General features: G+C 36.2%; 1 pseudogene; it reads left to right on the top strand.

The window, feature by feature from the left end:
• Positions 1–8,836: 8,836 nt before the first annotated feature.
• Positions 8,837–76,516, top strand: LOC140531905 (bifunctional apoptosis regulator pseudogene; annotated as a pseudogene).
• Positions 76,517–144,179: the final 67,663 nt, after the last annotated feature.

Genomic DNA, 144,179 nt, shown 5'->3' on the forward strand with positions numbered 1-144,179 from the left:
ATTCGTTTCAGGCAGGTGATCATTTGACATTACTCACTGGAGTAGAAAAAGGTTTCTTTGCTTCAGTATCCCCCTCTGAAGATGAACTCCAGTCTTCTCTATTTCCATAGTATCTCTCTATGGTTGGATTCTATCTCCTTTGACTGTGCATTTTTAAAAATAATTTACTTTTTCCAGTCACCCCTAGTTGTGGGGTGGAGAAGATGGTGCCTCCAGCCTTTGATTCCATTCAGTTCTCCCCTCTGACTGTGATCTCAAATCAAAACCTCCAGTCTCCTGTAAGAAAGTCAGGGACTTTCTGCCCCACTATTTCTGCACTCATAGGACATGTGCTGGTTCCTTCTCACCCCAGATGCAATGTACAGCACAGCTAGGTCTGGCGTTCCTTGTTGGCAGAGGTTGCCTAGATCTTCCTCAGGTAGCATAGCACTAATGAGATATTCACAGCACTGACAGCAACTATGAATATGCCAGCACAGTTCTGAATCACAAAATACAACAGATTCTCCACATGGAAGACAGAACTAAAACATTTATTCAAACATCAGAAAACCAAATGCGTCATAGCAACAAAAAAATTCATCATAGTAACCAAGCAGTCTATATACATTATGAAGCCTTCCCACAAACAGGCTCCTCTAAGCAAAATGCCTTTCTCTCACTCACATCCAGCTGCATGCTCTTTCTCTGTCCTTCCTACCTCTAACTAGTCTGGTCAACTTCCTCTCAGCTCTGCTCCACCTCCACCTCTTCCTATAACACCCTTCTCCACCATTTCTTGTTCCACCCTTTCAGTAAGCTCGTCCCACCACAGACAATGTGACTTAAGTAGGTAACATAGGCCTATTAATGTGTGGGAAAGATTTTTTCATTCCATTACAAATACATTAACAATACACTAGGTCAGAAACCCGATTCCTGTCACTGTCCTGGGTGGGGGGCGGGGCTAGGACTGAAGCAGCCTCTCAAACTAACTAACTAACCACAGGGCTTGCCACTTGTTTAAGCAGCTTTCTGCTAGTTGTTAAAGGGAACCTAGCATGGGGGTGTTTATTCTTCACAGGGAGGAAATCTAGTCCTGGGATTTTTCTTCAGGTCTTCTATCACTGTCCCAAGACAACTCTCATTCTGTCCCTACTATTATTTGTTTCACCATTCTGTATTTGCCCAGAGATGTTATTTTATATCCTTGGTGAGGGAAAATCTTGAGAACTTGAAATTTTCTGACCTCCTCTGTCATTTTCCTAGCATCCTCTCCAAAAATAATTCCTTAAAAAGCAGAATTGAGCAAATGGAAGCTAATGGCTTTATAAGACATGAAGATAGAGTAAAAATAATCAAAAGAGTAAGGGAAAATAGATGAAATCATCATGTATCTCATTGGAAAAACAACTGACCTAGAAAATAGACCCAGAAGAGATAATTTAAAAATTATTGGACCACCTGAAAGCCATGTTCAAAAAAGAGTCTAGAAATAATCTTTCAACAACTCATCTAGGAAAACTACCTTGATATTCTAGAACCAGAGGGCAAAATAGAAATTGAAAAAAATCTACCATGTAACTCCTGAGATTCCCAAATGAAAGCTGCTAGGAATATTACAGCCAAATTCCAGAGTTCCTAGGTCAAGGAGAAAATGTTGCAAGCAGCCTAAAAGAAGCAATTCAAATATTGTGGAGCCACAATCAAGATAACACAAAATTTATCAGTTTCTACATGAAAGGATAAGAAGGTTTGGATTATGTTATTTCAGACGTCAAAAAAGCTATGACTATAATAAAGAATCACCTGTTTATCAAAAATGAGTATAATTTTCTGGGGAAAAATGGATATTCATGGAAATAGAGGACCTATTGAAAACACCGGATTTGAATTTGACTTTAAAATACAGGATTCAAAAGAAACATGAAAAAGATAAACAGGACAGAAAAATTATCAGTGATTCAATAAGGTTAAACTACTTATATTCCAACATTATTAGGAAAGTTACAAGAAATATATATATGTATGTATATATATATACATATATATATGTATATACATATATATATATATACATATATATATATATATATATATATATATATATATATATATATATATATATATATATATATATATATATATATATATATATATACAGGAAACCTAGGTTTGAATTAAATATGAGGGGGTAATTATTTATAAAAATCAAATTAAGGAGTGAGAAAGGACAAAAAGCACTGGAAGAATGTGAAGTGGGATAAATTATTTTACATGAAAGAGGTCCAAAAGAGATTTTACAGTGGAGGAGATGATGTGGGAAGTTTCAGGGGAGCATCTGAACCTTACTCTCATCAGAATTGGCTCAAGGAAGGAAGAACATGCACACTCAGTTGGACATAGAGATATATCTTAACATACAGGAAAGTAGTAGGGGAAGGAGATAAGAGAAGATGGGTTGCTAATAAAAGGGAGGTTTGATTAGGGAGGTAAAAGTCAGAAGCAACATATTTTTTAAAATGAACAGGATGAAAGGACAGAGAGTAGGATAAACAAGTTAAAAATAGGATGGAAGGAGATACAGAGTTCATAATCATTATTGTGAAAAAAAAATATATCAAATTTCTCTAGGATCTCATTTCTCAAGGGCATAGAAAAGTGAGCAGAATTTATAGAAATAAGATTCACTACACAATTGATAAATAGTCAAAGTATATGAACAGACACTTTTCAGAGAGAGTAGTTAATCTATAGTCACATGAAAAAATGTCCTTAATCACAATTGATTAGAAAAATGCAAATAGAACAACACTGAGCTATCACCACATACCTATTAGATGGACTAAAATGACAGAAAAGGAAAATTCAAATGTTGGAGGGGATATAGGAAAATTAAAACAGTAATGCACTATTGGTGAAGTTGTATATCTGATTCTTCATGACCCCATTTGAGGTTTCCTTGGCAAAGACATTGGAGTGGTTTGCCATTTTCTTCCTGAGATCATTTTACAGAGAATGAAAGTGAGTCAAATGTGACATGACCAGCATCACAAAGCCAATTAGTTTCTGAGGTCAGATTTGAACTCAGGAAGATATATCATTCTGACTGTACACCCCACACTATCTACTATGCCACATTTCTGACCCCAATGACCACTTATAATTCTAATACTAAAGGCATTGATAAATAGCAATTAACTGATGACAAATGAGGTTTGGTTGATATAGACTAATGAATGGTATGAATGAAATGAAAAAGCCTTTATTAAGCACTTACTAAGCATTGAGCAATATTTGAAAACATGGGATACAAGTAGAAAAAGGGAAATAGGTCCTACTCTTAAGTTCTAATTGAGGGAAACATAACAGATGACTTAGTTGTAACACAAATGGAAAGGTGGAGTAATACTTAAGATGCAGTGATATTTTGGACTTCAAGGGCCAGGAGTCCTGAGGGGAAAACAGTAGGTAAGATAATAGTACCAGATGTTAATGTGAATTCTGCAAAAAACCCCAAACATTTTCAGATATTCAGATGTATCTTGTGATGTTGATATATATTCTATCTAAATTTAACCTGGTAGTCTAAACTCTGTAAGTGTTTTTGGATTCTGTCATCCTCTCAGTTTTGCAACATTATTGAAAAGATATGAAAAAAAAAACAGCTGAAGCATTGCATAATAATAAATTAATGAACAAACATTTAGTAAGTGCCTACTATGTGCCAAGCATTTTGCTAAGCCCCAAGAATACAAATTTAAAGAAAGAAACAATCTTTATCTTCAAGAATATATTCTGATGGGAGGGTGTGATTAAGCATATCAATATGCTATACTAATACATCCTTAATATTATCATAATAAAAACATTTATCAATCTGAAAAATATAAGAAATTTGGAGGAGAATATTTGGAGAGAGCAAGAGATATGTGTGAGTTCATTCAGACATAAGACAAAATCAGAAGAGACTTAGGGAAATAACAGACATTTAGCATAGAAATTTGACATGAGAATTGGTCCAACTATTTTGAAGAACAATTTGGAACTATGCCCAAAGGGCTATAAAAATGTGCATATCTTTTGACCCAGCAATACCACTTTTAGTTCTGCATTCCAAGGAGTTTATCAAAGTGAAAGGAAAAGGCCCTTATTGTACAAAATATTTTTATCAGCTCTTTTTGACATAGCAAAGATTAGAGAATAAAGGGGATGTCCATCAACTGGGGAATAAGTGAACAAGTTGGGGTATATAATTGTGGTGGAATACTATTGCATGATAACAAATGAGAAGCAGGGAGATTTTTTAAAAATGTGAAGACTTACATGAAGTAAAGAAAAGAGAAGTGAGTAGAACAGGAAAAATAATAATATATATATAGTAATATATAATAATATTATATACTATATATATATATAGTATATGATATATGTAGTAATAGCAACTGTGAAAGATATAGCTACCCAGATCAAAACAATGATTCAAAATAATTCCAAAGGATCCATGGTGAAAAATGCTATACACCTTTAATGATAGAAGTGATGAACTTTGAATGCAGGTGAAAACATACTTTGTTCACTTTTTACCTTGCTTTTTCCTGCTTTTTTATTTATTTTGGCTACATGGCTAATATGGAAATATGGTTTCCATGAATTCATATTTGTTATTGAAATCACAGTGTTTACTTTTTCAATGGGTTGGGGGGGGGGGGCGGCATGGAGGCACAGCTAAGTGGCATAGTGGAGACAATGATGAGCCTGGAGTCAGAAAGACTCATCTTTCTGAGTTCAAATATGGCCTCAGACACTTACAAGCTGTGTGACTCTAAGCAAGTCCCTTAAGCCTGTTTGTCTCAGTTTCTTCACACATAAAATGAGCTGGAAAAAGAAATAACAAAGAACTCTATTATCTCTGCCAAGAAAACCAAAATAGCGTCACAAAAAATGGGAAATGGGTGAAAAGGTGAAATGAAATGAAATGAAAACTTTGAGGGAAATTATTTGGAACTCAAAATTAAAAAACAAAGAAGAATGCTGAGAATAAATAATTTGACTGATATTGTAGTGATTGGAGAACATTTATACAAACATATACTAGACCAATCTGCTAGAGGGGGGGTTATAGAAAAGAGAGAGAGAAACAGAGACAGAGACAGAGAGAGAAAGAAGAGAGATACAGAAAGAGAGATGTTAGAGGAGGGAATAAGAAAAGAAGGAAGGGAGGGAGGGAGAGAGGGAAAATGTAAAATGAAGTGCTTAGTCTAGATGACTTCTGAGGTCTCTTCCAGATCTAAATCTGTGCTCCACCAACTGTAGATTCTGCAGAAATTTGATCCCTTTCTCTACTTCTCAAAGTTACCAAGAAAAAGTTTTCAAAACCTGAATATTTTACAAGCAGATGAAATTGAATGCAATAATTTGCAAAAGTTTGCTTCATACATAATCATATTTATTGAGAAGCTGCTTGGCACTGGATATTTATTCAGATAAGATAGTATATAAATCCCAGTTTTTTAACAACATACAATCTACTAGACTTCCAGATAAGTTGGCTCAATAGAACATTATATTGTCATTTACTGATTTTCATTTTTTAAATGATTAAACATAGAAATTGAACGTCTTTAAATGAGTCTCTAAACAATCTTAATACTTAGAGTTAAGTAAAATTATATGAAAAAGGGCAATTTGACCTTTCCAGTTCAGAAAATTAAATAGAAGAAACGTAGCAGGTATCTAGTCTGTTGATCTTTGTCCTTCATTCTCAAAGACAATGTAGACAATGGGAAGGGGCTGCCATGATATGCAAGTGAACTGATTTAAGTGAGGGAGGGCTCTACAAAGTCACCAACTTTACTTTCTCTTCCAGAGTCATCTGGGTCAAGTAGCAAGATCAGGATGACTTCAGATGACCCTGTATGTAGCAGGAGACCTTGGGATTTTTAAACTAAGGCCTTTAACAGGTCTTAGTTTGTTTGAATCAATGCCCATTCGAAGATGAGTCAGAGAATGGCTTCTTTTACCTGGTGCAAAAAATAAATAAATAAATCAGTGTGGGAGGGGAAGACCTGATCAAAACAGAAACAACTGCTATTTAAGTTAGCTCTGAGCTAATCAGGGTCCAAACAATGACCAAGTGGGGGGTGGCCTGGGACCTATTGGTCAATCAATAAGAGACAGAGTGATTTTGGTTAAAGGCAGGCCTGTACAACATATGTCCTGCAGGCTGAAGCCAGAACAAACATTTTGAGTAGCCTATTACTGTTCACTCCCTCCTGTTTGTCATGTGACCTGCACGTGAGTCTGCTTGTATCTAGTTACCTTTACTTGGAAAGTGAGCAGCTGAAAACCTATCTGCTACACAAAGAAGTTTAGCCTATTTTCATTTTGGCCCCTCCCTATGGCAAATTTGTAGAGGTCTGGTTTAAGGGCTAGATTTTTATTTTCTTAAGGACCTACTCTTTATAATGCATTAAACTGGGTACTTCATAAAATATATAATGTGATGAGAAAACACTTACCTTATATATTTGACAGTTATTTATCCATTAATTATTTTATTTAGTTAATAAACATTCCCCTGATGGAGAGGGAGAGGGAGAGGATGAGCTGGGTTACCCATTCAGTCAGCTCAGACTACTCACAGGTTGTGTTTGTCTTTTGTTCTCAGAGAGGACCATGACATCAGGGAGATGATGACATGACTTGCAGTTGAGTTTGATTTGGGTGAGGGAAGGCTGTGCAAAGTCTTCAGTTTCACTTTCTTCTCCAGAGTCATCTGGGTCCTTGTATTGTTAATGTGTTTTTGCTTAATTTGAAGATGTTTCCTACCCATTAATAAGCCCATTTGACCTGCTTAAATCACATAGAAATCTAAATCACATGTGGTGAGAGGAAGTTGCTGAACGGATGGAAGTGGAAGAGTGGCTCAGAGTTGGAAGGAAGCTGGTCACAGCACTTAGGGTGGCGGAGAGAGAGGATACATGGAGGCACAGCTAGTTTTGTCAGTTTGTTTGTGAGAAGACCCCAACAGGAGGAGGGGGGAAGTCTTAGGAATGACATTGTCCCCTCTTGGTTACTATGATGGATTGGCTTTTGTGGTGTTGTGATATAACTTTCTGGTGTATGAATAAATGTTTTTCATCTGCCTTCTATATGGAGATTGTGTTATACTTAACAATTCAAAACTATGCTAGAATATTCATAGTTGCCATCAGTGCTGTGAATATTGCCCTGGCAATACATTTGGTGTCATTAACAGGATTGCAAGGGATAAAATCTCTATTTGGAGGCAGAAATACTTTAGAGAGAGGAACAGACACCCCAGGATGGGAGGATTTACCTTATTCCCCCCTACCTAGGGAATGGACTAAAGGCAATGGCCCCTGTGAAAACTGGCAACCAAGGTTACAGGAAGGAGAACCCAAAGATTTAGAAATATGTTTGCAAGTTATACCAACAAAACCAGGGGAAAGCACTAGCAGGGGTGTGCAGGAGAGGCTGGATTTTATTAACTTGTTACTGAATTATGTGTAAAAACAGAGACAAGCTGCTAAAGGAAAAAATTCAGATGGCCAAAGAGTTAGCTAGTTTGCATGGGAATTCTCAGCATTCAGGCTCTCCTTTAAAAGAACAAGCTGGAGCATTACAGGTGGAAGAAGAGCTGTTCATTTAGCTCAGAAGAAGTAAAAGGTTGGCAAAAGAACTGTATATGCAGTATTTGTATAGAACCAGTCATGTTGCCATGGCAATTACTGCCAGAAGAGTTCGTGGGAGAAAAATGTAACAAAGTCAAAGAGGGAAAATGAAACAATGTTAGAGAGGGGGAGGATTCTCAGGCAGAAGCATGCATAATACTTAGAGAAAAACAGGAGAAGCAGGGGGGCAATATAGTGTTTAGGGAAATAATTGAGAATTTTACTCAGCAGGAGGTCAAAGATATTTTGAGTCAGCTTACCCAAAGGATCTAGGAAAAATTTTGAAATTCTTATATAAAATTACTAGGAAAAAATATGAATTTGATTGGGAACTTGAACAGAATAAAACTTCTGAAGAAACAAATGCTATGTAATTGACCCTAGGTTTATGGCCTATGCAAAGTGGACCAGTGAAATTACAAGTGACTGTACAGGATGAATATGCAAACTGGTATTTATGACAAAAACAACAAAGCCAAATGTACCCTTAAGATTTTGGTCCAGGAAAATCTCTTCATCTAAAGTTCAATATACCCCTGTTGAAAAGCACTTGTTAGCTGTATATTGGGCTTTGGTAGAGACTGAATAACAGACTCTGGGCAATGAGGTAATATTTGTGTCATGAGTACCCCAGCTTGTCAGAGAATTGGACATAAGCAAGGGAAAAGCATAATTAAATGGAAATGGTATATTTAAACTAGATCTAAAACTGGCAAAAGTGCAGTTTCTGCTTTACATAAATATATAGTAAACATAGGTACTGAGGGAAACGATACACCCTCTGAACCAAAGCAACAGTTGGTACAGTCCTTGGTAAAATGGAATGAGGGGTATGATGAATTAACCGAACAATCAGGACATGCATGGTTTACTGATGGGACAGCACAATATTTGGGCCATAAAAAACATTGGAGAGGGGTAGCTTATAACCTATGTACTAGGCAGATTTTGGAAAGTACTGGGATAGGTGGAAGTAATCAATATTGTGAGCTTAGAGTACATCAGGCTATCAAAACACAAGGAGGACAGTGTCATATATTCACTGATTCACGGGCGTTAGCTAATGGGTTAGCTATATGGATGCCCATGTGGAAAAATCAAAATTGAGCAATTCATGACAAACAAGTCTGGGGCATAAATTATGGAAAGATATATGGGTCATGTCTTTGGTTACTAATTTTTCAACTTTTCATGTAGATGCTCATGTGGCCCTCACCACGCCAGAATGTGAGTACAAGGCACGTGTTGATCAATTAGCAAAGATTGTTACTCAACATGTTGTGCCTACTATGACACCAATTGATGATCTAGCAAAATGGGTCAATCAAATGGCTGGCTATTTAGGGGTCCAAGCCACACATCAGTGGGCACAAGACTGAGGTATTAGTACCTCTCATTCATTGTTAAAACAACTAGCAGAGGAATGTTATATATGTTAATTGGAAAAGAAACAAATTGTTCCTTGGGTAGTAATTGGAGAGATTATAAGAGCAAAGTACCAGCTCAAATTTGGCAAATAGATTGTATTGGATCCCTACCCCAAGATAAAGAATGCAAATTTAAATGTACTTGTGTTGACACCTATTCAGGGGTACTAGACTTGTCCACATAAGAATGTGACCCAGAAAACACAAGTAAAACTCTAGATGTCATAATTCAGTATTATGGAACCCCAATGTAGATAAAAAGTGACAATGGGTCACATTTCAAAGTTAATGAAATGAAGGCACATTGTTTATTAAACAATATGAGATGGATATATCATATTCCGTATTATCCACAAGCATCTGGGTTAATTGAAAGAATGCATGGTTATTGAAAGAACAGTTAAGGAAGTTAAATTCTAATAATTCTTATCAACCCTGGAAAGATAGTCTGGCCACAGGAGTTCTCTTCTCCTGAACTACAGCACAGCTAGGCTGATTGATTGGTGAACCCCTGTCTGTGCTACTGTCTTGTTGATTCCCCTGACTGAGATAAGGCATGCCTGGGGTCGTGGTCTTGATGCTTACAGGTTCCCCTGGGGCTCAGGATCTCCTCCTAGTTCACTGTGATGGAGCTCTCTGGGACAGTTCCAATTCTTCACTGCTCCCTTTCAGCCAAAGCAAGAGGGACACCAGCTTTATGATTTTCCCGGCCTCTCAAGTTAAGAGACTTTTTACCCCTTTGGCTGATCCCACAATTCCAAGAATTTCCCTGGAGAAATATTCTCTGGGTTTTTCAAGGTCAACAAGGAAAGGGGAATAGCACTTACAGATAACTTAGTCATCTTGGCTCAAGGAAATTCAAGTAGATGATTTACAGATATTTGATCTGTGGGCTGATAGTCTCAGGAGTGGTTGCCATTGTTACTAAGAGTCCTGTGCTTCTTTCTCACTCACTTCTACTGGACTCCCATCCTGGGCTGATATGTTTGAGAATCAGCACTACTCTTTTGCTTCACACAGCCTTCTGCTTCTTGCTCAGTTTTGCTATGGCAAAGTACAGACTGTGTGCTCTACGCTCTTCCAGCCCCATGCAACAGACCTTTCCCGTCGTTCTTCCAGGCTGTCCTTGACTGGAAAACTGCCGCACTCTGTCTCCTAGTGGATTCTGCCACTCTACAACTTGTTTTGATTCCCTTTTTTAGAGGTTTCTGAAGAAGTTTGCCTTAAAGCTTAGGTAAATATGTGTTCTCACTCCACCATCTTGGCTGTCTTGACCCTCGTCCTTTTAAGCTAATGTCTTTTCAGGTTCTCACTTTGAGCGAGTTTACATCCATTCAGTGAACAGATTTCTTTAAGAAGTTAGTTAAGGGATGGCCCTTTAATTAAAAAAAAACTCAAATTAGGAGGGGAAGATCCTCAGGGTTGTTGGCCAAAAGAGAAACAGTTACTATTTATATTCACTCTGAGTGAGGAGGGTCCCAAAAAGTAGCCATTAAATAGTGCTTGTCCCAGGACCTATTGTCTAATCTATGAGCTCCAGAGTGAATAGGGTTCAAGGTTTGGTCTTTGAGAAAGAAATCTGGCCAGTAAATCCCAAATGAACTAGGCAACTTTTGGCCACCATAATTTACCTTTCTTGGGAGAGGGAGAGGAGGAGCTGAGTTATGCATTCAGGCAGCTCAGGCTACTCTCAGGTTGTGTTTGTCCTTCATTCTCAAGAAGACAATATATATTTAAGAGTAATTCATTCATTAATTATGGTATTAAGTTAATAGGTATTCCTACGACCCCTATTAACATTGTTCTAGGTTATTACTAGAGATGCAAATATGCAAACCTCTGCTGTTATCAAGTTTACAATTTATCAGGAGAGACAAGGCATTTTCATTTAAAAAGAATCCACCAGGTGTCAATTTGTAACAAGGGCTATGTTACAATCGTGTTATTTAGGACTAGAAGGAAATAGGAGGTAAGATGTAAAAAATAACTATATAGGATCTGAATTTGGAAGGGAAAAACAGAGGTCAACTACTCTGACCTCTCATTTTATAGATACAATAATTAAGAAAAAGAATTAAGGATTGGATAAAAGCCACAGAGGTGGAAGCAATGGAACTAGGTTTTGAATCCAAATCCTAGGACTCAGATACCCTTGAAAATAACTCCTCACTATACCTTCCTCTGTGTGAGGTACAAACACAATGCTTTAGATATTCTCAAGAGAATAAAGTCATTTGTGGTTGAGATCATAAGTGAAGACTTCTTGAAATATTTTCCCATTGACTTAGTATTAGAAAGATGACTAGAACTTTGAAGGATATAGATTGTGGCAGAAGGAGAGTAGAATATTCTGATTGAAGGACTGGCTTGAGCACAGTCACTTTTAGGACCTGAAGAGGAATTACAAGGATATTATCATTTAGGAGAAAAAGGTAAATAGAGGAGGAGAAAAAAAAATATGTGTGTGTGTGTACAACTGGGTGTCTCTGTCAACACACACATACACACATGTATATACTTTTATACACATAAACACACATACACAGATAAGGTTTTATTACATAAAACTACGTAATTCTTCTTATAGTAAATGTCAAAGATCATCTTTTCACTTGACTTTCTGGAAGATAATTAAATGCAAGATCAGCTAAACTCTGGAGGCAATTAACATCTGATTTAAATTTAGTCTGCTCTGGAGCTTGGGTGATTAGACTACCACTTAGCAGGAATATATCCTTGGGATATCTAGGGGGCATGTGCACCTGTTATCACTGCAGCTGGTTTGCAAATGTCACCAGTGCTTCGTATAAATAAATCAAAGGAGTGAATAAACAGAATTTCAGGAACACATTTTGGGGGTGTTTGAGACATTTGCACATTTCCTTTATAAATTAATGTAACATTTTTATAAAGATATGGTAACATTCCAAGAAAACATATGTTCTGTAAATATTACAGTCATTCTTATATGCAATATCCTTCCACAAATAAAAGTGTTTAGTCTCACTGCAAGAAATATAAACTCAATCTTATAGAAAGAAAAGAAAGTGAACAGACTGGGGGGAAAATGAACAGTCAAATGCATGTTTAAAGATGTTATCTGAAGAAATGTTTCTAATAAATAAATAATAAATTGATTCCTTTGGGAAATGAAGAAAGGCACATATGGAAATCCATCAAAATATTTCTCTTTGATAAAGGTTGTATCTCTGTTAAATTATGATTTCCATAAACTACATTTAATATTGATAATGCAAATTGAATATAACACCTCCATTTCCCCAAAAAACACCCCAAATATTATTTAAGTATCTGCTTTTTATGAAATATAGTAGGATTGGATATATGATATCATGGTCCATTCCTCTAGTTTCATTACAAAATTATTAAAAAAAAGTAAAGAAAATAGGAGGAGACTGAGGAAGGAGGCTACAGCAGTGGTTGCTGTGGCAGAACCAGGCCAGTGACAGGATATTGGTGTTAGCATTAGCAGATTGGCACAGCCCCCACAGGTGCAAGTCTGCCAGCTAAATTAAAAAAAAAAAACAAAACTGCTGGTACCTGGAAAAGTTCAGCACATTCTCTGCACTGGAAACTTTTGCACCAAAGAAAGCTATGACTATCTAAAGACTCTAGCTGGAGATGTTCACATTGTTAGAGGAAAGTTGGATGAGAATCTGAATTATCCAGTGTAGAAGGTGGTGACTGTTGGGCAGTTCAAAATTGGTTTCATCCATGGACATCAAGTAATTCCATGGGGTGATATGGCCAGCTTAACATTGTTACAAAGCCAGTTTGATGTGGACATTCTCATTTCAGGACACATGCACAAATTTGAGACCTTTCAACCTGAAAAGAAATTCTAAGCAGAGCCAAGATGGTAGAGTAGAAGGATCAAACTGTTCTAGCTCTACCCCCATAGCCCATAATATACCTGTAAAAATGACTCCAAACAAATTCTAGAGCAGCAGAAGCCATAAAACAATTGAGTGAAAGAGATTTCTGGTCCAAGGCAGCCTGGAACGCCAATAGGAAAGGTCTATAACATCAGGCTCAGAACAGAGCACAGCCCATGGAGCACAGTCCAACCTTGGCCACACAGTAGGAAGGGAGTAGGCCTCAAGACTCAGAATCATGGGAAGCAGCTGGGCTTCCCAGATTATTCAACCTACAAATGCCAAAGACAGCTTCAAAGGTCACTGAGAAAGCTCTTTCACCTGCTGCCCCAGGGCAGCAGCAGAAACTGCAGCAGCAGCATTCATTTTTTCAGCACTGGGCCTAAAGATCCTGGGGAAATTAAATGGATCATCTGGGTCTCAGTTCTAAGTGCAGTCCTGGGATGAGAAGGAGAACTGGACTCTGGAGACAGAATCCTACTCACGGATCCTGGGGAGAAAAGCTTGTGGTTCCTCCCAGATCAGAGTGCAGGACAGGAGAGGAATAAACTCCTCTCCCTTGATTGTGCTACTTTGGATGATTTGAGAACTTACAGGTCCATAGAGTATAGCCTCCACTTGAGAAAGGATTCAAAAGTTAACTAACTGGCTGGGAAAATGCCCAAAAAAAGGGGAAAAAAATAAGACTATGGAAGGCTACTTTCTCGGTGAAAAGTTATTTTATTCCATCCTTTCAGATGAGGAAGAAGAAAGTATACCATCAAAGGAAGACATAAAATCAAGATTTCTACATATAAAACGTCCAAAAAAATTATGCAGTTGTTTCAGATCAAGGAAGAGCTCGAAAAGGATTTTGAAAATCAAGTAGGAGAGATAGAGGACAAATTGGGAAGATAAATGAGAGTGATGCAAGAAAATCATGAAAGTCAAGTCATAAGCTTGCTAAAAGAGACCCACAAGAGTACTGAAGAAAATTACCCCTTAAAAAGTAGACTAACTCAAATGGCAAAAGAGGTTCAAAAAAGCCAGTGAGGAAAAGAATGCTTTAAAAAGCAGAACTGGTCAGATGGAAAAGGAGGTACAAAAGCTCACTGAAGAAAATAGTTCTTTAAAAATTATAAGGGAAAAGATGGAAGCTAATGACTTTATGAGAAACCAAGAAATTACAAAACAAAACCAAAAGAATGAAAAAAATAGAAGATAATGTGAAATATCTCATTGGAAAAACAACTGACTTAGAAAATAGATCCAGGAGAGACAATTTAAAAATTATGGGACTACCTGAAAGCCATGATGAAAAAAAAAGCCTGGACATCATCTTTCATGAAATTATGAAGAAAAACTTCCCTGATATTCTAGAACCAGAACATAAAATATATATGGAAAGAATCCCCCAATCACCTCCTGAAAGAGATCCAAAAAAAAAAAAAAAAAAAAAACAAAAACTCCTAGGAATATTGTAGCCAAATTCCAGAGTTCCCAAGTCAAGGAGAAAATATTACAAGCAATCAGAAAGAAATAATTCAAGTATTGTGGAAATACAATCAGGATAACACAAGATCTAGCAGCTTCTACATTAAGGGATCAAAGGGTGTGGAATATGATATTCCAGAAGTCAAAGGAACTAGGATTAAAACCAAGAATCACCTAGTAGGTGATTCAATATATTCTGAGTATAATAACTGAGTATAATACTTTGGGGTAAAAAATGGTCATTCAGTGAAATAGAGGACTTTCAAACATTCTTGATGAAAAGATCAGGGCTGAGTAGAAAATTTGACTTTCAAACACAAGAAGCAAGAGAAGCATGACAAGGTAAACAGGAAAGAGAAATAATAAGGGCCTCACTGAAGTTGAACTGTTTACATTCTTACATGGAAAGACAATATTTGTAACTCTTGTAACTTTTAGTATCTGGGTAGTTGGAGGGATTTTATACATATGGACAGAGGGCACAGGGTGAGTTGAATAGGAAGGGATGATACCTAAAAAAATAAAATTAAGAGGTGAGAGAGGAATATATTGTGAGGACAAAGGGAGAAATGGAATGGGGCAAATTATCTCTTATAAAAGAGGTAAGAAAAAATTTTCAATGGAAGGAAAAATGGGGGAGGTGAGAGGGAAAAAGTGAAGCTTACTCTCACCCCATTTGGCTTAAAGAGGGAAAAACATGCACACTTACTTTGATATGAACATCTATCTTACTCTACTGGCAAGTAGGGGAAAAGGGGATAAGTGGAGTGGGGGTATGATAGAAGGGAGGGCAGTTGGGAGGAGGGAATAATTAGAAGTAAACACTTTTGGTGATGGACAAAGTCAAAAGAAAGAAAAGAATAAATGGGGGCAGGAGAGGATGGAGGGAAATATAGTTAGTTTTAGACAACATGACTGTTATGAAAAGTCTTGCATAACTACACAAGTATAGCCTTTATTGAATTGCTTGCCTTTTCAGTGGGGATGGATGGGGAGGGAGGGTGGGAGGGAGAAAAGTTGGAACCCAAAGTTTTAGGAACGAATGTTGAGATTTGTTTTTAATTACAACTGGGAAATAAGAAATATAGGTAATGGGGTATAGATATCTATTTTGCCCTACAAGAAAAGAGAGAAAGTGGGGATAAGGGAAGGGAAGGGTGTGATAGAAGAAGGGAAAATTGGGGGAAGAGGAAATCAGAATGCAAGGTATCTTAGGATGGGGGGAAGCGAGAGATGGGGAGAAAATTTGGAACTCAAAATGTTGTGCAAATGAATGTTGAAAACTAAAAATAAACAAATTATAAAAAGATAATGTTAAGAAAATAAAGGATGTGGTATCACACCTTAATAATAAACAAAGCCCTGTTCTTTAAAAAAAATACATTCTACTTAATCCTGGATCTGCCTGTGGAGAATATATTGCTCTGGAAACAAATATTATTCCTTCATTTGTATTGATATATCCAGGCTTCTACAGTTGTCACTTATGTGTATCAGTTAATTTGAGATAATGTGAATATCAATTGGTATCAATTGGGGAATGGCTGAACAAGTTGTGGTAAGTGAATGTAATTGAATGCTATTGTTCTGTAATAAATGATGAGCATGAGAATTTCACAAAAACCTGGAAAGACTTACATGATCTGATGCTGAGTAAAAGGAGCAGAACCAGGACAACATTGCAACAGCAATGTTATGCAATGATCAGCTATGATAGACTTAGTTTTTCTCATTAATACGATCATCCAAAATACTCTAAAAGACCCCTGATGAAAATGCTATCCACATCCAAATAAGAACTATGGATTCTGAATGCAGATCAAAACATACTATTTTTCACTTTTGGTTGTTTTATTTTTTGTGACTTTTCCCTTTAATTCCAAGCCCCCTTTCATAATATAACTGATATGGAAATATGTTTAACATGATTGCACATGTATAACCCATATGAGTTTGCTTGATGTCTTGGAGATAGCTTCCAGAAATTCTTGTATGATTTGTTTCCAATTCATATTTTTCTTTCAGACTATTCTTGCAGCTATTTCGAGACATCTTGAGTCTTGATCTTCCGTCTCATAATAGTTGATTTTTAAAGTCAATTTCTTTTGTTGTTGTTATTTACTCATTATTCCACACTAGTTCTTGATTTATAACTTTATGTTAATGCTGGTCACTGTTCCCAGTCTTGGCAGTAGAATAGCACAATCTCAGACTTTAGTTTGTTTTGTTTTGTTTTTTTTCCCCACAATTGTTTTCAAAGATAGTTCTTGGCATTTGAAAATTTTTGGTGCTTACCAGGTGGGAGATCAGGGGAAAGGTATGGTCATTACTCTCATGGTCTTTACTCTTATCCTTACCCAAGGAGGGTCCCTGATTCCTGGGATTTCAATTGATTCTGCTTATAAAGGTTCCTGATCCATTAGGACCAAATGTGATTCTGCCCATTTGGGTTTCCACTCCCTCCTTAACAAAAGTGTTCCTCCTTGTCATTGAACCATGACCCAGAGGTGGGTATAGAAAATGAAGTTGTGAAAGTGCATCTGATCCTGTGGCCAGTGCTGACACGAGGTCCCCTTACTTTTTCTGGTTTGAGAGATACCAAAATTGTGGCTGGGGCTGCTCTGCTCAACATCATCTAGTCCCACCATTGCTCTTTCATTCTTGTGGAATCTAGGCCAGGCTAAACTCCCATGTTACAGGTCTTTCTTTCTATACTCCTAAGTTGTCTTGGGCAGGGAGAATGTCTTACTCTAACCTTTTTTTGCCTTTTCCACTCCAGAATTTTATTTCATGTGATATTTTAAATGTGTTTGGAGGAGAATGTTGGGAAGGTTTAGCTGACTAATTTCTCTATTCCACCATCTTGACTCCACTCCCAGAATTCCCCCTCACTGCCCTTTACCTGGGAAAATGTTTTGTTCTGTTTTTCCCTCCCATGGCAGAATTTGCCATAAACAAACTTTTTTAATTTCCAATCATCCTTAAAGAATGCTGTCCATAAATGTGAAGAGCAGTTCCTTTTTAGCCAGAAAACTAGAAGGTCCCTCAAAGTGTTTATCTCTGAGCTATACAGACCAATTCAGCCAGTTGTTTGCCCCCTCAGAGATTGTGTTGATAAATCAGAAGACAGATCAGAGCAACACAGTTTAGGACAATGCTTTTAGCAAAGTAAACAGACCTAGCCAGCTCACTAGGATTCAAAGTGCCTTTTCCATCAGCCCTGCTTTTTCCTTTCAAATCAAAGCTAATCATAGAGAACAACAGTCACTTATGGGAAGTTTCACCTTTGTCCAACTTTGAGAGATATTGAATAGCAATGGTTGTCACTTAATTTCTTGACTAATGAAATTTATGTTCTTTTCCACCAATCACTTACCTGAAAGCTTCTGAAAACTACATTTAGCTGCCTCTCACTCCAGCAACACAGTTTATGCATCCCTCTGATATCTTTAATTTTCACCATAGATTCTTCTTACCATCAGACCATTATACCAGCAGTCTTTCTTGGATTCCTATAGTATATAAGGAACTTCAGATACTTAAATGAGATCTTTTTTTAATACTGATTCACCTTTTACTTACAGGGTAGCAACTTCCAAAACTTTTCCCATGAAATCAGTAACCATTTAAAAATCATGCTTTTCTCTCTAGAATTATATCTTTTCTCATAGGATTTTGATTTTACTCTTCTTAGTCATAAACTCTATATGCAAACAAGATGAGGGATCATAATATCCTACATCTTTACAGCATTTTCCCACATATTCCTGTCTATGAAATATGTTTTTATACTCATTTTTTAACTTTCAATGACTAAAACTTTTTTTTCCTATGACCATTATGCTATCAAACAGTTCACACACAAGCATACGTTTTATCTTATTTACAGAGGGCTTTATTTTTTCAAGTTTATGATATTGTTCATTTTCTGCCCCAAATTGCTTCCAGCTGAAATCAATTTTGTCGCTGATTTTATTTATACTTTTTCATTGATTTACTTTATATTGTTTATGTTGCTTAATGTTAGTACTTTCAGTTTTCCTTTACATAAAACTGATTTCTTACTCTTTTTTTTGAATCAAACTCATCATTCACAAAAGTAGTAATATCTTAAAATAATTAAAATTTGATAAATTAAATCTTTTAAATTAAAATCTATTTTCCCTCTTTTAAGCACTAAACTCTTCCGTATGAACAAAACAATAAATTATAGGGAAGATATAATATTCCAGCACATAGGAAGCATCCTTTCATAGGAACATAGCATTAATAAACATTCTGCCTTATGTCTAGGGACACTGATAAATTATGATAGATTAAGTCTTAATTAAGATATTTTTAATAAATAAGACAATATTTTTTCAAACACAATTTAATAGAATATTTTGAGTCACCAGGAAATGAGAATCCTTGAACGAGGCAATTAATCACTTGCTAGCATTATACAGTGTAAGAGCTCTTCAAAAAAAAAAAAAAATGTTTCAGTGCATTCATTAAATTGATTCTTCTCTCTTCCAGTAGAATATTTAAAAATCTTGAGAAAAGAGATTCTTTTGTCTTTGTAGCATCATTTCTTAGCAACTAGCATTGTTCCATGTTCATAGTAGGCCTTCTGTAAATGCTATTGAATGGAATATAAAACTTCAGTTGACTTTTAATATGATGGATATTGATATGGTCTCCATCAGTGCAGATCATAACCTATAGAGGCCTTCTCAGGTTGAGTGATTTTACTCTATGCCTTCCAAAACAACCCTTACCCAACACACTAGATACCATCCTCTGATTTAAAAAAATACATATTTTGTGTCTAGAAAATGTAGCAGTCTATCCCTCATTCTGGCTATATGACTAGCCTACCTCATAACCTCGATAATATCTTTTATGCCAAATCCTCATGTGCAAATCATTACTAAGAGTGTACTGAATCCTGCTTCCTTTAATCTCAAATGCCCTATTGTGGAATTTGTATTTCTTGTTCTTATGGCATCACTGAGTTCTAGGATTCAAAGCCACTTAAGATCACTGGGAAAATTCTGGTAAACATATTCCATGAAAATAAGAAATTTTCAACCACTGAAAGCATCATTCAATTTGCCATGCAATCTTGCTTGTTCCCTCTTTGTATATAATTTTGTTCCCAATTTGTTTTCTCAGTTTATGTAAAGACATCTCCAAGATGTCTATCTCTCCAAGATAGATGTAGTGAGTTATTAACTCATGGGAGATCTTTTCATCCCCACCACTTACAACATAATGCTAATACATCCTAATCTATCATTCTAAATCCCACATGAGTCCCACATTAAGTGTGTAGCATTCTCCCCCAAAACTCCCTGATGTGAGCTCTTTTCTAATTAGACTGGTTATCCCACTGTCCTTTAGATATATTGGTCAAATATTTAACCACAAAAAATTGCTTTCGATATAGAATTTCTGTTTTCTCTTTCCATCTTGTTACCTAAACTTTATCAGTCTTTCAGGGGATAATTTAAGTTCCACCATATAGATCATTGATTGGAAGATGGAAAAAGCCTGAAAAGTCTCTTCAGTCTTAACATTTTACAGGTGAGGAAAGTGAGACCCAGAGAGATTAAGTCTTTTACTGCAGGCCACAGATAGTGCCAAAAGCATCTTTAAAATTCTGATCTGCTACTCCAAAAAGAGTGCTCTTTACATTTTATAAAACTGTCCCTTTTCTAAACCTCTTACCTCTTAGCAGTCTCTTAAAAACTCCCACGCATTGGTTCCTAACTGCTCAATTCAGTTCTAATCAACATACATATTTCTTGCCTTATGAATTAGAGTTTAAACTTTTGGAATTACGCGATGTACCCTCTCAGGCTTTCTCTTGTTGTAGTATGGAAGTCTGATAGATTGTATAGCTTGTGCAACCTGAATACTTAGCAAAATATTTTGCAGAAAATGCATATTCAATAAATATTTTTGAATCAATGAATGTGTGAAAATTTGAATTACATCTTCATTGAAGAATTTTTAAGGAAGGCAGATGATGTGCTAATATGCTGAACTTTAGACCTACATGAACTTTAAAAACAAAGGGCTTCACTTCTCTAGCATAGATTGGTCTAGTAAGGATCTGCCAAGGATCTGTGCTTCAAGAACACAGCTAGAGTGGCTTTACTCACCTGATTAACTTAAATACAATGCATGCTGCAAAGAGGGAAATATGCATTGTAGTTCTAAGCAGAGGTAAGCACAAGATGCATGATTGGTTTTAGAAGGCTATAACAGGTGTCCACTAGCAGCTATGATGAAAGAGGCAGTTTCAATATGTTATCAAAGATGTATACAACTTAATCAGGAAGTAAGATGGCCCTCTGACAAGAATGACAGATAAGAGATGGGCAGCCTTAATGATACCTCAAGGTGTAAAATAATTAGACAATGCCTGCAGTTTAATAGTATATCCTCTTGCGATAAATATTGAAAAGATTACACTGGATGAAATATATTGTAATAGATTTAAAGATTGAAGATATCTTAGCACATATTGTGTCCTTTCATAGAAAAGAAAATTGGGACTAGGGCGTTTAAGTGAATTCTAGGTTATATAGTTAGTAAAATGTTTGAGAAGTTTAAAATAAAGTATTCCTGACTCCCAGACTAGCATTCTATTCATTATGCTGCCTACACCAAGGTATTAAAAGTATTGTAATCTACCTGGGTGGAAAAACAAATCAGGGCAATATAATACAGTATATTTGAAAGTAACAAGCAAATAACAAAAATCAACTATATGACCTAAAATCTAGCATTTTCTTGCTACTTTTTATTTCCTCAAATAAATAATAAAGCATGATAACTCAAGCCAGGGTTACTTATTTGATTTTTTGTTTTATTTCACCATTTATTGTTTCATAGAAACAATCCTAGTCTTTGTGGTAATGAAGGCATAGTTTATTTCCTGGGATGGAAAAAAAAATCTCAAGTGTTTGCCTGCTAAGTCTGTAGACTGTACAATAAACTATTTTTCTTCTTAATGTGATTATTTCTGTGGACACTCACAACCCTCAAGTTATTTCTTCCTTCACCATGCATTTTATTTTTTTTCTTCCCTTTGCACAACAGAGCAGAAAGTTTTTGCCAGCACTAAAGAATATGAATGTGAAGGGAAGTAGGGAGAAAGAAGCCATGAGCTAAATAACTGTGATGGAGTCATCAACCAAACTAGTATTTCTCAGTAAAGACTTATCAACTGATTGTATTTTGTCTATGCCTACAGCTGTGCTAGGTCCTGTGAAGGATGCAAAGAAAACAAGCAAAACTATATGATTACTGGTATTACTTATTTTAATATATACACTCTCATCCAGTGGTCTCTTGAGTTGCTGTTTGAGCTTCTGTGATCATCACAGTATCTAATCCTGTGACCTTATCCCTTTCACTCCTGTTGATACTTCTATGAATATTTGGTAAAGTGTCTCTTTCTTCCTCTTCACCTTCTCTCACCAATACTAGCATCCAGACTATTTTAATCCAACTCTTTTTCAGTGTTCCTTCAACATAGTCCCTAATCAATTAAAGATAATCAAGTGCTAAGAGAATCAACAAAATACAACAGAAAAAGTATTGAACTTGGAAGAAAAGAAATTGATTTTGAAATCCATCTTTGCTTTGGTTGTTTTCCCATATAGAACTCAACATTTCAAGAACACAGAATAGTGACTTTAGAATAACCTTTGGATGTTCTGGTCCCACGTTTCCTCATTGGAAAATTGAAAGCATTGACAAAATTATACTTAAGGATCAGTTTTAGCATTCTGATTCAGAAATAAGTAAATGCCAGTCATTTAATGACCTTTCAAATTATTCTGTACATTTAAGAGATACAAATTCTCTTAAAATGTTTACTTGACCAGTAAGGTAATTGCTAGATTATTATCTGTGACCTTAACCATATGTAAAATAGTTTCAAGAGGAATAAATAGACAACAGTCAGGCTATCACAATGTCCTTCTTCTTGCAATTTAGTCTTGCAATGACTAAATAAAAGTAGGGTCTTTTGGTCCCAGGAAATGAATGGCTGGGGATGCCTTACTGGCCTCTTATTAATAATACAAGGCTCCCTAACTGACTAAACTAGTTAAAACAACTGGAACTTAGCATCTCATTTATCTTCTTTAGGTTCTTTCACACTTCAAAATATTCATGATTTCATCAATGTGTGTATTCTGTCCTTTGACAAACATTTAACTCCTATGAGGGTGTGTGTATGTGTATGTGTGTGTGTGTGTATCTACTTAACTTGCTGGCCAATTTCATCATGAGTCCTTTAAACAGAGTGAAGTTGACCTTCTGATGACATATCCATGATTGATCTCTGGATCTATATTAAAACACTTTTCTGCGTGGTAGGAGACCCATGCTGATATGGTCTTGAAGAGCCCAAGGATACTTCTATATTATAAAATATATATAGAATATATAGGTCTTAAAGAAGTTCTTTATTGAAAGGAATGTATGCTAAATCTGATTAATTAATTTTAGTTATAGGTCATGTTTATCAACTCAGTAGCTTTTGAGATAAATTAGTTTTAATTGTACTAGATTAATGATTTTAATATTTCTTGGTGAAGAATTGGATTTTCTATGGATGGAAACAAAATTACATATTAAAATAAACAGTTTGCACATAAAAAATAAAAAAAGGAAAAACATTTCTCAGAAATTCTTATAGGGTCTTTTTAAAAATTTCATATTAAAATATACTCTACTCATAATTTTAATAATCATAACTGTTTTTTCTATCAGTTATGACAATTAAGAACTGATTTATTCAATTTATAAACACATAGGGCTATCCAAATTGCCAAAAACCATGGAAATCTTCAAATAAACTCGCACATATCTCATAACACATTATTTTTGGGTGGGAAGAAATCTCAAAAGACCCTGTTCTCTAAGGTATTATAATTTCCCACACTGATAGAAAAAAAGTAGAGCTAGAGTCAACAGAGAAAGCTAATAATTCTATCATTAGAGAAAATTAAGAGACAAAAGTAAGGGAAAAATTAAATCCTCTGAAGGTCTGGGTTAGGACCTCTCCAGTTTTGGAATTAGAGTATATATAAAAAGCATTTTCACTCAAAATTATTTTAGTGCACAATAGTGCTCAGGATGTGGTGACAGGAAGAATTTAAACCTAGGAAGTCACCCATGTGAGGGGCCATATAAATTCATCATACCCAGAATAGAAAAGTCATGACATCAAAATGAAATGGCAATAATTGGGTGCATTATTAAAAATGCTATTTCATTTACATATCAGTGACTCTGTTTGCAATCTAAATTTTAGTGTCTAAGCCTTTTGGGCAAAGATTTCATTTATATAGGATGAATGCAGAGTGTAATAATGATGAGAGTATTTAATGTTTATTTTGATTGTTCATTGACTCAGTTTGATAAAGCTAGACAAGGCCTTAAATATCATTCAGTCCAATCATTTCATTTTTCCAATGAGGAAACACAGAACCAGATTATTCAATGACTTTCCTAAAGCTACCTATTATGAGTCAAAATTCAGTAAAAGCAAACAACAAGAGCAACCACAAAAAGCCACAGAAATCTCAAACTTAATTTTTGCGACCAGGGGAGATTTCTTACTGTATTCTGACTGTATTCATTGATGCCCAGAGGCTGCCAGAACCACTCACATGTCAGTATAGCCAGGACCAGAAGATACTCTGTGTAAACTTTCTATGCTTCAGAGAAGGCTGAAAACCTTAGTCCCTCAAGTCCACCCATACAAATAATGCTATTTATATTGATCTAAGAGTGTGGTGTGTGTGGACTAATCCAGTTTGATTCTTCTGACATTTGGTTCCACCCACTAGGATACACTGCACTCTTCCTTTCACTACTGAACTTTGCTGGACAACATTCAAATTAGATAATATATGTATAATGCTTTGCAAACCTTAAAGGACAAAATAAAGTTAGCTTTTTCATTATTGTTCTTATTGATTTTTATTGTGTTGTTGATGATTTCATACAGAGACAAGTCATAATACAATATTATGAGAGACATGACTTAAATGTATACATATCTTTACTCACAAATATAAAAACAACAGTAACATAAACCAAATACAGTAAAATTACAGCCACTCCAGCTAGGCAACTGTCATTTCTCTCTTACCCAGGCATCTCTAAACCAAGCTACAGGGATCTACCAAACCAGGAGTTGTAAGAACATAGTGTGGTTGCTTAGACTTAAACCTAACCATTAGCTATTCCTACTGGAAGGCAGAAAGTCTTCATTGGCACTGTTCTTCTCAAAGCATCATTACAATGAAATTATTAAGGAAAATGAAAGGTATTTTGACTTAACTTTAGAATGTTTCAAAGACAGTGGTACATAATAATCACAGGAAATATTTTAGAGGTAGTCTTGAAGGGCTTTGAATACAAAGAAAAAGTCTTTATATTTTATCATAAAGATACAAATGAACCACTGGAGTAACTGAGCAGGGAAGTGACAGTGATCAGTCAGTCAGGAAAAGGGTTCTTTTAGATAGTTTTCCTCACTTTTTATTTCACTGATATCAGGAAACTCTGACTGGACCATAGAAGAGCTCCATAACCTTTCAACACATATTCTTTAACAATGTAGTTGTTATAAAATGAGGTTCAAGGTCAGTCAGATATAAAGACTGAGCTCTCCATGAGAGCATGGATAATTATGATTTTGCCTATCTTTGCCTCGCCTTTCTTTGTCTCTCTTATAGAACAAAGGACAACAACCAATTATCTAAGATATGTGCTTAGAGTAGTGCCTGGCACATAGTAGATGCTTATTGATTGAATAAAGGACTTTTTTTTTTTTTTTTTACATTCAGCATTTCTCTATCTCATCCTTGAATAACATGCATCTTGCCACCTGGCTCCCCATACAGGTTACTTCCTCCTTAGGCTCTTGACTATTCCCAAGTCCTCTCCATATCTGAAACTTACTAGACCTGCATCTCCTCCTGCTTGCCCCCTGCACCTCTTGCTGCATTTTTCATGAAAGAGTGGTTTCAAAATAAAGTCAAAAGAAGGGAAAGTAGTAGAGGTATATATTAATTATTACATTGTTGGAATTTTAAAGATTTTTATTAATACATTTTTATTATTTTCAAGTACTGTGTTAAATACTAAGGCATAAATTGGTACTGCTAAATAAAATGAGATAAGATAGTGAAAAAATGAATTACAATATACCTGTATTGCATGGGAATAGATCATAAGCATTAACTTCTCAGGTTTCACTACTTATTTCAAATTTTATACTTAATGCAAGTCATGCACAATGTCCCAAATGATCACACTCTCAGCTCAATTGATATTTAATGATTAATTTGAATTAATTGAATTATTTTGATATAATGAATTAATAAATAAATGAATTAATATTTATAATATCATTATATAATATAATAAATAAACAAATAAAAATATTTTAAAATATATTTATATTTATATAATTTATATATATTTATATATTATACACGTATATATAATTTATATATATTTATATATTATATATTTATATATATATATAATTTATATATTTATATATTATATAATTATATATATAATATATAATTTATATAATATATTTATATTTGTATAATAATAAATTTAAATAAAAAATAAATAAATAAATAAATAAAATGAATTAAGTTGAATTAATTTGAATTAATTAAATTGAATGATTAATAAAATGAATAATTAATTCAGCTTAATTTGTTGTAAATACACTTTGTGTATTATTATTACAGTTCCTCCCTTGGCTTGATGCTAATTATAGCCTTTTCTACTTGGAATGAGTCTTTGGCAGCTGAAGAAAGAGGGGAAGTATTCTTATATAGTAAGTGCTCTGTCTCTTGGTTCCTTATACAATTTATCTATTCTATATTGTCCACTGCATGATAGGGTGCTCCTTCAGTCAAGGACACCAGAGGTTCTTTTTTTTTAATTTCCTTTTCCTCTTCAAAATGAAGATTCACTAGAATGTTAAACATCTAACTTTAAAATTTATATCCACAAGTCACTTTTTTTCAACAATCTACTCATATCCATGTGTAGAATTTGACTTTAATTCAGAGAAGTGAAAAGATGGGAAAAAAAGAAAGAACTTCTCAGATTGTAAAAGGTATGTGCTTATTTTTTTTTTTTCAGTAATTGAAGAATAGCAGCAAAGAAACTCCACAAATGTTACCATTTCTCTGCCAAGGAAACTTAATAGTGTGATCAGTCCACTGGGATAGGGCAGGTGCATATAAGTATAGAATCATTAGGCAACCTACAAGAGTATGACAGGATATGTATTTCTAACACCTAGGGTTGGTTGGGGAACATAAATAGTCTAGTTTAGACATAGTCCTTCCTCCTAGAGAACTTGCAATAGTAAAGGAAATTGACATATTTTCTCTTTTCTCTATGAACACCATAGACTTTTCCAGAAAAAAACCAAAAACATTAATCTGATTTTCCTGCCAGTTACTAAACTGCCTTAGCTGGTGAGATATTTACATTCTATTGTGCAAAGATTCAGCAATGTGCCATCATTTCCAGCAGGGAAATAAGCTACAGGATAACAATAAATAGTTATCATTTAGTCAATTTAATGATTTGGGGCATTTTCTTTAAAAAATCCTGTAATTACAGTGACTTCTTGTGAAGCAAAATTGAATATGCTGATTCATTATGGTTCATATTTAGATGATTTTTGCTAAAATTCAGTTCTAGCTAATTGTATGCCAAAAATAACAGTAGCAAAATGCATTTATATCAGAGTTTAGGAAGTTCAGATACACAATTCTGGTATTGTTGTTATTTTTTGAGAAACTCCTCCCATATACATTAGATAAATGTTGCCTCAATTTGTGTTTTTGTTCATCAAGGATTTCTAGTTTTTGGTTTGTCTCTTTATGTAGTTATTATGGGCTAGGTCAGAGACTGTATGTTTCTTGTCCCTAGGACCAGGCTAGCTAATTTGATAAGGATCTATCACTACAGGATTGGCCAGCAGGTGACTATTTTTGGTTACTGCTATTTATTAAACAATTTGGATGGACCAATAATGATTTGCATCAGTGGTGAAATGGTAGACCTCCAGGAATGTAAATTGTGCATTCTTGAAATATTAAAAAATTACAATTAAATCGATATTCCTTTTAAAGTACAACATGGACTATAGAGCCCTACTTTTCCTACAATAGCATAAATAGCAAAAGAAATAGGATTGGTTAAGAAGCAGATGATCCCAAGATAAGAAATAGATTCAGCAATATATAAGGAAAGATTTCAATATTCTAAATCTTTCATTAAGCACAAAGAGAATCTATGACACTAATACTTTCAAATGAAATTCCATTATATAATATTTCTGTTTCTTAAATGTTTGTTTTTCTTCCTTCCTTCCTTCCTTCCTTCCTTTTTTCATGTCTATCTGTTCAGTATGGGTTGAGATAATTTCTCAAAAGATTCATGTATATTACTTCAGATACCATCACTATGTTCTTTAAAATGCTATACTTTTTTTATTAAAAAAGTAATCCTATTTTTCTATTGAATTATATAATCATTTCAGGATGGTTTGATCTTAATTTCTGGGTCATATTCATTTTTTTCCAGAATTTCTTAACTACAAGCCCCCTCCCCCAGTTCTTATTCCTACTTCAGTTACTTCAGGGGACTCTTTACCAAAGCTACATATTTGGGAATTTTTTTCAGTAAAAATAGCATAAGTAAATAAAATTTTAAAAATATAAAATCTTTTTCATAAAACAAAAAATTAAATCCTCTACTTTTTACACTTTAGAAGATTTTATTATTTCTTCATTTTTCTTAAAGAAAGCCACATCTATATTGCCAAGCCTTAATGTTACCCCTGCCTATATAGTTGTGATGAAATTCAAGTAAGGTAAAATATAGGACTAGCTTAGATCATTGGCACCCCTTTATTTAGACTCTGTGGAGCACATCCATTCAAAAAGGTAGGTCAGGTACACACAGATTCAATCCATTACCAATCAGACCAACCAAATTCATCTCACATCTCTTCTGTCTTAGTATAAAAATGAGGAAATTTTTACATACTTGGATTTATTGTGTCCTTTTTTCCCCATTCCCTTCTCTATGTTTCCCAAAGAAAGAAGTCATCTTATTTCAAAGACATTACTTCACTTACCTTCTCAACATTTCTGTGGAAGTGGCAAGATATTTTTACATTTGTTTTCTCAGGCCTATTCCCACAGAAAATTACAAGGTCTCAGCAACTGAGGGCATTTGTTTTTCTCAAAGTGAGAAAAAAAGTTCATGAATACATTTTCAAACATGAAAAACAAATGTTAAAAAAAAAAAAACAAACTACCAAATGTACACCCAGAACTGTCTTAAGAAAATCATATTAGTGGTTTTTATGTTGTCTCCCCAATTAGTAAGATGGGCTCCTAGAGAGCAAAGATTATATTTTTGCCTTTTTTTGTTCCCCAAGCATTCATTAAAGTTGTTGGCTTATAATAAGCATTTAACAAATTCTTACTCATAGTGACTTCCAGTTTTGATTTGTTTTTCCCCCTTTAAGTGATAGGAGAAGAGAAGCAGAGAACCCATTTGGAAGCTAGGTGAAACTTAAAACAACACCACCTTATTATAAGGTCTATCTTATTGCTGATGATTTGGGAGAGGACAAAAATGTTGGTAGGGTAAAAAAAATGTGATGGCAATAAAATTAAGATGTTTTACTAAAAGTGCCTCTGATTGAATAATGTGATTAAAGAAGATCTTCCCCACCCATTGATGGGCTTGATTAAGGGAGTTTTGTAGGAGGGTTCCAAGTACCTAGGCTTTGGGTCTGAGGGTTATGCCCTCTGTCTCTAAAAAGTGTATAAATACTCTGAGGTTGAGGTTTACTTTGGGGCTTACTGACTGGAAATGTTTCTTTGTCCAGAGAGAGAAGTTGGTGCTTCCCTCTCTGATAACTCTGTACGTATGTAATTGTCAGACAGTTTTGGAAGATTTGTCTATTGACTTTTGATTTCTCTGAAGTTCAGGGTGCTGATTTTTTCCCCTGAACTAATTGAATGATACATGCATTTGATTAAAATGATTGTTAACCCCTCAAAAGTTGTCTTTCCTTTTATGAATGCAGGTCTAAGAACCTGTGATAGCAGATCCCCCTGTGTATGTTGTGATGCTTATTGTTACAGAAGGGAAGAAAGCTGATATTGGCCATGTAAATGAGAAGAGGAGGATTAAAGGAAAGAATTGTTTGGGGATAGAATGATAGTGACTACGTGCAGTTCTTAGAGCATGATGTTGATGAGGCTAGTCTTATGGATTTGCTACTCATATGTTCCAGTAGTCATGGTTTCCATACTCCAGCTAAGAAGCCAGACTTCCAAAGACTTGCATGACACACATAAAAGTAAGAAACTTTGCTCTATACTTATGAAATAAAAATGTTAGTCCTTAATAAGGAAGAAACATACATATTCCATTAAATGAATCAAATATTAAAAATAAAATAAAAATTAGAAAAAATACAGCATATCTGAAAATGTGTTATTTTTTATTCCTTGCTAATTTGAAACATGACATTTTAAATCTATTGGCATATGATTATCGTGAAATATGCCTTTAATTATACTACTTTGATTAAAGGGCATAGTGTAAAATTCTCACTAACTTCAGGTACTTGGACTTGAAAATTGCTGTTTACATCTGTCTCACATAATTGTCTCATGTGATGTAAGGATTTTTTATTCATGAAGACATGATAACATTAGAACACTGTTTAGGAGAACATCTCTTATCTGTATAGCTATTTAAAGTTCACAGAATGCTTCCTCTCAACCATATGAAGTAAATAAGAAAAGTATTTTTTTCTCATTTTATAGATGAGTAGAAAGAGGTGTTCAGAGATGAAGTAATTTGTTTTGTTTTGTTTTTTTTTGCACATCTAATTAGTGTGATAGTCAGTATCCTAACTTAGTTCTTAACTATTGCTCAAATGACGTCTGTGAGATATTGGGTTGGCATTAAATGATAGGTGTGCTAACATTCGAAATGAAGTATGGTCTGGGCATTTACCACCATGGCCCTCCCTATGCACCTGAAGCTTCTGCTTGTGACATATGCCTGATGTCCTTTCTTTTAGCCATTCTGTACTCGTAGGCAAGCCACAAGTTTTATTAAATACTTATTCTATATAAAGCATTAAGGATATGAATAAAAGCCATAAAGGAGGCAATTCATTCTCCTAAGGGGCTTATATTGCAATGGGGAAGACAACATATAAAAGGGAGGTGTAAAAGAGGATGGGGCTAGTAGAGAAGAGGGCATAGAGGCATGGGTAGAGAAGCAGAACCAGAGCCAGGAGACAGATGAAGCAGATTTGACCTGGTCCTATTCCCCAAAGAGAAATCCATGGAAGAAAATTCCCAGAGAAAGGGGCAGACATGGCAGAGGATTTTTCTAGGGTCATAAGACAGTTAAGTCAGGCAGTCATGAAAGTGAGTATGGCAATGAAGTTATTAATTTCTGGCATTTTATCCTTTACATATATGTTTTGCATCCTGCTAACCAGATCCTCTTCTACATCCACTGAGGTATGACAGGTGACATCCTGATTTGCATGGCCATATTTGGTTATTTTCATCAGGCTCCTCATTCCCACCCAAACTCTTGTTTTGAGCTCACTATCTCCCCTTTGGACTGCAGTAAGTAGCTGGAGGGGAAAATGACAGCTTCTCTATTTCCTTTCCAAGATGGAATAAGATACTGTCATAAACCTAATTAGTGTTGAGTAGAGATGTCAATAAGTAAATTTGTTTTCTTGGCCTGTGATTTAATTGTTATAAGGAAATCCTAAGGAGGACCCACCATCTATTAATGCAGATGAACAAGTGTTAGCCAATTTAGAGCTAAGAAAGTTGCCAGGTGAACCCAGTTACTGTGTATCTTAGCTAAGGTTACCCAGTCAATCTGTTAAGCGAGATTAAAGGCAAGCCTTCCTAACTATGGCCAGCTTTCTAGCCAGTATGAAACACTGCTTCTCTCATATTCAATAAAGTCAGGTAAATTAAAGAGGACATCAGAATCCTTTTTAAAAAATGTGTATGTGTTGTATGTATAGGAAATAGCCTCTATACACAGTGCAGAACTTAATCTGACTTTGGTATTCAATAAATAATATTCATAATTATACCTTTCCACAAAAGCATAGGCCTCCCTTGTCTTTTTCTAGTGTCAAGACTAAGTGTAAATTCCATTGAAGACCATTGTCCCATAGTCTAGAAGAAGCATTACCACTTTAGCTCACCTCTCAAACTGACCACAAAACTAATTAGTGGATAGGTTCAACAACAGTTGTTGAGAACAGAAAAGGAAATAAAATTATCTTTATAGAGGTTTTTTTCTTTGTCCCTCATTTCTCAGAAGCTTATAACACTCAACAGCTCATCTACCATGTCTATCTATTTAGCAGAAGAGGTGTTCTAAGAATTTTTAAATTGTTTTGACTATTTATTGGTGTGATTATACATGCATACATACACATATGCATATGCTTGTGTAGATTTGTGTATATATGCATACATTTGTGGGAAAATGCATATCTACCTATATAAGCATGTTCGTGTGTATCTGAAGTGTCTTGCATCTATTGATTCCTTTGTATGTATCAGATGCGTAGATGGTTTGTACATACTTGTTTACATGTTATTTTTTCCCGAGCTTCACAAGGGCAGGCACTCTTTTGCCTATTTCTGTACCCATGTCACTTGATAATATGTAGAACATAGTTGGCATTTAGTAAATAATTTCTAACTAACTGCATTTGAGAGACCGTCATCAAAGGAATCTGGAGGTATTTGCAGAGAATCTAGACATTTCAACCTTCATAAGGGTACTAGGGGATGGGTGGTGTGTAACATAACTGGCCTTCAGGCAATAGGGACCAGAGTAGTCACACACGTGTGTATGTATGTATATGTAAACATGTGTATTTGTGTTATACATATATACACAGATCTGTGTGTATATAATTGAAAAGAAAAGTAATTCTGAAATCCTTAAAACATCTGATAAACGTATTGACAATCACATCTTTTGAGGTCCAGTGATGATATCTGTTACCCAATTGCACATTTCTTCAGTATGTATTTCAATTCTTAACTATGATAATATGTTCCTAGGTACTTTCTTCACCTCTCTTATGTTAATGAGGAAAAGAGGTGAGAAAGACAGAAAGGATTATTTATAGTAATGTAAAAAAGGGACAGTGAAATATTTTTAAATTTCCAAAAAAGAGAATGAAGTTCATAAGTATGTTGATGATCAGGAGAGTTCTGAAAGTAAAGTATAGCATGAGTACTTATCTTTCAAAGGAAGTAAGACTAAACTGAATCATGATGTTATAAATACTGTGAATTTTTTGGTGTCTGTTGTGCATATGTGTGTGTTTGTGTGTGTTTGTGTATGTGTGTGTGTTCATTTTTGGATATTTTAGAACAAAGCAAGAAGAAGTAACCATAACAAAAAAGACTCTTGGTTCAAGCATTAGTAGTTACATAAAAATGTCTTTGAATCTCCTCACTACCTCTGACTTCTCTGGAGGTTTTGTGTCTAATTACCATGTACTTGTTCTGCATTTTTCTATACATAGATATGTGTGTATACATATATATATATATACATATACACATACTTACATACGCATATGTGTTGTTTCCAAATGTTAAACCTAAACTCCTAGAGAAAAAAAGATTATTCCATTTTTTGTCTTAATGTCTCCAGTACCTAGCAAATATCTGACCAATAGTAAGTGCATAATAATTGCTTTTTGAGTAGTTGTTTAAGTCAAATCTGTACTCCAGCTGCGACCCTCTCTACAACATCTTTGACATATGAATGTCAAACCTTTGCTTGAGCACTGTCCATAATGGAGAACTAAGAATTTCTGGAGAAAACTCATTCCACTAATGATTCTACTTAATTTGTATTTTTTCCTTCCCTATAGCCAAAATCTACCTCCTTGCAATTTCAACCCATTGGTCCTACCTTGCTTCTAAAGTGGCAACATGGTATGGAGCAATGGTGTCAATGTCAAATAGAAATAGTGTCCTCCAATGCACTCACAGGATTCTCTGTATATCACATAGTTACTTAGAAAACCACACATTAGCATAGTCTATGTTTTCCTATGTTATATTTCATTTTATTTTCCTGTGAATATTTCCAGGCTGTATTTTAATCTGATACTGGCTACACTGAGTGGTATTAAAGGCCACAAGAGGCTATGGGTCCCTAGTCTGTGTGTTTAACAGTTTTGGTATAGAACATAAACTGATGACTTGGTTAATTGGATTTTCAGATCCCAACTCCAATAACTGCTGTAACATTTAATCTCTCTGTGCTTCAGTCAACTTCCTCAGACTTCTCTGCCAAATCATAGACAGGTTGAAATCTTAAGAATTGCATTTGTGAAAGGAATTACTTGTATTGAGGATACAAACTGATATACTCACATATGTACATACATATACACGTGTGTATATATGTATCTAAATACACGCATAAATATATAAACATATACATATATATATACATATATATGACATTTGGTTACCAGTTCTCCCTGTGACAATAAACATAACAAATCTAACCCCATATCTCCATGATGTACTTTCAAAATATTTAACACAATATCATGTCCTATTTCTTTATTCTCCCCTGTGATAATACTTTTCTTCTATTTGTTTTGTGTATGTGTTAGTGAGGAAAAGGAAAACATTTTTGCCATGACAATTCTTCTGAGATAGAATGGAGACACAGAATCTAGAGCTTAAAGAAAATTTAGACATGATAGAACTCTGATTTTATAGATGAAGAAATTGAAACATTGGTAGGTTAAATGGCTTGACTTCAGTCACCCAAGTAGTAACAGGCCCACTGGAGATTCAAACCTATGGTCAGAGTCCAATGTTCCAAATTTCAAATTAAAGTTGTCTTCTAATTCAGTATGTTTTCTATCTAATTCTTCAATCATCATACTCCTAGTATTACAGTTCTACTTATCATTTTAGAAACCCTTTTCTGGAGATCCTCAACTATACAAAGCATTACCCTTGTCATCTTTCCAGGAAGCACTACAGGAAAAGAGCATGGTGAAGATTGCTTCTTCAGATTACCTACTATGAATCTATAATTAAATTTACTATTTCTTATAAAAATACATAGGCAGTTTGATACCAGCTCTAATCAGTGACATAGACTGCTATGCATAATACCAGTCTAAACACTGAAGGAAAACTTACAAAAGACTTCACATGTAAAACCAAACTAACTGGAACTACAAATAAAATAAATTCTTTTCTCCTACCAGCTTAGGTATAGTTATCTAAACTTAGGTTGAGGTTTTTATATCAGTCCAGGAAACAGCTGTTTACATGGTCTGGTTTAAGGAGCTCTATGTAATCTATGTTCACCTAAGATACTAAATAGGTTTTAAGCTTAGATGGACCCTAAATTTTGTCTAGCTGACTGAAATGTAAATCAATCAACATGCACTTACTAAGTATTTACTCTCTTCCAGGCACTCTGTCAAGTCCTGGGGATACAAAATGGCAAAAAATTCCTCAAGCCCTAATGGAGCTAACAGTTTAATAGTGAGGTGAGGGGGTAGAGCCAAGATGGCAAAGTAGAAAGACGCACATACACATAGCTCCGAACACACAAACCACAGAACGGCTAGAGGGGACCAAGCCAGGGCGAATTCTGCACCCAGAGACCATGGAGTATTGGAGCAAGGGAGATTCCTGCTCTGGAGAGACCTGTGGACCTCTCGTGGGGGGTCCTTCGCAACACGGAGTGGGCGCCGGGACGGGAGCAGAGTGCGGCCCTGCCGCGGCCACGACACTGAGGGGAGGAGATCCGAGAGGGCTACGGCGACAGGATCTCCAGAGGCCACGCGGGTCCCCCCACCCACAGAGGGACCTGCAAACCTCCCGCAAAAGGTCCGTCGCACTGCAGACGCGGAGCCCAGCCCGGACCTGCTGCTGCGGCGGCAGCGGCCATGGCTCCGAGAGGCACAGATCTGAGAGGGCTCTGGAGGCGGGATCTTCAGGAGTGGCACGGGCCCCCCAACCAACAGGTGACTGACGGGGGTGGGTGAGAGAGTCTCTTTGGAGGGTTGAGAGGGGAGTGGGGTGCCCCCAAGGCTCGGGCCCCCCTGGGAGATAGAAGCTAAGAGGTGGCTGCGGACGGGGGCTCCCCAAACGGGCAGGAGCCTGGATCCATTGTGGAAGGTCTGTGCATAAACCCCCAGAGGGAACTATGCCTGAGAGGCCGCCCTGCCCCTGACCACCTGAACTTAATTCTCACACTGAATAGCAGCCCTGCCCCCACCAAAAATCCTAAGGTGGGAAGCAGCATTTGAATCTCAGTCCCCAAACGCTGGCTGGGAGGACCAGGAGGGGAGGTGGGTATGAGGAGAACATTCAGAGGTCAGGCCACTGGTTGGAGAAAATGCCAAGAAAAGGGAAAAGAAATAAAATTATTGAAGGGTACTTTATTGGAGAAAAGACACTTCCTCCCTTCCTTTCTGATGGGTAGGAACAATGCTTGCCATCAGGCAAAGACACAGAAATCGAGGATTCTGTGTCCCAGCCCACCCAATGGGCTCGGGCCATGGAAGAGCTCAAGAGGAATTTTGAAAATCAAGTTAGAGAGGTGGAGGAAAGACTGGGAAGGGAAATGAGAGGGATGAGGGAGAAGCATGAAAAGCAGATCAGCTCCCTGCTAAAGGAGAACCAAAAAAATCTTGAAGAAATTGGCACCTTGAGAACTAGCCTAACTCAGCTGGCAAGGGAGGTGCAAGGGGCCAATGAGGAGAAGAATGCTTTCAAAAGCAGAATTAACCAAATGGAAAAGGAGATTCAAAAGCTCACTGAAGAAAATAGATCTTTCAAAACTGGAAGGGTACGGATGGACGCTAAGGACTTTTCGAGAAAGACAGATATCTCAGAACATACCGCGCAGATTCGAAAAATGGAAGATAATGTGAAATATCTTATTGGAAAAACAACTGACCTGGAAAATAGAATCAGGAGAGACAATGTAAAAATTCTGGGACTACCTGAAAACCATGATCAAAAGAAGAGCCTAGACATCATCTTCCATGAAATTATCAAGGAAAACTGCCCTGAGATTCTAGAACCAGAAGGCAAAGTAAATATTCAAGGAATCCGCAGAACACCGCATGAAAGAGATCCAAAAAGAGAAACTCCTAGGAGCATTGTGGCCAAATTCCAGAATTCCCAGGTGAAAGAGAAAATATTGCAAGCAGCTAGAAAGAAACAATTCAAGTATTGTGGAAATACAATCAGGATAGCACAAGATCTGGCACCCTCTACATTGAAGGATAGAAGGGAATGGAATAGGATATTCCAGAAGTCAAAGGAACTAGGACTGAAGCCAAGAATAACCTACCCAGCAAAACTGAGTATAATACTTCAGGAGAAAAAATGGTCTTTCAATGAAATAGAAGACTTTCAAATTTTCCTGATGAAAAGACCAGAGCTGGAAAGAAAATTTGACTTTCTAACACAAGAATGAAGAGAACCATGAAAAGGTGAACAGCAAAGAGAAATCATAAGGGACTTACTAAAGTTGAACTGTTTACATTCCTACATGGAAAGACAATATTTGTAACTCTTGAAACATTTCAGTATCTGGGCACTGGGTGGGAGTACACACACACACACATGCACACATGCACACATACATAGAGACAGAGTGCACAGAGTGAATTGAAGAGGATGGGATCATATATTAAAAAAACTGAAATCAAGCAGTGAGAGAGAAATATTGGGAGGAGAAAGGGAGAAGTTATATGGGGCAAATTATCTCTCATAAAAGAGGCAAGCAAAAGACTTATTAGTGGTGGGATAAAGAGGGGAGGCAAGAGAAAAACATGAGGTCTCCTCTCATCACATTCCACTAAAGGAAAGAATATAATGCACACTCATTTTGATAGGAAAACCTATCTCATAATACAGGAGAGTGGGGGACAGGGGCACAAGCAGGGTGGGGGGGAGGATGGAGGGGAGGGCATGGGGAGGAGAATGCAATACGAGGTCGACACTCATGGGGAGGGAAAGGACCATAAGAAAATAGAAGTAAAGGGGGACAGGATAGGATGGAGGGAAATATAATTTTTCCTATACAACACAACTAGTCTGGAAATCATTTGCAAAACTAAACAGATATGGCCTATATTGAATTGCCTGTCTTTCAAGGGGAAGGGGTGAAGAGGGAGGGAGCTAAGGAGGTTAGAACTCAAAGTGTTAGGACCAAATGTAATGTTCTTACCACTGGGTAACAAGAAATACAGGTTAAGGGGTCAAGAAACCTATCTGGTCCTACAGGACAAAAGAGAAGACAGAGACAAGGGCAGGGAGGGAGGATAGAGGAGAGAGCAGATAGGTCACAGGGGCAATTAGAAAGCTCGGGTTGGGGGGGGAGGGGATAAAAGGGGAGAAAATTTGTAACCCAAAATTGTGTGAAAATAAATGTTAAAAATTAATAAAAAAAAATAGTGAGTTGAAAAAAAAAAACATACACATAATAAATAGGAAATAGCTAAAGAAAGAAAACCTGAGAATTAAGGAGTATTGGGAAAAGCTTCCTGTAGAAGGTGGAATTTTAGCTGGGACTTAAAGAAGGCCAGGGAAGTCAAGAGGAGGAGATGAGAAAGGAGAGCATTCCAGGCATAGGACAACCAGAGAAAATGTCCATCTCAGCTAAGAAAGGAGGAAACTTAAGCTAACAAGAGTTATGTTACTTGCCTCAAATCACACCTGGGATTCCCTTCGGTCTTCCCTGCTATTGCTGAAATAATTTTTTGTAGTTATACATTCTTTTGGAGTAGTGTTAGTTCTTAGGGGTTTGAGTTAGGGGTGGTACGTGTTTGGATAAGGGAGGAGGACTGGAGCAGAAAGGAGAAGCAAGATTTGCTGAAATGAAATCTTTTATTTCACGATTTTGTCTCAGAGTGGCCAAGGATTCAATAACAATCCCTCTGTTGTACTCAAAAATGTTTGTGATACATTCCTCAATTTTAATAGACTAATCAAGAAATTGCCCTACCCCCAGTTCCCAAGCCTTGTTACCTTCAATCTAGTTGTTAAAATTATTTAGCCTTCTCTTGTCTGCTAGAATTTCGGTGGATCAGAGACTGCTTTTACCCATATTAAATCCTTTTAGTTTTATCCTCTGCCAATACAGTTTTGGCAAGACACAGGAAGGAGCCATTTGAAGATTAAAGCTCCTGATTTCCTGAGAAGATATCATTGATTTGTCCTTTAGTCTAGAAACCTTTCTCACATTACTTACAAAAAGTTATTTAAGTGTGAGGCAGAGACTGGCGTTCATGAGGCAACACAAAGGAGATTGAATCTGTGCATCTAGGGGGGTCAGTGAACAGGTCTGGAGTTAGGGAGATCTGAGTTCAGAATGACCTCATACACTTAATAGCTATGTGATCCTGGACATGCCATTTAACCCTGCTTGCCTCAGTTTTCTCATCTGTAAGATGAGAAGGAAATGGTAAATCCCTGCATTATCTTTTCCAAGACAACCCCAGATGGAGTCATGAAGCATTGGGTGTGACTGAAATAACTAAACAATAAGAACACAACGAGATTGAATTTTCCAATAACTAGTGTTAGGACTCTGTATTACCTCACTTTCTTCATCTGCCAAATGACAATTTTGGATTAAGTAGTTCATGAAATTGCAGAATTTCTGAACTGGAAGGCACACACAATGTCATTAGGTCTAAATCCTACCTGAATGGGAATCTTCTTAACAACAGCATTCATAAGTGGTCGTGGAGGGGCAGCTACGTCATGTGGTGGATAGAGCACTGGCCATGAAGTCAGGAGGAACTGAGTTCAAATCTAACCTCAGACACTTACTAGATGTGAGACCCTAAGTAACTTACTTAACCTCTATTGCAGAAGGAGAAGGAGAAGAAGAGGAAGAAGAAGAACAACAAAATAAAAACAAGAAGGAACTGGAGGAGGAAGAGGAGGTGGAGGAAAGAAAAAAACAGTCATGGAGCTAGAAAGCCTTCAGTCAGTTAGTTAGCCAATAAATATTGATTAAGTACTTACTATATGTCAGACACTATTCTAAGCTCTTAGGGTGTAAAGGAACATAAAAAAAATGTTGCATACTCAAGAACCCACTACCAACCAAATGAGCCCAGCCAACTTTAGGACAAATCCAATGGGTAGGAAGGGCTTTTCCACATTGAACAAAATCTGTTTTACTGCAACTTTGTTATTGTTGTTTTATTTTAGACGAACTGCAGAACACAATACAGAATAGAGAAAAGAAAGAAAAAATTGCCATAAACTCAAATATTGAAAGTTAGAAACAAAGCAAGAAAGAAAAAAAAAAGCATGCTGTGTGCATAGCAGAACATAAGAGAGGATTCAAAATATGTAACAAAATATGTAACCCCACCTCCAAGAAGGATATAATAAAGTTTACAGATGTCTCTCTATAGCTATAAACATATACATACAAAGTTGTGAATCTTTAATATCTCTGCTGCTAGGTCTTATGTGATTCTAATTGTGCTACCATCACATTTATATTATTTTAACCTTGATGCTTTTAATATTTATCCTTGAGCTGGAGGTTTTGGAATTTGATTATGATATTCCTATGAGTTTTCTGCATAGGATCTCTTTGAAATGGTGATTGATGTATTTTTTTTAATTTATGCTTCCACCCTTTTTCTAATGCATCAGGACAATTGTCTTTAAATATTTCTTAAATTATTGCATAAAGATCCTTTTTAAATCATAATTTTCAGTTAGTTTGATAATTTTTATATTTTCTTTTCTTGATCTGTTCTCCAAATCTACTATTTTTCTTATGCTTCACTTTCTACTTCTATTTTTTTCATTATTTATATTTTGGTTAATTACTTCTTGATTTCTTATAATTTTACTGGTTTCACTTTGCCCAATTATAATTTTCAAGATATCCTTTTCTTCCTCAAGATACTGGATCTCCTTGTCTAATTGGTTGACTTTTCTTTCATAACCTTTATATTTTTCTTGTATTATTCTTATTTGTTTTTTTTTTTTAGTTTTTCCTCCATCTCTGTCATTTGATCTTTTAAGTCATTAAAATATCTTCTCAGAATTCTTTTTGAGCATGTGACCATTTGACATTACTCTTTGGGGGTTTCTTTACTTCAGTATCTTCCTCTGAAGATGATCTCTGTTCATCTCTATTCCCTTAATAGCTTTCCATAGTTAGATTCTTTCTCCTTTGCCTGTGCATGTTTGTGGTAATAGCTTAATTTTTGAAATGACCTGAGTATGGGAAATGGTGCCTCTTGCCCCAGATCTTCAGTTCTCCTCTCCAGCCTGGTATCAATACTAAACCTAGGGGCTTTCTGCCCCACTGTATCTGCACTCACCAGGCAAGTGAGTTTCTTCTCGCCTCCACTGCTCTCCACAACATAGTTGGGTCTGGCATTCCTTATTAGCAGAGGTTCCCTCAGTCTTCCAGGCCTCAAATGCCCAACTCCCCCCACTAACTGGGGGTAAAATTTCCTGTAGCTGGGGCTGATGCAGGCTTTCAAACCAACTAACTCCAGCATTTGCAGCTTGCTAAAATAGAACCTAGCCTAGAGGTGCTTACTCAGGGACCAAATCTCTTCCTGGGATTTTTCTTCTGATCTTCTCAAATTGTCCCAGGAAGACCCCAATTCTTATTTATCTCCCTATTCTTATTTATCTCTGCCCAGACTTTGTTTGCCCAAAGATATTATTTTAAATCTTTTGTGGGGAAATGACTTGTCAGGTTAGAATTTTATGTCCTGCTCTGCTCTCTTCCCAGAATCTTCTTACTGCAACTTTCACACATAGATCATGGATATGGCCACTGGGCCAAGAACAAGTCGAAACCCTTTTTTTCCTTCCCACATGGTAGCCCTTCAACTACCTGATGACAGCTGTCATTTCTTTCTGTCTTTTTCAGGTTGAAACATGACTAAATATTTCAATAGTTATGTACATAAGTTTCAGTCACACCTATTCCCTTGTGAACCTGCTTTAGATGACTAATTTTCCATTTCTAATCACTTGCTAATTCTTTTCTATTCTACTTCAATATCTTTGGTAACTGTATCCTCTCCATTCATATCCCAACTACCCTGGTGCAGGCCCTCATGACCTCCTGCTTGTATTATTGCAAGAATGTATTATTTGGTCTTACCTACATTAGCCTGTCCTCATTCTAATCTGTTCTCCAAAGAGCTACACATCTTTGACCAAACAGCTGTACTCAAAAAGCTTCATTAGCTCCTGATCTTGTCTATTATAGTATTATTTCAAATGATCTTTCAAGAGAGTTCTCAGACTTCTTCCTTCTTATTACTTCTGTATTCCAGTGCCATTCTTATATACGGCATTTCATCTCCTGCTCCTGAACCTTTGCACAAGTTTATTTTTTTTTTCTTTCATGGTTGGAATCCACCCCTAAATTCAACTTGGCATCCATCCTTCTCCTCATTGCTCAGCTCAAGTGCTAACTCCCACAAGATAACTTTCCTGGTTCACAGAATGGTTCATGCCCCTTCCTTTCCCCCTTCCACAATTATTTATTTTTTAGTTTGAATATAACTTTTATATATACTCTTTCCCCAGAAATAATGTTAACTTGAGGAAAATGTCTATTATTTTTGTCTTTATATTCACAGTCGTGTTGCCTCATTTAGATCTATCTATCTATCTATTTTTGAAGGAGTATTGATGTAGTTAGGCCTTGTCTTTAGAGAAGTTATTTTGACACTAAATTGAGTAGAAGACATTTTGGGGTAGGGAGAAATATGTGACAAGGAGCCTAACCAAGAATATATTACACTTGTCCAGGCATGGGATTATGTAGGTCTACATAGTATGGGGGAAACATTAGAAGAGAGAAGACATATGAGAGATGTAACAAAGGTAAAATAAAGTAAAACTTAAAAAAAAACTTTCTCAACAAAATGGATATAGTAGAGGTAGATGATGGAGGGTGAGAGAGAATGAAGATTCATGGATGACCCCTAGTTTATGAGCCTGGAGGACGGAGAGATTGGTAGTACCCTGAAAAAAGAGGAAGTTAGAAAGAGGGGAGGGTTTGGGGGGAAAAGAAAATGAGTTCTACTTTGAGTATGTTGAATTTAAGATATCTATATGTCATACAGTTTCATAAGGCTAATAGCCTGGTTATCAGCAGAGAAGTTGAGGATGGAGAAGTAAACGTGAGAATCCTTAGAATGGATAATAGAATCCATGGAAGTTGACAGGATCAATAAATGAAATAGTATAGAGGAAGAGAAACAGAAGGCCCAGGGCTGAGCCCTGTTGGGGCACCTATATTTGGTAGGTATGATATAGATCATCATATATATCAGTATGGTATAGATATCAGATTACTGGAAAGTAATCTGGTAAGGAAGAGAATCAGAAATTTTTATCCAATAGTTTATTGTTGGCCTTGAGAATGAATATTTTTCACTTTTCTCAAAAGAAAAATTAAAAGTCTTTTTCCAGAATAGTTGAATCAAATCACAGCTACAACAATAATGTACAAGTGTCTGTCAGTATTTATATGTCACATTCTATGAAAATTAACTCAATTGCTACAACAAAAAGAGATGCTATAAATAATTTTGTACAAATAGGTCTTTTCTCTTCACTTTGATATTTTTGTGATACAAACCTATTAGTAGTATTTCTGGGTCAATGGGAATGCAGTTTTATAGCCCTTTGGACATGGTTCCAAATTGCTTTCCAGAGTGGTTGGACTAATTCCCAAATCCACTAACAGTGCGTTAGTGTCCCATTTTTTTCCACATCCCCTCCACAATTTGTCATTTTATTTTTTTGTCATGTTAGCCAATCTAATAGGTGTGAGGTGGCATGTCAGAGTTGATATCACTTCCATTTCTCTTGTCAATAGTGATTTAGAACATTTTCCATATGACTGTTGATAATCTTCTTCAGAAAACAGCCTGATCAAATCCTTTGATTATTTAACAACTGGAAAAATGGCTCTTTTATAAATTTGCTTTGGTCCCCTATATATTTGAGAAATGAAACCTTAATTAGAGAAATTTGTTGGAGTTTTTCCCAATTTCCTGTTTTTCTTCCAAATTCAACTGAATTAGTTATGTTCATTAAAAAAATTCCTCATTTCATATAATGAAAAGGATTAATTTTATTTAGTATGTGCTTTTGCTATTTTATCATAGTCTCTTCTCTTTTTCATAGATCTTACAACTAAATTTCCTCATGCTTCTTTAATTTACTTATGCTATCACCCTTTATGACTAAATCATTTATCCATTTTAACTGTATCATGGTATACAGTGTGAGATACTGATCTATTCCTAATTTATGTAAAATTGCTTTCCCACCAATTTTTGTCACATGGTAGTTCTTACCCACAAAATTCAGATCTTTGGGTTTATAAAACACTATATTTCTATGGCTATTTTCTACTGTGTATTGTGTACCAAACCTATGCCACTTATCCACCAGTTCATTTGCTATCCAGTTGTTTTGAAGAGTACCACTTTGTAATATATTTTGAAATCTGGAAATGCTAAGCTTCCTTTCTTCACATTTTTTCATTGATTTCCTCATTATTTCATTGTAATCCTTGACCCTTTCTTCTTCCACAGGAATTTCATTATCATTTTTCTAGCTTTATAAAATAATTCTTTGATAATTTGATTGGTATGTAACTGAATAAGTAAGGTGACTTAGGCAGTAATGTAATTTATATTATTTTAGCTTGGTCTACCCATGAGCAATTAATACTTCTCCAATTTAGATCTGTTCTTAAATGTATGAAAAGTGTTTTCATAATCTCTGAATTTGTCTTGGCAGGTAGATTTCCAGTTATTTTAAATGGAATTTCTCTTATATCTCTTATTGCTGAGTTTTGTTGGTAGTATATAGAAATGCTGATTATGTGGATGTATTTTATATCCTGCAACTTTGCGAAAGTTGCTAATCATTTCATCTGTTTCTTTTCAGTTGATTTTCATGTCACTTCATAAAGTCTTCATTGATTATCCCCAGTTTGAAATGCATATTTCCCTAAACTCTGAAATACTTCATGTATCTATGTGCACTCTATTCTCTCCTGCATTATAATTTTTATATAGTTATTACCTTGTTACTGGTGGCAGTAAGCACAATATATAGTGGTAGACTGAACTTCCTTCTGCCTCAGTTACTTTCCAGTTCTTACCTTGAATGAATCCTTTCAATACCCCAGCCTCAGCTTGTTTATCTGTAAAATGGAGATAGTAATACCTCTTATTTGTCTAATAAGTGAAATTCAAAGAAGGTAGATTGAGGTATATCTTCTCAGATAACAGTTTATAAGCATGGCACAAATCTGATAGTAGCGTAAGTCTGATGACTACCTCAGTTGGACAAAAGACTTGAGGTGAAAATGCAGCTCCCCTTTATAGTTTTTGGAGAGTACAGAACAAAAAACAGAATTTTATAGGTGGGGAATGATTTTTGATTGGTTATGGAGTTGTGGCATAGGGAACAATGTGATTTATTGGAAATTGGGAATGAGGGGCTATCAACAACCCCCCTCCTTCCTGTGACTAAGAAATATTTATTGTTTGAATCCCCATGAAGGTTAGATATAGTAGACCAGATATTTTTTGGATAGAAAACCAGACATGCTTGAAGGATAGCTTGGTGATATAAAGATACTAGATCAGACTCCCTGTCCACCCACATTCCTCAAGGATAACAGATTTCCTTGAGGCAAAAACAGAACAGTGATTAGGAAAAGCAGATTTCTAAACTTAACTGGTTACAGGATAGCTAACTTTATGAACTAAGTCCAGAGACAAACAGCCACGACATTCAGTTACAGGGCAAAATCAATTAATTATAAATAGCTTAATTAAAAAAGATACATTATCAATTTAATTTTACCACCTAGTAGATTTTTTTGAGAATAAAATAAGTAATGTTTAGCTTTACACACTTTGCAGTTTTATATAAATATTATTTTTTTATTATTTTACCATTATTAGTTAAATATTTTAAATTTATATATGCATAATACATTTGTGCTAAGGTTGATGAGGGAATGGATAATATCTTCATTATGTTTTCCTCTTCTAACCCTAACAACACAAACATAACCATATACCTCACGTATTTCTTCACATGTCATTTAGTGCTCAGTCAATGACTGAATGAATGGCTAAGTGTCAAGTGCCCAAGCCTATAAAAAAAGACAATTAACAATTCCTTCAAATAGAAAAAAAAAACTCACTAAAACAACTAAAAGCAATTTTTTCTTCCTGAATATGATTCCCTGTATTTTACACTTTCTATTCTGATTACTTAGTTTCTTTCCTGATCTTCCTTTGCTTTCCTTTACTTCTTAAGCAATGTCTTTGGGTTATATAGATGATAACAGTCATTTTAGACAGTTTTTCATCTAAGTATTGAGTCTTTGTAGGGACCTAGAAGTCTGTCACCTCTAGGTGCTGACATGTAGGTTACGCAGATTGTACCACAGAAAACTTGAAGTGAGAAAATTTTGATACTTTTTGTTGTTAACTTTATGACATTCTTCATTCTCTTCCAGTAATTTTAATTATCCCAGCTATGACTCTCTAATATTTATAACTTTAAATATCAAAATTTTCTGGGGTTATATCGACTGATGAATTTAACAGGCTTCAAGTGAATCAGGGAGCAATCAATCACTAAAAAATTCACCATTATTTAAGTCTTCCTCTACGTACATTCTATTGGAGTAGCCAACATATGTACATATAATTATATATAAAATAAAGGCAAAATATTGAGGGGGAGTAAGAGTTAGCTGTAAGATATTTGTAAAGACAATCATGCTAAATTAGCCACGTGGGGAGTCATTGATTTGTCAGAGATTGACCATGGTGATGATAGAGAGGAAATTGACAATAACAAACTCATCATCTTAATATGCGTACTAAATAACTCCATCTATGTGTTTTCTGTTTTAATCTTGTTGTGACAGCAGCCCCTCAGTTGTCCTATTCTATATACTAGCCCAGTACAAGTTAGAGCTCAGGGTTTTGACCTTTGTATCTAAGGGAATGAGAAATAAAAATGAAGCTGCTAGCCTTTTGGCCCTTGCCCACATCCAATTTTCTAGGTGAACAGCAGTCACTTGCCTCTAGCCTCATCCTTGCTAAAATAAGAAAAAGTGATATTTCAATAACTGTATGATGTATTCAACATTTTTCACCCCTATTTATATTCTTTGCATAACATCAACAGGCAGTTGACCTTTCACTCATTCATTAAATCTCTTGTCTTCTTTTGGGGTATATGTGGTTGTGTTTTTTTTTTTCTTTTCATCTCAGAGACTACACATTCCTTTCAAGTGCCTAAAAAGTAGCACAGAGTAAGCTATGTCATATTCCAATCTACACAGAGAAGTGATGACAATACTAGCAAATCATTGACTTAACTGGAATATTTTACAATTAAAATAGAAGGTCAAATAAGCAAGGGGGGAAATGCATAAGAAAGACGAAGGTAGAAGATGGTTGCCTCTTAAGTAACCTATCATAAAATGAAAATGACAGTTTAAGAATGGACAGGAAATGACTATCACAGAACTCAGTTATTAGAGTGAATTCATTAAATAAATGAATCAGGTAAATTAAATAAATGAGGTAATATTAGTGACTTTTCCCTCCAACTTGTCACACCCCCCCTCAAAAAATAAAAGAAAGAAAAAGTATGTCTAACTACCACAAACCTATTCTAAAATATGAACAATGAAAAAAACTACATTTTATGTCTTCATAAATAATTTTGTAATTATGCAATTAAGTAATATTTGTTGACATAGATATATGTTCTTTATACCAAAGTATTAAGTAGTTAGACTGGATGTGGTTTAGATGAGGCAATTTTTGAAACTATTATTTTACCTCTAATGAAAACCATTAAGTGTGTATTCATAAATCTATAGTGTAGAATGCCCTTCTAGTTCCAGAGAAAAGTAGTTTTTAAAAAGATGCATCGTTTATTGGAAAAAATTAAAAGAGCACTTGGTGATAATTACCAATCTTTAATTGATATGCAGATTTAATGTTTCCTAAAAAGAAAACTGATGAATATTTCTAGTTATGAAGTATTCATAACCTTATAAATCTTCTTATGAGCTGTTGTGTAATGCAGATTCAGCATAAAGTGGGCTAGTCTTCACTAGCTGTTTTAGAAGGGCTACGTCAGAGGGCATTATTAATAATTTCCATATGCATAACACTTTACCAAGCATTTTTGTATCTAAAAGCTGTTTATGTATGCACAAATGACATTATGGATATAGATATACACAGCATTATCTACATCTCTGAATTCTAGCACAATCTATTGATTTACACTGTTTTTATTTTTAAATTCTGACTTAGTCCATTCAGAACTTGTTCTTTGTTTAATCTGATGTTTGTTCTGTGGTGTTTTAGTTGCACTTATTATTGCATAGTTATTGCATAATATATAATAGATTTAATATATAACATGATATTAAAACAACCAGCTAGGAGAGCTAATGTGTAGAAAGCTTTGTAAGCTGAAAAGTGATGAATATGTACACATTTACACATATATATTCACATATATGGATTTATGCATAGACATATACTTGCATCTACTTATCTATCAATCTATCAATTTCAGAAATGAGTGAATATTAACAATGAAATTTCTAGGGTTTGATGAAGATTTAGTAACGCATTTCCTATAGCCTGCACTGGAGGAAAGGGAGTTAAGCAAACAATAAATGAGACCCTTGCCCATGGGGTGAATTAGAGTCAAAAGAATAATTCCAAATCTCAGTTCATGCAGTTAAAACAAGGACATTTTATAAGTTTTAATAAATTTTAGGTTATAGGATCACAAGATTTAGAGGGAAAAGAGAGTATGCATCAACTAGTTCAGCCCCACAGTGGAGGTAAATTACTGTGAACTGGTCACAGTTAATGTCAGTTCTAATGCAATGTAGATTCTTATGGACATAACCTGAAATTCAATAGTATAATAGTCTAACTGTAGCTCTAAAACCAGTCAAGGAAAAATCTACGTAAAACACAAACTCTGTTGCAGAATGTACTCAGAAAATCAAGTTCAAATTTGAGCTTTGCCACCTCCTTGACCTTCGAAATACACTTGACCTGTCTGGGATCCAGTTTTGTCATTTGTGAAGTAGGCGTTTAGGATTAGATGACCACTAAAATGTCTTCTAGCTCAAAATTTCTATGTTCCTATATTAAGGACTGCATTTCCTGATGAATTCTGCCTCACAGAGGTTGTATTTATGCTCACAGTTTTCAATAGAAAAGAAACATAACACATTGGATATGATTCTAGGTATAGTCAGAGGACCTTGTTTAGAGTCTTTCTTGTGTGTGACCTTAGACTTAGTTTCATCACTTGTAAGAAGAGAATGCTATTTTCATCCTTCATATTTTTTGTCCTATTCTATTTTGAATTTGTTTTGCATTTACTGAAGTTCAACATGAAGTGATAATTTAAGAGTCTATAAACTTTAAAGTGTTTTACATGAATTGAATATTTATTTCAATATTTCAATTAATCATTCTGTTTTAAAATGTACTTAGTATAAACTATATTTTTACAGAAAATATGCATCTTTAATTAAAAAATAAAAATCAAAACTTAAAGTTTGACAAAATAATTTTAGCAATTTGGACTACACAGATAGGATACTTTAGTAGAAGTTATGAATAAATATATTTTATATTTCACATATCATTGTATATAATTGTTTTTTCTGTAAGGGACTTAACAGTACTTTCTTTTTGAAAAATGTGTATTTATTTTCAGTTCTCAACATTCACTTTCACAAGAATTTGAATTCAAAATTTTCTCTCCATCTCTCCCTACCCCCACCCCAGAACAACATGCATGCCATCCACCCCTTTCTTCAGTCTGTCCTCCCTTCATTATACTCCCTTCTTCCATCCTTTTCACCTCTTTTCCCTGTAGGACAAAATAGATTTCTGTACCCCATTTCCTGTATACCATATTGTCCAGATGCATGCTAAAACAATTTTTAACATTCATTATTAAAGCTTTGAGTTTCATATTCTCTCCTTTCTTCCCTCCCCACATACCTTCATTGAGAAAACAAGCAATTCAGTAAAGGTCATACATGTGTGACAATGCAAAATAGTTATGTTGTGAAGGACTAATCAAATTTCCTTCTATCCTATCCTGCCCTCCATTTATTCCATTCTCTCCCTTGACCTATCTGACCACAATAGTCTTTGCTTCTGATTATCCCTTTCCCCAATTTCCTGTTCCTTCTATTATCTTCCCTCTCCTATTCACTTCCCCCTTGCCTTTCTGCAGGGTGAAAATGTATTTCCGTATCCAATTGAGTGTGTTATTCTCTCCTTAAACCAAATCCCATGAGAGTAAGGTAAACTTACTTCCTTTCATCTCCCTCCCTCTTCCCCTCCATTGTAAAAGCTCTTCCTTCCCTCTTTTATGTGAGATGATTTGCTCCATTCTACTTCTCCCTTTTGGTTATTCCTAGTACATTTCACTCACTAATAAATTTTACTCTTTTTAGGTATTCTCCCTTCATATTCAGCTCACCCTTTACCCTCTGGCTATGTATATTTATCTACATGCACACATACACCCATGCACATATATATACCCACACATACATACATACCCATATACACCTACATATATATATACATATATATTTATATTTATATATATTTATTTACATATATATTTATGTATATAAATATAATATATTTATTAAATATATTATAAATATAAATATACATATATTTATATATATATTCCTTCCAACTACTCTAATAGTGAAAAAGGTCTCATGAGTTACAAATAACATCTTTCCATGTAAGGATGTAAACAGTTCAGCTTTAATGAGTTCCTTAAGGCTTCTCTTTCCTGTTTACCTTTCCATGTTTCTTTTGATTCTTGTATTTGAGAGTTAAATTTTCTACTGATTTCTGTTCTTTTCAACAAGAATGCTTAGAAATCTTCTATTGAAATTCCATTTTTCCCTGAAGGATTATGTTCAGTTTTGCTGGTAGGTGATTCTTAGTTTTAATCCTATATCCTTTGACCTCTGGAATATAGTATTCCAAGCCTTTTGATCCCTTAGTGTAGAAGCCACTGAATCCTGTGTTATACTGATTGTATTTCCACAATACTTGAATTGTTTCTTTCTGACTATTTGTAATATTTTCTCCTTGACCTAAGAACTCTGGAATTTGGCTGCAATCTTCCTAGGAGTTTTCTTTTGGGGATCTCTTTTGGAACATGATCAGCAAATTCTTTCCATTTGCATTTTATCTTGATCTAGAATGATCTAGAATATCAGGTCAGTTTTCCTTGTTAATTTCATGAAAGATGATATCTAGGTGCTTTTTGTGATCATTATTTTCAGGTAGACCAATAATTTTTTTAAATTATCTCTCCTGGATCTATTTTCCAGGTCAGTTATTTTTACAATAAGATATTTCACAGTCTTCTGTTTTTTCATTCTTTGAGTTTTGTTTTGTAATTTCTTGATTTCCCATAATGTCATTAGCTTCCATCTACTCCATTCTAATTTAAAAAAAAAAACAAAACCTTTTTTCTTCAGTGAGCTTTTGAACCTCCTTTTCCATTTAGCTAATTCTCCTTTTTAAAGCATTTTTCTCCTCATTAGCTTTTTGTACCTCTATTGCCATTGGAGTTAAGTCTATTTTTAAAGTTGATATTTTCTTCAGCACTTTTGGGGTCTCCTTTAGCCTCACTCTCATTTCTCTTCACCATTTTCCTCCATCTGTCTTACCTGATTTTCAAAATCCTTTTTGAGCTCTTCCATGGCTTGAGACCATTGCAAAAAAGTTTTGAAGATTTTGGATGTAGAAGCCTTTAACTTACTATCTTCCTCTGATTGTGTGCTTTGGTTCTTCCTCATCCAAAAGGATGGGAGAAAATACCTTTTCACCAAGAAAGCAGCCTTCTATAGTCTTATTTTTCCCTTTCTGGGACATTTTCCCAGCCAGTTACTTGACTTTTGAGTTCTTTGTCAAATGTAGGGTACACTACCCTAAGCTTCAGAAGTTTTGTGCAACTGTTCTATGAGATATCTCTAAGAATCTGTAAGTTCTCAGTACCTCTGTGGTGGCACAATTAAGAGAGAGGAGTTACTCCTCTCCTGGCCTATGCTCTGGTCTGTGAACAACCAAAAGCACTCTTTTCTGCCCTAGAACTGTGAGCAAGATTCCCTCTCCACAATCACCACCAGCTCTGTTCAGCCAGTGCTCCTCCTCATCCCAGGACTGTCATTTAGGACTGAGACCCAGATCAGTCACTTGCTATCCCCAGGGTGTCTAGGCCAAGGACTCCAAAGGTGGAAACTGCTGATGCAGTGGCTATCACCTCCCTGGGGCCAGAACTGGGGCCACACCATGCTCCCCTCTCACCCAGATGAAAGACCTTTCTTACTGACCTTTGAAGTTATCTTTGGAGTTTGTGGATTGAGAAATCTGGGAACTGAAGTAGCTAACCCTGATTTGGAGCCCTGAAGCCTACTCCAGTCCTGTCTGTGCCATGTGACCCATGCTCGGCTGTGCTCCACTCCAAGCCCAGTGAGATAGACTTTTCATGCCAGCTCTCCAGGCTGTCCTGGACTGGAAATCTGTTTCACTCTATCATTTTGTGGCTTCTGTTGCTCTAGAATTTGCTTAGAGTCATTTTTACTGGTATTTTATGGGCTATTGGAAGGACAGCTAGAGAAGGTACTTCCTTTTACTCAGCCATCTTGCCTTTGTCTTAACTGTATTTTCTTAAACAGATTAAGATCCCCTCTTGAATTTATATTTCCCTGAATGATTTACTAAAAAGTCCCAGGTAAACATGATTTTTAGACTCCATTTTGATAAGAACATATTCTTTGATAGTAAAAACCAAATTAACCCAACTATCTTAACTTTTAAACTTTAAAAGTTTAACGGAGAAGCCATGATACCATTATCTTTGATGAACCCCAAGATACATGCAAGTATATATGCATACATACACATACGATTGGGGAGGATATATGTAATAACAAAATAAAATAAATTCCAAACAAGAAAAACTGATTACATTGAGTATGAAATGGATTGAGGTGGCTAGGTGGTGCAATGGATAAAGTACCTGACCTGAAGTCAGAAAGATTCATCTTTACGAGTTCATATCTGGCTTGAGATACTTCCTACCTGTGTGACCCTGGGTAAGCAACTTAATCTTGTTTTCCTCAGTTTCATCTTCTGTAAAATGATCTGGAGATGCAAATTATAAACTTCAGTGTCTTTGCCAAGAAAATCCCAAATGGGTTCACAAAGCTTCACAAATAATTGAAATGACTGAACAACAACATATGCAATGAATTGAACAAATTGAAAAGAAAAAGCCTACTAAACTACTTTAAAATGACAGTAGGCCCCAAAACTATTGATTTCATATCAACAAATGGCTAGAAATGAACTTTTGATATAAACACTTAATTTTCCCAAAATAAAGATAAAATTTTTTTGTAACTTCAATTCACCTTCAATGATATCTTTTCCCAGTACTTTCTTGTGCTATGGAGGTGATCAGGGCATCTCAAAGGCTATTTCAGTAAAGCACAAATTTATGACATTTTCCCAGTTTATTGGTTCTTTCACTACTAATTCACTACTAATTCACTACTGCCTATTCCTGTCATATCCTCAAAAAATCTGTCACTCCCCTTACTACAACTGTTCAGCCTCACTAACCCTTGTAATATATCACTTCCCCCTTTCATTGCTAAACTCCTTGAGAAGTCCATCTATAATCAATGCCTCTACTTATTTCCTCTAATTTTCTTCTTAACCCTCCACATTCTCTCAATCAGTAACTCAATAAGTATTCATTGCCTCTTGTGCCAGACCCCGAGCTGCACCCTGAGGGTACATTACCTAGAGCCGACAAAGCAATCAAATGAGGATCCTTGAGGATGATGAACACATGAATATTTGTGGACAGTAGGGAAAAAAACCAGTAGAGAGGAAGTGATTGAAGATACGTAATGGAGTGGGTATAATAAAAGAGACAATTTGCTAGAGAAGATAGGATGAAATGGGTTCACTTATGCTCTTAAAAGGAATTGTCATAGAAAAGAGAAAGGTATTTCTTCATGTGACAGGGGTGAAGGAGGGAAAAGTGGCAGAAGGTACTTGGGTGATGTGAGGTGAGGGGGAGGGAAGAGGGAGCTCTTAGAGAATGGCATCCTTGTTCAGTAAAATATGGCTTTTCAGTTAAAAAAAATGACTTCCAACCTCAGCATTCAACCGAACCTGCACTCTGCAAAATAACCAATGATTTCTTAATTGCCAAATAAAATGATCTTTTCACAATCCTCATCCTTTTTGACCTCTCTGCAGCATGTGACACTGTTAATCATCCTCTTACTGATGTTCCCTTTTCTCTGGGTTTTTATAACACTGTTCTCTTCTTGGCTCTTCTCCTTCATTAGCTCTCATCTCTATGAAGATAATTCTCAGTATTAACTTTTTTTTTTCTGGTCTCTAATTTATATATCCAACTGTCTATTGATCATCTTGAATTACATGTCCTGTAGGCATCTTAAACTCAACATATCCAAAACTGAACCCCCCCTCCCAAAAAAAGCTCTCCCCTCTTCTAAATGTCCCAAATATTGTTAAAGGCACAACCATCTTCCCAGTCACCCAGGCTCACAATCTAGTTTTCATCTTTGACTCCTCATTTTCTCTGATCTTCTACCGTCCCCCAATATCCATTCAGTTGTTAAATCTTATCTATTCTATTTACATAATATCTCTCAAAAAAGTGACTTTCTCATTTCAGATGCTACCATCACTGTAGTCCTCATAACCCTCATAACCCTCAATCCTGGATTGTTGCAATAGTCAACTGCTATGTCTTCCTACCACAAACGTCTTTCTTCTTCAATCCATCTTCCACTCAGCTATGGAACTGATGTGAATGAAGTACGTCACTGGCCATTTTCCTCTTATGTTCAATGAACTCATTATTGTTTCAAGAATCAAGTATAAAATCACATATTTGTATTTTAAAGTCCTTCATAACATAATTCCATGTTACCTTTTCAGGGTCCTTAACCCTCTTCTCATTGCTGTTTCTCTCACAGGGCTCTGTTTCTTGATTCTCCATTTTCTCTGATGAATTTCCTTGGAATTATATTAGCATTGTCACATCCTCACTTTCCTGGCATCCTTAAACTTTTAGCTAAAATCATACATTCTCCAAGAAATCTTACTTACTCTCCCTCTATCTAGAAAATTCTGCTGTCTTCTTTTTGAAATTATGTGTATATACATACATATATGTAATTTATGATATATGGTACATATATGTAAACATATATGCACATGCATTACACCCATACATACATATGTGTGTGTTGTGTATGTGTGTTTTCATAGTACATAATTACTTTTGTTTTCTCCTCCATTAGGTTTTGAGCTACTTGAAAGCAGGGATTGTATTTGCCATTCTTTGAATCCCCAACGCAGTGACTGTCTCATAGTAGATGATTAATAAATTCTTATTGATTTGGTTAACCAGCAGAGCAGACTTTCAGCATCGGTCTAGAAGCAGATATAGGTTCAAGGAACGGATTGGCTAATATTGAAAGTCAGGCTTATTATAAGAAAACTACTAATGGCTAATGGATGTTTTCTTTTAGTATTTATTGGTTATTTGATTCATTAACCACATACTACTCTGGCATGAAGGAGATTGGGATTAAGATTGGTGTCAAATATGACCTGAACTGATAAAATAAAAATCCTTAAAATTAGAAACAAATTCATTTCCACAAATATTTATTATGTACCTGCTATGTGCATGATATGCAATGTTATTGTATTCATGACTGATTTTTTTTTTACAGAATACAATGGTAACTACTGCTTCATGAATTGTCAGAGTTTCTCTAAGAGGAGAGTTTTTTGAAAAATGAAAACTTTTTGTGAAGCTATATTCTGCAGCCTAACACAGAGGTATAACATCAGATTGAAGTTGAGTCTATATTAATCGTACCATCACATGAAACTGTATCAGCAACTTAGCAATTTTCCCTCTCAATCAATCCTCTGATTTTGCTATCATATATTCAGGCACTAAAACAATATACTGATTTAATAAGAAAAAATACAAGTGAATTATCCCTCCATATTTTATTTCTTGATTTTTTAACTCATTATGGGAAATTCTTGATTTTTTCTTTTTTAAAGTGCACCATTATATGATAATAATCAAATAAAAATATACAGTTTACAAAGCCCTTTTAAATATGATCTGACTTTATCCCCATAGAAGCTAAAGTTTCTTAGCCCCATTTAGCATATGAGAAAGGAGTATCACAAGTACCAAGAGACTTGGCTAAGGTCTGATCATGTATATAATAAGAACCAAAAGCTATCAATCAAAAACTTAATCCCAGTGATTATGGCCAGTACCCAAGACAATGCCAGCTGTCTCTCTTTCCTTGTTCCTCCTCTTTTTGTGGATTGTAGTGACTGTTTCAGCCTGAGAATTTACTAAATAAGCAGTTATTTAGTTAGGTTTTGTGTTTGGACCCCCTTCCTACAGTAGAAAAATCCTGTCTATTTTTCTTGATGTCTTTCAATGAAATTTATGTTTAACACAATAAATATATATTAAATCATCACTAAAAAGCAAATCATTAAGCCAAAAACATTAAGGGTTTCAATGCAAACTGGGAAAAAAGTTTCCTTCCTAAGGGCTTTCTTCCCAGAGAGTTTTAACCAATATCTGTTCTGTATCTAACCCAAACCCAAAAAGGGAAAGGCATTAACAACTTAGAGTGTCTTAAAACTAAACTGGATTCCCTAGGAACTAAACCAGACTCTAAATCTTGTACATTCTATTTATGACTGTTTTCTGAACCCTCCTGGCTTAGAGTGATAATCAGTAGTAACTGTTTCTCTTTCCCTCCTGGCTTAATTTAGTTATTTTCCCTTTCTCATTAAAGGGGGCATTCTACAGCTACTTCTTAAAGAGGCCTATTCACTGAATGAGCATTATTTCACCTGAAATTATTTGACCTGCAAAGGCCTTAGCCTAAAAAGGCCAATGTATCCCATTGCATCCTGGGCCATCTCCAGTCATCCTGATGAATATCTGGTCACTGAATTCAGATGGCTCTGAAGGAGAAGTGAGGCTGGTGACCTGCACAGCCCTCCCTCACTCAAAACAAAGTCAAGTGCAAGTCATGTCATCATTTCTCTGATGACATAGTCTTCTTCTAAAAGAAGGATGGGCGGAGACAAGATGGCGGAGTGAAAGCAATGACTCACCTAAGCTCCTGGAAAAACTCCTCTGGATATCTCTGGGGGGAGAGTCTGACCAGACTTTGGAGGTGTAAAATCCAGTAGGTGACGGACTTTGACGGATTCGGAGCCCAGGCTGGACCAGAGGGTCCACGGGAGGGATCTGTTCCGCGGGGGTAAGACCCCGGCGCACAGCGCAGCGCGGACGGCGCGGCAGGGCGGAGGGGACCAGAGGAGCCCGAGAGTGGCGGGCGAGACCAGCGGAGCAGGAGATAAGCCAGGCCGAGCAAGGTGAGAGCCGCTGAGTGCCAGACATCACCGCAGCAGCCCTTGAAATATTCAGCCTGAAGACGGACTTCAGTGGGTCACTACTTGAACTTCCAGGAACTGGGATGGCAGAGTGATCAGTAAGTGCTCTCTCCTCCCCGCTGATGACCGTGAGGGAACCATAAAATTCTTCCCCAGATTAATCCTGGATCAGCGGGAACAGCAGAAGGGGGCGGGTGGTCTCATAACACCAGAGGCTGGAAAAGTGGCAAAGGGGGATTCTTCCTACTGTGGTGGAGGTGATCTGGAAGGACAGACGACCCAGGGCAGAGAAAATTCGCACTGAGACCCAGGCAAGCCTCAGAGCCAGGAGACGAGACCCAGGAGGGGCGGGAACACGCGTTAGCTTCTAGGCGTGACCCAGCCCTCCAGGGGAAAAGGGAAGACAATAGGGAAGCTGGGATTACCATCCCCTGACCTTGCCTTTGCCTCAAGTCAGCTGAGGAGATAGTCTGAGACCAGACCACACCTCCCACACACCTAACAAGCTAACTCCAGGGTTGATCTGGGAAACAAAAAACAAAAGCCTGCTTTTAGCCCAGACACACATCAGCTCAACTTAAAGATCTGTACCTTCTGACTGAAAGAACCAAAAGCTACAACACTCAGCCAACATCATGAATCGGAAAAAGCAGACGAAAATTGAAAAAACCATAGAATCTTTCTATGGGGATAAGGACCAAAACACAAACACCAAAGAGGTTAGGGCTGAGACTGTACTTCCATCTGAAACCTCAGATGGGACTATGAATTTCTCGCAAGCACGACTAGATTACCTGGAACGTCTGAAGAAGGATATAAAAGAAAAACTGGCCAATGATTTTAAAACTATAAAAAAAGAATTCACTGATGAGAACATCACCCTGAAAAAGAAAATTGAAGAAATGGAAAAGGAAGTTCAAAAATTAACTGGAGAGAATAATTCCCTAAAAGGAAGAGCTAATCAAATGGAAAAGGAAACCCAAAACCTAACTGGGAAAATTGATCAGATGGAAAAGGACACCCAAAACCTAACTGGGAAAATTGGTCGATTGGAAAAAGAAGTACAAAAATTAAATGGAGAAAATAGCTCCCTAAAGGGAAAAATTGATCAGATGGAAAAGGAGATGGAAAAGATAACTGAAGAAAACACTACGATGAAGATTAGAATTGGGCAAGTAGAAACTAATGACTCAATGAGGCAACAAGAATCAGTCAAACAAAATCTAAAGAATGAAAAGATAGAAGAAAATGTAAAATATTTAATTGGAAAAACAACTGACCTGGAAAATAGATCCAGGAGAGAAAATCTAAGAATTATTGGCCTGCCAGAAACCCATGATGAAGAAAAGAGTCTGGACAATATCTTCCAGGAAATCATCAAGGAAAACTGTCCAGAAGTACTAGACTCAGAGGGCAAAATAGTCATCGAAAGAATCCACCGTTCCCCTCCAGAAAAGGGATCCCAAACTCAAAACCCCAAGAAATATAGTTGCCAAATTCCAGAGCTATCAAGTGAAGGAGAAAATACTACAAGCAGCCAGAAAGAAACAATTCAAATATCAAGGACACACAGTCAGGATCACACAGGACCTTGCAGCTTCTACATTAAAAGATCGAAAGAATTGGAACCCAATATTCCGTAAGGCAAAGGAGTTGGGACTTCAACCAAGGATCAACTACCCAGCAAAGTTCAGCATAACATTTCAGGCAAGGAGAAAGTCATTCAACGAAATAAGGGATTTCCAGAGCTTCCTGACCAAAACACCAGAACTCAATAGACAATTTGATCTTCAAATGCAGGTCTCCAGAGAATCATAAAAAGGTAAACAGAGGGGAAAAAACAAAAACAAAAACTTGCTACTCAATTAGGGCAAACTGTTTACCTCCCTATAAGGGAAGATGATACCTGTTAATCTTGAGAACTGTGCAGCTATTATGATAAAAGGGATATATGTAGAGGGAACGGGCATAAAGTAAATGATGTCATGTCAAAAATATGATTTAAGTATGAGAAGGGAATGTAATAGGAGGTGTGGAAAGGGGGAAGCAGAAAATGGCAAATTATATCACAGGAAGAAGTACAAAACTATAGTAGAGGGAAGGAGGGGAGGGAGATGAGCATTGTTTGAGAGGTACTCTCATCTGATTTGTTCAAAGGAGGGAACAATAATCTTAAGTAGATAAGCCTAACTAGCTCTATAGGTAGTAGGAGGGGAAGGGGGAAGAAAGGGGAGGGTGGCTAAAAGGGAGGAAAGAAGCAATAAGAGTAAAGGGGACTAAAAGGGAGGGGGGTCAAAAGAAGGAGGGGAAGGCTGCAGGAGGAGGGGGAGAAAAGTGAATACTATTGAGGAGGGGAAGGGAGACGGGAGAGCTAAAAGCACAAATGGTGGGAAAGAGGTTGGAGGGAAATACACAGATTGTAATCATAACTGTGAATGTGAATGGAATGAACTCTCCCATAAAACGGAGACGGATAGCAGAATGGATTAAAAGCCATAATCCAACAATATGCTGCTTACAAGAAACACATTTGAAACAGGGGGATACACATAGGATAAAGGTCAAAGGATGGAGCAGAATATATTGTGCCTCAGCTCATGTAAGAAAGGCAGGAGTAGCAATCCTAATCTCAGACAAAGCAAAAGCAGAAATAGATCTAATCAAAAGGGATAAGGATGGAAACTATATCCTGCTAAAAGGCACCATAGACAATGAAGCAATATCATTACTAAACATGTATGCTCCAAGTGGTATAGCATCCAGATTCTTAGAGGAGAGGTTGGGGGAGTTGAAGGAAGAAATTGATAGCAAAACTATACTAGTGGGGGACCTCAACCTGCCCCTCTCTGAACTCGATAAATCCAACCTCAAAATAAACAAGAAAGAGGTTAAGGAGGTAAATAAAACTCTGGATAAGGTAGATATGATAGATCTTTGGAGAAAATTAAATGGGAATAGAAAGGAATATACTTTTTTCTCAGCGGTACATGGAACATTTACAAAAATTGACCATGTACTAGGACATAAAAATCTCACAATCCATTGCAGAAAGGTAGAGATAATCAATGCATCCTTTTCAGATCATAATGCATTAAAAATTACATGTAATAAAAGGCCATGGAAAGAGAAACCAAAAATCAATTGGAAACTAAATAATCTAATTCTAAAGAAGGGTTGGGTTAAAGAAGAAATCATAGAAACAATCAACAATTTCATTCGAGAGAATGACAATAGTGAGACAACATACCAAAACTTATGGGATACTGCAAAAGCAGTTATTAGGGGAAGTTTTATATCTCTGAATGCTTACATAAATAAAATAGAGAAAGAGGAGATCAATGACTTAGGCTTGCAGTTGAAAAAGCTAGAAAAAGAACAAATTGAAAATCCCCAAGTAAATACCAAATTAGAAATACTGAAAACCAAAGGAGAGATTAATAAAATTGAAATTAAGAAAACTATTGAATTAATAAATAAAACCAATAGTTGGTTTTATGAAAAAACTAATAAAATTGATAAACCTTTGGTCAATCTGATTAAAAAAAAGAAAGAAGAAAACCAAATTACTAATATTAAAAATGAAAGGGGTGAACTCACCTTCAATGAGGAGGAAATTAAAACAATAATTAGAAACTACTTTGCCCAACTTTATGCCCACAAATTCGATAATCTAAATGAGATGGATGAATATTTTAAAAAATACAAATTGCCCAGATTAACAGAAGAGGAAATTGAATACTTAAACAACCCCATCTCAGAAAAAGAAATTGAACAAGCCATCAATGAACTCCCTAGGGAAAAATCTCCAGGGCCAGATGGATTCACAAGTGAATTCTATCAAACATTTAAAGAACAGTTAATTCCAATACTACATACACTATTCTTGAAAATTGGGGAAGAAGGAGTCCTCCCAAATTCTTTCTATGATACAAATATGGTTTTGATACCCAAACCAGGAAGAGACAAAACAGAGAAAGAAAATTATAGACCAATTTCCCTAATGAATATAGATGGATAAATTTTAAATAAGATTCTAGCAAAACGAATACAGCATCTTATCATGAGATTAATACATTATGATCAGGTAGGATTCATAGCAGGACTACAGGGCTGGTTCAATATTAGGAAAACTATTAGCATTATCGATCACATCAACAACAAAGCTAACAAAAACCACATGATTATCTCAATAGATGCAGAAAAAGCTTTTGACAAAATACAACATCCATTCCTACTAAAAACATTGGAGAATGTAGGAATAAAGGGAACTTTCCATAAAATAATAAACAGTATCTATCTAAAACCTTCAGCAAGCATTATATGCAATGGGGATAAGCTAGATGCATTCCCAATAAGATCAGGGGTGAAACAAGGTTGTCCATTATCACCACTATTATTTAATATGGTACTAGAAATGTTAGCAATAGCAATTAGACAAGATAAAGTTATCCAAGGAATTAAAATAGCCAAAGAAGAAACTAAGTTATCACTCTTTGCAGATGATATGATGATTTACCTAGAGAATCCCAGAGATTCAAGTAAAAAATTACTAGAATTAATAAACAACTTTGGCAAAGTTGCAGGGTACAAAATAAACCCACACAAATCTTCTGCATTCCTATATATTAGCAACAAAGTCCAACAGCAAGAGATAGAAAGAGAAATCCCATTTAAAGTTAGGGTAGACAGTATAAAATACTTAGGAGTCTACCTGCCAAAACAAACCCAGGGATTATATGAACACAATTACAAGACACTTTTTGCACAAATAAAGTCAGATTTAAGTAAATGGAAAAACATTAGTTGCTCATGGGTAGGCCGTGCTAATATAATAAAAATGACAATTCTACCCAAATTAATATACCTATTTAGTGCCATACCAATTAAACTATCAGACAATTACTTTCTAGAGCTGGACAACAAAAGGTCCAGAATATCAAAGGGACTAATGAAAAGAAATGCTTGGGAAGGTGGCCTAGTGCTACCAGACCTCAAACTGTACTATAAAGCAGCAATTATCAAAACCACTTGGTATTGGCTAAGAAACAGAGAGGTAGACAAGTGGAATAGACTTGGCACTCAAGATGCAGTAGGCAAGGAATATAGCAACCTTCTGTTTGATAAACCCAAGGACCCCAGCTTCTGGGATAAGAACTCATTGTTTGACAAAAATTGCTGGGAAAACTGGATAACAGTGTGGCGGAAATTAGGCATAGACCCATACCTGACACCGTACACAAGAATAAAGTCCAAATGGGTACATGATTTAGGTATAAAGATTGATACCATGAATAAACTGGAGAAGCAAGGAATAGTGTATTTATCAGATCTATGGAGAAGGGAAGAATTCTTTACTAAAGGAGAGATAGAATGCATTATGAAATGCAAAATGGATAACTTTGAGTACATTAAACTGAGAAGTTTTTGCACAACCAAACCCAATGCAACCAAAATCCGGAGGGATGTAGTAAATTGGGAAAGAATTTTTACAGCTAAGCTCGGGCCTCATTTCTAGAATATATAGAGAACTGATCCAAATGTATAATCATACAAATCATTCCCCAATTGATAAATGGTCAAAGGATATGAACAGGCAATTTTCAGAGGAAGAAATTAAAGCTATCTATAATCATATGAAAAAATGCTCTAAATCACTGTTGATTAGAGAGATGCAAATCAAAACAACTCTGAGATACCACATCACACCTATAAGATTGGCAAACATGACAGAACAAGAAAATGATAAATGCTGCAGAGGATGTGGGAGAGTTGGAACACTAATTCATTGTTGGTGGAGCTGCGAGCGCATCCAACCATTCTGGAGAGCAATTTGGAACTATGCCCAAAGGGCTACAAAAATGTGCATACCCTTTGACCCAGCAATATCGCTACTAGGACTATATCCCCAAGAGATCATAAAAATGGGAAAGGGTCCCACATGTACAAAAATATTTATAGCAGCACTCTATGTAGTTGCCAAAAACTGGAAGTCAAGGGGATGTCCATCAATTGGGGAATGGCTGAATAAATTATGGTATATGAATGTAATGGAGTACTATTGTGCCATAAGAAATGATGAACAAGAAGACTTCAGAGAGGCCTGGAAGGACTTATATGACCTGATGCTGAGTGAAAGGAGCAGAACCAGGAGAACTTTATGCACAGCAACAACCACAGTGTGTGAGAGTTTTTTCTGGTAGACTTAGATTTGTGTAATAACACAAGAACTTCTTACCAAAAAAAAAAAAAAAAAAATCTCAGTGGAGGATCTCAAAGCAAAATGCCTGCCACACTCAGAGAGAGAAATATGGAAGTCACTCACATATTGTAGCAGATCATGTGTGTGTATGTGTATGTGTTTGTGTATCATGTTCTGATTTGTTATACGATTTCTTTCATTTATCTTAGTCTGACTACATAGCAGGACTATAGTGAAAATATACTCAATAGGAAAGTATATGTGGAATCTATACAGAATTGTATGCAGTCGTGGGGAGGGAGGAGGGGAGTGGGGGGTAGGTGCGGGGGATAAAATCACAATTGTATGGCAGTGATTGTTAAACATTACAAAATAAAAAAAAAAAAGAAGAAGAAGGATGAACACAACAATTACAACAACATCCCAAAACAAGACCCTCAAAGACACACAGTTCCAGCAATGAGATTAAAACCTCCCTCTTCTGCTATTCCAAGAATGGAAAGGCATCCACAACTCAGAGGGTCTTAAGACTAAATTGGGTTCCCTAGCTCCTAAGACAAACTCTAAGTCTTCTAATTCTCCAAACCATCAATTCTGTTCTCCAGCTTGTTTTAGTCATTAATTTTGCTTCTTTTATCTTCTGTCAATCAGCTTTCTTCTCTGTCTCTCTGTCTTCTCTATTTCTCTAACTCTTTGTCTCTATTTCTCTGTCTCTGTGTCAATTCATCTCTGTTCTTTTTGTATCTGTTTTACGTTTCATCTCTCTCTTTTAATGTTTTAAATGATTATTTTAAGCTTTTTAAAATTTTGAATTTCAGATTCTCTCCCTACCACCAGCCCTTTCATCACACATTAAGAAGGCAAGCAATATATCAATTATACATGTGAAATAATAAAAAATATTTCCATATTTGCCATGATGGTAAAAAGCAAGAAAAATAAAGTAAAAATATTATGGTCCCATTTTCACTTTGAGTTTTTCAGTTGTCTCTCTGAAAGTCAATAGTATTTTTAATCTTGGGTCCATTGGAATTATTTTGGGTCACTCTTTTACTTAGAGTAGCTATGTATTTCACAAATGATCATTATTGCAATATTGCTGTTATTGTGTATAATGATCTCATTCCACACACTTTACTCTTCATAAGGCTTTTCTTTTTTTAATAGTTTTATTTATATATTTTTTGATTTTGACACTCAAAAAATTTTGTTTCAATTTTTCTTTCCGTTTCACCCCTTTTCCCACCCCATTGCACCTTGCATTCTGATTACTCCTTCCCTCAATGTGCTCTCTTTTCTATCACATCCCACTCTTCCCTTATCCCTATTTTCTCTCTTTCCTTGTAGGGCAAGATAAATATCTATACCCCATTACCTATATTTCTTATTTCCTAGTTATATACAATAACAGTTTCTTGCTTTATCATATAGTCATTAGCTTCTCTGAAGTTCACTTTCATTTTTAAAGAACTATTTTGTTCAGTGAGCTTTTGAACCTCATTTTCCATTTGGCTAAATCTACTTTTTAAAGTCTTCTTCTCTTCATTGGATTTTTGGAACTTTTTTTTTCCAATTGAGTTAGTCTATTTTTAAAGGTGTTATTTTCCTCAGCAATTTTTTTAGTTCTCCTTTAGCAAGCTGCTGACTCACTTTTCAAGCTCGTCTATAGCCTGAGCCCATTTCATATTTATTTTGGAGGTACTGGAGCCAGAAGTCTTGACTTCCTCTGACAGTACTCACTGTTTTTCCTCATCTGAAAGCATAGTATGAGATACCTGTTCACCAAGAAAGCAACCTTCTATGGTCTTATTTTTTTCCCTTTTTTGGGCATTTTCCCAGCCAGTCACTTCACTTCTGAATCCTTTGTCAAGAGCAGGGTCCTAGTGCTCCTTCTCCCTCCAGGACTGTGCTCAGAGCTGAGATTCAGATTAGCTTCTCAATTTCCCCAGGGGCTTTAGGTGGGGGTGAGGCCATCACTTAGGGCTGAGGTGTAGATCCCCAGCTCAGTTCCCCCAGAGACTAAGCTGAGCTGCTGGGAAAATGGACCTAGGTTGCTTCTGCTGCCACCTTAGCCATTGGTCATCTGCTGCCTTTGATGCTGCCTCTACTGCTGCCTAGGGTCAGTGCAGGGGGGACCCTGCTCCCCTCCCACCCAGCTGGGATGTCCTCCCACACTGACCTTTGAAGTTTTCTTTGTCCCTTGTGGATTGAGGGATCTGGGACCCTCCCTGGTGGGGATTCTGCCCCAGAGGTCTGTTGTGGTTCTGTTCCTCCCCATGCAGGGATAGGCTCTGCTCTGCTCAGCATCACGTGGGACAGACCTTTTCTGTCAGGCTTTCAGGTTACCTTTGGCTGGAAATCTTTCACTCTGTCGTTCTGTGGCTTTTGCTGCTTTATAATTTGTTGAGAGTCATTTTTTACAGGTATTTTGTGGGCTGTGGGGTAAGTGCTAGAGTGTATGCATTTTTCTACTGAGCCATCTTGGCTCCAACTCTCTTGTTTTTCTAATATCATTTTGATTTTCATTTCTTGTAGCACAATAACATTCCATCAATAATAATACACTTCAGAGAGAATTCTGGGAAGATTACTGAGTAGATCAGAAAACTTTTGTCTCTCCAAAATTTTTCCACAAAAATTCTTCCACATCACCTCAAAGAGAAGTTAGAGCAGCAGAAATAAATAAAAGTCAGGGTAAAGCAGTTGTTTTCCTAAGAAAATCTTAAGAAATGTCTCCCTCCAGAGGTAGAAGTTCATCCTTAGTGAAGTGCAAACACCACCAGGCTAATTCTGCAGAATCAATAAACAACAAGTCTTGGGGCCAATTGGAGTTGGGAGGCAGCCTCAGCCATAGAAACTTTCATGTGATAGACAGTGTGGGGGTCTGAAACTTGTGTCAAGAAGGTTGAAGAACCTTCCACTATCAAGGGATGGCAAGCACAGTTGTACTGATCAGAGTTGTCTTGGGCAGCTTCTGGAGGGTGGGGTGGGGAGGGAGAAAGAGTTAGCATACATCTAGTGAATGCAGTAGAAGAGGAGCAGGGACTATGCTGGCTGTTGGTACTTGCTGGAGACCAGAGTCCCTGGTTTCAGTTCCAGGGCAGAGAGGATTAGTTGCAGCTTGCAGCCACTAGAGGGTCTATAAGGAGCAAGGTTAACTTTCAGTAGAGTGTGGCTGGGAGTCCTAGCTATGATTTAGGAGTGAAAAGAAGAGCCCACGATTGATCCCAGGACAGATCTAAGAAAATGACAGTGGCCTGGAGCATCATTCCCCCTACCATGAGACTAGAAGTCCATTACACTAATAGCTGCTCAAAATAAACTAATAAATAAATAAAATTAGTAAGCAAGAGAGAAAGAACCCAACCATAGATAGCTACTATGGGGATATAGAAGATTTGGGTTCATATTCAGAGGAAGATAATGGAGCTTAAAAAAGCCATTCCCTTTATAAGGGAGAAACATCAAATGTTCCCAAGCACAAAAAGAGTTCTTAGAAGAAATTGAAAAGGACTTTAAAAATCAGAATAACTGAGGAAAAAATTAGAAAAAAATTAAGAGGAATCCAAGAATATTTTGAAAAGTAAGATAATCAAAAGCATTTTTATATTTTAAAAGTGTTTTGATAAATTAATTTTTAGCTTTCAAAATTCCTTTCATAAGCTTTAGAATTCTAAATTTTCTCCCCCTTTGTTTCCTCCCCCTTCTCAAGACAACATGCAATCTAACATAGGCTCTGCTTATACATTCATTTTAAACATATTTTCACATTAGTTATGTTGTAAAGAAGAATTAGACCAATATGAGGAAACAAAAGAAAGAACAAGAAAGAAAAAGAGAGAAAGACAGAGACAGAGACAGAGAGAAGAGAGAGAGAGAGACAGAGAGAGAGAATATGCTTCTATCTGCATTGAAAAACTATGGTTCTTTTTCTGGATATGAATAGCATTTTATACCATGAGTCTTTTGGAGTTGTCTTAGATCTCTGCATTGCTGAGAAGAGCCAAGTCTATCAAGGTCAGTCATTGCACAATGTGGCTGTTACTGTGTACAATGTTCTCAAGGTTCTACTTGTCCCACTCAGCATCATTTCATCTAAGTCTTTCCAGGTTTTTCGGAAGTCCACTTGCTCATCATTGCTTATAGAACAATAATGCTCCGTTACATTCATATGCCACAACTTGTTCAGCCATTCCTCAATTGATGGACATCCCCTCAATTTTCAGTTCTTTGCCACCACAAAAAGAGCTCTTATAGATATGTTTGCACATGCAGATTCTTATCTGATATTTATGGTCTCTTTGGGATACAGACCTAGAAGTGTTATTGCTAGGTAATTTTTTTCCGAATTGCTCTCCAGAATGGTTGACTCAGTTCACAACAAGGCATTACTGTTTCAATTTTCCCACATCTTCTCCAACATTTATCATTTTCCTGTTTTGTCATATTAGCCAATCTGAGAGGTATGATGTGGTACTTCAGAGTTGTTTTGATTTGCATTTCTCTAATCAACAATGATGTAGAGCATATTTTTCATGTGGCTATAGATAACTTTAGTTTCTTCATCTGAAAGCTGCCTGTTCATATCCTTTCAAGATTTATCAACTAGCAAATGACTCAAATTCTTATGAATTTCACTCAGTTCTCTATATATTTTAGAAATTAGTCCTTTATCAGGGACACTGGCTGTAAAAATTTCTGCTTACCTTCTAATGTTGCTTTCATTGGCTTTGTTCGTGCAAAAATTTTTCAATTTACTGTAATCAAAATTATCTATTTTGCATTTCATAATGTTCCATACCTCTTATTCAGTCATAAATTCTTCTGCTCTCTCTAAATCTTACAGGTAAATCATTCCATTCTCTCCTAGTTTTGTTAAAGTATCAATCTTTATATCTGAATGGCATATCCATTTTGACTTTATTTTTGTGTAGTATGTAAGATGTTGGTCTATGACTAGCTTCTACTGTATTATTTTCCAGTTTTCCCGGAAGAGGAATCACAGTGTTAAAGAAAAAAGTGATTCCTTGAAAACTAGAATTTGTCAAATAGAAGCTAATGACAATCTAAGACATAGAAAAATAATAAGACAAAATCAAAATAATTTAAAAAATAGAGGAGAGTATGAAACATCTCCTCAGAAAAGCAAGTGATCTGGGGAACAGATCAAAGTGAATTTATGTAAAATAGTTGGACTACTTAAAAAATTACAGTAAAATAATATTGATACAATATTAGAAGAAATTGTCAATGAAAATTGCCCTTAAGTTCTAGAACATGACTGCAAGACAAAAATGAAAAAAAAAAAAATCCACTGATCAGCACATAAAAGATATCCCAGGAAGAAAAATTACAAGGTATAGCATAACCAAGTTTCAAATTTCCCAGTTTAAGGGGAAAATATTTGAAACAACTAGAAAAAAATATAAATTAAATATCAAGGAGATACAATAAGGAACATACAAGACTTAGTAGCAACTATGTTGAAAGATTACAGGTTTTGAAATACTATAATTTGCAGAGCAAAAGAGCTGGGTTTAAAACAAAGGGTGACTTACCCAGCAATGTTAAATATAATCCTGAATGGAAAAAAAAATGAGATTAAATGAATTGAAAGACTTTCAGGTATTTGTGACAAAAACAGCAAAACTTAAGGGAAAATTTGACATATAACATTCAGGAGAAATATAAGGTAAACATTAAAGATCAATTATAAATTGCTTAGTAGGATCAGATTGTTTACTTCTTATAGGTGAAAATACCAGTACTCTTATAACTATCATCACTTTTTGGGTAGTTTGAAAGAAAGGACTAGAGCTGAGCTTAGTATGTGCTGGAATGATAAAAAAAAAAAATACCATAAAACTCTGAAGGGAGGGATAAAAATGACTAATTCTCTCATTGAAATGAGGCATAAAAGGAACAAATGGATACAGAAAAAATTAGTGGGGTGGAGGATGTGTATTGTGGAAACTTACTCTAGTTGAGAATGGGCTTAAGAGAGAAAAACATATAGATGTAGAAGAGAATTAAAGTCTTCTAAATTCAGAAAGACATAAGAGCAAGGGGAAATAGAAGTAAAGCAGAAAAATGAGGAGGGATGGGAATGGGGTGAGAAAGATAGGGAGAAAAAAGGAAGGAAGATAATACACAAGTAATTATAGTTTAGGATGTGAATGGAATGGAATTTACCACAAAATGGAAGATGATAACAGATCAAAAATTTGAATTCAACAGTATGTTGCTTTTAGGAAATGCTGTACAAATGAGAGATATACACAAAGATAAAATAAAGATTAGGAATAGAATTTATTATGTAAAAGAGAAAGGAGGGGTAGTAATCATGTTCTCAGACAATGTTAAAGCTAAAATTTATTTAATTAAAAGAGAAAAATGGGGAAACTACACTATGTGCTAGTTACATTATTCAATATTGTTTTAGACCACTTAAAATAACTAAACTTTATAAAACACCTGAGAGTATACCTGCTAACACCGAGACAGGAACTATATGAACATAACATAAAAAAATCATTTTTAATACAAATAAAGTCAGTTCTACATAAATAATATTTATTGTTTGTGGGTAGGTAAAGCCAATACAATTTAAAAAATGACAATTTTACCTACCAATCTGTCTTTTCTATGCCATCACAATTAAATTACTAAAACTTTATCTTACTGAGTTAGAAAAAAAATAATCACTAAGTTCATTTGTGTAACAGCAAGGACCTGGCATACACAAGAGGGACTGCTGTACAGGTTGTTAGATCTGCTTTTCCAGAAGGAAAGCAACTTTTAAGGGGTCAATAATTTACTTTAATCAAGCACATATAGCATTCAGTTAGTTCAAGGGAAAAAATCAGCACCCTGAACTTCAGAGAAAATAAAAACAGAAATTGCAGAGAGACAGGGCTTCCAACTGTCTGACCATAAGTAATACATGCATAGTTAACAGAGAAGCACCAACACGTGGGTTTTCAAAGTTGCGGGGCTACTTAGTGGATGCCCAGAGTCTTTTCTGGCACACCAAACTTCTTTTAAAAAATAAGTCCCAAAATAAAACCTCACCTCAGAGTATATAAACACTTCTCAGACCTAGAGGACATGACCCTCGTGAGAAATTAAGTAAAGGTAATGGACAGGAATGATCTTTAACTCTTCCCCCCACCATCACCATTAATCTTACATTAACATTAAAACTTGAAAGAACAAAAGGAGGGGAACTTCAAAGAAACCAGGGGAAGAAAAGGTCTAAAGGAAGCAGATTCAGCAGTATGAAACCTTAAACTATATTATAAGGTGAAAAGATTATGAAAGTGTAAAATAGACAATTTAGATTGTTTTAAATTAAAATTTTCTTGCATAACTAAAGCCTATGCAGCCCCAAATAGAAGGAATATAGAAAGTTGCGGGGAGGGCAACTTTCATAAACAATCTCTCAGATAGGATGTGATTGGGTTGCAGTATTATTGTCTTGAAGAAAATAATGAGCTGGTTGATTCAGAAAAACATGGAAAGACTTGGATTTATGAAGAAAGATGCTATCCACCTTAAGAGAAACAGATGATACATAGAAATAAACATAGTATTCAGTCTTAATTATATGTGTATGAGTGTATATGTGTGTAAATGTACATGTTTATAGCTATCTATGCATCTACATCTATGTCTGTCTGTCTATCTATCTATCTGTCTATCAACACTTAATTTTAGCATTGTGTAGGGCAGGGGGAGGGGGAGAGGAGGAAGGGGAAAATAAAGTTAAAAGTGCACAGGAGAGAACAAAATAAAAGCTACAAGGAAGCGAAAAACAGCTGATCTGCTTTGAAAGCAATGTGTTGTATTTATTATATAGATTTGTTGAAATGGAAATTTATTTTTCTGTATTGAATCCTCTTTTATGTTCTGCTGTGTGTATGATTTTTTAAAACTTTTCTCATTTTTCATTTAAATTTAAAATACATAAAATGATGTATGAAAAAACTAAAACAATACAAAAAGAGCTGTTATAAATATTTCTGTACATATAAGCCCCTTTTTTTTCTTATTTATCTCTTTGTGACACAGATCTAGTAGTGGAATTCTGGACAAAAATGTAGGCACAATTTTATAGCCCTTTGAGCATGGTACCAAATTGTTCTGCAGAATGGTTGGACTAGTTCATAACTCTACCAGAAGTTCATTTGTGTCCCTACTTGTAAACATCCACTCCAGCATTGTCCATTTTCTTTTCTGTAACGTTAGCCAATATAATAGTTGTGAAGTGGTATCTCACAGTTGTTTTAATTTAATTGAATAGTTCTTCTCTAATCAATAGTGATTTAGAGTTTTTTTTTACCATACGTCTATAGATAACTTTGATTTCATCTTCTGGAAACTGTTAATATCTATTAACCATTTGTTAATTGGGTAATGGCTCTGATTTTTATAAATATGGCTTGGTTGCCTATATATTTTAGAAATGAGGCCTTTATCAGAGAAACCTGCTGTAAAATTTCTTTCACAATTCCAATTTCCTTCTCATTTTGGCTGCATTGGTTTTTGTTGTTCAAAACTTTTTTTTAAATTTTATGTAATCAAAAATTATCAATTAAATTTCCTGTGAAACTTTGTTTCTCATTTGGTCATAAACTTTTCCCTTATCCATAAATCTGACATGTAGAATTTTCTAGGCATCTCTAATTGGCTTATGTTATCATCCTTTATGTTTAAATCACGCACCCACTTTGAATTTGTCTTGATATACAATATGAGATACTGTTCTATGCCTAGTGTATGTGTCAAAATGCTTTCCATTTTTCCTAGTAGTGTTTGTCAAATGGAGAAGTCTTGACGTAAAAGCTTGGTTATTTTAGTATAAGGAACACTGGATTACTACAGCAGTTTGTTACTCTACATTGTGTTGTTCATTCATTTCATATTTTTCTGATTCTTTATGATCCCATTTGTAGTTTTCTTGACAAATGCACTAAAAGGGCTTGACATTTTCTTTTGAAGCTTATTTTACACATGAGGAAAGTAAGGCAAACAGGGTTAAATGATTTGCCTAGAGTATCATAGCTATTATGCTTCGGAGGTTGAATTTGAACTCAGGTATTGTTGGCTCCATTCCCAAAACTCTATTCACTGTGCCACCTCACTGCCCTCCATATTGTGTACCTTATCTATTCCACAGACCCATTACTTTACTTCCTAGTCAGTGCCAAATTGTTTTGATGATTACCACTTTGTAATATAGTTTGAAATTTGGTATTGCTAGGCCACCTTTAATCACACTTTTTCCCTCACTAATGCCCAGTTCTTTTTTTCCCTTCTTTTTAAGAAAAAAAATATTTTTTTTTTTACTTTGGACTTCTGAATGCTTTACTTCCCTTCTTGCCCCTCCTCCACACATTTAGAAGGGAAGTAATATGATATTAACTATATAATAAAATCCTGCAAATTGTATTTCCACATTAACCATGTTGCAAATGACTAAACGACAAAATGAAGAAATTTATACTTAAATATTTCATCAGATTTCATCAGTTTCTCTCTGGAGATGGACAGGAGTTTCATCAGAAATCTTTCAAAATTATCTTCAATCATTATATTAATCAGAATAGCTAAGTCTTTTATAGCTGATCATCATATGATATTGCTATTACAGTGTATAATATTCTCCTGGTTCTGTTGACTTCACCTTCAAAAAGTTTATACAAATCTTTCCAGATTTTTCTGACACAATTCTCCTCATCATACTTTTTATAGCCCAACAGTATTCCAACAAAATAATATACCATAACTTCTTCAGCCATCAAAGTGAAGGATTGGCATCCCCTCAATTTCTAATTCTTTGTCATAAAAAATAGCTGCTAGAAATATTTTTGTATATATAGGTGCTTTTTTCCCCTTTTCCTTTGATCTTTTTGGGATACAGCTATAGTAGAAGTTTTGATGTTTCAAAGAGTATACACAGTTTTATATCCTTATCATTATAGTTCCAAATTGCTTTCCAGAATGGCTGTCTCAGTTCACAATTTCACCAACAGTGCTTTAGTATTCTGTCTCAATTATTCCACATCGCCTCCAAAATTTATCATTTTAATTTTCTTTCTTGTCAGTCAGTTTCATAGGTGTGAGGTGATGCTACAAAGCTGTTTCAGTTTGCATTTATCAGTTCAATTGTGATTTAGAGCTTTTTCCATGTAACTGTTGGCTTTGATTTCTTCTTCTGAAATCTACCTCTTTATATTCTTTGACCATTTATCAACTGAGACATGGCTCTTATTTTCATGAATTTGACTAAATTCTCTGTACATTTGAAAAGTGAGACCTTTATCAGAAAAACTTGCTGAAATTTTCCCCAAGTTTCTTGCTTTCTTTCGAATTTTATCTGCCTTAGCTTTGTTTGTGCAAAATCTTATTTAAAAGACTTTATTTCAATCAAATGAATTTCAATCATTTTAACATTATCTTGGTATATGAGATGTATGTCTATGACCAGTTTCTGCCAAACTATTACCCAATTTCCCCAGATGTTAGTACTCATAAAGTACTAAATAAGCATGGTCCTTAACTGCTCTACATTGTACACATAGACTATTGCACTGATCCACCACTCTATTTCTTAGCCAGTACCAGATGGTTTTGATGTATACCATTTCTTTGCAATATAGTTTAAAATCTAGAACTGCTTGGTTGCCTTCCTTCACATTCTTTATTGATTCCCTTGGCATTCTTGACACTTTTTTTCCAGATGAATTTTTTTATTATTTTTTTCTAGTGTGATAAAATATTTTGGGGTAGTTTGATTGATATGGCACTGAATAAACAAATTAATTCAGATAGAATACAGGTACCCATAAGCAATTAATATTTCTCCACTCTTTAGAGCTTTATTTGTGTGGAAAAATGTGCAGCTGTATTCCTTTAATTCAAGGATTTATTTTGGCAAGGAGACTCCCAAGTATTGGAATTTCTCTTTCTATTTTTTCTGCTAAATTTTGATAGTAATATATAGAAATATATTTCTATATTGATATTGATTATTTATATGTATTTATTTCATATCCTGCAATTTTGCTAAGGTAGATAGTTATTTCAACTAGTTTTTTTATTGTTTCTCTAAGTATACCATCATATCATCTGTGAAGAGTGATTTCCTTTTCTTATTACTATAGCTAACATTTATAGTACAATATTAAATTAGCTGGGATAATAGACATGCTTCTTCCTTTACCCCAGTCTTATTGGGGGATTGTATACCCATTACAATTAATGCTTTTTGATGGTTTTATATAGACTTATCATTTTAAAGAAAACACTATCTTCCCCTATGATTTCAAATGTTATTAATAGGAATGAGTATTATATTTTGTCAAAGTTTTTTTCATACCTACTAAGATACTGATGCTACTTTTGCTTTTTTTCTTATTGATATGATGTTCAATTGTGTTAACGATTTCCCTAATATTGAACCAATCCTTCCTTCTTGATAAAAATCTCACCTTCTCACAATATATGAACTTTTTGACATATAACTGTAATCTCCTTGTTGTTAATTTTAGTTTTTGCATAGGCATTCATTAAGAAAGTTCGTCTATAGTTTACTTTATCTGTTTTGCTCTCCCTGGTTTAGGAATCACAATCATATTTCTATCATAAAAGGAATTTGACAGCATTCCTGAGATAAATTATTTTGCTATTATATTAATAACCCATTATCAATTTGGGATCCAGGCTATTCTCCTTTATTTAAAGTAAACTCATTCAGCTGCCCATGGCTAAGGGCCAAGGTGAGCAGTGCCTCCCTGGGACAGGAGGAGGCACCACATGATTTAATTATGTCTTGCAATTCTTAAGGGTGAAATAGATATCTTCTTAGTATGGAATGATCTTGAAAAAGGTGGAAAGCATACAGCAAATTGAACCCAACATGGTGAGCACTAAGAAGAAGAAGAGCTTATCTCTGGTATCAGTTTTCAAATTTCTGTTAATGAATTTTCTTGTCACTGTTGTCATGACATCCTGGTAAATCCCACCACCTTGAACTGTGGGCACAAGTTGTTTCAACATTGCCTACCTCTATGGTGGATGCCCTCAAAGAAAACAGAATGTCCAGAATACCAAGTGAAATGCGAGCATTTTCCTAAAGTAAATATTCTGCTCAAAGATGCCATCAAATTGAGATTAGAAGACATTCAACAGAACAGTGATGTAGTCCAAACAGCCTTTAGAAAGTATGGGCATGATAAGATTTCTATACCTTCAAATGCAGAGTGAGCATGTCCTCAATGAGGAAGGGGAATTTTTGTCTGGAGTACTGACAGCTTCAACTGGTGTTGAGTGGTTCTATTTGTATATCACTGAAACAGTAGAGAATCAGACCATGACCTATTCATTAGACAACCTTTGCAAAATGAAGGGCTAAATGAAGGGCTTCTGACTAGAGAAACTGAGCCATTGGACTTCTCTTTATAGAGAATGATTTTTATATGAAAGAGTTACTAGCAAGTTGTCAATCTGGAGAAGTCATTATTTGTCTTGTATACCCTGAAGAGTACCCCAGTACTCAGTATGTTATATCTGTATTTGTTTGATTATGCAGAAACCTTCCTACCTTTCATTCATACAATATACCCTATGCAAAAAAAAAAAAAAAAAAGAGGGTATTATAACAATGTTTCTTGACTTTAAAGAGCCCTTTTGGAAGGAGTAGAATGAATTCCTTAACAAATATTCTTTCTTTCCATATGAATTGATTACTGAATTTGCCTGGGATGGACATCATGGTTCCTTATTGTTAATGCTATATTGCTCTCTGTTCTGGAGTTATTTTCATTTAAGAGGATTTAGTCAGGGAATAAAATGAAAACTAACTCTTCTTCATTTCATGTGGAGACATTTTTGGAAAGTATCAATACAGGGACTTTTTGTGGTCATTTCTTTGGCCTACTGTTCCTCAGTTTATTTGCAAATGTTTATTTTACTGCGCCCTGTACTTTAATCCAATTATCTCTACCTCTACCCCATTGAGAAGGCAAACAATTTGATACTATAATAGTCATATTGCAAAAGAAAATACAGACAAAAAATCCCTGAAGAAAAATTAAGCAAAAAATATATATTTCAATCTGTATTCAGGCACCATCATTCTTTCTCTGGGAATGGATAACACTTTTCATCAGATGTCCTTCAGAGTTGTCTTGGATTATTGTATTTCTGAGAATAGCTAAGTCATTCATTGATGACCATCTTACAATATCACTGTTAACTTGTGTACAGTACATTTCACTTTGAATCAGCTCATGTAAATCCTTTCAGATTTTTTTCCAAGAGATTTCCATTCATCATTTCTTAGAGCACAATAATATTCCATCATAATCACATATCACAGTTTGCTCAGCTATCCCCCAGTCCCTCAATTCCATATTCTTTGCCCCAAGAAAAGAGCTGTTAAAAAATATCTTTGTACATATATATGTTATTTTTGTTTTTTTGTCTCTTTTGGCATACAAACCTAGCAGTGGTATTGCTAAGTCAAAAGGTTTGCTTGGTTTTAGAGTCCTTTGGAATATTTTCAAATTACTCTACAGAATAAAATCAGGTCACAATTCCAACAACAATGCATCAATGTCTCTTTCTTCCTACATCCCCTTCAACATTTGTCATTTACCTTTATCTGTCCTCTTAGCCAATCTAATAGATGTGAGGTAGTACCTTAGAATTGTTTTAATTTGCATTTCTCCAATCAATTGTTAGAACACTTTTTTTCATATTTTTCATATGGCTATAGACATCTTTGGTTACTTTATTCTGATTGGTCATTGTTTTTCTTCTCTGCTCTCTGGTCTTTTCCTGGAAATGTCTACAATTCAGGACACTCTAAGACCAAGCTTTTGGGGCAATAACTCAACATGGGACAAAAATGCTGGGGAAATTGGAAAGCAGACCAAAGTCCCATGACCAAGTTACACTCATTTTCCCATAGACCTATTGCTTTTAGGATGAAGGAAATGGAAAGGCCATTAGAAATGTTTCTTAAGCTACCAGCCTTACACAAATGAACAAAAAGAAGGTAGTTTTCATTTCTGCAAAATTTCAGGAGCCCAAATTTATAAAGCAGAAGGATGAATTAGTAGAAAGACAGGTGTTGAGAAATGACGAAAGGAAACAAATTACTGATGGGAATTGAATTACTTAGTCCTCAGTCACATTTGAAGGCATAGATGGAGGAGCATAATTAATCTTATATTCCTGCCACCTGTAAATCTGCCAGGCTTTGTGAATGAAATTACATTAACTGATTGCAATGAAAAGTCTGAGCCTCCTTCAGGAGCTGCTATGACACTTCAAAGCAGCCACCATAAGTGCTAAAGTTACTAAAGTTCTTTATAGTGTCTAAACACTGGCTCTTTGAAGAGGATTGTGATTTTTGGTTATCATCTGTTCTGGTATACCCACCAAAAGTGAATGGAGGGGAGAGGGCTCCATCTTAGGCTCTGACTGCAGAGCTCAGACATTCTGAACAAGGGATGGCCAAGAGGATTCTAGGTTGAGCCCATGGACTCAATGGAGATGGAATTCTTGGCCAAGAAAGAGCTAGTTACAATGTTATGGTTTCATGATTTATGATGGCAGAACTGTCTCAAAGAATTCAGAATCAGACACCTCTTAGCCAAGTATAGGCATTTTTTGAGTTTACCTTTGGATTAGAGACGTTCTGAAGCAAAGATTCTGCTCCATGTGGAGTGGAGGCCAGAGTCAGAAACTTGGCCCACCCAGGGATGCTAAAAACTGTTGTGGTTTTTATGATGATTTTTAGAGGCACCATCTCAAAGAATTCAGAATCAGACCACTTCTAATCTAATTATAGGCATTTATTGAGATTGATTCCTCTCATGAATCTGGCTAAGTTCCAACAGCAAGCAGCAAAGTTATTGAAAATAAAATGCAACTATATAGGGTAAAGATATAATTACATAATAAAAATTATGAATATTTAAAAGGAAGAAAGGGTTTGTTAAGGGATTAGATAATAGGGGAGAGGTCCCAGCCTCAGTGGAATTGTGCATGTGATTGCCCACAATACATACAGAAAAACCCAGTGGGGGCATACACACACATACACACACACACACACATATATACATATATATGTATATATACGTATATACATACGTATATATATATATGATCATGATATAATTAGCCTCTCTACATCATAAGTCCACCTAAAGAAGAGCTTTTGCTATTACTGTGCCAGTGCCTACTTAGGTATACCCCTTATATTATTTTGGGGTCCATATCCTACTCAAGCTTCCTGGTGATACTGCTTTCTGACTGGCTGACTGTTGTGGTCCTGACTGACATTAGATGGATATGGTTATGGTTAAGTGCATGGACACACTTGCTGTTTCTGTGGGAAGCATGAAGAATGGGTCTGGGGGCAGTGGCTAACTAGAAGCAGCGACTGGGATCCCATCACATGGACATATCTGCTGCTCTGATGGAAATATGAGTGTATGAACATACCTGTTCTTCTGATGAGACAGTGGAGTATACATGAGGAAGTTGGGGTATTGAGTTGGGGATATGAAGGGAGTGGTTAGATGGGACAGTGACTATATTCAGTAGGAACCAGGAAGTTAGAATAAAGAGGCTGGCATCTTTATTAAGATTCCATCAGTAGGATGCTGTTTTGCCTTTAATTGTATATTTTTGTAAGATATCAGTGGCATAATAATGAAAGTAGGATATAGAATTCAATTGTATCTACTTTGTTTCTTTTTTCTACTGGTCTAACATCTTAACAACTTCATTGTGAAATTAGACTTAGAAAGATGGCAGTTTGGGACAATCTTGTTAGATTATTACTAATGTTAGTGTGTGGTGGTTTGCTTAGGCTTTCTAGTGAATATTAAAGACTGAATCAGTCCCCAAAATGGCGTACAGTTTTAAGTTTCTCTGCCCAGTATTACAGATAATAGTAAATAGTCAATTACCTGGTTGATATGTCAAAATGGTTGAAAGAACTAGACCAACCATTTCATTATTAGGTTACTTTAAAGGTTAAATTGAATTACACACAAAACAACACAATCAAATCTTTGCCAGTAAACTTACAAACTCTGAAAACAGTCATTGGGAGAGTTCCAAATACCGTTGAAGTCAAGTGGAATAGATTCAAGTCTGATGATGTACAATATCGTGCACTATATTCTAGCTATTGCCTGAGTAGTGATGTGAGTACACAAAACCAGGGGTGGTCATGAAGAGGATTAAAACATGTGAACCTGTCTCTGCGTTATGCGGTTCTGCCTCTCTAAATAGCTGAGAAAATCTCCTGAACCTAGGGAGTCAATCAACAAACATTTCTTAAAGCTTAACTATATCCTTGGTACTTTGTTAAACTGGGCATACAATGATAAAAGCAAAAATCCCACTGCCTTCAAGAAACCTTTTGTCTTATTCTTATTTCACTTGAGTTTTGAGAAACTCAGTAGTATCATCTACGTGTTGGAATTTTTATACTAGTTGGCTCATAGTGCACTCATTTCTTGTTGCATAGAAGTTAGAGATGCATAGAGTTAGAGAAAGGAGAAATCAGGATTGTCATTGTTTTCTAATGAGGAAAATAGCATGAGATAAAGTCAATGACTTTATTTTGCCTCATTTTGTATCCTTAGTGCTTAGTGCAGTGCTTGGCACGTAACATGCATTTGATAAATGTTTATTGATTGATAACATATACAAAAATTGCAATCTACAATACAAATGCAAAGTAGATTAAAGGTACCCTTGGAAGAGAAGACAGCAGCAACTGACAGGATTAAAAAATGCCTCCTGGAACTTGAACCACATTGACAAAGCAAAAGCAAGAACTTCCCTGAGCTTTACCCCAAACCCCTCCAAATACCTCAAAAAATGATGCCAAACAAATTCTATAGCAGCAGAACCCACCTAAAGATGGAATAAAAAAAAAATGTCCAGCCCAAGACAATTTGGAAGGTCTGCAGGAAAGGTCTGTTGCACCAGGGTGAGAGAGGATCATAGACCACCTCAGGCTGCCCCAGTGCAGACTGGGCTCCAGCAAACCCAGATCAGGCCTCAGGATGACTGATTCACTGGTAACAAGGAAGATTTCCGGATCTCTCAACCTACGCATGCCAAAGACAGCTTAGAAGTTGAGAAGGAAAGGTTTGTCTCACCTGGCGAAAGTGGGAGCCATCCAGCACGGGACAAGCTAGCACATCCCCAGCCAACCATGCTTACATGGGGTAAGCAAGAGAGAATTATAAAGGATGACACCAAGTTTGCAAACTCACTTCAGTGAAAGAATGCTGTTACCCTCAACAGCAATATGAAAGTTAGGAAGAGGAGTGGGTTGCAGAGAAAGATACTAAATTCAGTTTGGGATATAATGAGTTTGAGATACCTGTGGGACTTTAAATTTTCAATGTTCAATATATGGATAGTAATGAAGAACTGGAACTCTGGACAAACTATAGGATCATAGCACTTAGAACTGGAAGGGGCCATTTGCATGTTTTTTCTAGTCAGTCTTCTCACTGAAGTGCAACTGTTCACCCATCATCAGATTGGGGTTGCAATTCATTTACATATTCTCATTCTAAATGATTCTTTACTCTTTCTTTCCACAGCCTGTCCCTAGAGGAGTAGTGAAGGTCCATATCTTGCCCTAAATAAAAAATACATATGAAGTATTTGGGAGTTTGAGATTCTAGTCCAGGGGTAGGGAGCTGTCTGACCTCAAGGTCACATATGTCCCTACAGGTTCTGGGGTGGAGCCCCTTAACTGAATCCAAACTTTACAAATTAAGTCCTCAGGGATTTGAATTCAGTCAAGAGGTTGTACACAAGGACTTTTAGGTCTGCATGTGGACTCAAGGCCCATAAGTTTCCCACCCCTAGAAGAATACTGGACCTGAAGTCAGAAAGACTCATTATAATTGAGTTCAAATCTGGCCCTAGCTGTGTAACCCTGGGCAATTCAACTACTTAATCCTGTTTGTCTAAGTTTTCTCATCTGTAAAATGAGTTGGAGAAGGAACTGGCAAAACATTGCAGTATCTTTGCCAAGAAATCTCCAAATGGGGTAACAGAAAGTCAGATACAACTGAAAAAAGACTGACATACAGCAATTCCAAACCTTGAAGCACTATGTAAATGCTAGTAGGTATGGTAGTGGTGTTGGTGCTGCTGCAAATAACTATATAATCATACGTTTAGAGCTGAAAGACATCTAAATTACAGGAAATCAAGTGCAGTCCATTAATTTTACAGATGACAAAACCAAGGCCTATGGAGGCCATGATTTGCCTATGGTCATACAGCTAATAAATGCATAAAAGTGAGTTCTGGATCCAGGTCTACCTGTTAATTGCTGGCCTCCAGCTGCCTCTCTTTTTACTGACTTTCAAAGTTCTTTGTAATTGTGTTGTAGCCCTCCCTCATATTGCCAAAGCACATTCCTATCAAATAGCTGAAAAATAAGAACAAAACCCACATGGGGACTAGAATTTTACTTCAGTTGGGGATTGGCCTCTTAAAATTGCCATATGTCTGCAAAACTCCACTTAACACTAGATCTGAAACAAGGTATCTACTCTTTTTTCTTTAAACAATAAGCTTTAGAGTTAATTGCTTTAAAAAAAATCAACTTTAAACTCAATATTTGAGTAATCTTCTTCCACTCGCCTCCACAATCCTGGATATTTTAGGATTTGTTTTCGAATAGTTTATCTCCTAGAACTGAAAACAAATGCCATAAATTCTCTATGAGAGAAAAACTGCTTTTCATGGATTTTTTAAAAAAAATCTTTTAAAATTGTGCTCCGTAAGGTATAGGTTGGCATTTCAGAAACATAAACAAAATGCATTTCCTTGTTTGAAATCCTTGCCTAAACCATGTCCTTTCATTTATTTCCACATGGCAACTTCTTCAAAACTCTGCCTAGAGCTACTTGAGGATAAACCCCAGAGAAAGACTTTATCTCTTTACCTAGGGCCTAAAGAGCTTCCATTCTACATGAGATCTCCCTTCCCTTTCATGGCCTGAAATACCCACTTTAGCAATACATCTTCTGGGTTACACGACTGTCTCTAGCTAGAAAATGCTGTATACCATACTGGTAGTAAGGATGGTGAGAAGAGTACTGAACCAGACTACTAATACCAGGCTTCTAATTCTCACCCTGCCACATGACTGAAGCCAATTATTTAGTTGGTTTTTGCATCTGTAAATTGTGAGTAAACCAGCTCTGCCACACAAGGGTTTGTGAGACTGAAGTGGGATAATGAACATGAGTGGTACTATGCTATACGATAAATAAAATAGGTCACAACTTTAATAACCTCAGATTTCATTCCATTCTAGGTATCTCTCCTAACTATACTGTAACACCAATCTGATTTATTGGAAGAGATAGTGGAAATCCATCAATAAGGTCTTTTAAAAGTATTTAATGATGTCAGTCAAAAATCGTTTATTAATGCTTTTATGCCAGGTACTTTTCTAGTAATGTTCAAATATACCTAGACTTCCACTAAATACATTTTATTGCATTATGGAGAAAAGCCTGGATTATCAAGGTTATAAAACCAATAGACTGAGAGAGAAAAGAGAGCTTAGTGGCTACCTAATCCACATTCTCATTTTATCATTGAGGAAAAAAGAGATCCAGGATGGTTAAGTGATCTTCCTCAGGTCGCCAAGTTTGTAAATAGTAGGGTAAGGAATTGAATAGTGGTCCCAGGATTCCCATGCTCTTTCTACTGCATTATTTCCTACTAAGATCATCACCATCAGGCTGTGGTGAATTTCACAAGAATTTTCTGACAGTCTTATTGTGTAACGTTTCATGTAGTATAATTTACAACATTCTATAAACAGTAGTATAAGAAACATAGGGACATAAATGTTGACCTCACATGGTAAAAGATGGGGGCTGGACTATCTTCAGCATATGAAGCATGAAACAAATAAATGACCCATTAAATAGACTAAAAAGTCACATCATATACAACTGTATGAGATCAAATTTGAGGATGATTCAAATCCTGATCTTACTCACTTATGTGTAGTAACTTTCTTCTAGCATAAAATATGCTAGAAGAGATAGCATGCAATAGTTTTTAAATCTTTATGCAACTCAATTTGCCTTTTTTCTTAGGTGTTCTATTCTTTTCTTCCATACCATTCCCCATTTGAAAATGTGGAAAAAAATACATACAAACTCTCTGAAATAGTTCAGACAAATATAGAGTCATGGAAATGGCATGTTTACTATACTTCAATTCTTAAAAGAAATTATTGGATCAGTGGTCTTGTAGGCATCGGCAACCCCTTCATGAGTTAACACTGTATCATCCTGCATGATACTTGTCTAGATCTTTCCATAATTTTCCATAGAGAATACATCCAATATGATGTTGGAACTCCTAGGATTCTTTTTAATGTTTTGTTTAATGCTCAATAAAGGCAAAAGAATAAATGTGTGCCACGCATTGTGCTAAATGCTGATGAAAGAAAAAACAATAAAAAAGAAAGACATCCTGCTCCAAAGGAACTTGCATTGTAACAGAGGAAAACAACATGTAAAAGGAAACTAAAAAATTGGTATAGAGGGGAGAGGGGTAAAGATGGAAAAGGAAATTCACAGTCAAAAGAGGAACTGGGAAGTGAACATCATTGACTTGGATACTCTTCTTTAAAATGAAGTTTCTAGGATGAAATAACCAAATAATGGAAGGGACATCAGGGTAGCAGAATCTTCTAGTGTGAGAAGGCTACTGTGATATGACAGGAAAGTTTCTAGTGTAAGAAGATTGCTGAAGCATGCTCAAGTTGTCTAAGTGTCATCACTTAATCACTGTTTTACTCATCTGTCTCCTTTACAACAATTCTTCCTCTTCTGAGATTATGTTATTCTATAATATGATGTCACAATCCTTACCTGGAGAACACTGGGAAGGAGACTGATCAGAAAGTTCCAAATTAATTTGACCTATAAAAAAATCATTCAAAAAGTCTACAGATAATTGGATCTTTAGGGAATCAGCTGGGTACCTTTCCATGGACAGTGTGGGAATGCCAACTGGAATCTTTTTGAAAAGCAATGGTTCTTGTTTGGGGTTCAAGGACTAGGTGGCCACTGAGTGCTCTTACCCAACATTCAATGTTTGCCTAAGACCTTGGGGGAGAATAGAACCTTGTCAGAGAAGTTGCCCCTTTATATTGTCTTATGATAGACAGTAAACTTTTGTTGTATTCTTTTTTCCCTTCCTTAATCCTTTCTTCATTCATAGAACTGAATAGAATATTATAGAGTTCAACTGTGTTCTAGACCTATCAAGTAAAAGAAAACTAATCATTCAATTGCACAGTCTCCTTCCCCCTGGAATCTATAATGGTTGCCTTGGAACAGAAGCATATATCCTCACTCAATGATTCCTGAAGAAAGATCAGAAGCAAAAAACTTTGATTATGGACTCTGCCTTTCCAAGAGAAGGTAATAGTTGGAAAAATGATGAAGGTCCTACAGAAGCAGGAATGTGTTGATTCAAGTAGTCTAAAAGAGAATGTATGAACTATGCTCCTGAATCTTATCAGTAAAGGACTCAAACTCACTGTCCATATGCTACATGAGGCCTGAAAAAATGTTGATAAACCAGATTAAAATGGAAATAAAAAATGCTAAACAGAACAAAGTATAAGAGAATGTACATCATGTTATTTTTAGGTTCCTAAATCAATATGCAGCCCACAGGGATTTGATTCTTTTTGAATTTGACATCACTGACGTTGAAGAGAGAAAATTTTGACTTCCTTGACAGTATGATCCTTTCTATCTGAAAAGGAGATTTCTTGTGCAAAGAAGGTCTTAGGGATGGCTTCATGAGTAAAGCCCATGGAACAGGAGAGGCAAAAATCAAGACCTGGAGATTTCTTGCTAAATCAGTGAGTTAATTAGAGACTGTTGGTAATAGAAAATGGGCTGTACAGATAGCAGCTCCAAAATATATAGCAGAGCCAAACTCACAGAGAATAATAGGAATCATTTTAATATCCTATGAGAAAGATAATAATTCAGAAGAATGTTAGCACATCATCGTAGATGACTACCTTTCAATTAACTTCTTTATAATACTATGTATGCTATTTTATTTGTTATACATCTCTTTATGGACTCTTGTGAGTCCTTTGAATCTCTTACACTTTCTGTATATTGAAATAAAGTTTGTCTTCTATTTAATATCTACTAATTACCTTGGGAGCTTTTATGGAAAGTAAGGACCCTCTTACCCATATTTGTGGAAACCTAAGCAAGATTAGTATTCTGAGATTTTTCCCAGCATAAATTCTGCATTAGGGACAACAATCCAAATAGTGAATTATTCTTTTTTTCTGAGCTAATCCCAAAGAGAAGATCCAATCCATTTTTTTTTAATGGATACATCTAGAGTTAGTAATCTTATTTCAAAGAAAAATATCTTTCTTGAAGAAAAAAAATATGGGTTGTAAGTGAACCCATACAGGAGGTCATATGAGGATTGGTCAGAATTCACTGTTGGCTCAAATACGGGGGCCAGGCAAGAGGAAAGAAAAAACATTTTCAACCACAGAACAGAGTACAATAAGGCATTTTGAAGAGTTCAATGAGATGAGAATTTATGTTGACACTTCTACACTTGAAACAACATTCTTTTAAGGTGTCAATGAGCTGACTCTACCCCTAACTAGCACTTGTGTTGCCATGGATCCCTAAGCTATGGATAGACTAAAAATAATCTACATTTACTTCAAGTTTTATGATTTGCAGAATTCTTTAAAGACATTGTCTCATTTGACCCTCATGTGAAGTAAGGGATAAATTTATTTTTATCTCCATTTTACAAATAAGGCAACTGGTTAAGAGAGGACACATGACTTGGCAAATGTCACAAATCAGTAACTATCTTCAGTAGGATTTGAATACAGGTATCCCTATGCCCAGGGTCAGCACGGGCTACCTCACATGCCAGACTGCTTCATAAAAACGAGTTACACTGTTTTACAACATTTCGCACTGCTTTAGCTTTGATATATTAAATCATGAATTATTCGACAGAGTTAAATGGAGTTATATATATTCTTTAAAAAATAATATCAGCAACAACAACAAACCTAACTTTTTTTTCTTTGCTAAAATGGGCTACTATGTTAAAATCTTTGTGCTAGAGAAGTGCTTCTAGATATCCTTAAAATGAAGGGTAAAATTCTCTAGAACATTACAAATTTGATAAAGATAAACCATCCCACGTGGAGAGAAAAGTTGTTCTTATAAAATTGAAAGTGGGGTTAGGTGTTTTGATTCTATTTGAATGTATAGTTGAGGTTACACATGCTTTGTGAAACCTGATTTCTCATTGACAATGGGGCAAGAAATGTTTCAAATGTATCCCATACTCTTTTTTTTTTACTTACTAGTGCTTACAAACCGATATTTGAACCACATACATAAAAGAAAAATGTGGATGAAAGACATACAACTGAAAATATAAGGGAAAATATTTTTGGAATGGTGTCAGCATGTTACAAATGTTTTCAAGTTTTTTGATAGACTCTAAATGTGCTTCAAATAGTGCATCTGTTTATTTTACAAGATTTTAAATTAAAAATGTCCTGTTTTATGTTTCTTAAATGAATTTGATACTCCTGAGAAGAGGCATTTAAAGCTTAACTGTGAAAGTCCTCTACTAATAAGTATCAGCAAAGAAAACCTTCTGTGCTGTTCTGTTTAAATCAATTCAACAAGTATGTATTGAGTTCCCACTAGACTGGTCAGCATTTTAAGGAGCCTTTTGACAATACACGGTCACCTTGGTCTTTAATAGGTTAGTTAACTCATGATATTAGGCATATAGTGAAATGAAAACTGACCTTGGAGACTGAGCTGAGATGAAATTTAAGTTCTGTTACTCATTGGCTGTGTTACCTTGGAGAAATCACTTAAGCTGTAGGAGTTTCTTTTTCCTCATTTATAGAAATGATGATCACAATACTCGCATGACAATTTATTGCAAGGGATTATTGCAGTGATAAAAAAGAAAATAAAAGTGTTACAGAAATGGTAGCCACATATTCTTATTTTCCTTTACAATCCCTTATCAGCAATCTACTGCCAAGTATTGAGGGGCAGTATTGTACAATAGAAATATCAATCTATTTAGAGTCAGAAACTCAAGGTTCAAAACCCACCTCTGCTTCTGACTCTCTGTATCACCTTGGGCAAATCTCTTTTTGCCCTCACAGCCTTGCTGTCTTCATTTGTAAAATGAATGGGTTTCACTTCAAAGTCTTTGACATCCCTTCAAGTTCTAAATTGGTGAGGAATTCAGCTTCTCCAGCACCTCTCATATATTGGCACTATTCTTTCCCTCCACTCTCATAGTTACCTTTCTTCTTCCTGATCTACCCTGGACTATCATCCTTATTGACTGACCTACTTTTAGTCCCTCCCTTCTCTGATCTGTCTTCCACAAGCTACCAAAACAATCTTCCTAAGGCACTGTTTTGATATCATTCATCTATTCCGAGGCATTCTTTCAGTGATTCTATACTGCCTGTAGGAATAAGCAAAAATTCCCAAAAGTTCATCTACATTCTTTTGCAATCTGGCTCAGACTACCACTCCAGACTTCTCTTCTCTAAGAATAGCTGGACTGGTAGTAGCTCTCTGGATTTGACATCCCATCTCTCACCTCTGCCTTTGTCTAAGCTGTGTCCCAGGTTTAGAATAAACTGCTGGTTCAGTTCTCCCTCTCAAAATACTCATCTTACTTAAAGGTTCAACTTAAATGTTCCCTTCTTTTCTTGAAGTTCTTCCTGGTTTCTCCATCTAATGTCATGTTTTCCCTCAAATCACATAATTATCTGAATATTTGTTTTCTCTCCCTTACAAGGTAAAGTCATTAAAGGCAAGAGTCATTTTATTTTTTGTCTTTGATTTCTTTTAGAATCTAGAATAGAGCTTTGAACATGCTGTTGTTATTGTTCAGTTGTTTCAGTTGTGACTGATTCTTTGTGATGTCATTTGGGGTTTTCTTGGCAAAGATACTGCTGTGGTTTGCCATTTACTTCTCCAGATCATTTTACAGGGGAAGACAGCAAGACAGACAAGGTCACATGACCTGCCCAGGGAAACACAGCTGAGAAGTGTCTGAGACCAGATTTAAACTCAGGAAAATGAGTCTTCCTCATTCCAGGCCTGGCCCTCTCTATACTGCACCACCAAGCTCCCCTAAAATTTATACAAAGATAGAAGACTTATCAGATATTAAACATGATCATAGCCGAAAGACTGAGAGGTGATTAATATAATAGGTACCTAATATTTGTTAAGTATAATTGAATTGAATTTACCTTTCTCTATTCCACTTAAACACAGTTGGTTGCCAGAACCAGGAGGCTCCATGATAATCTTTCTCAAAAGATTAAATGGTGAAGGATGCCTATATACCTAGGAACTACATGGATATTTCATTCCCTTGTCCTTCTTCAGCATAATCCTAGCAAGGCTATATAATCAGGGCTATAATAAATGTGAAGACAATGCTGTTTACATCATTGACACAGTCCCCTCATGACATCTCTGTATCAGTGGTATCTATCTTCTTTGGCTCTTGGTAATGACAGCAGACTTATGCAGATAATAGATGGAAAACTGACTTCAGAGTCAAGTTTCAGGGTTAAAAGCCTACCTAGCTCATATTGGTTGAATGATCCTGGTCCTGTAATCTCAATCTGTCTGTACTTCAAGAAGATCTCTAAGATGATAAGTTGTAGGGGAATTGCTTATCTATATAAATGAATGGAATTTCTTCCCTGGGAATACTCAGTACCTATGAGAGCAATACCTATGAGATTTTTTAAATGCAAAATTCTGTTAAATTCATTAACAGAAAGCAGAACTACTACTTATGCAGGAGGAATGCAGGAGGACAATGTGAGAAAGTACCTCCCATTCCCATCCATGAATGAGATTGCTGCTTAAGGCACTTAAATTAAGTCTGGGATAAGGGAAAGAAAAGTTATGTGTAAGTACTGTCCTGCTTCCTGATTGTTCACTGTAAATAGAGCCTCTTGTCAGATATCAGATGGTAACTTCTTGTATTTTGCCTTTTCTTTATTCTGATGCTCCCATTAATGCTAGTCTCTGGGCAAGGATTTATTTATACCTTTCCTTGGAGCCTTCTTAACCTTTTATTGTGATATTTGACATAACTTATCCAAGTGCATTTGACCTACAAATAGCAAATTCCTGTCAACTCCCCAAAGCAAACAGTATGAGGCCTCAGCAATTTTCTGTGAGGTCTTATGGAAAAATCCAATAACTATGTGTTTTCTGTTCCTCCTCTCCCACCTGACCATAATTCAACCATAGTCTACTCTTTTCTTAGATATTTAACACTCTAGTTTTCTTTTGTCTCCTAAGAATTATTTCCAATCCCAAAATATTGCTCCTTAACACCTTTTTGTTTATTTTGCAGTTTATTTGGCCAATGATCCATTAGCGTTACATTTTCAAAATTATTCCTTTACTGCTCATATCCAATCAGTTACCAATTCCCATCAATTCAAATTCCAGAATATCTCTCCTAAGTGTCCGCTGCTCTCTACCACCCTCCATAGACCCCACACTCACAGAAACATATTACCACTCATCTGGAAAGCTATCTTCTTATTTTTATTCTGTCTTCCTTCTAATTCACCCTTCATACAAATGCCAGACATATGGTACTATGGAAAGAACACTAGTTCTGGAGTCAGAACATTTGAGCAAAAATCTTGTCTCTGACAACTTACTATCTCTGTGACTGTTGGCTAGTCACTTAATGTACATGTGGCTGCATTTCCTCAATTATCAACTGAGGACATTGAAAGATAGGCCCTGAGATTCTTCCATCTCTATATAGTAATAATGATAATAAAAGCACTTGGTGATTTGTGAAGTTCTTCACAAATATTGCAAGACATCTCACAGTTATATGAGATATAAAACTATATTATAAAGCATCAGTCATCAAAACTGTTTGATACTGACTAAGAAATAGAGAGGTAGATTTGTGAACTAGATTAGTGAACATAAGACACAGTAGAAAACCATTATACTAACATAAAATCTGATAAACCCAAAGGGACTGGCTATTGGAATAAGAACTCACCATTTGACAAAAATTGCAGGAAAAACTGGAAAATATGATGGCAGAAACTAGGCATAGGACAAAATATCATACTAAATACCAAGATAAGGTCAAAATGGGTTCATGATATTGACATACATGCCATAAGCAAATTAGACAAGCAAGGAACAATTTACCTTTCAGATCTATGGAGAAAGAAAGAATTTATGGCCAAAAAAGAGAGAGAGAACATTATGAAATAAAAAATGGATAATTTTGATGACATTAAATTAAAAAGATTTTGTAGAAACAAAACCAATGCATCCAAGATTAGAAGGAAAGCAGAAAACTGATAAGAAAATTTTACTTCTAATGCTTCTGATAAAAGTTTCATTTTCCAATTTCATATAGAACTGGGTCAAATTTATAAGAATACAAGTCATTCCCAATTGCTAAATGGTCAGAGGATATGAATAGACAATTTTCAGGTAAAGAAATTAAAGCTATCTATAGTCATATGAAAAAATGCTCTAAATCACTTGATTAGAGATGTACAAATTAAATAAACTTGGAGGTACCACCTCACACATATCAGATTGGCTAATGTGACAGAGAAGGAAAATGATAGATTTTGGAGAAGATGTGGGAAAATGGACCACTGATACATTGTTTGTACAGTTATGAACTGATTCAACCCTTCTGGAAAGCAATTTGGAACGATGCCTAAAGGTTCATAAAACTATATGTAATGTTTGATTCAGCAATACCTGTACTAGGTCTGTATCCCAAAGAGATCCACAAAAGGGTGGAGGAAGACCCATGTGTAAAAATATTTGTAGCAGCTCATTTTTTGGTGTCAAAGAATTGGAAATTGAAGAGAAGCTCATCAATTAGTGAATGACTGAACAAGCTGTACATATGAATGTAATGGAATACTTCTGTCCTATGAGAGAAAAATGATCAAGAAGACCAGAAAAACCTGGAAAGACTTACATGAACTGATGGTGAGTGAAGTCATCAGAATACTGATAAACTATGATAGACTTAATTCTTCTCTGCAACCCAATGAAGCAATGCAGTTCTAAAATAATCATGATGGAAAATGTTAACCACATCCAGGGAAAGAACTATGGAGCTGAATGAAGACTGAAGCATATTATTTTAATTTGCTTTTTTTTCTTGTGGTGTTTCCTTTTTGTTCTGATTTCTCTTTCACAAGATCACTAATGTGAAAATGCTTAATATGTTTTCATATATATATATATATATATATATATATATATATATATATATATATATATATATATATATATATATATATATATATATATATATACACACACATACATACATACACACACACACACACACACATATCCTAGGTCAAGCTCCTTGTTGTCTTGAGGGGGATGGTAGGGGAGAGACAAACAATTGAAACTCAAAATTTTATAAAAATATTTGATGAAAATTATCTTTTCATGTAATTGGAAAAGATATTATTAAGGAAAAGAATCATGTGCAATGTTGGGTAACCAGAAAGACTCTTTTTGAGGGTATTGCATAGGGCTAGAAACAAAGCCAAGTGTCCTTGAACATGTAGAACAATCAAGTACCACACCAGATCTAGAAGCAATCAAAAAGATACCATAGCAAGAAGAAATAGAATGTTGCCTAGGAAGTACAAGAATAAAATGGATGGATCCATAAAAATTATATTGTCAGAGCAACCATCTAATGTGGTATAGTGTAGAAATGAAAAATCTCATACCCATATTGGATGAAATATATCAGAGTTGAATTATTTCCCCAAAATTGTTGAAATTGTCTTGTGGAACAAGAGAAAAGGGTGATAGGAAGAGAAGAAATTGATGGAATTTGTCTGTTTCTAAAGTGGGAAACCTACCTAACTAAACTATATTATCTAACTAAACTACCTAACTAAGATTTGGGGACAAGCCAGAAATAAAATATTTGAGAATAATAAAAAAGTACAAAAACCTGTGCAATGTAACCACACAGAGGAAATCATGACATTAGGTGTTTAAATAGCAGAGGTAAAAATGCTGCTGAAACCTGCCTGAGAAATTTCACTCTGAGACACTTTGTTACTTTTTAAATGTTCATTCAGGGCTCTTTTGGACAATAAATCATAACCGAAACCCTTACAAATGAGAGGTATTTACATACCATGCAAGAGTCACAAATCTGAAAGTAAAGCTTTTGAGATTTTACACAACCTAAAAGAGGGAGTGGGGATACCTGGATAATAGGAATATTTCCAGCTTCCCCTGTCCTCCTCTCCACACAAAGAGATCCAATCTTCTATATTTCCGAAGCTGGTGGACTGTGGAAAAAAAAAAAAAAACATAGGGAAACCTTATTTGAGGATGGCAAATGCATCCCTCCTGAAAACAGGATAGCAGGATGAAGAAGGAGACTTTCTTCCTTTTATTCCTCAGCCTACTCTCCATTGCTAGTTTGGAAACCTACTGTAACTCCTTGTCACAATATGAAACTCTAGTGTGCACCTAACCTACCAACTTTATTCATCTAGAATCAGTCTCCTTGGTTTCTATCCTGGGCTATATGATTATAAGAAGTTATTACTGTGCAATAAGAAATGACACATTTGAGGAATTCTAAAAATATGGAAAATTATATAATCTTATTTAGAATTAAATAATCAGAAGTGAAACAATGTTTGTTATAACTACAAAATGCAAATAAGATATGTGTTTATTCCATATATGATACATATAGCTTCATGAGTTGTCCAAATGCAATTCTCTACTGATGTAGATATTTCTGGAACCTGGCTTACTTCTCTCCAAAGGAGATTGCTATTTCCCTCTTGAGGGAAGACAAGAAAAGGCCATGGATTTTCTTTACTCTTCACTTGCCTATCTTCAAAAGGGGATAAAGGATTGTATCTATATGTCCCTAAAAGGACATCTAGAACAACAACCCTGCTCCTCGTATCAACCTCCCGTTAGCAGCATTCTCTCCACCAATTTAATCATGTTCTTTGTTAAACATAAAGCACAGGATTTCACCTAGCCCATGCGGTGATGTGAGAAAGGATACATGTAAATGAATGTTTACTAAAAGAAAGGCTAAGTGACTATTTTTCTAAATACTCCCAGATAATAGATAAAGAAATACACCTTTCCATTTAAGAGAGTAAGGCAGTGAATTACTGGGGCATAATGCATACATTACTGTAAGGTCCAGAATTCCTCTAAACAGGAATATTCAAGGTCAAGTTCAGTACTGAAGGAAGAGGTCTGGTGCTCCATATTGATTATAGATAGTAGTTTAATCAATCAGGTTACCTACCTTGGGGCAGAATGTTGGGTCCCTACCAAAAGTTTAATAAATCTTAAATTTCGGGTGGTGGCCAAATTGCTAATTTGATCCCCACATTGACCCCAGGAAATTCCAATGACACTTAAAGAAATTAGACAAAGGAAGGTGGAGTTATAAAGCATATCGCTAGAGATTGGTGGATATTTTGGGGTTTCTTCTTTTTCCAATGAGATATTTCAGTGTCTTCTTTCTTCCAATTTTTTTTTATTTGGGCTTCTTTTGTTATTTCTTGATTTATCATAGAGCCATTAGCTTCCGTATACTTCTTTCTAATTTTTAAAGAATTGTTTTCTTCAGTGACCATTTTTACTTCCTTTTCCATTTGACCAATTTTTACTTTTAAAGTTTTTTTTTCTTCATTTATTTTTGTGCCTCTTTTTCCCTCTGGCCAGTTTTGCTTTTAATTCATTTCTTTTTTCTCATTGACTTTTTAGACCTCTTATGTCATTTGGCCTATTCTGTTTCTTAACATGTTATTTTCTTGAGTAATTTTTTCCCTCTGTACCAAGTGTTGAGTAATTATTCACGTTTTTTTAAATTAAATTATATTATTTGTTTTCAGTGTTCAACAATTACTTCCATATATCTTAGATTTTTTCCCTCCCTTCCCCTTATTCCCCTCTCCATCCTTACTCCCTCCCTGAGATGATGTACAATATTGTCTAGGTTCTATATGTACGTTCCAATTAAATGCATATTGTATTGAAGAATTAAAATGAATGGGAGAAACCATAAAACAAAATAAAACAAAACATAATACAAAAGAAAATGGTCTGCTTCTGTCTGTGATCCAATTTCATAATTCTGTCTCTGGATGTGGAAGGTGTTTTGCCTCAAGAACCCACTGGAAATTTTTTTAAGTGCTTGCATTGCAATGAAGTACTAAGTCTACCAGAAAAATTGCTCACACACTGTGTACAAAGTTCTCCTGGTTCACTCAGCATCAGTTCATATAAGTCTTTCCAGGCCTCACTGAAGTCTTCCTGTTCATTGTTTCTCATTGGATGGTAGAATTCCATTACATTCATATACCACAACTTGCTCAGCCATTTCCCAATTGATGGGCATCCCCTTGATTTCCAGTTTTTGACCACCACAAAGAGAGTTGCTATAAATATTTTTTCTACATGTGGGACCCTTTTCTATTTCTATGATCTCTTGGGGATAGAGTTCCAGAAGCAATATTGCTGAGTCAAAGGGTATGCACATTTTTATAGCCTTTTGGGCATAGTTCCAAATTGCTCTCCAGAATGGTTGGATCAGCTCACAGCTCCACCAACAAAGAATTAGTGTTTCACCTCTCCCACATCTTCTCCAATATTTATCATCTTCCTGTTTTGTCATGTTAGCCAATCTGATAGATGTGATACGGTACCTCAGAGTTGTTTTGATTTACATCTCTCTAGTCAGTAGTGATTTAGAGTGTTTTTTCATATGATTATAGATAGTTTCAATTTCTTCTTCTGAAAACTCCCTGTTCACATCCTTTGATGATTTATCAATTGGAGAATGACATATTCTTGTACATTTGACTCAGCTCTCTATATATTTTAGAAATGTGACTTTTATCACTGACACTAATTGCAAAAATTCTTTCCCAGTTTTCTACTTCCCTCCAAATCTTGGTTGCATTGGGTTTGCTTGTGCAAAAATGTTTCAGTTTAATGTAATCAAAATTATCCACTTGGCACTTCATAATGTTCTCTATCTCTTGTTTGGTCATAAATTTCTCTTTTCTCCATAAATGTGACAAATACATTACTTCTTCTTCTGCTATTTTGTTTATAGTATCAACCTTTATACTTAGACCATGTATCCAATTGGAATTTATTCTTATGGACAGTGTCAGGCATTGGTCTATGTCCAGTTTCTGTCACACTGTTATCCAGTTATCCCAGCAAGTTTTGTCAAATAATGAGTTCTTATCCCAGAAGCTGGGGTACTTGGGTTTATCAAATAGTAGATTGCTATATTCATTGATTATTGTGTCTTGTGTACCTAACCCATTCCACTGGTCTACCTCTCTGATTCTTAGCCATTACCAAGTGGTTTTGAGGACTGCTGCTTTATAATACAATTTGAGATCTGGTAGGGCTAGGCCACCTTCCCTAGCTTTCCTTTTCATCAGTTTCCTTGATATTCTGGACATCTTGTTCTTCCAGATGAATTTTGATCTTATCTTTTCTAGCTCTAGAAAATAATTATCTGGTAGTTTGATTAGTATGGTACTGAATAACTAAATTAATTTAGGTAGAATTGTAACTTTTATTGCATTAGCTCAGCCTACCCATGAGCAACTGATGCTTTTTCCACTTACTTAGATCTGACTTTATTTGTGCAAAGAGGGTTTTGTAATTGTGTTCATATAGTCCCTGGATATGTTTTGGTAGACAGACTTCCAGATATTTACAGCGTCTACTATAGCTTTAAACAGGATTTTTCTTTCTTTCCCTTGCTGTTGGGCTTTGTTTGTAATATGAAGAAATGCAGAAGATTTGTGTGGGTTTATTTTGTAACCTGCAACTTTTTCAAAGTTGTTTATTATTTCAAGTAGTTTTTTACTTGATTCTCTGAGATTCTCTAAGTGTATCATCATATCATCTGCAAAAAGTGATAACTTTGTTTCTTCTTTGCCTACTCTAGTTCCATCAATTTCTTTTTCTTCTTTGCCTACTCTAGTTCCATCAATTTCTTTTTCTTCTTTTATTGCTACAGCTAGCATTTCTAATATCGTATTGAATAATAGTGGTGATAATGGGCATCCTTGTTTCATCCCAGATCTTGTTAGAAATTCATCTAGTTTATCAGCATTACATAAAACGCTTGCTGATGGTTTTAGATAGATACTGCTTAGTATTTTATTGAAAGTTCCATCTATTCATATGTTTTCCAGGATTTTCCTTTTTTTTCTTTTCATTTTTTAATAGGTTTATTTTTTTATTTTTAGATTTCAACATTCATTTCCACAAAATTTGGAGTTCCAATTTTTCTCCCCATCTCTCCCATCCCCCCACCCCATAACACCTTGCATTCTGATGACCTTCCCTCAGTGTGCCCTCCCTTCTATCACACCCACCCTTCCCTTATTCCCATCTTCTCTCTTTTCTTGTAGACCGAAATAGATTTTATACTCCATTACCTGTATTTTTTATTACCCAGGTGTATGCATAAACTGTTCTCAGCATTTGTTTCTAATACTTTGAATTCCAACTTCTCTCCCTCCCTCCCTCCCCACCCATCCCCACTGAGAAAGCAAGCAATTCAATACAGGCTATATATGTGTCGTTTTGCAAAAGACTTCCATAATAGTGATGTTGGGTAAGACTAGCTATATTGCCCTCCATCCTACCCTGTCTCCCCTTTCTTTTCTGTTCTCTCATTTGACCTTGTCCCTTCCTAAAAGTGTTTACTTCTAGCTTCTCCCTTCTCCCATTTACCCTCTCTTCTATCATTCCCTTCACCCCACTTGTCTGCTTCTCCCCTACATTCCTGTAGTGTAAGATAGATTTTCATACCAAATTGAGTGAGCATGTTATTCCCTCCTTAAGTCATATGTGAAGAGAGTAAGCTTCACTTTACCCTCTCACCTCCTCCCTTTTCTCCTTTTTTCAAAAATTTTTTTTGGGGTTAGAGCCAAGATGGCGGAGTAGAAAGATGCTCTTCCCCTACAGCCTGTAAAATACCTATAAAGAAAGACTCACAACAAATTCTAGAGCAGCAGAAGCCACAGAACAACAGAGTGGAGGAGATTTCTGGCCCAGGGTGACCTGGAAGGCTGACAGAAAACGTCTGTTGCACTGGATGTGAAATGGAGCCCAGACCAGTCTTGGCCACAAGGTGTGGCTCTAGGAGGAGGATGAGAGCAGGACTCTGGAGCAGAATCCCCAGTTGCAGTAGCAGAAGTTTGCAGATCCCCCCATCTAATATTCCTGAAAAATTTCAGCAACTGATCTTTATCTCACACTGAATGGCAGCCCTGCCTCTGCAGCTTATCTGAATCTCAACCTGCAGTGCTGCCTTGGCTGAACTGGAGGCAAGGTGTTTGTGAAGACAAAACTCTATTACTCAGATTCTGGGCACAAAAATTTCTGCTTGCTTCCAGACCAGTGTACATGCTTGATTGTACCACCCTGGAGGAGCTGAGATCTTACAGACCCCCCAGAGTATACCCTAGTCTTGACAAAGGACCCAACTCAAGTAACCAGTTGGGAAAATGCCCAAAAAAGGGGGAAAAATAAGACTATAGAAGGTTACTTTCTTGGTGAACAGATATCTTATCCCATCCTTTCTGATGAGGAAGAAAAGTGCTTACCATCAGGGAAAAACATAAAAGTCAAGGCTTCTGTATCCCAAACATCCAAAAGAAATATTCAATGGTCTTAGGCCATGGAACAGCTCAAAAAGGATTTTGAAAATCAAGTAAGACAGGTGGAGGAAAAATTGGGAAGAGAAATGAGAGAGATGCAAGAAAATCATTAAAAGTTGGTCAGCAGCTTGCTAAAAGAGACTCAAAAAAATGCTGATGAAAATAACACCTTGAAAAATAGGCTAACTCAATTGGCAAAAGAGGTTCAAAAAGCCAATGAGGAGAATAATGCTTTAAGAAGCAGAATTAGCCAAATGGAAAAGGAGGTTCAAAATCTCACTGAAGAAAATAGTTCTTTAAAAATTAGCATGGAACAGATGGAGGCTGATAACTATGAGAAACCAAGAAATCACAAAACATAACCAAAAGAATGAAAAAATGGTAGATAATTTCAAATACCTCACTAGAAAAACAACTGATCTGGAAAACAGATCCAGGACATACAATTTAAAACTTATGGTACTACCTGAAAGTCATGATAAAAAAAAGAGCCTAGACATCAGCTTTCATGAAATTATCAAAGAAAACGGCCCTGATATTCTAGAACCAGGGGGCAAAATAAATATTGAAAAAATCTAGCGATCACCTTCTGAAAGAGATCCAAAAAAGAGAAACTCCTAAGAATAATGTAGCCAAATTACAGAGTTCCCAGAGCAAGGAGAAAATATTGCAAGCAACTAGAAAGAAACAGTTTGAGTATTGTGGAAATACAACCAGAATAACACAAGATATAGCAGCTTCTACATTAAGGGATCGAAGAGCATGGAATATGATATTCCAGAAGTCAAAGGAACTAGGACTAAAACCAAGGAGAACCCACCCAACAAAACTGAGCATAATACTTCAGGGTAAAAAATGGTTTTTCAATGAAATAGAGGATTTTCAAGTATTCTTGATGAAAAGAGCAAAGCTGAAAAGAAAATTTGATTTTCAAAATAAAGAATCAAGAGAAGCATGAAAATGTAAATGGGAAAGAGAAATCATAAGGGACTTACTAACGTTGAACTGTTTATATGCCTACATGGAAAGACCCTGCTCCCCTCTCACCCAGCTGGGAAAACCCTCCCACACTGCCCTTTGAAGCTTTCTTTGTGACTTGTGGGTTGAGAGATTTGTGACCCTCCCTGCTGGGAATTCTGCCCCTGAGGCCTGTTCTGGTCTTGTTCCTCCCTGTGCTGGGTGGCCAGGGCTGGGCTGGGCTCTGCTTAGTGTCCTGTAGGATAGACCTTTCCTGTGAGCCTTCCAGGTTACCTTTGGTTGGAAATCTCTTTTACTCTGTCCTTCTGTGGCTTCTATTGCTCTTCAATTTCTTGAGAGTCATTTTTTAACAGGTATTTTGTGGGTTGTGGGGGAAGCGCTAGAGTATATGCATCTTTCTACTCTGCCATATTGGCTCCACCACAACCACTTTCCCATATTTTCAATAGTAATGAATGTTATGTTTTGTCAAAAGCTTTTTCTGCATCTATTGAGATAATCATGTGGTTTCTGTTATTTTTGTTGTTGTTATGATCAATAATGTTAATCCTTTTCCTAATACAGAACCAGCTCTGCATTCCAAGTATAAATCTTACCTTATCACAATGTATTATTCTTGTTATAAGTTGCTGTATTCTTTTGGTAAGCATCTTATTTAAAATTTTTGCATCTATATTCATTATAGAAATTGGTCTGTAATTTTTGTTCTCTGTTTTGACTCTTCTTGGTTTAGGTATCAGAACCGTATTTGTATCATAAAAAGCATTTGGTAGGAATCCTTCTTCACCTATTTTCCCAAAGAGTGCATATAGTATTGGTATTAACTGTTCTTTTAATGTTTGATAGAATTTACTTCTAAATCCATCTGGCCCTGCAGATTTTTGACTAGGGAATTCATTGAAGACTTGCTCAATTTCTTTTTCTGACATGGGGTTATTTAAGTATTCAAATTACTCTTCTGTTAATCTGGGCAATTTATATATTTTTAAAAATAATCATCCATTTCATTTATATTGCTGAATTTATGGACATGCAGTTGGACAAATTAATTTCTAATTGTTGCTTTAATTTCCTTGTAATTGGATGATAGTTTACCCTTTACATTTTTGATATTGGTAATTTGATTTTCTTCTTTTTTTTTTAAATCAAATTGACCAAAAGCTTATAATGTTTTTTGGTTTTTTCATAAAACCAACTTTTAGTTTTATTTGTTAGTTCAATAGTTTTCTTTTTTTTTTATTAAACTTTTAACATTTATTTTTACATAATTTTGGGTTACAAATTTTCTCCCCTTTTTTCCCCCTCCCCCCCAGACCCAAGTTTTCTAATTGCCCCTGTGACCTATCTGCTCTCTCCTCTATCTTCCCTCCCTGCCCTTGTCTCCGTCTTCGCTTTTGTCCTGTAAGGCTGGATAGCTTTCTTGACCCCTTAACCTGTATTTCTTGTTACCCAGTGGTAAAAACATTACATTTGGTCCTAACACTTTGAGTTCCAACTTCTTTAGCTCCCTCCCTCTCTACCCCTTCCCCTTGGAAGACAGGCAGTTCAATATAGGCCATATCTGTTTAGTTTTGCAAATGATTTCCATACTAGTTGTGTTGTATAGGACTAACTATATTTCCCTCTATCCTATCCTGTCCCCCATTACTTCTATTTTCTTATGGTCCTTTCCCTCCCCATGAGTGTCGACCTCGTATTGCATTCTCCTCCCCATGCCCTCCCCTCCATCCTCCCCCCCACCCTGCTTGTGCCCCTGTCCCCCACTCTCCTGTATTATGAGATAGGTTTTCCTATCAGAATGAGTGTGCATTATATTCTTTCCTTTAGTGGAATGTGATGAGAGGAGACCTCATGTTTTTCTCTTGCCTCCTCTCTTTATCTCTCCACTAATAAGTCTTTTGCTTGCCTCTTTTATGAGAGATAATTTGCCCCATATAACTTCTCCCTTTCTCCTCCCAATATTTCTCTCTCACTGCTTGATTTCATTTTTTTTCTTTAGTATATGATCCCATCCTCTTCAATTCACTCTGTGCCCTCTGTCTCTATGTATGTGTGCGTGTGTGCATGTGTGTGTGTGTGTACTCCCACCCAGTGCTCAGATACTGAAATGTTTCAAGAGTTATAAATATTGTCTTTCCATGTAGGAATGTAAACAGTTCAACTTTAGTAAGTCCCTTATGATTTCTCTTTGCTGTTTGCCTTTTCCTGGTTCTCTTCATTCTTGCATTAGAAAGTCAAATTTTCTTTCCAGCTCTGGTCTTTTCATCACGAAAATTTGAAAGTCTTCTATTTCATTGAAAGACCATTTTTTCTCCTGAAGTATTATACTCAGTTTTGCTGGGTAGGTGATTCTTGGCTTCAGTCCTAGTTCCTTTGACTTCTGGAATATCCTATTCCATTCTCTTCTATCCCTCAATGCAGAAGGTGCCAGATCTTGTACTATCCTGATTGTATTTCCACAATACTTGAATTGTTTCTTTCTAGCTGCTTGCAATATTTTCTCTTTCACCTGGGAATTCTGAAATTTGGCCACAATGCTCCTGGGAGTTTCTCTTTTTGGATCTCTTTCATGCGGTGTTCTGCGGATTCCTTGAATATTTATTTTGCCTTCTGGTTCTAGAATCTCAGGGCAGTTTTCGTGGAGGATGATGTCTAGGCTCTTCTTTTGATCATGGTTTTCAGGTAGTCCCAGAATTTTTACATTGTCTCTCCTGATTCTATTTTCCAGGTCAGTTGTTTTTCCAATAAGATATTTCACATTATCTTCCATTTTTCGAATCTGCGCGGTATGTTCTGAGATATCTGTCTTTCTTGAAAAGTCCAAAGCGTCCATCTCTACCATTCCAGATTTGAGAGATCTATGTATCTTCAGTAAGCTTTTGAATCTCCTTTTCCATTTGGTTAATTCTGCTTTTGAAAACATTCTTCTCCTCATTGACCCCTTGCACCTCCCTTGCCAGCTGAGTTAGGCTAGTTCTCAAGGTGCCAATTTCTTCAAGATTTTTTTGGTTCTCCTTTAGCAGGGAGCTGATCTGTTTTTCATGCTTCTCCCTTATCCCTCTCATTTCCCTTCCCAGTCTTTCCTCCACCTCTCTAACTTGATTTTCAAAATTCATCTTGAGCTCTTCCATGGCCTGAGCCCATTGGGTGGACTGGGACACAGAATCCTCGATTTCTGTATCTTTGCCTGATGGCAAGCATTGTTCCTCCCCATCAGAAAGGAAGGGAGGAAGTGTCTTTTCTCCGATAAAGTACCCTTCAATAGTTTTATTTCTTTTCCCTTTTCTTGGCATTGTCTCCCCCTAGTGGCCTGACCTCTGAATGTTCTCCTCACACCCACCTCGCCTCCTGGTCCTCCCAGCCAGCGTTTGGGGACTGAGATTCAAATGCTGCTTCCCGCCTTAGGATATTTGGCGGGGGCAGGGCTGCTATTCAGTGTGAGAATTAAGTTCAGGTGCTGAGGTCAGGGGCAGGGCTGCCTCTCTGGCTCAATTCCCTCAGGAGGTTTATGCACAGACCTTCCACAATGGATCCAGGCTCCCGCCCACTTGGGGAGCCCCCGTCCGCAGCCGCCTCTCAGCCCCCACCTCCCAAGGGGGACCCGAGCCATGGGGGCACCTCACTCCCCTCTCAACCCACCAAAGAGACTCTCTCACCTACCCCCGTCAGTCACTTTTTGGTGGGGGGCCTGTGCAACTGCTGAAGATCCCGCCTCCGGATCCCTCTCAGAACTGTGTCTCTCAGAGCCGTGGCCGCCGTCGCTGCCACAGGTCCGGGCTGGGCACCGTGTCTGCAGCGCAACGGACCTTTTGCGAGAGGTTTGCAGGTCCCTCTGTGGGTGGGGGGACCCGCGTGGCCGCTGGAGATTCTGTCCCGTAGCCCTCTCGGATCTTTTTCTCACGGTGTCGCTGCTGTGGTAGGACTGCTTTCTTCTTCCCGCCCCGGCACCCAGTCCCCGGAGCGAAGGACCCCCCGCGAGAGGTTTGCAGGTCTCTCTGGAACAGAAATCTCCCTCGCTCCAATATTCCGTGGTCTCTGGGTGCAGAATTCGCCCTGGGTTAGTCCCCTCTGCCGTTCTGTGGTTTGTGGGTTCGGAGCTATGTGTATGTGCGTCTCTCTACTTCGCCATCTTGGCTCCGCCCCCGTCAATAGTTTTCTTAATTTTAATTTTATTAACCTCTCCTTTGATTTTCAGTCGCTCTAATTTGGTAGTTACTTGGGGGTCTTCAGTTTGTTCTTTTTCTATCTTTTTCAGCTGCATGCCCAATTCATTGATCACCTCTTTCTCTATTTTATTCATGTAGGCATTCAAGGATATGAAACTTCCCATAAGAACTGTTTTTGTAGTCTCCCATAAGATTTGGTAGATTGTCTTATTATTTTCACTGTCTTGAATGAAGATGCTGATTGTTTCTATAATTTGTTATTTAACCCACTCATTCTTTAGGATTAAGCTGTTCAGCTAAAAATTAATTTTTGGTTTATATTTTTATGGCCTTTGAATACATATAATTTTTATCGCATTTTGATCTGAGAAGGATACATTGACTCCTCCCTCCTTCTGCACTGGAATGTGAGATTTTTATTTCCTAGTACATGGTCAGTTTTTGTATATATACTACGTACTGCTGAGAAAAAGGTATATTCCTTTGTATTCCCATTCAACTTTCTCCAGAGATCTATCATATCTACCTTATTCAGAGTATTACTCACCTCTTTAACTTCTCCCTTGTTTATTTTGAGGTTAGATTTATCAAGGTCAGAGAGTGGGAGATTGAGGTCCCCCACTAATATAGTTTTGCTGTCTATTTCTTCTTAAAGAATCTGGATGCTATACCACTTGGTACTTGTATGTTTAGTAATGAAATTCTTCGTTGTCTGTGGTGCCTTTTCAGCAGGATATAGTTTCCTTTCTTATCTCTTTTGAGTAGATCTATTTCTGCTGTTGCTTTGTCTGAGATTAGGATTGCTACCCTTGCTTTTGGTTTTTTTGTTTGTTTGTTTGTTTGTTTTTTACATAAGCTGAAGCACACTAAATTCTACTCCAACCTTTTACATTTACCCTATATGTATATATGCTCCCATTTCACATGTATTTCTTGCAAATGGTATAGTGTTGTATTATGGTTTTTAATCCATTCTTCTCTCTGTCTCTGTTTTATGGGGGAGATCATCCCATTCACATTCACAGTTATAATTACTGTCTGTGTCTTTCCCTCCACCACCTTTCCCCCAATTTATGATTTTGCTTCTCCCTTCTCCCTTCCCGTCCACAGTAGAGTTTTAATTTTTTGACCATTACCTCTCTCAGTCTTCCCTCCCTTCTTTCAGCTCCCCTCCCTTATAATTCCTTTTTTCCTTACTTCTTCCCTCCCTTTTAGCCTCCCTTCCCTTTTCTTTGCCCCTTTCCCTCCTGCTGCCTATAGGGCCAGTTGAAATTTTTATACTTAACTGAGATTTTTGTTCCTTCCTTGAATCCAGTTAGATGAAAGCAACACTCAAACAATGCTCATTTCCTTCTACTGTAATATATTTTTGTGCCTCTTCCTGTGACTCTTCCTTCTCTGACCCTTTCTTTTTACATCTCCCATTACAATCCCTTCATACTCTCAAATCACATTTTTATCATTGCATTTACTTTATACCTCTCCCTTTATCTGCACATATCCCTTTTATATATCATAATAAGTATACAATTCTCAAGATTAACAAGTATCATCTTTCCTTTTAAGGATGTAAACAGTTTGCCCATATTGAAGAACAATTTTTTTCCAACTGTTTACCTTTTATGCCTCTCTTGAGACCTGTGTTTGAAGATTAAACTTCCTATTGAATTCTGGCATTTTTGTCAGGAAGTTCTGGAAATCCCTTATTTCATTGAATGTCCCTCTCATTGCCTGAAATATTATGCTCAACTTTCCTGGGTAACTGATCCTTGGTTGTAGTTCCAGCTTCTTTGTCTTATGGAGTATCATATTCCATTCCCTCTGATATTTTAATGTAGAAGCTGCATGGTCCTATGTGATCCTGATTGTAGTTCCTCAATATTTGCATTGTTTTATTCTGGCTGCCTGTACTATTTTCTCCTTCACTTGATAGTTCTGGAATTTGGCAATGATATTTCTTGCTGTTTTTAATTTGGGATCCTTTTCAGGAGGTGAATAGTGGATTCTTTTGATGACTATTTTGCCCTCTGGTTCTAGGACCTCTGGGCAATTTTACCTGATGATTTATTGGAAAATATTGTCCAGGCTCTTTTTTTCCATCATGACTTTCTAGTAGACAAATGATCCTTAGATTTTTTTTCTCCTGGATCTATTTTCCATGTGAGTTGTTTTTCCAATTAGACAGTTTACATTTTCTTCTATCTTTTCATTCTTTAGATTTTGTTTGACTGATTCCTGATGTCTCATGGATTCATTAACTTCTACTTGCCTGATTCTAATTTTTATCAAATTGTTTTCTTCAATTAACTTTTACATCTTCTTTTCCTTCTGTCCAATTGTTTCTTTTAAGGAGTTATTTTCTCCAGTTAGATTTTGTACTTCCTTTTCCATTTGTCCAATTTTCCTTTTAAATTCTTCTGTGATTTCTTTTTTTCATATTTTTAAAATCATTGGTCAGTTTTTCTTGTAGTTCTCTAATTTGGCTTTAAAAATCCTTCCTGAGCTCTTCCCAGAGCTCTTCACCTTGTGCTTCAGACCAGTTCATATTCCCTTCTGCAGTTTTAGATGAGAGTACAGTGTCAGTGCTGACCTCCTGTGTATTCATGTTTTGGTCCTTGTCCCCATAGAAAGATTTTATGGCCTTTTCTTTTCTCCTTTGCTTCTTACTCATGATGATTACCCTTTTCCCAGCTTTTAAAGTAGATCTTTGTGTCTGGGGATCTGTTTCCCTGGAGTTACTCTAGAATTAGTTGTGTTAAGTGTGTGGTCTAGCCACAGGTGGTCTTCTTTGCCAATGCTACAGCATAGGCAAGCTCAGTGGTTTGTAATTCAGTCTGCAATAGTGTCTTCCTGATTTCCCTTGGGTCCTGGTTTTGTCTGTTGCAGGCTTCACCTCTCTGGGGCTCAGGATCTCCTTTTTTGCTGAAGTGGTGCTGTCTGGGACAGCTGTAGTCCTGCACTGGTCCCCTTCAGCCATAGGAAGAGACTCCTTCCTTAGAGATTTTCCTAGCCTCATGGGCTAAGAAACTATTTACCCCTTCTGCTGTTCCCACTATTTCAGGATTTTCCTGGTGAGATATTTTCTGGGCTCTTCAAGGTCAAAAAGGGGAGGGAGAGAGCAATTACCAATCACTCCACCACCTTGTCTCCTGGAAGTCCATTCATGACTTTCTTGCATCACTCTCATTTCACTTCCCAATTTCTCCTCTATTTCTCATGATTTTCAAAATCCGTTTTGAGCTCTTTCATTGTTTGAGGCCAATTCATAATTTTCTTAGAGGCTTTGGAAGTAGAAGCTTTGACTTTGTGCTTTTCTTTTGAGTATGTGTTTTGATCTTCCTTACCACTATAGTAACTTTCTATGGTCAGACTTATTTTTTTCTGTTGTTTTCTTATTTGCCCAGTCTAATACTTGACTTTTCACTCTTTGCTAATATAGGGCTCTGCTTCGAGGGTACCCGGGAGGGCACCCTCTCCCAAACTTCAGGGGTTTTGTGAAGCTCTTTTAATAGATACTACTAGGGACCTGAAAATAAGGAGCTAAGGATAGGTATTTACTACTCTTCTAGGCTGTACTCTGGTCTGTGAGTGACCACAGGCATTCTTTTCTTGCCTGGGTCTGGGAGGAGGTTCCTAACTCCATCATGCCTACAAACTGTTGTTCTAATGTGCCTTCTTTCCCAAGGAATGCTGGTCAGTTTTGGGAATCTGATTCTGAGTAAGAGGAAAGCAAAAGAGTTCTCCCTCAGTACTATAAAAGAGACTCGTGTAATCTCCATCTGATGAGTTTTTCCAACCCCTTACCATCTGTGGGCTGAGAATGCTGGGAGCAGCCATAACTGATGTTGATGCAGTGTCTCCCAAGGTCTACTCTTTCTTTTCTGGGGCCAGGGCTTTGCTGCCTTGGCTTGGCTGGAATGTGTCCTACTTTTAGCCAGGTGGGACTGACCTTTTCCTGCTGACCTTCTAAGTTGTCTTTGGCATCTATGGGCTGAGTGGTCTAGAAATAACAACTGCTACCACTGATTCAGTCCCTGTAACACCTGGACCTGGTTTGTTGGGCTCTATTCTAAGCTGATGCAGCCTGTGGTAGACTGTGCTCCTTTCTCACCCTGGTGCAAAAGACCTTTCCTGCTGACATTCCAAGTAGTCGAGATAGAAAATTGTTTCACTCTGTCTTTTTGTGGGTTCTGCTGCTGTAGTATTTGTTCAGAGTCCCTATTATAGGTATTTGGAAGAGTGTGGAAGAGAGTTTAGTTGAGTCTGTACTTTTACTCTGCCATCTTCACTCTGCCTTTCCCTTTTTTGATTTTACATTAAAAATCTCAGATTTGCTTTTTATATTCCTCGTACTTGTCGGTCTTAAATCATGTTTGAATATCCCTTTTCATGAATTCACCACAATTTGTTTAGCATCCTGTTTTTCACAATTAAATGGAATCTGAAATGGAAAACTCCTGTTCTTTAAAAAATGGTATAATATGTGCAGGATATATTTCCAGCTATAGTTTTTAAAGGCACATAAATTTGGTTGGATTAACCTTTTCAGTTTTCAAACACTGATCCCCAAAGATTTCTCTGCTATAAGCAAAATACAAAGAGGTATCTTCAGCTAAGGGGCTTTAGTGAAAAGAATTTTGAATTTTTTCAAACATAGTCTTAAATAATGTCCAATAAAAGGAGAAAAGAAATCACACAGTTCACATATATGCTCATGTCTGTAGCTAGAAAGTATGCCCTTGTACAGTTGGGAATTCAGTACTGTCCTTAAGATGAAAAGGCAGTGTTAGGGACAGCAAGAGTCACTTGAGTACTATCAATAATTCACTCCAAGGAGCATTCCCTGGGTGGAAAGTGCCATTTTACATGCTTTGTTGGAGACAGTGGACTGACCCTAGGGGATCATAGGGGGACAACTCAGTACTTAGAAATAAGAAATGATAGTACTAAAGGAAATTCATCAATTGAAAAGCACTTATTTTACTCTTTGCCAGTGGGGTTTACAACCTCTGGATTTCTTTTGGAACTATTGCTTCTATACTTTTACATTAAATCAAAGAGAAGAAGTATGGCATAATATAAGGGATACCATACTTGAAGCAACGTACACTCTAGCTACTCTAATCCACTCTCTAGACCTCACTTCCATCACCTATAAATCAAAGGGATTGGACTACATTATCTCTTAAAATCACTTTTAGCTTTAACCTTCTCTTCTCTTCCCTGTACTGTTCCATATAAGTCCATGATTTCCTTCATGTTAGAAAGTTTAAAGTTATAATCATCACTCTTCAAATCTTCCTTTTCCTTCATCCCCTTCATATCCAATCTGTGACCAAGTGTTTCCATCTTCAACATTTCTCTTATATGTGTGTTTTCTTCACTCCCTCTAAAGTCACTCAGAGCGGACCCTGAAAACCTAATTATTGTTTGGGATGTTACAGGCAGGTTCTAGTGCTCCTGACTCTAGCCTCTATTCCCTTTAAACCCTTCTGCAATCATACCAACTTCACTTTATGACATCATTCCCCAGCTCAAGAATCTTTCATGGCAGCCAAAATGCTCTCCTGGTTGTTCCCTGAATGTAACATTCTGTTTTCAATCTCTATAGTATTTTTACATAGGCTGATCTTTTCTGCCCTGTATGCAGGTCTTATTGATCTCTGTCTTTTATGATTCCTAACTTCCTTGAAAATTTAAGTCAAGGATCATTTTCTAGTCAAAGCCCCCACTTTCTCAAATTTTAGAACTTTCCACTTTATTAACTTGCCTTATATTTACTTGTCTCAGTACATCTTACACCCCACTTTCTTTGTTTAACGTAGAGCTATCATTTGGGGGGTGGGGTTTCTTTTTAATATGCCTAGCACCAAGCTTATAGGTCTTTCAATCAATCTTGTCCAGAAGTGCACTACTAGCTAATGATGGAAAAGAACAAAACATGAAACAAACCTTATTTTATGCAGTTTACATCCGAAAGGGGGAGACAACAATATGTAAATATACAAATATACCTACAAATAAGCAAACATCCATTTATAAACATATATAAATTTATAAATTATAACATACAAATCATAAATATAAAGAAAATAAATACAAATATGTTCAAAGTAATTAAATACAAGATTATTTGGGAGGTAAGGTGCTATTACTAGGTAGGATCAGAGAAGTCTTTTTGGAGAAATTGGAGCTTGAACTATATCTTAAAGAAAGAGAAACATAGTAATCAGTGATAAATAGGGCATGCATTAAAGGAATGGGGCAGGGGGGATAGCAAAGTCATAGAAATATAACATGGATTTTGAATGAGGTACATAGAGAAAAACACTCAATGTGTGTTTCTGTTGTTGAATGGAATTTATAGAATGAGGTCCATTTACCTTATCCCCTACCATTCAAGTCTTTCCCAAATGTACCCAGACCCAGTATTTATCTTCCGCTAGAATGCTATACATACCAAATAAAACTACCTGACCATGATGGGTAAGGGGCTGCTCCCTTCCCATGTAGACTGCACAAAAAATAAACAGCAAACATTTCTGTAGGAGGTATGTGCAATGTTTTAAGTACTTTACAAATATTTCTCCATTTATCCTTACAACTCTGAGAGGTAGGTACTATTAATACCCTCATTTTATAGTTAAGGAAACCAAGGCACGTAGAGATTAAGTGATTTGTCCAAGGTCAAACAGATAATGTTTGAGGCTGAATTTGAACCTAGACCTTCCTGTATCTAAACGAAGTTAGGCTCCACTGAGCTACCAGCAATCTCTCCTGCACTACTACCTGTTTTGCTATTTTCTTAGATGGGCAGTCTCAGAAAAATCACATCACGTGCATGCTTATTGCCCAAAAGTTACACCTTCCCAATCAACCCATTCAAGTTTCAGTTTGCCTTGCTTCTTTTCCCTACTTTTTCCCTTCCTCACAGATTAATATCAAAGGAACTTTGTTCACAGGCATAAGCACCAACTGCCACTAAAATCATCTTTAACAGCTAGGAGTGCAGAAGTGCACCTAAATGGAGAGGAAGCACAACCACAATTCTAGAGTTTCACTTGAAACATGGACATGTAACAAAAATGGCTTAGTGCTTGCTGGACATACAATAAGTAAGTTATTCTTTTTTTTTTTTTAATTTAACTTTTAACATTTATTTTCACAAAATTTTGGGTTACAAATTTTCTCCCCTTTTATCCCCCCCCCCCCCCAAACCCAAGCATTCTTATTGCCCCTGTGACCAATCTGCTCTCTCCTCTATCCTCCCTCCCAGCCCTTGTCTCCGTCTTCGCTTTTGTCCTGTTGGGCCAGATAGCTTTCTTGACACCTTAACCTGTATTTCTCATTTCCCAGTGGTAAGAACATTACATTTGATCCTAACACTTTGAGTTGCAACTTCTTTAGCTCCCTCCCTCTCCACCCCTTCCCCTTGGAAGACAGGCAATTCAATATAGGCGAAATCTGTGTAGTTTTGCAAATGATTTCCATACTAGTTGTGTTGTATAGGACTAACTATATTTCCCTCCATCCTATCCTGTCCCCCATTACTTCTATTCTCTTATGATCCTTTCCCTCCCCATGAGTGTTGACCTCGGATTGCATTCTCCTCCCCATGCCTTCCCCTCCATCCTCACCCCCACCCTGCTTGTGCCCCTGTCTCCCACTCTCCTGTATTATGAGATAGGTTTTCCTATCAAACTGAGTGTGCATTTTATTCTTTCCTTTAGTGGAATGTGATGAGATAGACCTCATGTTTTTCTCTTGCCTCCCCTCTTTATCTCTCCACTAATAAGTCTTTTCCTTGCCTCTTTTATGAGAGATAATTTGCCCCATTCAACTTCTCCCTTTCTCCTCCCAATATTTCTCTCTCACTGCTTGATTTCATTTTTTTTTAAGATATGATCCCATCCTCTTCAATTCACTCTGTGCACTCTGTCTCTATGTATGTGTGCGTGTGTGCATGTGTGTGTGTGTATACTCCCACCCAGTACCCAGATACTGAAATGTTTCAAGAGTTATAAATATTGTCTTTCCATGTAGGAATGTAAACAGTTCAACTTTAGTAAGTCCCTTATGACTTCTCTTTGCTCTTCACCTTTTCATGGTTCTCTTCATTCTTGTGTTAGAAAGTCAAATTTTCTTTCCAGCTCTAGTCTTTTTATCAAGAAAATTTGAAAATCCTCTATTTCATTGAAAGACCATTTTTTCTCCTGAAGTATTATACTCAGTTTTGCTGGGTAGGTGATTCTTGGTTTTAGTCCTAATTCCTTTGACTTCTGGAATATCCTATTCCATTCCCTTCGATCCCTTAATGTAGAGGGTGCTAGATCTTGTGTTATCCTGATTGTATTTCCACAATACTTGAATTGTTTCTTTCTAGCTGCTTGCAATATTTTCTCTTTCACCTGGAAATTCTGGAATTTGGCCACAATGTTCCTAGGAGTTTCTCTTTTTGGATCTCTTTCATGCGATGTTCTGCGGATTCCTTGAATATTTATTTTGCCCTCTGGTTCTAGAATCTCAGGGCAGTTTTCCTTGATAATTTCATGGAAGATGATGTCTAGGCTCTTCTTTTGATCATGGTTTTCAGGTAGTCCCAGAATTTTTACATTGTCTCTCCTGATTCTATTTTCCAGGTCAGTTGTTTTTCCAATAAGATATTTCACATTATCTTCCATTTTTCGAATCTTCTCGCTATGTTCTGTGATATTTGTCTTTCTCATAAAGTCCTTAGCGTCCATCTGTGCCATTCCAGTTTTGAAAGATCTATTTTCTTCAGTGAGCTTTTGAATCTCCTTTTCCATTTGGCTAATTCTGTTTTTGAAAGCATTCTTCTCCTCATTGGCCTTTTGAACCTCTTTTGCCAATTGAGTTAGGCTAGTTTTCAAGGTGTTAATTTCTTCAACATTTTTTTGGTTCTCCTTTAGCAGGGAGCTGATCTGCTTTTCATGCTTCTCTTTCATCCCTCTCATTTCTCTTCCCAGTTTTTCCTCCACCTCTCTAACTTGATTTTCAAAATTCTTTTTGAGCTCTTCCATGGCCTGAGCCCATTGGGTGGGCTGGGACACAGAATCCTTGATTTCTGTGTCTTTGCCTGATGGTAAGCATTGTTCTTCCTCGTCAGAAAGGAAGGGAGGAAGTGTCTTTTCTCCGAGAAAGTACCCTTCAATAGTTTTATTTCTTTTCCCTTTTCTGGGCATTCTCCCCAGCCAGTGGCTTGACCTCTGAATATTCTCCTCACACCCACCTCGCCTCCTGGTCCTCCCAGCCAGCGTTTGGGGACTGAGATTCAAGTGCTGCTTCCCTCCTTAGGGATTTTGGCAGGGGCAGGGCTGCTATTCAGTGTGAGAATTAAGTTCAGATGGTCAGGTCGGGGCAGGGCTACCTCTCAGGCACAGTTCCCTCAGGAGGTTTATGCACAGACCTTCCACAATGGATCCAGGCTCCCGCCCGCTTGGGGAGCCCCTGTCTCCAGCCGCCTCTCAGCTTCTATCTCCCGGGGGGGCCTGAGCCATGGGGGCACCCCACTCCCCTCTCGACCCGCCAAAGAGACTCTCTCACCGACCCCCATCACCTGTGGGTGGAGGGGCTTGTGCCGCCGCTGGAGATCCCGTCTCTGAAGCCTGCTCGGATTTGTACCTCTCGGAGCTGCAGCCGCCGCAGGTCTGGGCTAGGCTCCGCGTCTGCAGCGTGACGGACCTTTTGCGAGAGGTTTGCAGGTCCCTCTGTGGGTGGAGGGACCCGCGTCGCCACAGGATATCCCATCTCCATAGCCCGCTCGGATCTTTTCCTCACAGCGTAGCTGCCGCTGCAGGGCTGCACTCAGCTCCCACTCCCGGCGGCCAGTCCACAGCACGAAGGACCCCCCGCGAGAGGTTTGCAGGTCTCTCCAGAACAGAAATCTCCCTCGCTCCAATATTCTGTGGCCTCTGGGTGCAGAATTCACCGTGGGTTGGTCCCCTCTGGCTGTTCTGTGGGTTGTGGGTTCGGAGCTATGTGTATGTGCGTCTTTCTACTCCGCCATCTTGGCTCCGCCCCCTAAGTAAGTTATTCTTGATTGCAATTCTGGCTCTTTTGCTGTCTTGAATATCATATTCTAAGTCCTCTGATCTCTTAGTGTAGAAGTTGTTAAATTTTGTGCCATTCTAACTGTGGCTCCTCTATACTTGAACTGTTTCCCTCTGGTTATTTGCAATAGTTTATCCTTGACAAAGTAACTCTGAAATTTGGTTCTAGTATTCTAGGCAATTTTCATTTTGGAATCTTTGAACAGGTGATCAGTGGACTCTTTCATTTACTAATTTACCTTGTGGTCCTAGAATATTAAGGTAGTTTTCTTTGATAATTTCTTGAAAGATGCTATCTATCGTCTTTTATTTTTCAGGTAGTCCAATAATTTTAATTTATCTCCCCTACATCTATTTTCCAGGTCAGTTGTTTTTCCAATGAGATATTTCACATTGTCTTCTATTTTTTCACTCTTTTGGATTTAATTCATTGTTTCTTATAAAATTATTACTTTCCATTAGCTCAATTCTAATATTTAAGGAATTATTTTCTTCAATAAGCTTTTTTGATCTCCTTTTTCATTTGGTCAGTTCTACTTTTTATGGAGTATTTTTTTCCAGTGAATTTTTCTGCCTCTTTTTACATTTTTTCAATTCTGCTTTTTAAGGTGTTCATTTTCTTCCTCAATGACTTTTTGTACCTCTTTTACCATTTCACCTAATCTGTTTTTTAAGGGGCTATTTCATTATTTTTTGTGTCTCCTTTAACAAGCTGCTGACTCATTTTTTGTAATTTTCTTGCACCACTCTCATTTCTCTTCCCAATTTTTCCTCTGTTTCCCTTATTTGATTTTCAAAATTCTTTTTGAGCTCTTTTATAGCCTGATACCAATTCATATTTTTCTTAGAAGTTTTATTTTTTGAGGGCTTTTTTTGAGTGTTTGAAAAGAATTTATATTTTAGGAACCAATTTTGTTTTCATTAACAACCAAACATACACAACAAAAAGAGAATGAAAAGAGATAAATTCATTAGGACTTAATAAAAATGCCAGTTTTTTTTTAAATGACAGTGATTATGTCATAAAGAAATCAGGAGAAAATGTAGACTAATTAATAGAAAGGATTCATTTGCACATTCCCCATGATGTGAGAGAAAATATTTTGTTTTCCTTTCTTTTTCCTCTTAGTATGCTCTTTCAGGTACTCATATTTTATCTATAGGATGCTATGCACAAATTCATGTTTATAGCCATGATGGGTTCATATTTCACCAATGTCTGAATACATAGTCATTTAACCACACTAGGTTTCTATATCTTCTTTGGAAAAATAAGTGGATTAGATTAGATGGACTGTGATGTGTCTTTCAGCTATAATTATATGCCTGTGATTTGTTTTCATATCTATAGTTACCAATGAAAAAGCCATTTTTTTTCTCAACATTTACCCTTCTTGATTCATCCGTGGCATCTGAGTCTGTTGACACCTTTCTTCCTGTGGATTTTCCTCCCTGTTCTTTGTGTTTTCTTGAAACTGCTATCACTCGATTTTTGTCCTACATATTTATCAATCTTCTCAATCAATGTTGCTAGATCTCCATCTACATTATGTCCACTAAATGTGATATTCTTAAACATCTGTTCTTGGACTTTTTTCTTTTTTCTCTCTGTACTAATTCACATGGTGATCTCTTCGCTTCCCATGGGTTAATTACAGATGATTAACAGATCTGCTTATTCAGCCTTATTTGTTTCCCCAAGCACTAGAACTGTGCCACCAACTAATGGGCATTTCGAACTGGATTTCCTGGAGATAATCCAAGCTAGACATGTCCAGAACAGAATTCATTAGCCTTTCCCCAAAACTGGACCCTCTTCTAAAATTCCCAGTTGCTCTCAAGGACACTACCATCCTATGTGCCTAGGTTTTACCTGACTCCCCTCGCTTGCTCACCTAATATATCCAATCAAATATCAAATCTTGTCATTATGATTTTGCATGTTTAGCCTAAGCTTTCTTTTCTTCTGTTGTACAGCCACTATTCTAATTCAAATTCATATTACCTTTCCCCTAGAATATTGTTATAGCTCCAATTAGAGACCCAGTCTTAAGTGTCTTGTTACTTCATGTTTTTATGTCTGTGTATATGTGCACATATATGGATAAATACATTCATGCATATACACATAAATATATGTCCTCACCTCCTCAAAGTTACTTTGCATTTATTTCTTATTTGTATTTAGGTGTTTAAATAAATGTCTTTTTTTCTCAGTAGCAGGCAAATTCTTGAAGGTTAAGACAATTGTTATATTTATATCCTCAGTATCTAAAAGTGCCTGTTATATAACAGGAATTGATGAAAAATTTTAAATTTATTTATTTAACTTTTAATATTCATTTTCACAAAAGTTTGGGTTCCAAATTTTCTTCCCATTTCTCCCCTCCTCCCACCCCAAAACACTGAGCATTCTAATTGCCCCTATCGCTGATCTGCCCTGTCTTCTAACATCCCTCCCTTCCCTTGTCCCTATCTTCTCTTTTGACCTGTAGGGCCAGATAATTTTCTATACCTGTATTTCTTATTTCCTAGTGGTAAGAACAATACTCCACAGTTGTTCCTAAAACTTTGACTTCCAACTTCTCTTCATCCCTCCCTCCCCACCCATTCCCTTTGGGAAGCAAGCAATTCAATATAGGCCATATCTGTGTAGTTTTGCAAATGACTTCCATAATAGTCATGTTGTGTAAGACTAACTATATTTCCCTCCATCCTATCCTGCCCCCCATTGCTTCTATTCTCTCTTTGGATCCTGTCCCTCCCCAAGAGTGGGGACTTCAAATTGCTCCCTGCTCCCACTGCCCTGCCTTCCATCATCCCCCCCACCCTTCTTATCCCCTTCTCCCCCACTTTCCTGTATTGTAAGATAGGTTTTCATACCAAAATGAGTGTGCATTTTCTTCCTTCCTTTAGTGGAATGTGATGAGAGTAAGCTTCATGTTTTTCTCTCACCTCCCCTCTTTTTCCCCTCCACTGAGAAGTCTTTTACTTGCCTCTTTTATAAGAGATAATTTGCCCCACTCCATTTCTCCCTTTCTCTTCCCAATATATTTCTCTCTCACCACTTAATTTCATTTTTTTAACATATGATCCTATCCTATTCCATTCACTCCGTGCTCTGTGTGTGTGTCTGTGTTTATGTATATGTGTGTAATCCCACCAACTACCCAGATACTGAAAAGTTTCAAGAGTTACAAATATTGTCCTTGCATGTAGGAATGTGAACAGTTCAACTTTAGTAAGTCCCTTATGACTTCTCTCTGCTGTTTACCTTTTCATGCTTCTCTTCATTCTTGTGTTTGAAAGTCAAATTTTTTTTTCAGCTCTGGTCTTTTCATCAAGAATGCTTGAAAGTCCTCTATTTCATTGAAAGACCATTTTTTTCCCCTGAAGTATTATACTCAGTTTTGCTGGGTAGGTGATTCTTGGTTTTAGTCCTAGTTCCTTTGACTTCTGGAATATCCTATTCCATGCCCTTTGATCCCTTAATGTAGAGCTGTTAGATCTTGTATTATCCTGATTGTATTTCCACAGTACTTGAATTGTTTCTTTCGAGATGCTTGCAATATTTTCTCCTTGACCTGGGAACTCTGTAATTTGGCTACAATGTTCCTAGGAGTTTCTTTTTTTGGATCTCTTTCAGCAAGGGATTGGTGGATTCCTTGAATACTTATTTTGCCCTCTGATTCTAGAATATCACGGCAATTTTCCTTGATAACTTCATGAAAGATGATATCTAGGCTCTTTTTTTGATCATGACTTTCAGGTAGTCCCATAATTTTTAGATTGTCTCTCCTGGATCTATTTTCCAGGTCAGTTGTTTTTCCAATGAGATATTTCACATTATCTTCCATTTTTTCATTCTTTTGTTTTTTTTTTTTTTTGTGATTTCTTGGTTTCTTATAAAGTCATTAGCCTCCATCTGTTCCATTCTAATTTTGAAAGAACTATTTTCTTCAGTGAGCTTTTGAAGTTCCTTTTCCATTTGGCTAATTCTGCTTTTTAAAGCATTCTTCTCCTCATTGGCTTTTTGAACATCTTTTTTCAATTGAGTTAGCCTATTTTTCAAGGTGCTATTTTCTTCAGCATTTTTTTGGGTCTCCTTTAGCAAGGTGTTGACCCGCTTTTCATGATTTTCTTGCTTCTCTCTCATTTCTCTTCCCATTTTTTCCTCCACCTCTCTAACTTCACTTTCAAAATCCTTTTTGAGCTCTTCCATGGCCTGAGCCCACTGAATATTTATTTTGGATGTTTGGGATACAGAAGTCTTGATTTTTATGCCTTTCCCTGATGGTAAGCATTGTTCTTCCTCATCTGAAAGGATGGGAGGAGATATCTGTTCATCAAGAAAGTAACCTTCTTTAGTCCTATTTTTTTTCCCTTTTTTGAGCATATTTCCAACCAGTTACTTGACTTTTGGGTCCTTTGTGAAGAGTAGGGTATACTCTGGGAATCTGTAAGATCTCAGTTCCTCCAAGGTGACTTAAGCATGTACTGGTCTGGACGCAGAGAGGGATTTTTATGCCTAGAATCTTAGCAGATACCTCTCCATAGCCACTTGGCCTCCAGTTCTCATCAGCACTGGGGGCTGATTTTCAGATAAGCTGGATGGGCAGGGCTGCAATTCCGTGTGAGACAAAGATCAGCTAGTCTTGCCTCCACCTAGGGTGGAGGCAAGACTCAGCTCTTCAATGCCCCCAGGGGTTTTTATGCTCCAACAATGGAGCTTCTGTAAGGGCTGCTGTGCAGGCTCTGTGGCCACTGCCTGCTGCTGGAGCTATGGGAAGGCACTTCTTCCTTCCTGGCCTGCTGATTAAACCCCATCACTGACCTTTGACATCTGTGGGCCAAGGGATCTGAGGCCCCACTACTGCGAATGGAGATTCAACCCCCAAGGTGTCCTCCTCACAGAGTCTTGTTGCACCATGTTGCTTGGCCAAGGCTGGGCTGGGCTCTGCACTGGGCTCCACGTCTGGCGCAACCGACGTTTCCATGGGCCTTTCAGGTCACCGTGGGTTGGAAATCTCTTCCACTCTGTTGTTCTCCGCTTCTGTTGCTCCAGAATTTGTTGAAAGTCCCTCTCTACAGGTATTTTATGGGCTGTGGGGAGGACCCTGAGTAAGTGTGTCTTTCTAGTTTGCCATCTTGGCTCCAAAAAAAATTTTTAAGCTGAATTGAATTGAACTACTTGATTTAATTAAGACATTTGAAAGTCACTCTACTGGGAGAGCAGAAAAAGGGAATTTGAGAGGCCACTTTCCACAACTGAGGAGCAAGAAGTAAAGCTGGATAGAAGCAATATTTCATAACAAGTCAGGAATAAAGGTGAATGATGGATTAGACAGTTGGTTTGGGATTACTAAGAGAGAATCAGTTTTGATATTGAATTTAGATGTTATAAAATTTCAGGGTACCATGTTCTAATTCTTTTGGATCTTAAGATTCCAGCCCTTCTGGGCTATTATATATGTATGTATATGTATATGTATATATATATATATATATATATATATATATATATATAGCCTCCTAGCAGTTGTTCCTCTCTCTTCTCATGTATTTTAAGAGTATTTACACTTTTGTCAACTCAGGTCTTCTTTGTGTCATTGGGGCAGACCCCTCAGAAGTGGAGAGTATTCAGTGAAGAGAGGCTAAATTCGGCTGGGCATACTGTGAGCACTTAAATATTTTTAAAGAAAAAACATGGCACATTCTTTCCTAAGATTTCTCTGCTTTTCTTGTTCCTCCTCCTCAGGAGAGAGCAATTGAGTGTCTTCCTTACATGCAAAGTCTAATTGAAATGAAAATGCAAATGAAGGTAACTTAGATTATTCAGATGCACATTTTCACTCCTGTCCTCTGCAAAGACTTGCAAGACCAGTAGACCAGGGATTTTTCTATGCTTTTCTTGAGTCTTGTATTTGAAAGTCAAATTTTCTGTACCATTATGGTCTTTTCTGCAAGCATGCTGAAAATTCCACTATCTCATTGAATGTCCGTTTTTCCCCTGCAGGTTTATACTTAGTTTTGCAGAGTAAGTGAGTCTTGGTTGTAATCCTAACTCCTTTGCTACTTTGCCCTCTGGAATATCATATTCCAAGCCCTCTGATTCTTTAATATTGAAGCAGTTAAACCTTTTTTTTCTTGACTATGACTTCACCACACTAGAATTGTTTTCTGGCTGCTTGCAATATTTTCTCCTTGAAATGGGAACTCTGCAATTTGGCTCTAATATTCCTGGAACTTTTCATTTTGGGATATTTTTCAAGAGGTGATCAGTGGATCCTTTGAATTTCTATTTTACCCTCTGGTTCTAGACAATTGGGGCAGCTTTTCTTGATAATTTCATGAAAAACAACCTTAAAAACCCAATGTTGGTCTAATGATAAAACAGGTACACAAGTTTACTGAATAGTAAAATAGGCCAAATGGGAATAAAAGAGTAGCAAAAACTCCTTGAAAAGTAAAAGGAAAATAATTCCTTATAATGTAGAATGTGGTAAGTGGAAATTTGATGTCTTGAGAAATCAAAAAACAATCAAAGTCAAAAGAATGAAAAATTGAAGAAAATGATTAACATTTTATTGGATGAAAACCTATCCTGAGAAATAATTTAAGAATTACTAGACTATATCACAATAAAAATATCATAATACCATAATAAATCATAATAAAAGTCCTGGAAACATTATAACTAATTTTTTTTAATATTTTTATGCCTAATTTACCAAGCTGTTATGATCTTCTTATAATTTTCTTGCATCACTCAATTCTTTTTCTTTAATGTTTCCTCTAGCACTCATCCTAGGAATTCTAGATGGGTTTAGATCCAATTATCATTTTTAAAGCCTTATATTGCAGATGTTCTAACATATTTGTCTTCTTCAGAGTAGCTTTTGTGTCCAGTTCTTTGTTTGTTTGCTGATTTTCCCAATCTATTTCTTTACTTTGAAATTCATGTTAAAACGGAGTTCTGCTCACATCTTGGTGAGCATGTATCATCGAAAGCTGTGGGCTTTTTCCTGCTGCTGTTTTCAGAAGTAGTTCCTTCTGGGGGTCTATCAGTCTTCAGTACTTCAAAGTTTGTGTCATCCAGTAAGAGTTGTGGTCATTGTTTTCTTTGACTGTTGACTGATCTTTGCTTAGACCACTCCTCCCCTTCACCTACAAGCACTAGTGCTCCTCTTGCCCCTGGAATTGTCACCAGGGACCCTGTTCCCTTATTGTGGATCACAAGTGCTTTTTACCTTGGAACTGTGACCCAGAACTGCATGTGGGCAATACAGTTACTGATAAGCTGTAGTTGTACCCAGTGACAGCAAATACTCCCCTGTAATCTCTTTCTGACTAGTTAACTGACCGCTTTAATCTCTCTGAACTGAAAGCTTCTGAAACTGCTCTAGATGCTGCTGTCATATCCTCCTTCAAGAACCATCTCTAGTGCTTCTGCCACACTCTAGGCCAGTTTCCACCTCACTGTCACAGATATTTTCTGTTGACCTCCTAAGTCGTCTTAGGGTGAAAAAATGTTTCACTCTGACCTTTTGTTGTCTCTACTGTTTGAAAACTTAATTTGATGAGTTATTTTAAAGTTATGTGAAAAGGAATATTGGGAAAGTTCATCAGGGTTTACTGCCTGCATTTCATTGTCTTTTTGATGTATTTTTTTTTTTTACTCTTCCCCACTAAATCCCTCCAATCTTAAAAGGCCTAGGTCATAGTAATGTTGTTGTTGTTTTTTTTTCCTATAAAGCCTTCTCAACCTCTAATTCTCCTTGTTCTTTGTCCCTTTTCCTCTTTGCCCAAGAGGTTATAAAGGTGCTAGGAAAAGGTGTTAAGTCAAGAACTTGATTGAGAACATGGCCTTACAAAAAGGAATAAAAACAGTTGAGCTAAGAGAGAGACAGAAGAGTAGAACTGAAGGACATAAACTTAAAAGGGGCATTTGGGAACTACATAGGCAGATATCTTCAATCTGGGTGGGAGTATATGTACTTAAATGAAGTTGAGAGAGACAAAAACAATGATTTACACAGAGCCAGCATGTTGCACACCCTGGAGTAATTTTCTTTTTATGAGTGTTTAAACATTAGGATGAAGAAAACCTAGATGGAACAAGTAAATGTTGTGTCTATCAATGCACCTGATTCTTCCAGTTTAATAGAGAGACTGTGAATTTTTTGGGAAGAAGCCAGGTTTAAGGGCAAATGATGAATGCATATGGAACAGAACATCTCTGAGAGCAGACATAAAGATGGTATCTCCAGGAGGAGAGTATCAAGACCCAGTATAAACTGCTATTACAGCCAAGTTGAATTTGTCTCAAAAGACAGAAACAGACTGCAGAGCCTTGAGTTTTTGAGTCAGTGCCACTGGATAGTCACCAACTCTTTAGAAGCTTTGACTGTATAGAAAAGCAGAAGGGGTAGATATCTGCTTGATCTCCATGCTAGCATTTGGGAATCTTTGGTTTTTTTGCTTGCCTACTGGAAGTATTTTCAGCTGGTCAAAGAGGATCCCTAGAATGAAAGCAGAGACATTTTCTGGTTCTTTTGATGCAGATGGCTTTTAATCCTTTCTAACAGTTTGATTATAGAACTGTATACACCTGTTTTTCAGAATTAACTTCCATAGGCTTGCATCAGGTGTGTGGCATCAGGCAGAGTGCTCCTATGCAAATAGCCTCTAAGTCAAAAGTCTGATTGAATAAATCCACACTAAATCCTTGGATTAATGAGACATCTGTGGCCAACCAAAAGAAAAGCATAGAGACAAGGACAGAGAGACAGGCAGCAAGTTCTTTGGGTTCCAGAAAGGTTGGTGGTTACACCAGAGTGTCCTCTGGTGGGTTGTTAAATACAAAAAGTTGTTAGAGATGTGTGTTACAGGTAGGAAGTTTCCATTACTGACAGCACTTGTCCCTTACTGATATGTAGAGTCAGTCAATGATCAGCAGTACCACAGGATAGTCTAACAACTATTTCAGCCTATACTACTTACCTTGTCTGAACTACTATTGTACTTATCAAGCCATTAAACACTTTATTAGTACTCAAACATTTTTTGTATGGGCCTGGTTTCAACAAATCAATGAACGGTTTTGGATTAGGGACACAAGCGTACCCTGTATTTTGATGTTAACACTTAGTAGATGCTCATTGAATACTTATTGATTATATATGTCAATTCATTCTCAGCATTTGGCATAAGGAACGTATAACCATCTTTAAAATATGAGTGTCTCATTGAGGTAATTTGCAAGGCTTTAATCCTCCAGGCTTGGTAACCTATAATGTTCTAAAAAGAAAAAAGACTCCTATTCACCTTCTGTGGCAGAAGAATGTTAGGAATTATCTATATCCATACATACTGACACAGCTTTGAAGTTAGCTAAATCAATCTTGCTGCTTTTGTTGTATTTTTGCTTTTATAAGTACTACTCTTGAGCTGGTAGTGATAGCACTGTAGGAACTATATACTTAAAACTCATCTCCCAACTTTCATTAATGAGGTTGTTATCTGACAGTTTGCTTTAAAAATATTCCAAATTAGGAGCCTAAATGGCAGAGTAGAAGCATGGACCTGATCAAGCTCTTCACCATAAAACCCTAAAAATACCTTAAAAAATTACTCTAAACAAATTCTAGAGTAGCAAAAGTCACAAAATTACAGAGTGAAACAAATTTTCAGCCCAAGACAATATGGAAATCTGACAGGAAAGGTCTATTGCACTAGGGTTGGAGAGGAGCACAGCCCAGTGTGGGTCATGCCAGCACAAATCATACTGGAGAAGGCCCCAGGACACTGGCATCTGCTTCAGTTTTCAGATTTCTCAATCCACAAATGCCAAGGACAACTTAAAAGGTCAGTGAGAAAGAGCTCTCACTTGGATGATATGGGAGCAGAATCCAGCCCCAGCCCCAGGGTAGTGGAAGCCACTGCCACAGCAGCAACTTCTGGAGCTCCTATCATATGGATGGTAGGGGAATCAAGCATCTCATTTGGGTCTCAGTCCTTAGTGGTGCTCCTGAGGTGAGGAGAAGCGTTGGCATGGCAGAGATGATGGTGGCTGTGAAGAAGGAATCCTGCTTGCAGTTCCAGGGCAAAAAAGAGTGCTGATGGTTGCTCCTAGACCAGAGCACAGGGCAGGGGAGGAGGAAAAAATCTCTTCCTTGCTTTTACAACTTTGGAGGAACTGAGAACTTACAGACCCTGAGAGTTATTTCAGAAAACAGTTGCACAAAACCTCTGAAACCTGGTGTGTTATACTCTGCACTTTACAGAGGGATCAAAAGTCAAATAATTGGGTGGAGAAATGTGTAAAAAGGGGAAAAATAAGACTATAGAAGATCACTTTCTTGGTGAAAAGAAATTTTCTTCTGTTCTTTCAGATGAGGAAGATCAAAGCATACAAACAGAGGAAGATCAAAGCACACAACTAGGAAAAGGCAGCAAGTTCAAGGATCCTCGATGCAAAGACTCCAAAAAAACATGAAATGGTCTCAGGCCATGGAAGAGCTCAAAAAGAATTTTGAAAATCAAGTAAGTAAGGTGAAGGAAAAATCGGGAAAGAGAGTGATGCAAGAAAATCATGAAAAATGAGTCAATAGCTTTCTAAAGGAGACATAAAAAATGTTTAAGAAAATAATACCTTTAAAAAAGACTAACCCAAATGACAAAAGAAGTTCAAAAATCCAATGAGGAGAAGAATGTCTTTAAAAGTCAAATTAGTCCAATGGAAAAGGAGGTCCAAAAAACTCACAGAAGAAAGTAGTTCTTTAAAAATGAGGATGGAGCACATGGAAGTTAATGACTTTGCAAGAAATCAAGAAATTTTGAAACAAAACCAAAAGAAGAAAAAAAACAGAATACAATGTGAAATATCTCATTGAAAAAAAATAATTGAGGGGGGCGGAGCCAAGATGGCGGAGTAGAAAGACGCACATACACATAGCTCCGAACCCACAACCAATAGAACATCTACAAAGAAGTAACTCACAGCGATTTCTGCACCCAGAGGCCGCAGAGCGTTGGAGCGAGGGAGGTTTCTGTTCCGGAGGGACCTGCGGACTTCTCGCGGGGGGTCCTTCCCGCCGCGGACTGGGTGCCAGGACTGGGAGCTGAATGCAGCCCTGCCACGGCCGCGGCACCGGGGGAAGGGGATCTGGGCGGGCTTTGGGGACAGGGTCTCTGGCGGCCCCGCGGGTCCCTCCACCCGCGGGTGGCGGGGGTCGGTGGGAGGGTCTCTTTGGTGGGTCAAGGGGAGAGTGGGGTGCCCCCGTGGCTCAGGCCCCCTCGGGAGGCAACAGCAGAGGCGGGGGCGGACCGGGGCTCCCCGGGCGGGCAGGGGCCCAGATCCATTGTTGAAGGTCTCTGTATAAACCCCCTGAGGGAACTGAGCCCGTGAGGCAGCCCTGCCCCCACCTGAGCACCTGAACTTAATCTCACACTGAATAGCAGCCCTGCCCCCGCCCAAAGCACTGAGGCTGGGAAGCAGCATTTGATTCTCAGACCCCAAGTGTGGGCTGGGAGGATCAGGAGGCGAGGTGGGTGTGAGGAGAATATTCAGAGCTCAAGTCACTGGCTGGGAAAATGCCCAGAAAAGGGAAAAAAACCAAGACTATTGAGGGTTACTTTCTTGGTGAGCAGGTTTCTCCTCCCCTCCCTTCTGATGAGGAAGAGCGGTGCTCACCATCAGGGGAAGACACGGAAGTCAGTGCTTCTAAATCCCAGCCCACTCAATGGGATCAATTCTGGGAAAAGGTCTTAAAGAGCCCAAACAATTTTCAAAATCATGATAGAGAGGTGGAGGAAAAAGTGCGAAGAGTAATAAAAGACTTGCAAGCAAAGTGTGAACAACAAATCAGCACCCTGCTAAAGGAGACCCAAAAAAATGCAGAAGAAAATAACACCCTGAAAAATAGGCTAACTCAATTGGCAAAGGAGGTTCAAGAAGCCAAGGAGGAGAAGAATGCTTTCAAAAGCAGAATTAGCCAAATGGAAAAGGAAATTCAAAAGCTCACTGAAGAAAATAATTCTTTCAAAATTAGAATGGAACAGATGGAGGTTAATGACTTTATGAGAAACCAAGAAATCACAAAACAAAACCAAAAGAATGAAAAAATGGAAGATATGTGAAATATCTCATTGGAAAAACAACTGACCTGGAGAATAGATCCAGGAGAGACAATTTAAAAATTATGGGCCTACCTGAAAGCCAGGATCAGAAAAAGAGCCTAGACATCATCTTTCATGAAATTATCAAGGAAAACTGCCCTGAGATTCTAGAACCAGAGGGCAAAATAAGTATTCAAGGAATCCACAGATCACTGCCTGTAAGAGATCCAAAAAGAGAAACTCCTAGGAACATTGTGGCCAAATTCCAGAACTCCCAGATCAAGGAGAAAATATTGCAAGCAGCTAGAAAGAAACAATTCAAGTATTGTGGAAATACAGTCAGGATAACACAAGATCTAGCAGCTTCCACATTAAGGGATCGAAGGGCGTGGAATAGGATATTCCAGAAGTCAAAGGAACTAGGACTAAAACCAAGAATCACCTAGCCAGCAAAACTGAGTATAATACTTCAGGGGAAAAAATGGTCTTTCAATGAAATAGAGGACTTTCAAGCATTCTTGATGAAAAGACCAGAGCTGAAAAGAAAATTTGACTTTCAAACACAAGAATGAAGAGAAGCATGAAAAAGTAAATAGCAAAGAGAAGTCATAAGGGACTTTACAAAAGTTGAACTGTTTACATTCCTACATGGAAAGACAATATTTGTAACTCTTCGAAACTATTCAGCATCTGGGTACAGGGTGGGATAACACACACACACATGCACACGCACACGCACACACACATAGAGACAGAGTGCACAGAGTGAACTGAAGAGGAGGGGATCATATCTTTAAAAAAAATGAAATCAAGCAGTGACAGAGAAATATATTGGGAGGACAAAGGGAGAAATGGAATGGGGCAAATTATCGCTCATAAAAGAGGCAAGCAAAAGACTTTTTAGTGAAGGGAAAAAGAGGGGAGGTGAGAGAAAAACATGAAGTTTACTCTCATCACATTCCACTAAAGGAAGGAATAAAATGCACACTCATTTTGGGATGAAAACCTATCCTACAATACAGGAAAGTGGGGGATAAAGGGATAAGCAGGGTGGGGGGGATGATGGAAGGCAGGGCACGGGGAGGAGGGAGCAATTTGAGGTCAACACTCATGGGGAGGGTCAGGATCAAAAGAGAGAACAGAAGTCATGGGGGACAGGATAGGATGGAGGGAAATATAATTAGTTCTTACACAACACTACTATTGTGGAAGTCATTTTCAAAACTACACAGATCTGGCCTATATTGAATTGCTTGCCTTCCAAAGGGAAGGGGTGGGGAGGGAGGGAGGGCAGATTGGTAGACAGGGGCAATTAGAACGCTCGGTGTTTTGGGGTGGGGGGAGGGGACAAAAGGGGAGAAAATGTGGAACCCAAAATTTTGTGAAAATGAATGTTAAAAGTTAAATAAATTAATAAAAAAAAGAAAGAAAAAAAAAACAATTGACCTGGAAAACAAATCCAGGGAACATAATTTGAAAATTATTGATTGATCTACTTGAAAACCATGAACAGAAAAAGACCCTAGCTATCATCTTCCAAGAAACTATCAAAGAAAACTGTCCTGATGTTTTTGAACCAGATGATAAAATAGAAATGAAAAGAATTCACTTATCACCTTCTAAAAGAGATCCCAAAAGACAAAGTTCTAGGAATATTAAAGCCAAATTCCAGAGTTCTCGGGTGAAGAAGAAAATGTTGCAAGCAATTAGAAAGAAACAATACAAGTAGAGTGAGAAAACAATCAGTATAACACAGGATTTAGCACCTTCTACACTAAAGGATTGAAGGGTTTGGAATATGTTATTACAGAGGTCAAAAGAGGCAGAATTAAAACCAAGAATCATTTACCCAGCAAGGCTGAGTATAATACTTCAAGGGAAAAATGAAATTTCAATGAAATAGAGGACTTACAAGCATTCTTATTGAAAAGACCAGAACTGAATAGAAAACTTGAATTTCAAATACGAGAATCAAGACAAACATGAAAAATTTAATAGGAAAGAGAAGCCATAAGGAAGTCGTTAAATTGAACTGTTTCCATTCCTACAGGGAAAGATAATATTTGCAACTCATTAGACCTTTTTCAGTATTAGGGTACTTAGAGGAAAAATATAAATACATACATACATATATATGTGTGTGTATGTCTGTATGTATATTATATGTGTGTATGTACAAGTGGAAATATATTCACATATATGTGTATATGTGTGTGTATGTATATACATATGTGTATATGTATGTATGTACACACACACACACACACACACAGGGCACTGGGTGAGCTGAATATGAAGGGAGAATGCCTAAAAAAAGAAATTTACTGTTCAGAGGAATATGCTAGGAGAAAGAGGAAGGGAGAAGTAGAATGTAGCAAATCATCTTACATAAAAGACACATTAAAGAGCTTTTAGAATGGAGGGGAAGAGGGGGAAGATGAAAGGGAATAAGTCAGCTTTACTGTCATGGGATTTGGCTCAAGGAAGGAATAAGACACACTCATTTGGGTACAGAAATCTATTTTACCCTGTAGGAAGGTAGGGGTGGCAGAGGGAATAGGACAAGGTAGGTAATAGAAAGGACTGCAAATTGGGGAAAGGGATGATTAGAAGGAAACACTATTGTAGGGTGACAGATCAAGGGATAGAATGAAATAAATGGAGGGCAGGACCGGATAGAGGGGAATGTGGTTAGTCTTTCTCAACATGACTGTTATAGAAGTGTTTTGCGTGGTTACATATTTAGGAATGATCTATATTGAATTACTTGCTTTTTAATTGATGGTGGATGGAGAGGAAGGAAGGGAGAGAATATGGAACTCAAAGCTTTAAAAATGAAGGTTAAAAATGGTTTTCAGCATGTAACTGGGAAATAAGATATACAGGCAATGGCGTATAGAACTCTATATTGCCCTACAGGAAAATAAAAGGGGGGAATGGGAGGAGGAAGGTCATAGAAGGGGGGACAGACTGGGGAAAGGGATTGATGGTGTACACACTGTTCTATGGAAAGGGGTGGGGAGAGATGGGGAGAAAATTTGGATTTCAATTTCTTATGGAAGTGAATGTTGAAAACAAAAACAAATAAGTTATTTATTTAAAAAAATATATTCTGAATTAGTGTAAAATTCCTCCAAATAATTATCTGTGATGGATATTCTTATGTTAAACCCTTCAAGAATTACTTTGCAGTTTTATAAAAATAGATTTTACTAATTCCTTTTGCTTTTGCATCAGAAATTTTTGGAGACCCCACCCCCTGGAAATTGATTAACTCTTCTCTTACAGCAAAATCAGTTATACAAAATCAGTCAATAGAGGGACCATCTCAGATAATTTATGCAACAATCTATCCCTGTGATATTCTATTTCTCCACCAAGAGAAAAGAAGCATGCTTTATTAACTACTTTTCAGTTCAGAGAAATACAAAACCTCTGGGCTAGAAGTAAATGAAGAGGCCATTCAGTCCAACTCAAAGATGAAAAGGATTCCACTGCAAAATATTATTGGTTATGTCACACTATGATCTTCTAAGAACAAAATTTATGAGACATTCAGATAAATGAGAAGATCTGGGGTTCATATAAGTGGACTGAATCAATATTACTTTTCTTTCCCTACCTGATTCTGGTCAAGTGAGTATAGAGGGAGAGCAAGTAGGGGTGGGGATGGTATAAAAGTGAGGGATGAAGGAAAATGTACAATTAACAGTAGTTTACATGAATGTGATTTGAACTGAATCAAGAAATACACACTGAAAAAATAATATTCACACAGAGTTAAAAAGAAAGGTTTGAGTGGAATTTATTATGATTCAGGAGAATTCTAAAAAGAAGAGATAACAATGTAAAAATAGACATGGTTAAAAGACACAAGCAGAGAAACTACAAATGCTCAGAGTTTAGGTAGGTTTTCAAAATATTAATAGCACTACATGTACACACACTCATAAACATACACATACACACACTACTTTATTATATGATTACTTAATGGAAAATCATTTGAAGTATAAGGAGAAATTGAGAACAAAACTAAAAATAGTTGAGGAATTCAATATGCCCATTGGAATTAGATCCAAAAGAAGATTAGAAAGATTAGAAAGAAAGAAGTTAAGGGTTTGAATGTAATTTAAGAAAAGTTAGGAAAGATGGTTCTCTATTGACTACTTAATTGGAATACAAAGGTATACACATGTATTTTAGTCATATATGGTATCTTTGCAGAAACTGATCACAATCTATGGCATAAAAATTTCCTAAATGAATGCAGAAAATGAGAATTGTTTAGGACACCTTCTAATAATCAAAATGAAATGAAGAAACAAATAAATTATACTTCATGAAATCTTTCAAAGTATGAGGAATAAATACTACTAAACGTAGATCTGTCAAAGAACAAATCATAAAAAGGAATGAATGCATTTTTTCACCAAAGAAACACACAACAATGAAACAAACATGACAAATATTTTCAGATGAACCAAAAGCAGTCTTTAGAGGAAAATATATTTCTAAATAATTTCATCAACAAAGAAAAAAATCAATGAATTGGGCACCACACACAATAGCAGACAAGCAAAAACATAACTAAATGCAAATACACAAAAGACAGAAAAATCTGGGAGGGAAAGAAGAGATGTAAAAAAACTAAATTCAAAAATCCCTGTTTGATTGAAAAGTACAAGTAGATTTTAAAATCATGCAACATTCTATTTTCCAGCATTTATCACCTCTCTCTATATAAACACATCAACTAAATAATGAAAAGGGAATACTTGAAATTAATATCAATCATCTAGCAAAGCAGATTTACTTATTGGTTACACATAAAAATATATGCCTTATTCTGTGTTTTAAGGGTGTTGCCTCTCAGGCTTGAGATTAGTGTTATTTTATCTTCGGTCCTCAAGACTCATGTTTTATTATCTCACTGATTAAAAGTAAAAAAATCTCAAAAGTCTTTATTTTCTGGTAATGTTTTTAGCATATAATTTATTTTAATTCTGCTCATTTCACTCCATATCACTTCATAAAATTCTTTCCTATTCCTTCTGAAACTGACAATTTCCCTATTAATCATGGGACAGTAAAATGCCATTTCATTCAAGAACCACAATTTTTTTGCTTATTATGCAACAGATAGGAACCCTCTCTTTTCTGAGTGTTGAGTTACAAAGAAAGATGGTATGTGTGTGTGTGTGTGTGTGTGTGTGTGTGTGTGCATGTTACATATGGGTATTATAAGGAGCTGAAAATAATAAAATAGGTAAACTATTAGAAAATCAGATTTTTTTTTTAAGAAAAAAGCCTATTGCCTTAATAAAATTAAAAAATGAACAAATATAGATATAACTAAGGAAATTATTAAGAATACTTTTCCCAATTTTGTGTCAGAAAAACTTAGAGTAAATGAAGCTGATGAATATTTACAGATATATAAAATACCCAGATTATCTGATTAGGAAATAAATATAAATAATGTGTTCTCAGAAAACAAACTTGAATAAACTATAAATAAACTTTCAAGTGAAAATAAAGGGAACAGATGGACTTATAAACAAGTTTTATAAGATAACAAAGGAATATTACAATTTTATATAAATCATATGCAAAATATGTAAAGATGACATGCTGCCAAATGCTTCCTATGAAACAGATCTAGTCCTGATACTTAAACTGGGGAGCATCAATTAGAAAAAAAGAAAAAATATAGGCCAATATCACTAATTAATATTGATGCAGAAATACTAAAAGTTATATTAAAAAAGAACCTGTCAGAATGCATTAAAGAGTTTAAAGTCACCTAATGACTGGATTATAATTATATCAGAAATAAAGGGTTGTATGAATATTACATTAAGAGTCAATTTCATCATTAAAAATATAAATATGATAGACCACATTAATTGCAAAATAAGAACTATATTTGTATTAATTTTGAATAAAAATTTTAAACAAAAGGCACCATTATTATATGTTAGCACTAAAATGTAGAGAAATTGTAGATCTTTATTTAACATGTTAAGCTGTACCTACTGAAACCAATATTTTGCATTATGGTTAATGGCAAAACACTACAGTACTTTATTATAAGATCAGGGTAAAGGAAATGAGTTTTGTTTTATTTACTAATATTATTTAATTTAATTTCAGAAATTATAGTCATAGAAAAATACCAGAAAATATAATTGAGAGATTTAGCATTAGTAAAGAGGAATGAAAGTTATAACTTTTTGAAGATGCTATAATGGTTTCCTTGAAAAAAACTGTAGCAATTCAAGTAAATTTAAGAAAAAAACAGAAACTTCAAAAATAGCAGGCTCTATAAAAATAATCAGTGTTTATTTCTTTTATAATGAAATGTAGCTGAAATATGAAACACATTTCTACTCAAAATTTCTACAGAATAAATAAAACATGTGGAGATCATGGGAATGAGAGACGAATAACTGAGGAAGCAAAGGTTTGATCTTCCAAGCTTATCAATTTATTAAACAGTGCGTGCCAATTGCCTAAAAAAGAGGGATCAGGACACTTCATCAGCTTAGAGTTGGACCCCATTACAAAAAGAGACAGGCTTTTATACATTAAAAACAATGAAACAAGTCCAATTAAGGAAACGATATAACATTAGGTAATCTGATTTCTTATTGGATGAAAAATTGGAAACTTTCCATGTTGGGACAGGAAAAAAATAACAGATGCAATTCCCTGAATACAGAAAAGGAATTGTCACTTACTAAGTGTCTGTTAACAAAAAAAATAACATGGAAACAATAACTGATTGTTCAGTAAGGGGTCAATTTTCAGATAAAATGTATGAGTTACTGGAGATGTACATTGTGTAAAAAAACTCATTGCATTAATTTTTAAATCTAGGTCCTGGTTATGGGGGCCTAAATAGCAGGTAGAAGTGGACAAGTTTCCGAGCAACACAGAGTTAGTTTCAAACATTGCCATAAAATTTCTCCCAATTTCCACAACTTAATAAAGTTTTCTCAAAGGAAGAAATGAGACTAGATCCATAAATGAATAGAAATGGAAGTAAGCTAGCTCTTAGAAGCAAGTCACAAGACACGAAGTCAGTCTATTCACTTAATTTCCACTATTAAACGTTAATTTCACCAGTTTTACTTTTGGTTGGCAAGTTACCAAGAAAAAATTTTAAATTCCTATCTTATAATGTGATCCAGTGAATTTCACCTAAATGAAAAATTTGAACTAAAAAAAATAAAAATGAAAATATGCTGAAGTATTAATTTCAATTGTTGAGAGCATGTATTTTGTTTTAAATTTAGTAAATGGAAGCAATTACAAACATGGATATATTCAACTATATTAAAAATGGATGAATGACACACACACATATGTATATAATTGAAAGAAAATAGATTAGGGGAATATTTATTGCAAAAGTGACAGAAATGCTGTGTCTGAAATGTTTTCTCTCTTCACCTCTGCCCCTAGGAATCTGTGATTTCCTTCAAGACTTAATTTGGACAGCACTTAGATGATTTTTTTTCCTAGTCCTCCTGGATAAAGTGTTTTTCTGTCCCCCAAAGATTACCATGTGTAATACTGGTTTAGAGTGAATGTCAATGGTAACTGTTTCTGGTGGAAACAACTCTAAGATTCCTGCCCCTCCCAATTTGATTTATTTATTTTTTTCTTTTCTATTTAAAGGGACAATCCCCTGAGTACTTTTTAAAGAGGCCTAGTCACTGAACAGATATTATCTCACTTTAAGTGACTACCTGAAAAGATCTTACCCTAAAAGGCCATTTATTATCTGACAACTGGTCCCACACTCATGAATCAGTTATTGTTTCCATGTTTCTTGGATTGTTAATAGATATAATGCCTTTTCTGAGTTTAGGAAATTGTAACTGTTCTCTTTCTCCCATCTTCGAAGTTCTTTAATCTTTCATCCAATTAGCAATCATATTACTTAAAGTTGCATTATCTCCTTTTAAAAAATAAGCCTCATTTGATTAATTGCTTTTAATGTATAAAGTTCTGTCTCCTCTTATATTGGGGTCCAGTTTTACATGGTGGGGGAAAGCAATCTTGCATCTCAAGGGAAATAATAAAACCCTATGAGAATGGAAATAATAAAAACCTGTACCTAACTGTAATAGATTTCAACCTATAATGCAAAGCAATTGTTAACTCTGAAAACAAATGATCAAAGAGTCACAGACATTTTACAATTGCTCTTAACTCTAAAAATATCAAAGATCTCATACAGGTTATCAAAACCACAGTTAACTGGGAAAAACAAAATAAAACAAAACCAAAGAGTTAATAGTGATCATAAGCAAAAAGCTTTCTTTACTCTGTTGGAAAAAGGAACTTAGAAACGTGTGCCCATATCTCCTCTATGAGGAGACCCAAAGCAATGAGGCTAAACTTTGAGATATGTGTGTATGTGTGAGAGTGTGTGTGTGTATGTACACACACACATACACACATGCATATGTATTTACATATAAATGTGTATGTGTGTATGTATATATGTGTGTATATATATGTATGCGTGTATATACAGAGTGTGTATGTATAGATATGTATGGATATGGACATAGATACAGTAGTGGCTAGACAAAGAATCAAATAGTATGGTGTAGCAACAGTGGTGAGGCATAATAGCAACACTGAGGCAAGTTTGCCTAAGGACAAAAGATTTATTTATAGAAAAGTTTCTTGCCTGGGCCTGTTGATGTTTTCCTGAGCTCAGGGACCAGCAGTTCTGTTACTTAATTACATCAGAGTTCATCTGCAAAGGGCTGTTGTTATGGCAAGCTCAGAGCATAGTTGCTAGCTCAGCCTTAAGCTCTACAAACAGTGTCTCCTAACAGTACATAGAGAGGGGATGATCTTGGTTTCAGGATTCTCACATAATAAACATCAAAATCGTTTGGTTCCTATGAAAGTATTTGGTCTGCTTTCCCGACTTCATTCCTGACTATTCTCTTTTTCACCCTTTACCATAAACTTTCTCACCCATTAAGGCAATGCTATCTCTGTCCCCTGGAAGATAATATCCCCCCTCCTTCCATTGAACTTCTTCCCAGAATGTCATTTTCAGACATATATGAGGCTACTTATGCTTTCCCCAAAACTATGTACATTAAGAAAAATAGAGAATAGATGGAATTGAATTTCAGAAGGAAGGCATGAGCAGTGGGGCAACTGGGAAAAGGCTTCAGTGGGAGATGAGATTTGACCTGAGTCTAGAAGGAATACATGAAAGTTAAGAAATTTACATGAGAGGAGAAAAAACTATACATATGGGTGACAGTACAGAAGATCTTGGTAGGGAGATGAAATGTCATGTGTAAGGAAAAGTAACCCTAGACTGGAAGTGGGATGCAGAGTATAGAAGGGAGTAAAATATTAAGAAAAATAAAAAGGCAGAGTTTGTAAAGGACTTTAGACACGTAGGACTTTGTATTGATCATGGGCTGACTGGAAGATACAAGGCTATGGGGGTAATTTAAGTGAAATGGAAAAAAATATTTACAAAAGTATAAGTTGCCCAGGTTAGCAGAAGAGGAGAAAATAGAATACCTAAGTAGACCCATTTTAGAAAAATAAATTTGCATTTCCCAATTGATAAATGGTCAAAGGAGATGAGCAGATAGTTTTCAGGTGAAGAAATCAAAGATATCTATAGGCATATGAGGAAGTGTTCTAAATTACTTTTGTTTGGAGAAAAGAAAATTAATAGAATTCTGAGGTACTACTTCACACATATCAGACTGAATAATAGGACAGAAAAAGAAAATAATAAATACTGGAGAAGTTGTGGAAAAACTGGGACACTAATGCACTGTTGGTAGAGTTGTGAACTGATCCAACCATTCAGAAGAGCAAGTTGGACCTATGTCCAAAAGGCAATGAAGCAGTGCATATCTTTTGATGCAGCTATATCACTACTAGTTTTGTATTCCAAAGAGAACATAAAAAAGGGAAAAGGACCTACTTGTGCAAAAATATTTATAGCAGTCCTTTTTATGGTGGCAAAAATTTGGAAATTGAGGGGATGTCTATCAATATGGCTGAATAAAACTGTGGTATATGAATGTAACCAAAACTGTTATGCTGTAAGAAATAGTGAACAGGCAAATTTCAGAAAAAAAAACCTGGAATGACTTGTGCATACTGATGCAAAATGAAATAAGTAGAACCAGGAAAACATTGTACACAGTATCAGCAACACCTACAATGAATGACTCAGCTTCTCTCAGCAACACAGCGATCCAATATAAATACAAAGGACTCACAGAGGAAAAGGCTATCCATATCCAGATAAAGAACTGAGGGACTCTAAATGCAGATTAAAGCATATTTTGTTCACTTGATTTACTTTTTCTCATGGTGTTTTTTTTTCTTTTGATCTGTTTCTTTTTTCACAACTGTAACTAATATGGCAATATTTTCATATGACAGCACATGTATAAACTACATCAAATTTCCTACCTTTTTAGAAGATGGGAGGGGAAGAAGAGAGGGAAAAAAAAAACCATGTTAAAATAAATGTTTAAAATTTTCTTGACATGTACACGGGGGAAAAATAAAATGCTATAAAAAGAAACTAACAGAGTATAAATGAGTTTCCTAAGTGGGGGGTGGAGAGGGGCAGGTAGAGAGAGACACACATCAAGACCAGATGAATTTATAAGAAAATTCTTTCAAACATCTAAAGATCAACTAATTCCAACATTAAATAAATTATTGTATATAACAGGAAAAAAAGGGATCTTACCAAACTATTCTATGAAACAAATATGATGCTGATACCTAAACCAAGAATAGTAAAAAACAGAGAAAGAAATTTATAGGGCAATTTTATTAATGAATATGGATGCAAAATTTCTAAATAAAATATTAATTAAAATGTTACACCAATATGTTACAAAGATTATAGACTATGACCAAGTGGGATTTATACCAGGAATGCAGGAGGGGTTTAAATTAATTGTTTACATCAATAATAAAACTTAAAAAAAACCCAAATGATTACATTAATACATGCAGAAAAAGCTTTTGATAATGTACAACATTCATTTCTATCAAAACACTTGAAAATATATGTATAAGTGGATTTTTCCTTTAATTTATAAAAAAAGCATTTGTCTGAGACCATCTGCAAGCATTATGTGTAATGGAGATAAGGTAGCATCATTCCCAGTAAGATCAGGTGTGAAACAAGGATGCCTACTATCACAGTATTATTCAATATTCTATTGGAAATTCTAGCAACAGCCCTAGGAAAAAAAAAAGAAATAGAAGGAATCAGAAGAGGGAATGTAGTATTGAAACAATTTCTTTTGGCAGACACTGTGATGATAAACTTGGAAAATCCAAAAAAGTCAACTAAAATGTTAGTTGAAGCAGTGATTTTAGCAAAATATCAGGATATAAAGTAGATCCACATAAATCACGAGCATCATCACAAATAAAACACTGCAAGAAGAGACAGCAACTCTAAGCAGTATAAAATATGTGAAAGTATACCTGCCAAAACAAACCCAGGAACTGTATAAAAAAATTATTTAAAAAATCTCTTGGTAGAAATAAAATCAGACATAAGTAATTGAAAAGATATTAATTGCTCATTGGTAGGAATGGCCAATATGATAAAAAAAAATGAAATTTTGCCGAAACTAATTTATATATTCAATGCCATCCCAATTAAATTACCAAAGAATTGTTTTACTCTATTGGAAAAAATATTAAAAATTCATTTGGAAGAACAAAAAGTCAAGAATATCAAAGGAACTAATAAAACTGTAAAGGAAGGAGGTTTAGAGGTGTAGATCTTAAATTATACTATAAGGCAGTAATTATCAAAACTATCTATTACTGTTTAAGAAATAGGTATATTAGTAGAACAGAGCAGGCAAACAATTTATAGCAGTAAATAGACGTAGTAACTTTGTATCTGTCAAACTTAAAACTTAAGATTTTGAGATAAAAATTCATTATTTGGTAAAAAAAAAAATAAGTTGGGAAAACTGAAAAGCAATATGAAAGAAAAAGGACATAGAGCAGTTTCTTATACCATCTACTCAAAATGAGATCAAAAGAGATAAATAACCTAGGTATAAAGAGAAAGATCGCAAGAAAATTTAAAGAACATGGATATATTACCTTTTGCATAGGAAAACAAATCACAAATAAAAAAAAGAGATAGTGGTATGAAGTGTAAAATGGATAGTTTTGAGTACACTAAATTGGGGGAAATAAATTTTATAGATATTTGATCAGATAGGTCTCATATCAAAAATACATGAAGAACTCTCTCAAATCTATAAGAGTACAAGTCATTCGTCAATTGATAAGTGGTCAAAGAATATGGACAGGAAGTTTTTAGATGATGAAATCAAAACAATTTATATTCATATATTTTTTCTAAATCATTATTAATTACAGAAATGCAAATTAAAACAACCTTGGGATATTGTTTTATACCTATGAGATTGGTTAAAATAATTGAAGAAGGAAGTAACAAATATTGTAAGGGATATGGAAAAATAGGGACAATAATTCACTGTCAGTGGAACTGTGAACTGATCTAACATTAGGGAGAAAAATCTGGAATTTTGCCCCCCAAATTATTAAACTACCAATACTCTTTGACTCAGCAATATCACTACTGGTCTGTTTCCCAATATGATTACCAAAAAGGAAAAAAAAAAAACCTATATGTCATATTTGTAGGAACTTTCTTTGTGGTGAGAAAGAAAAGGAAATTGTGGGGATTCCCTTCAATTGGGGAATGGCTGAAAAGTTGTGGTATATTATTTTCATGGAATACTACTGTGCTAGGAAATGAAGAGCTCAACGATCCTAGAAAAACATAGATAGACTTGCATGAAATAATGAAGAACAAAATCAACAGAACTAAGAGAACATCATATACAATAATAATATTGTTTTGAGAACAACTTTGACTAACTCATTTTAACTATTCTGAAATTAACTACAAAGGACTTATGAAGGAAGACACTATATGCATGCAGAGAAAAAATATATATATAGGATGGTTTTACATACCATACACACTTTTTTTCTCTTCTACTGTGTTCTAGAAATGCTTGTTTTATTTCTTAAGAATTTTTCTAAAGAGAGAGAAAAAAAGAAACTGCATTTTCTTAACAATCTATGACATGTACTATGTAAAAAAAGATCATATTCTCCAGATAATACAGGATAAGACATGGGTAGTGAGAATGTTATTTTGTGCTCATGGAATATTAAAGAACCTGGAAGGCAGATTCCAGGGCAATGGGTAGATTCACTGTGGAGGATTTATAGTAGGACATGTACAAGAAAATACAGAGTGGAAAGGAATGAATTGGTTGCCATCTGCTCTGATGGAAGGAAATATATATTATTAATGAGATCATAGATTCATTGGAGCAGCAAAATAAGAGCTTCAGAGCATTGAAATTTCTATTTGCAAAATATTATGACTAAATGTAATACAAAAATACCATCACAATATTATTTTATTTGACATCTACATTTTCAGCTTGTATTCTACTTCCTGTCATTGATTTAATTTATTCTTTGTTCATAATACTTATTTTTATACATTGTGTACATAATTATCTGTTCACATGCCTAGAGGATATCTTTTTTGCATGTATTTTGTATATACTTTCATAAAAAACTTCTTATATCCCATAATGGAAAATAAATTCCCAGAGGAAAGGAACTATCTCATTTTTCCCCATTATTGCTTCAAGTCTAACATAATATTTGGCATATAGATATCATTTAGCATATTTTTGTAGAATGACTATACTGGATGAAAAATGAAAGATTAATTCAATTATGCAATATAGCAAAATATCATACAGCACTATTCAGGCAGAAATAACTACAGATATCCTGCTTCCATTAAGGTAATATTCTACCACCTTCACCCAAAAAAGAGATCTTTTCCATTCAAAAACTGCCAAAGATCCTATAAAGACCCTGAGTTGAACTCCCAGTATATTTCTCTTGACCAGGCATTGGAAATAAGGGTTGCAGTCTTTGCATTCTTTCTTTTATAATTCCCTTCTTAATCACATCTTCTATAATATTTAATATGAGCATATAGTTATTGGAATTTAAAATCTTATGCTGTCCTGTTACATGGTAGATAGAGGCCTACATGCATTGTCAGAAAGGCTTAGGTTCCAATTCTGGTTCACCCATTTAGAACCTTGGTGACGGATGAATTCACTAAACCCATCTCAGCTTTAGTTCTTTCATTTGTAAAATGAAGACGATAACTAATCTTATCTCATAGAACTTGCATAGGGATCAAATGAAATAATATATTTAATTTAATTTATTAAAGCAGTCTCTGTCAGTTTCTGTTTTCATCATCATCGCTAGTAGTGTATCTTAGAAATCACTGAGGTTTAATGAATTGGGCTAGAAAAATACTGAAGTCCCCTCCAAATCTGAGAACTGTTATTTTATGATATAACACTCTTTCCATGGAGAAAATAAATCTGAGCTCTAATTAAGAATTTCATGAATACATCTACCTTTCTCACTTGTGAGGATATGGGGAGAAGGTTTTTTGAGAAAGGGGGAATAAAATGGATGTATCTTTAACTTTCTTGCCTTGCATTTGAATGGAAAAAGGCACCTCCAAATATCTAATGATTTTTCAATTTCAGTAGTTACTTTACTCTGACACAGATTTCCTTGTAAATTAAACTTTTTGTAGATATGTCCAATGGCTCTTATTATTGTACTTTTATTTCTAGGTCCCTGGTGAAATTCTGTCTTTCTCATAGATATTCTGATAAAAGAAATATACCTCTCTTTCTGCTTTAGATCAGTCACCTAAACTCTGATTATTATGACTCCCTGGGATTTTGCCATCAGAATTTCCCTGAACTAGACTTTTTCCTTTCCTGGCACACAACCCAGGTTCAAAGCAGGTTCCTCTGCATCTTGATTCACTTAATCTTTCTTTTCTCTGACCTAGATTTTTTTTTTTGAAAGCTTCAAGTTTCTTCACACCTTTGTTCCCCTGTGTTATCACAAATCTACCAGGGTACTGGGGAGCCCATATACATATTTCAAAGTTCCTTGGTTTTCTCAGAACAAACATTGACATAAATTAGCATAACTATATCAAATTTATTATTTTCCTAGTCATAGGCAGAACAATTTTATTCTAATAATTCTGGTATGATTTTTTTGAAAGGAATTCTTACCTATCACAAAATTTGAAAGACAACCTATCAGGGGGCAATACTGCCTAGTGGCAGGAGACCAAAGTGATCTTATATTTATTGGACATTTGGGAATGATATAGAACATCTTTGAGATGTGCTAATATTTGAACAACTGAAAAGCATAGGTCTTTGCTCCCTACAATTCAAAAGATTTGAATTTAGATCATGGTTTCAGAACTTCTTAAATTTGTGTTTTGGGGTAAATCTTGCCTCTCCCTGAGCCTCAATTGCCTAATTTTTAAAATGAGTTCAATGGTACTTTTAATATATTTCTCTATCCAGCAGATATGAGTTGGATAAGTTAATTTTTAGCTTTGGAATGTTGTGTGAATTCCTTGGACAACTGGTGAATTTTTCTTATCCTGGGTCTTCAATGCTCTAATGAAATTTCTTTGTCAAGGCAGTCAAAGTTAAAATCACCTAGTTAAGAACACATCAGTGATACAGTTCATACACTTGAAAAATTATAGTTTTAATGTCCCCCAATTTTGCCTTAAGAAAAAATTTATTATTTTTTCAACAATAGACTTCTAGGTTATGCCATAGATAAAATGCAGGACTTGGAGTTAGGAAGATGAACTTTCAAATTCTTCTTCAGACACTCCCTAGCTTCTCATTCCTGAGCAAAGCACCTTTCTCAACCTCAGTTTCCTTATCTGAAAACAGAGACAATTATATAACACCTTCTTCATACACAGGCATTCTTCTGAGGATAAAATGGCATAATTCTTTACAAAAATTCAAGAAACTGTAAGTAAATGTCACTCATGATTGTATTATCCTATTATTCAAAAATGATTAGAGTTAAAATTCATGAATTAGCACAGTGTCTGAAGAATTAGAGGAGAGAATCACTAAAATAGAAAAAGAGAAGCATATGAAGAGCATATTGGAATACACAGGAGAGAGTACCCAAAAAGGTGTATGTCTGAAAAAAAAAAAAGAAAGAAAAGATGCTAAGGTCATCTGGTGAAAGAGAGGGATAACTAGATGAATAGTTTGCATATTCTTTAATTATCCACACAATATAGAGGTCAGCAGAGACACATGCTTTCCAGCTTTTCAAGTCTTAGTACATCTTGGAGATGTAATAGATCGTCTCCAAATTTCTAACAAATATAAGACCACTTTGCGGACTCTAATGTCCTATGTAAAGGAAACTTTTGTGTGTACATGTGACTTCCTAATATTATAGATATGCCTGGAATTGATACGTAATGCATCCCAGTCATACTTGCCCATTCTTTTCAGTGTCTTCTGGCAAATCCTTCCTCCATAAAGGATTCATCCATGCTGGATACCCTTCCTTAGTCCAAGAATCATGGTCATTGGTTCATTAATCCCCAAGCCATCAATGGAAGGTTAGGAAAAAGTCTAAGAATTTTCATGGGAAAATTAATCTTTGATTCCATTCTTATTTAACTAAGGAAATTTAAAATTTCCTTCTCTTACATAAAACCATCATTCTGAGTAGAGGTTGATAAGTTTTCCCCAGAATGTCAGAGGGGTCCATCACACACACACACACACACACACACACACACACACACACAGGTTAAAAATACCTTTCATAAAGCTAAAGCCCTTTTGAAAAATTCGTATCTCACTTAGGAAACTCTTTATTAATGTGAGGATTGAAGAATTAATGAAAAATTATTTCATAAGTACTTAATATTTGGCCTCAACTATGCTAAGCTCTAAGGAAACTAATAGAAAAAGCAAGATATTCCCTACTTTTGGGGAGTTTGTACTCTGTCAAAAAATATCATCTGTAAGAAAGAAAATAGAAAAGATAGGAAGTCCAGGAGTGCAATGAGATACTGAATGGTAAGGCCCAGGGTTAATGTCCATCAGCTCACCTAATGATAGAGCTCCAGATTCTGGAAAGTACAGAAATAGGGCAGATTTTAGGCCTTCCTGATCTTCCATCTCACCAACAGAAACAGAACTAGTGAATCCCAGCACAACCAAGTCATGTGAGCAGTCCTGTTATTCTTATTTGGTTGTTTCATGGAGCCTAAGTGACATGAGGGTTGAGGAAGAAATGTGAAGAGAAAACAAGTGAGAAGTCTATCCTTGTTGCCAAAGATGGGTTCTGGTATCACAGAAGTTAGGGAAGGAAATGAAGAGAAGACAAAGAGGAAGGGTATCCCCAGTGAGTTTTTCTGAGCTACTTCACAAATCTTGACAATGTACAGAAAATGCCATTCACAAACAAAAGTACCTGGGGAAATTACCATCTTTAAGGAATTCCTCTTCCTCTTGAACTTTGTTTTAGACATCCTACATAATACTAACAAAAACCCTTAGCGAACACATCTTCCTATTTTACTACTCCCTGAATATTAGCTATAGTACAGTTACAAAACAAAATGTTTTCTGTTATATCTTTCAAAAAAACTTCTGACATTTTCAAACATGCATTCTAAATATCTTGTTGGAAAAGAGCCTTTAAGGTAACATTTTGCTTTCTGAATAAAATTGTTTTTCTCTGCCATAGTCAGCAAACAACAACAGGGTAGAACTTTGCGTTCATTTTTGCTTTCTTTTGATTTCATGTTTCTAAAGGTGCAGAGTAATGTAGAATATCATTCTTAAAAGACTGCTTGGTGACTAATTGATTGTTCCCTTCTCATACAATTAATTATAAAGGATGGCCTCAGTTTTGGGATTCAGATAATTCTTAGAATGAGCATAGATTGCTGGACTTGGAACTCAGAAAATTTGAGTTCAAAACTGGTCTTAAAAACTTTCTAGCGACATGACCCTGGGAAAATAATTAAACCTCTGTTTGCCTTAGTTTTCTTTTCATAAATGGGAAAAATAATAGCATCTACTTCCCAGAGCTGTGGTAAGTATAAAATGAATATTTGCAAAGTGCTTTGCAAACCTTAAGGCATTCTAATAGATACTATTGTCATAAAAGGAGACGTGTTTTCAAGTTATTGGTACTTTCTTTCTATAATTTCCATGTAGTTATTTTATATAAATTTTACTTACATGTTTATTTTGTATAATGTTTATGTAAATGCCTCCCATTAGAGAATGTAAGGACCTTGAGGGCAAGGACAATTTAATTTTAGTCTTTATTATTATCAGTGCTTAGTACACACAGTAGGATCTCTTTGTAATTTATTATTTTGATGATCTTGACATAAAGTCAGTGTTTAAACAGTTGTCCAAAATATTTTTCTTCCATTAATACA

This window comes from Notamacropus eugenii, chromosome 3 (genome assembly GCF_028372415.1).
Source record: "Notamacropus eugenii isolate mMacEug1 chromosome 3, mMacEug1.pri_v2, whole genome shotgun sequence".
Lineage (NCBI taxonomy): Eukaryota > Metazoa > Chordata > Mammalia > Diprotodontia > Macropodidae > Notamacropus > Notamacropus eugenii.